Source organism: Bufo bufo, chromosome 2 (assembly GCF_905171765.1).
Source record: "Bufo bufo chromosome 2, aBufBuf1.1, whole genome shotgun sequence".
Classification (NCBI taxonomy): domain Eukaryota; kingdom Metazoa; phylum Chordata; class Amphibia; order Anura; family Bufonidae; genus Bufo; species Bufo bufo.
Window position 1 is genome coordinate 689,367,465 of NC_053390.1, and position 144,179 is coordinate 689,511,643.

The following is a 144,179-nucleotide window of genomic DNA, read 5'->3' on the forward strand; positions in this document are numbered from 1 at the left end:
TGGCAGCTATTAGTGCGATATACTAATACAGGCCGCTAGGTGGCTGTCACGGCTGAGGATGGGGAAAACCCTCAGCCGTGCGATGCCAGAAGATGGATGGTCGATGCAAGGCCAGGACAGGAATCAGGGAGCAGGTCACCTCCTATCAATCCCTAATTCTGACCCTGTCTCCTAGCCGTATGAGCCGACCCTGATGGTGGGAGGGCTCATACTCCGGAACCTAATATTCCTACTCGCCCTCAGGGTGGCCCTAGACTAGGAGAGGGGTAAGACTACCTGTTCCTCCAGGATACGGACGAACAGGAGTCTCACTGGCCAAGCTATAAAGAAAGGGGAAACATAAACAGACATATGGCAATGGCAGGTAAGTGAAACAAGAACCACACCACACCACAAGACACACAGCCTGGAACCCATGTGCAAGTGCTGCTGTCCACAACAACACAAAAGACACAGCACACACCACACGGGAACCCAGGAAACCATAATCTGCAATAAATAAAGAGACCAAACACACACCTTCATAACACCATGTAACATAAGCTTATGACCACAAGGGTGGCCCACACTGGCAGATGGTAAATAACCAGGAGGATGCCTCCAGCAACCATGGCTGAAGTACCCCTCAGCATCTGGTCTCCAGAAAGGCTTTATAGCCCAAAGTAGCCACACCCACACTCAGACACACCCAGTGTTCACACAGAAAGAAGGGAGTTAACCCTTCCTACACCAGGCAGGGTAGTGAAGCCACTTAAAGGGAAAAGCACATAAACACACTCACCTGTTACCGCCGGCAACGGCATGCGTGGCAACCATGTCCTGAGGAACAGCCAGCAGGCCGAGACACTGCCACCACATGCACACAACACCAGACGTTGCCGCGGACAACCGCAAGTGAAGGGAGGTGTCACAGTGCATACAAACATAACCTCGTGCACAACAAACAGACAAAGTGCATACACAAAACTACACCTTGCCAAAGACAACCGCATGCATGGACAGCGAGCCGCCCAGCAACCAGCTCAGGCTGCTCCACTGCCCAACAACCACAAGTTGCCAGCGGCAACCACACGTGAGGCAAGATACTAGCCCTCACCTGTGGTTGACAACAATACCAGACCGCGGGCAAATGCATGCGGCTCCCAAGGAGTCACGACCATGACCATGGTCGTGACAGTGGCAGTACTGTATTGTTATATTGAAAATGAAGTGTTCAATAATGGCTATATAGCCATCAATGAACACAATGGGCAATCTAATGATTGTCAGTTATATTCACCCAGGGTGACTTAAAAAAAAAAGTAAAAAAAAAGTTCTTAAATACATAAAAAAATAAAATTGTTCAAATCACCCCCTTTCCCAAAAATATAAATACTTAACCAATAAAAAATGCACATCATGGGCATTGCCATACTATTAAAATATAACAATATTAATCCCATATGGTGAATGGCATAATGAAAAAAAAGAAAAACTGCCAATTCGACATTTTTTGTCACTTCAGCTCCCCAATTTTTTTTTAATAAAAAGTGATGAAAAAGTCACACACACTTTAAAATAGTATCACTGAAAATCACAGATTGCCCACAAAAACTGAGTGCTTACAAAGCTCAGTACACATAACTACAAAAAAGTTATAGGGGTCAGAATGTGGTGATGAAAAAAAAAAAAAAAATTTCAAGGTTTTTACTTTTTTTTCAATATTAAAATTTGGTCCACTTACTAAATTGTCGCTGCTGTTTTCTCATAACTGTTGTGATGTACTCAATCTGTACTCTTAACTACTATTGCAAGGCCTGCGTGCCTATACCTTGGTACCCTGTTACCCCCTGTTTGTGTTTGTATTTGAAAATTTACAATAAAAATATAAATAAAAAAAATAAAAAAATAATAAAAATGGAAGAAAAAGTGTGATATCATTGTCTCAGTACTGACCTTGAGAAGGAAGATAACAGGTCAATTTGACCACATACTGAACGCCATAAAAAAAATAAAAATAAAATGTCAGAATTGCATGTTTTTTCCAATTCCACCACATTTGGAACTTTTTTCCCACTTTCCACTACATTGTATGCAGCCATAAATGGTGCCATTAGAAAGTACAACTTGTCCAACAGTAAATAAGCCTTCATAAGGCTATGTGAATTGAAAAGGCAGGAGTGAAAAGCGAAAATGCAAAAACTGAAATGGTCCTCTAGGAGTTAAGGTGACCATATTCATTACATAGAAGTTGGTTGATGGTTGAACAACAGTTGAACAAATGATCGTCCAGTGAATGATCATTTGGCCGTATTGGCCGTTACAATTATTCAAACTTGCTACTTATATTCAGTGACCCCAGATAAGATATCCTTTCTGAAAATGTTCATTACTTTGTTCTTAGAATGATAGTTCCTCCATCCGACTATGGGACAAAATTTTCAAACATAGACAACTTCTTTGCAGACGATGACAGCCTGCTATTGGTCAACTAGAAGGATCGTTTAGAGTTAAATTTCACTCGACAAATGATCATTTTGGTTGAAATCATGCATGAACTTTAGACTAATGTATATGGGTTATGGCATTAGTTAAATGCTGATCTAGAATGCTCACCATGATGGGCCAGGAAGGAGGATTTTTTTTCTTCATATTTACTTCAAAGTGTCCCATGTCTTATATATTTTTTCCTTTGTCATAAAAAGGAATAAACTCAGTTAGGATTATTTTTCTTCCATAGCACACACCCTTTCCATTGATCTTCATTTTTCAACCAGACTATGTAGTCATGATATAACCATGGAGTGGACAAGGGGTAAGCATTATCTTCTGCCTTTGAAACATTTGCTTAGAATCTATTGTAATATCAGATGAACTGGACAAGGCTGTGCAAACATATCCACTTTTACTTATATAAGGCAATATGGAATTCAACAGAAAATCACAGTTATCAGCAATTTTTGGAAATGATCATATACATTTGAACATAAAGAAACAATACAGCTAGTATCCAGGAATCAAATACTTAAATGGGATACAGGGCTCCTATTCTGACATATTGTTTCAATACTTGATTAAATCCAAATGACACAATGTTCTCTAAGAAGACACTGTTACCCTGATCACACTGATCATCATAGACATGAACCCAGAAGGTTCAAAGCTTCAGCCTTCTCTTCCAAGTAACATTTGTCATGTTTAGAAGAATGTCCGAGAAGGAATACAGGCTTTGTAGAATACAAGTAATATGTCTACTTCAAAGGTTCATGGAAGAGTATTGTAGCATTTCGTTACATGTTCTTATCAAAAGGGTAATGACCCTGGAGAACAAAGGCTGAGTCCTAGTTCATCAAGGGCACATGAAGGGTCAATCTATTGCATAGATAAGAAAGAAAGCCAAATGATGTACATCTGAAAAATAATATGCATTTTACTGAGATGCACAGGTCACCAATTACCTGATATCTCCTGTGGTTTTACTTTGGAGCAATTTAAAGATTCCTTAGGAAACTAAATTATCATCAGTTTAATATAAAGTGATTTTTGGATTCACTTTTTTTTTTTAAGTATTGAGATGCTTATATGCCAGCTGCAGGAATGGTCTACTGAACACAGATGATTACTCACCATAGTAAACATTTCATGACATAATACAGGTTACTATGATTGTTGTATGTATTCTGTTGATTACCTATGCTGTGATACTGCTGGTATTTGAAATAATTTGCAGCCTTTAGTATCATATTATTATTATTATTATTATTATTATTATTATTTTAATAATATAATTCCCTTAAATGTCCTTAATGTGAAGCTTCATTTTAAGTTAGTATATTTTATTTAAACGGTCACTGTAATTTCATACTTTGTACAAACCAATTATCCATGTGAATATAAAAAACTTTATAATATATGTTATCAGAGAAATATGGCTTGTTATAGAGAAATGTTTCACAACCTGTAGCTCTCCAGCTATTGAAAAACTGCAGCTATCAGGGCATGATGGCAATTGTAGTATTGCAACAGATGGAGAGCCACAGGTTGGAGATCACTGTTGTGGAGTTATCATCAGCTGTCTTCCAGCCCCCTCCCCACCCTTTTCTAAATCTCTCTATGAAATGTGTGAGACATCCATCTGGTTAAAACCAAGACATGCGGCCTGCTCACTGAAGGTTCAGATTATGTCATCCCATAGAAGTCTATGAAGAGGAGAGCAGGGAGTAAGAGGGAGGAAGTGCAGTGATAAACAAGAAGGAAGGAGTGCTCAAATGCATAAGATAGGTGGGGAAGGAGTGTTGTATTATATTAGATCAGTGATGGCGAACCTTTTATTGACTGAGTGCCCAAACTGTAACCCAAAACCCACTTATTTATCACAAAGTGCCAACACGGCAGTTTAACCTGAATACTACAGTCCAGTATAGTATATCTTCCACATACTTTATCATTTAGCTATAATAGCCTGCCTGCATACAGTGCACTGCCTGTGCTGTACATAGTGCGCCCTGCGCTGATGAATGGCAGGAAAAGTCTAAGGCATATTGGTACACCATAGACTTTTTCCAGGGCACAGGTGCCCACAGATAGGGCTCTGAGTGCCGCCTCTGGCACCCGTGCCATAGGTTCGCCACCACTGTATTAGATCAATGGGGAAGAAGTGGTCTAGTACATAAGATAGGTGAGGAAGGAGTGATCTAGTACATAACACTTATGGGAAAGAAAAGATCTAATGCATAAGATAGGTGAAGAAGGAGTGTTCTAGTACATTAGATAGGTGGGGAAGGAGTGCTCTAGTACTTAACATCTATGGGAAGGAGTGCTCTAGTACATAAGACAGGTGGTCAAGGAGTGCTCTAGTACAGGGATGTTCAACCTGCGGCTCTCCAGCCATTGTAAAACTACAACCCCCACCATGCCCTGCTGTAGGCTGATAGCCGTAGGCTATCCAGGCATGCTGAGAGTTGTAGTTTTTCAAAAGCTGGAGGGCCGCAGGTTGGGCATCCTTGCTCTAGTACATAAGATCAATAGGAAAGTAGTGACCTAGTACATAAGATAGATGGTGAAAGAGTGGTCTAATGCATAAGATAGGCGGGAAAGGAGTAGTCTGACACATAAGAGTAACTGGGAAAGGAGCGATGTTTCAAATTAATAGTTGGGGAAGGAGTGCTTTGGCACACAAGATAAGGCCTCCTGCACACGAACGTATTTTTTTGCGGTCCGCAAAAACGGGTCCCGTTTTTCCGTGATCCGTGACTGTTTTTTCGTCCGTGGGTCTTCCTTGATTTTTGGAGGATCCACGGACATGAAAAAAAAGTCGTTTTGGTGTCCGCCTGGCCGTGCGGAGCCAAACGGATCCGTCCTGAATTACAATGCAAGTCAATGGGGACGGATCCGTTTGACGTTGACACAATATGGTGCCATTTCAAACGGATCCGTCCCCATTGACTTTCAATGTAAAGTCTGGAGTCCCTTTTATACCATCAGATCGGAGTTTTCTCTAATCCGATGGTATATTTTAACTTGAAGCGTCCCCATCACCATGGGAACACCTCTATGTTAGAATATACTGTCGGATATGAGTTAGATCGTGAAACCTCATTTCCGACAGTATATTCTAACACAGAGGCGTTCCCATGGTGATGGGGACGCTTTTAGTTAGAATATACTACAAACTGTGTACATGACTGCCCCCTGCTGCCTAGCAGCATCCGATCTCTTACAGGGGGCTGTGATCAGCACAATTAACCCTTCAGGTGCCGCACCTGAAGGGGTTAATTGTGCTATCATATCCCCCTGTAAGAGATCAGGGCTGCCAGGCAGCAGACCCCCCCCTCCCCAGTTTGAATATCATTGGTGGCCAGTGCGGCCCCCCCCCTTCCTCCCTCTATTGTAATAATTTCTAGGTGGCACAGTGTGCGCCCCCCCGCCCCCCCCCCCTTCCTCCCTCTATTGTAATAAATCGTTGGTGGCACAGTGTGCGCCCCCCCCCCTTCCTCCCTCTATTGTAATAATTCGTTGGTGGCACAGTGTGCGCCCCCCCTTCCTCCCTCTATTGTAATCGTTGGTGGCACAGTGTGCGCCCCCCATTGGCCCCCCCTCCCTCTATAGCATTAACAACATTGGTGGCCAGTGTGCAGCCTCCCATCTACCCCCCCCCCCCCCCCCGATCATTGGTGGCAGCGGGTTACTAGCAATAGTACAATAGTAAAAGATTCATACTTACCTGGGAGCTGCGATGTCTGCTTCCGGCCGGGAGCTCCTCCTACTGGTAAGTGACAGTTCATTTAGCAATGACACTTACCAGTAGGTGGAGCTCCCGGCCGGACACGAACGTCGCAGCAGCCGGTAAGTATGAATCTTCTACTATTGTACTATTGCTAAGTAACCATGGCAACCAGGACTGTAGTAGCGTCCTGGTTGCCATGGTTACCGATCGGAGCCCCAGCGATTAAACTGGGACTCCGATCGGAACTCCGCTGCCACCAATGATGGGGGGGGGGGGGTGGGAGATGGGAGGCCGCACACTGGCCACCAATGTTGTTAATGCTATAGAGGGAGGGGGGGCCGATGGGGGGCGCACACTGTGCCACCAACGAATTATTACAATAGAGGGAGGGAGGGGGGGGGCGCACACTGTGCCACCAACAAATTTTTACAATAGAGGGAGGGGGGGGGGCCGCACTGGCCACCAACCTATTATTACAATAGAGGGGGGGGGCCGCACTGGCCACCAATGATATTCAAACTGGGGAGGGGAGGGAGGGTCTGCCCCCTGCTGCCTGGCAGCCCTGATCTCTTACAGGGGGCCGTGATCAGCACAATTAACCCCTTCAGGTGCCGCACCTAAAGGGGTTAATTGTGCTGATCACGGCCCCCTGTAAGAGATCGGGTGCTGCCAGGCAGCAGGGGGCAGTCTTGTACACAGTTTGTAGTGTATTCTAACTAGAAGCGTCCCCATCACCATGGGAACGCTTCTGTGTTAGAATATACTGTCGGTTCTGAGTTTTCACGAAGTGAAAACTCAGCTTTGAAAAAGCTTTTATGCAGACGGATCTTCGGATCCGTCTGTATAAAAACTAACCTACGGCCACGGATCACGGACACGGATGCCAATCTTGTGTGCATCCGTGTTCTTTCACGTACCCATTGACTTGAATGGGTCCGTGAACCGTTGGCCATGAAAAAAATAGGACAGGTCATATTTTTTTCACGGCCAGGAAACACGGATCACGGATGCGGCTGCAAAACGGTGCATTTCCCGTTTTTTCCACGGACCCATTGAAAGTCAATGGGTCCGCGAAAAAAAACGGAAAACGGCACAACGGCCACGGGTGCACACAACGGTCGTATGCAGGAGGCCTAACTGAGTGGTTTTGCTGTGAGAAATAGTTACCTGGAATAGAACTGAAAGAGTGCTGTTTGACATAATGGAAGAAGTGGTATGGCACATAAGACAGGAAGGAGTGGTTTGGCGCATCAGAGAGGTCAGGAAACGGTGATGCACATATGATAAATGGGAAAGGAGTGATTTGATACATAAGATGATTAGAAGAAATAGTACACTGACAGGTAGAAGAAGTCTATTAATCCCTGATTGCTGCACAGCAGGAGATCAGAGGTAACAAATAATACTGCTTGCACATAATAGATCATAATTGTTAACCACTTCCCATCTGGGCCATTTGCCCCCTTCCTGACCAAATTTTGCAAAACTGACATATCTCACTTTTTGTGGTAATAACTTTGGAACGCCTTTATTTATCCAAGTCATTCAGAGATTGTTTTCTCGTGACACATTGTACTTCATGATAGTCATAAATTTGAGTCAAAATATTTCACCTTTATTAATGAAAAAATCCCAAATTTACCCAAAAATTTGAAAAATTCGCAATTTTCTAAATTTCAATTTCTCTGCTTTTAAAACAGAAAGTGATACCTCATAAAATATTTATTATTTAACATTCCCCATATGTCTACTTTATGTTGGCATCATTTTGGAAATGTCATTTTATTTTTTTAGGACGTTAGAAGGCTTAGAAGTTTAGAAGCAATTCTTCAAATTTTTAAGAAAATTGCCAAAACCCACTTTATAAGGACCAGTTCAGGTCTGAAGTCACTTTGTGGGGCCTACATAGTGGATACCCCCATAAATGACCCCATTGTAGAAACTACACCCCTCAAGGTATTCAAAACCGATTTTACAAACTTTGTTAACCCTTTAGGCGTTCCACAAGAATTAAAGGAAAATGGAGATCAAATTTTTAAATTTCACTTTTTTGGCAGATTTTCCATTTTAATCAATTTTTTTCTTTAACACATCGATGGTTAACAGCCAAACAAAACTCAATATTTATTACCCAGATTCTGCGGTTTACAGAAACACCCCACATGTGGTCATAAACTGCTGTATGGGCACACGGCAGGGCGCAGAAGAAAAGGAACTCCACATGGTTTTTAGATGCCATGTCCCATTTGAAGCCCCCTGATGCACCCTTACAGTAGAAACTCCCAAGAAGTGACCCCATTTTGGAAACTAGGGGATAAGGTGCCAGTTTTATTAGTACTATTTTTGGGTACATATGATTTTTTGATCATTCATTATAACACTTTATGGGGCAAGGTGACCAAAAAATTGGTTGTTTTAGCACAGTTTCTATTTATTTATTTTTACAGCGTTCACCTGAGGGGTTCAGTCAAGTGACATTTTTATAGAGCAGATTGTTACGGATGTGGCGATACCTAATATGTATACTTTTTCTCATTTATTAAAGTTTTACACAATAATAGCATTTTTGAAACAAAAAAATTATGTTTTAATGTGTCCATGTTCTGAGAGCTATAGTTTTTTTATTTTTTGAGAGATTTTCTTATGTAGGGACTCATTTTTTGCGGGATGAGGTGACAGTTTTATTGGTACTATTTTGTGGGACATACGCATTTTTGATCACTTGGTGTTGCACCTTTTGTGATGCAAGGTGACAAAAATTGCTTGTTTTGACACAGTTTTTTTTTTTTTTACGGTGTTCACCCGAGGGGTTAGGTCATGTGATATTTTTATAGAGCTGGTTTTTACGGACGCGGCAATACCTAATATGTATACTTTTTTTTATTTGTTTCACTTTAACACAATAATAGCATTTTTGAAACCAAAAAAATTATGTTTTAGTGTCTCCATGTTCTAAGAGCTATAGTTTTTTTATTTTTTGAGAGATTTTCTTATGTAGGGGCTCATTTTTTGCGGGATGAGGTGACGGTTTTATTGGTACTATTTTGTGGGACATACGCGTTTTTGATCACTTGGTGTTGCATCTTTTGTGATGCAAGGTGACAAAAATTGCTTGCTTTGACAGTTTTTTTTTGTTTTTTTTACGGTGTTCACCCGAGGGGTTAGGTCATGTGATATTTTTATAGAGCTGGTTTTTACGGACGCGGCAATACCAAATATGTCTATTTTATTTTATTTTTTCTATTTTTAATTTTTTTTTTTTATTCCTAACTTGGGAACTTTTTTTTTTTTTACATGTGAAACTTTATTTTATTTTATTTTTTCAACCCTTTATTTTTTTTATTTTTTTTTTACACTTTTCGTCCCCCATAAGGTCATACAAGACCTCTGGGGGACATTTACTTCACTTTTTATTTTTTTTTACACTGTTGATTTCTCCTGTAACTGGGGCTGACATAGTAGCCCCAGTTACAGGACAAATGCACCCCTATAGAGGCTGTACAGCAGCAATCCAGCGCTGTACAGCCTCACAGTAGGGCTGATCGAGGTCTCTGAGAGACCTCACACAGCTCCTGCACACTCCGGTCACGGCGGTCACATGACCGCCGGGCCGGAACAGGAAGCGCACAGCGCTTCCTTCTCTGCAGACACAGCGCTCGGATCCGGAAGGCAGGGACACCTGGGCACTGTCCCTGCCTTGTCTTAGGGTTGCCCTGCTGTCACTGACAGCGGGCAACCCGATCAGCAGCTGCACGATTAGCGTGCAGCTGCTATTTCTGACAGGACGTTTTAAAACGTGCTGTCAGAAATAGACGTCCACCCATAGGACGTTTATAGTCTATGGGCGGACGTGAAGCGGTTAAAAAGGATAAAAAATAAAACAAAAAAAACTGAAGATCGACTTTAAAGGTTTTAAAGGCTTTAAGGCTTTAAAGGTTGTCCAAGTTAATAAAAAAACTTGAATAAGTCACCCACTGGCTAAAATAAATAATGATATCCTTGCCTCTTCCTTCTGTGCCAATCTCTGCATCGCTGGTCCAGTCCTCCTGCAGTAGGTACATAACACAGCCCTTACAAGGGTAATGTATTAAATAAATGGGTTACCCTATAGTACCTGATCACACAAAGTCCACCCGAGAAGTAGCTACTCTTTGCTCCTCTAACTCATAGCACAGGGCCCCATGTGGTGGCCCATCTTCTGTTCTATGCCTTGACACAACATACCGACAGTGGTCGACCAGTTGCGACAATATCTTAGGTAGTTGTGTTGGTATTCAATTACTCCAATTGACTTAAAACTTCTGGATAATAGAACCAATAAGGAACTAATGACCGAATATATTTTCCAAAATGTACTGTATTTGGATGAGTGCAAACATAATTAAACGTTAATCTGCTTCAGTCCTGGGTCCAATTAAATCCATTTTAAAGGTAAAATATTTTTATGTGTATTCTTTCTTTACGCATACATGTATTGTTACAAGCAGTGGTATACAGAAGAGAATATAGAACAAACCAGAAAAAGGTCTCATGTTCAAGAACGACCATTTACCTCTTTTCCAGACCAGACGCAGTTTGCAGTTTTTGAAAGCTATAACTTTATTTTAATCTGTTTGGCTATGTGCTTTAATTTGATATTTTTTTGTTTTTAACAAGATCTCGGGCATGTGCAATAAGCAAGAAGGGAGCGATCTCGCTCTAAGTCTTCAGACATGAGCAGTAAGTAGAGAGAGATGGGCATAGTCCAAGTCCGAAGACATGCGCACCGTAAAGCGACAGATGGGAGGCACGGAGGGGTAAGTATGTCATCAGAGGAGGGAGGAGGATCAGGGAAACGCTCCAGTAGATGATTCCATAGCAAACCACGTTCCTACATGTAGTAAGTATCCCAACGAGATAGGGCGCATACCAGATAATGTCAGAATCGGAGGCATTAAAAGGACCGTCCCGCCCATCTCAAACAGTCACTGCCCGTTCCCCAGTGTAACTAGCAAAACATGTTGGGGGGCAGAGTTCGAGGGGTTTTTAAGGACAGAGGTGCCGCACTCTTAGGCCTCTTGCGGGTCGGCAATACACGGGCACCAGCCCGTGTGCACCCCGCATCATGGATGGGCCACTTGAATGGGTCCACAATCACGGAGATGCGGAACAGAAGCACGGATCGGGAAACCCGTAGTGCTTCCGTGGTGTTTTTGGCCGTACCTCAGCACCCTTAAAAAATAGAACTTTTTCTACTTTTTTGTGGTGCGGACGGATCAGGGACCGATTCAGATGCACGGAACAGATGCACAACGTTCGTGCGCATAAGGCCTTAAGATAATAAGTAGTGGTCCAAATTTCACAGTAGCAAGGGACAGAGATAAGGAAAATTAGGGGGCTGGTGGCAGAGCGCAGCGACCAGCCTACCACTGCCCCTTGCTACAATAGGAGCACTGTGAAAACAATAGTGGCATTACACCTAACTAGTGAGAGAAAAGAAGGCGACACAGCTGAGATTTATTTATAAACTGATTTATTAGGTCTAAAAAGACATTTTACATATCATTTATTAAAAGTTACGTTTTAGTATTAACGAGCAAGAGGCATATGTAACATAAGGCAACCATTAGTCTAAATGACTATCTGTAAATAATGCTATAAAGTGCCTGTAGGTATGCCTTGGGTCTACTCTTTATGTATACATCTACTCCCATGCCTCCCATATTGCACTGGACACAAGCCGAGACCTAATACGAGATAATATTATACAATGGTACTTGTAGAAGACCCTGTGCAGGGACATCTTTATTTTTTGCTAATTTTTATCATAAAGCCATTGGATCTAACGGCTTCCTGCTTGTTTATAACCCCATGTTAGCTAGCAGTAGCATATTGTCAGTGTGGTGAATGATATGCTGGTCATGAGTATTGTATTATGCCTTAGGTCACACGTCAGTAATTCACAGATGTGTGCTCTCCGTGTTCTCCACAGACAGCATAAGCACCCATTCATTTTAATGTGTCTTTTCACACATCCGTGTTTTAGCACAGTTTGTGGTTTTAGCTCGGAAGCATGTCCTATTTTTGCCCGTGCTTTTACGGATCCATCACGTCCATTATGGTCTATGGATCCCTGAAAAACACAGACCAAACACGGATGCCATCCATGTTTCGCCCGTGATTTACGGACCACTTGTATGAGGTGCTCTGAAGACGAATTTTCAGCTGTGCAGTGTCCGTGGAGCACGGAGAGCAAAAAACAGACACAAGGAACAAACACAGATTCTTCACGGAAATCTTCGCGGTCACGGCAAATTGCAGTCCCCAATGCACAGGCACCGTCCGTGTGGCCTGGGCTGAAGGATGCAGACCCTTTCAAGTTGAATTCAAGCATGTTCTATTTTTTGGTGGTGTGGAGGCAAAGACTGAAATGCCAATGAATCGCTCTGCAATGTTTCCGTGGCCTTCCACTCCATGTATCTTTTGGATTGCGGACCCATTCAAGTGAATGGGTCCGCATCTGTGATACGGTGCGCACGCTATTGGTGCCTGTATTTTGCGGACCCGTTGTTGGTGGGCCACAATATGGGCATGGTCACATGAGCCCTTAGGCCTCTTGCACACGAACGTGTGCTGCCTGTGCCCTTGCTGCGGACCACAATGCACGGGCACCGACCGTGTGCCGGCTGCATGCGGATCGCGACCCCATTCACTTGAATGGGGTCCGCGATCTGTCCATTCCGCAAAAAGATAGGACAAGTTCTATCTTTTTGTAGAACGGAAGCACGGAACCGAAACCCTCGAAAGCACTCCGTAGTGCTTCTGTTTCATTGTTCCCGTTCCGCACCGCATCTCCGGATTTGCGGACCCATTCAAGTGAATGGGTACGCATCTGTGACGCGGAATGCACACGGCCGGTGTCCCGTGTGTTGCGGACCTGCCGTATGCGGGCCGCAATGCGGTCACGGGGGACACACGGTCGTGTGCATGAGCCCTTTTTTTTCACCTGTTTGTCAGCAAACCTTTCTCTGCTCACTATTGTTTTTACAGAGAAACAGATTCAGCATTATTCACTATGTGTTATACCTGTAAGGCCTCATGCACACGACTGTTGTGTGCATCCGTGTCCGTTCCGTCATTTTTCACAGTTTAGCGGAGGTCCCATTAATTTCTATGGAGCTGTGAAAAAAAACTTATAGTCCTCCGTTTTTCTCTCCGCGTCCGTGATTCCAGTCCGTCAAAAAAATATAACCTGTCCTATTCTTGTCAGTGGAAAACGGAGAAGGAACCCATTCAGGTCAATGGGTCCATAAAAAAAAACGGATGCACAACTGGTATGTCATCCGTGTCCGCGCCCGTTTTTTTCTACAAGACCTTGGTGCAATAAAATTACACTTTTCATTAACCTTCCTTTTTTTCCCCCTGTCAGACAAAAGAAAAAGGAAGACACAAGAAAACACAACTGAAGCAAAATCGGACACGGACCACTGAAGCCAAATCACTGACAGTGAAAAAACACTGTCGTGTGCATGAGGCCTAAAAAACATGCGGGCAGTTACTGCGTTACAAAAAAGTGGTAATCACATGCCTTACAAACTATGTTACTATGTTTTATTACAGCACAAACCACCATGTGTAAACCCAGCCACCACCTAAATAAAGGGTGTGCAAGTTTATATAGGATGCACTTGATTGATGTCAGGTGAGGAACAACTGCACCCAAATTATATTTTACAGTTTCTGTATGATTTGGTTATTTTCATGATATGTATAAAGATTGTAAGCTCTTTTTTTCATTAAAGGGGTTGTCTCGCTTTAGCAAATGGCATTTATCATGTAGACAAAGTTAATGCGAGGCAGTTACTAATGTACTGTTATTATCCATATTGCTTCCTTTTCTGTCTGGATTCATTTTTTCATCACATTATACACTGCTCATTTCCATGGTTACGACCACCCTGCAATCCATCAGTGGAGGCCGTGCTTGCACACTATAGGTAAAAACACCGGCCAGTGGACGTAACCCCTGGATACAAGCAGTGTATAATGAAAAAATGAATCAAGCGAGCAAAGGAGGCAATATGGGTAATCACAATACTTGAGTAAGGCTAAGGGTACTTTCACACTAGTGTTGTTTGAATCCGGCAGCCAATTCCGTCGCCGGGACTGCCCGCCGAATACGGAAAAACAAGTGAAAACGGATTAGATTTGAATTCTGATCACAATAAAAAAATGCATTGGAAAAAACGGATCCGCCATTTATGGACTTTAACTTTTTTTGCACATTTTTCGGGTTAAAGTTGCAAAAGTCGGACAAAGAATAGGACAGGTTATATTTTTTTTGCGGACCACTGAACGGAGCAAAGGATGCGGACAGGACAAGGAGTGCTGTCCACATCTTTTGCGGCCCCATTGAAGTGAATGGGTCCGCATCCAAACCGCAAAAACTGCGGCTCGGATGCGGACTAAAACAACGTTCGTGTACATGAGGCCTAATACTGTACAGAGCGCTCGTCCGTCCAGTATTGAAACAAAGTTTTATGCGAATCGCTCATCCCTAGTTACTAATGATGTCTAAGATTTAAACTGCGGAAACTTAGGGGGTCATTTATCAAACTGGTATAAGGTAGAACTTAGCAACCAATCAGATTCCACCTTTCACTTTGGACAGCTCCTTTGGAAAATGAAAAGAGGAATCTGATTGGTTGCTATGGGCAACTGTAAGCCAGTTCTGCTTTACACCAGTTTGGTAAATGTGCCCCTTAGTCTAAAGATGCACCAAATTTATCACAGTGACTGATGCTGGATAATAAATCTGGTGCATCTTTATACGGGCTAGTCTATACCACCTTTAATTGGCTTACTTTAAGGCAAAATTTTGAAACAAAATTCTGTGAAATAATAATATATTGGACTTGCGCCGCTCAGGCACTAGTGAAAAACTGTTCCAAGAAGAATACATTTAAATGGAGTCACGTGCCGACCTGGACATCAACCTCCAAACAATTCTTCACTCAGATCTTGGATGCCCATTAATCTCTCTACTTCGTTGCTATAGCCAACTTCATTCTTGGCGTTACAAAACCCTGAAAACTCTTAAAAGGAATGCATGTAAACCCTAGAAGAAGCTAGAGCAAATCTCGAGATGGATGAATTCCAAGACTTATGGAGTTTTATGATGATTTTATCTTGATATCCGTTCAAATTCTGAGTTCCTATCCGACCTTGGATCTAATGTCCTGAGCTCTACTGGTGCTGCGAGTACGGGACAGTAGAACTGCAGTCAGGGCAGACCACTAGGATGCAACGAGTTCAGCTCACATGAGCCGCGGTTGGTCAAGGAAAGTGGCTGTCACACGGACGACATTTCATGAACCACACATGGCTGAGGGAAAACAGCCTAGACCTAATCGGAGTACTCAGAGGAAACCCAGGCAAACATGGAGAGAACAGCAAAACTCAAGGCTATGCAACATGACTATTGCTCTTATGGATTTATTCTATTGTTGAAGTAGAAAGTCCTTAATTTCAAAAATTTCAAAGCAAACCTAAATGAAATAAAACTGTTAATGAATATTGATCTAATTACGTTGGTGCTAGACGTCAATCATGGTGGTTAAACACTACGAGGTCTACTGACATTAGCTGTCAGCAGTACAGAGACAATGCTACTGAGATGTACCTGGCATCAGTTAGGTAGTTTATTTTTCTCCAGGAACACTGTTTTGGGGGCGACAGAGTGGCGTCCAGTTATTTCAAAGTTGTTGTGCTGACATACTGCAGTGATGCTGAAGGCAGGGAGTCTGAGAAAATCTCATTAATCATTTTAAATTAAATCCAACCTTCCTGTCTCTCAGTGGCAATAAGAAAGCCAAGATTTGCAATTACGAACTTCCCTCCAACAAAGTTGTATGGCTTTTTTTCTTTCCAGTTTAATTGGGAAAGGAGGGTAAACCTTTCAAACGTAAAAAAACAAACAATTGTCAGGATACAAATTACACAGAAAAATGAACGAGACTATCACGTTCTCTAAAATCTTTGCTCTCAGATGAACATTTCCTCCTGTCCCCATTCAAAAAGAAAATGTAGGTATCACATTACTATTTTTCCAGTTATCAGGCCATTTCACCGAGTTGCGGTTAGCCCTGTTTGCATAAATTTACAGTAACTACACTGTGTTTTTTTCTTCCAGGAAAACATTTTCCTTCTTCTTCCAACCCAGAAGTTAATTTAGTTTGAAATTGTTTAAAATGGAGAAAAGTAAAGAATCAGTGCTCAAGCAGTCATGCCAAGATTGCATTTTTCTTGCCCAGGAATCTTGAAATTCCACCTTCTGTCCCGACGTAATGTATTAAATACCCATGGGAGAAGCAGGAAATCCTCTGTGCCTGTCCTTTGTCTCTGTAATTGCTCTTTGGGAGATTGTAAAGGACTTTATACACAAGCTAAAAGCTTTATTAGGGTCTGAAAAATTAAGCAGTTGTGCAAATTTGGCCAATTTTGTTAAAAAAAATATACATAAGAAATACAACAAAAAACTGTAAAAGAAGAAAAAAAAAGTACATAACATTCAAATGTAATAGAGTTAAAAAGATGTACATGTAGAATAAAAGTGCAACATGTATTTTGTCCATTTATTTCTCTTTCAGTCTTTTAAAGAAAACCTGTCAGAAATCCTTGTGTATATTTCACTAAATACTTGTATTCCCAATAAATCTACTATTATGAGGCATCACTTCTTAGAACCCTGTATTGTGCTGTTCCTTTGTTATTCCCCCTGGAAATGTATGAATAAATTGACAACTGGGCGTTACCATTTCCCTTGGCAGGGGTGTCCCTAACACCGATTGTTACTTCCAGTATTTGCAGATCAGTACTTTAAAGGGTTTCTGTCACCCCAATTTTCGCTATTAAACAGGCTGACATTATAGAGGTGAAAATGGCACCTGAATTTAACTCTGCATTTCTTTTATTTAAGTATGCCCCCGTTTTTGTGTAATTTTAACTTTTTTTTTTATATGCAAATGAGCCTCTAGGAGCGGGGGGGGGGGGGCGTTACACGTGCTGATAGAGGCTCCATTCGCCCACCTCATTTCCACGCCCTTCTGTCTTGATTGACAGGGCCAGACCAGCGTTGATTCTCCTGCTGGCCCTGTCTGCCGTGTAAATCTCGCGCCAGCGACGTCCCATTCAGTATTCGGCGCAGGCGCAGTGAGAAATCTGGCACCTGGCCTGGCCCTGTCAATCAAGACAGAAGGGCGTGGAAATGAGGTGGGCGAACGGAGCCTCTAGCAGCACGTGTAACGACCCCCCCTGCTCCTAGAGGCTCATTTGCATATAAAAAAAAGTTAAAATTACACGAAAACTGGGGCATACTTAAATAAAAGAAATGCAGAGTTAAATTCAGGTGACATTTTCACATCTATAATGTCAGCCTGTTTAATAGCGAAAATTGGGGGTGACAGAAACCCTTTAAAAAAAACTTGTTAAAAGTTCTTTAAATGCTAGTGACAGATTTGGAGGATTTTTTATTTTTTTTTACTGAAATGCATGCGTTTTGGCTAAAATAATTTTTGTAATTGGGTTTCATTATACATTTTCAACTCTTTGTCTTCTGTAGCCTGCAGGATAGATTTCAGTTAGGGTGAAAAATGTCTGTCGAGCTCTCTTACAGCTCAGTCTGTAGTTCCTTTCTCTCCTCCCCTGACATCTCCTGTGGCCGCTCTGCTCAGCACGCAGGCTGCGGTCTGTTACTTGCTGGCTAGGCATCTCTCTGCCAGTAGGGTGCACATGCAGTCTGGCTCATAAAGGGCCAGCATGCACACCCTATACTTCCCCAGCCAATAGCTGGATACTCTGAGGTTCTTAAGGCATCTTCCAATATGGGAAGATACAGCTATATGTGGCTTGGAAATGGAAAGGCGCTCATAGGGCGAATAAGTTAGGAAATGGTGATTATACAAAGGTGTAATATGCTCACCTGTTTGTGTTGTGCTACCTCGGGCACAACACCAATGAGGGTGAACTGAAGATCAAGACAGGTGGAGTTTCTAGTCGGTGCAGCCGGTACTATCAGAAGCCCTTTAGGCAGGAGCCAGGGGGGGTGAGGTACGGTATAGGGAGTTGGCTTGACTGGTGCTGTCAAGCTGCTTGAAGATAGTCTAAGGCGCAATACACGAGCAGATAGATCAGGTGGAATCTGTATTTGCTTATAATTTCGAGACAACGCGATTCAGGGTACCTAAGACCCCTTTATCAAGTCTGTGCTTCATGCTCTAAGAGGGTCTGGAGATGTTCTTGTGCATGACATCCTGCTCATGCCTCAGTTTCAGCTATTATATATCTACGGCGTTTCTCAACGTAACCCCATGGGGTGAATGTGGACCTCGCTTTGTCCTCAGTCTTACAGGAACTGCCACTCCAGCTGAGACTCTGATTCACCACAGCCATCCACAGAGCTTATGTCAGTGATCTCCTTTCTGATCCCGAGCTGTCTGCCATGGATTTCACGTACTCTGTGTGCCCTGACTTTGGTCAGTCCTTGACAACGGTTTTGCCTGATCCATTGGTACTTCGCACTGGTGTCTCTTCATTCACATGGGTCAGCCACAGGCATGGGATTCCGCCGGTTCGCTCCGGTTCTATAGAACCGGTTGTTAAAATTACAGCCGGACCGGAGAACCGGCTGAATCCCGATCCGGTGCGGCAGGAGAGGAGCGATTGCATAGTGGAAGCGCTCATCTCTCTACATTCATCTGTATCACCGTCCTCAGGACGGCGATGCAGATGAACACTGAGGGCAAGGGAGAGGCGTCTCCCTTTCCTGTTCCTCTGATAGGCTGCCGGCTTATGCCAGCAGCCTATCAGAGGCCGGTGCAGGCGGCGCAATGACGTCATCGCGCCGCCTGAGCTGTACAGCGCGGGACACAGGCCGGAAGAGGCCTGCATCGCATCGCTGACAGGGTGGAGGTAAGTGTTTCTTTTTTATTTTTTTGCTTTTCTGTGGCGAAACTGGGGGCATTGTTTGCACATATGCAACACTATGGGGGCATCTACTGGCTGCATGGCTAACACATGGGGGACACTATGGGAGTATCTACTGGGGGCATTGCTGGCACATGGGGACACTATGGGGACATTGCTGGCACATGTGGACACTATGGGGACATCTACTGGGGACATTGTTGGCACATGTGGACACTATGTGGGCATCTACTGGGGACATTGCTGGCACATGGGAAGCATCTACTGGGGGCATTGCTAGCACATAGGGAACACTATGGGGGCATAATATACTGGTACATTATGGGGACACTATGGTGTTGGAGGGGAGGAAGAACACTATGGGGGCATATTATATAGGCACACTATGGGGGCACTAAGAAGAGGCATTTATACTAGCACATTCTGGGGGACACTATGGGGGAATCTTATACTGGCACATTATGGGGTACTATGGGGAAGAGGAGAGGAGCACTATGTGAGCATTATATAGGGGTATTTTATACTTGCACAGATTATGGGGGCACTATGGGGACATTAGCTCAACTAGGGGCACTGAGGGGCAGATCGGGAGCATTTTTCAAATAGTGCACATTATTATTATTATTGAAGGTGGCAGGTGAGTTGTTAAGAAGGTAGGAGGATGATGGAAAAGTAGGAACCTAAGATGTCTTTTGTCAAACTGCAGAGACAAGAGATGGGTGAAAAATCATCATGGTGCTCTGCTATCAAAGGAGAAGATGAAGAAAGAGAAGGTCTGCATCAGAGGCGAAGTCACTTGATGTAAGAGGTATGTGGTGCTGTATTCTGGATAGCACAGAATATAATATGTATGCAAATATGTCTTTAGTGCTAGGTACAAATGTGTATAAAATGTATATGGTGTAGGCAAATCTACTGTAAGTGTAGCCTAGGGGTCATTTATATACTGTATGGTGTATATTGTATATGTGATTATGTGAGTGTAGTGTCTATATAGTCTGTTTATGTATGCATACCTCCCAACCATCCCAGATCTGGCAGAACTACTGTGTGGGGGGCACAATGGAGACTAAGCAGGGTTGGGACATGTACAGATAGACTTTGGGAGGAGTTAGAAGTGTGGGCCAGCCCTGGAAAAATAACTTCACGCAACACTGATAGTTTAGCTCCTTAGGCTTTTTAAAAGTTTTGTGATATCTGTGTGTAGTGTATACATGGGGTATTTATGTATGTGTACCACGTATATGGTGTATTTATGTGTATGTGTGTTGCATATATATGGTGTATGTATATGTAAACATGTGTCGTGACGCCGCGTATTTGCCGTTGAGTAGGGAACCTGTTCTTAAAAATTTGAATCCCACCCCTGGTCAGCCATCACTTGAACAGAGAGGTAGCGGCCCGGTGGCTCCTTTGCAGTGAAGGCCAGATCCCTGTATAAAGATTACAGGGTGAAGACCAGAAGTAGCTCTAAGCTAAATGTGTTCCAGTGACACAGCAGAACCACATCTGCTTTGTAACAAGGTCAGTGTAGATTTGCTGCATTTGGTTAAGCAACACATTTTAGGAGAGGTAAGCTCAATAGAACTGTCCATGAGGTTAATTTTCAACTGAAGTTTTACTGTAAAAAAAATAAATGAAAAAGTCTACATATGGTGTAAGTACCATTGACCCACTTCCTATAGAACCCTCTGATGATGCCATCAATGTTATGATAGGTGAAGCTATCTGTTGTGTTTATAAGGTTTCCAGTTTTGCATTGAATATAGCTTCTATACTTTGTGACAGCCATCATCGACATGGGGTTCTTGGCTTGTAATACTATAGAAAAATTTACACATCATATTTTGGTGTGCGGATTTTCATTCCCTCTTTTTTAAATACTGTAACTCAAATGGTTTTCAAAGAGGGAAGGATAATTATCCATCGGTCTTCTCTAATATCCAACTATTAAAAGTTAAATAATACAAAAAAAAAAAATACAGGGGCTGTCCACCCTTTAAGTGGTGGCCAGGGATGAGCAAATCGACTTCGGATGAAACATTTCCCAAACTGGGGTTCGGTTCCAAGGTTCCATTTGGAACCGAACCAGAGTTCGGGAAATGTTTTTCTACAGTACAAATTAATTTATGAAGCTATTACTATCATCTGAGCCAATACACTCTAATACTGTACGGAGCTCCTGCTCCGTACAGTATTGGAACGAAGTTTTATGCGAATCGACTTTGGATGTTTCATCCGAAGTCGATTTGCTCATGCCTAGTGATGACCTATCTTCAGGATAGGCTATCACTAGCTGATCAGCGGGGGTCCGAAACACCAAATTCCCTCTGATCAGCTGTACGGGAACAGCTCTGGCATTAGAAGCAGACAGCTTGGTCAACTTTATAGTGGACTAAGCTTTTCACCGCTGCGCAGCTCCCACTTAAGTCAATGGGAGCAGTATAGTGATGAGCTCATTTCACTACAAGTAGACAGAGCTATCTGCTATATAAGGCTATATATATACATGGAACGTGAACTAAAATGTTGGATTGTAGACCATGTGCCTCCCCCTAGGAGAGGGGGTAACAGACTCAAATGACTAAAAAATAAGGATATGTGGTGGATATACACCCTAGACAGTTTAAAACCAAACGGGGTTGAATGTGAAATACAACCCTGGAGGGGTTCTATAGCGGTTTGCTTGACATTTCATTACAGATGCTTTCGACCATAATCTCTGTATTGTAGATGCTATCTGGATTTACAAGAATATAAGTAATTTTGCTTTTTCTCCTTTTTTCTTTTAGATACCATGCAGATTGATGCGAAGAGGGTGAATAAAGAAGCGTGAACATATGCTACAGTGCGCGGTGCTCCATGCGTGTAGAAACTATTTACTTGATTTATTTGTTCAACTGTTTCCACTTTGTGTCATATACATACATATATGGGAGATCCCCTATTAGACTATTCATGGACCGTAATGGTGAGATGGTTTGGGGTACACCGCACTAACGTGTGTGGTCCCCACAGCCCGATCGCAACTTTGGAGGGGTTGATCCACCCGGGAGGATGGATCCCTCTCCGATTGGTCATGATAGCTATATTGATATATCAGAAATATTGGCATGCCTCCAGAAACAATGATGGCACCTTTGAAAGGATGCCGGATTATGCGCATGCACTGGTTTCCACATACGTGGTATAGCGGAGCCGTGCTGCTGGCGCAATCCTGGTTGTGAGGTTTGTTCTTTGACACTCTGTGGCACCTGTACTGTTAGTAAAAAGAGACGCCAGTTTTGGCCATTATTCACATGGACGCGCGATATTGATTGGCAATGTCATGTCTCTGGGTAACGCCCTCTTTTGCGTCCTGTTTACATGGATGTATATTTTAATTGATTCACACACTATCTATTATCACTACAAGGATAAAGTTCACTGTTACGATGGATATATTACTATCACTTTGGAAACATATTATCAGATGTAAAGTGGTTGGATATTTTAACAGGTTTAATTTTATGCACAATGCGAATGGGTATTTGTATGTGCAATTGATCACATGATACGGATATGTTAATTAATCACATGATTTGGATATGCTAATTTGTCACATGACTTTGTGTTTGTATGTTCATTGGTCACTAGATTATTTGAGTGCTATTTAATGAAGGCACAAGCTTGTATACCTTTGCTTGAGAAAGGCTCAGTTGTGATCTGAAACATTGCAATTGTTCCACATGGGTGAATAAAGACATCACGTTTTTTCAAGTCTTGGAGTGCTGTCCGATTTCATACGTATATATATATATATATATATATATATATATATAAAAAAAAAGAAAAACAATGGCGGCACCGGAGGAACAACACAGAGAGGGTGCTATGTCCAGGGATGTAGCAGCTTACCCCGTAAATAGTAGATGAAAAACGGACAGCACTCCAGGTAAAAGTAGATGGTGTTTATTCACCCATGTGGATGGCAACGTTTCAGCTCATACAAGAGCCTTTGTCAAGCAATGAACACAATGCAAAAAGGGGTATATATAGGCCAACCCCTATGACATCACAATGTGATCAATTATCAGCCAAATACAATAAAGTGCAAATAGTGCAAATGTGATACATAAAAACATAAGTATATCAGTGTACAATATATCAATGAATCAGTGGCATATGTCAAATACATTATAAAATCAATGCGTAATCGCAATAAAGTGCATAAAGGTAAATTGATGAATCAATAAACATCAGGTGTATCCTGGAATATATAATAAGTGAGAAGGACAAAACGATGCTGCCAAAGGGAGGAGGAGCAATGACATACCCGAAGTCGCTTGTTGCCACACATGTCGATAGCCGCCACATCCGGCGTTCAGGTGGATGCAGTACGCAGGCGCCAAGTCGCTTGAGGAATAAGATGTAACTTCCTCAAGTGACGGAGCCGGCGCATGCGCATGAGTATCAAAAGCTGTGTCGGCCATCTTGAAAGTGGTAAAAACCACACATGAGAAGAAACGCAAACACTAGACCGCAGCAAGGACGCGATATAGTGTAATCTCCTCACAAATCACAGTGGGAGTATGCGCAGAATGGCACTACTTAAATCAAACAAAAAAAGGGGGTAACTAATGATGATCACTGTGTGTGCGCATAGCCTGACAATGAACAGAGTAGCGCAAAACGGAAACAGTGCCGTTCACCTAGCTGTGTATCCATAGGGGACAAGTGCATGAGAAAAAATGCAACATGCTTCCCACAGTGAGCCATCTGAAGCAATGCACCCAGCAGCAAACATGCTGCGGGCATGCCACAAAAGAGCCCACAGTTCCCCATGGACACACATGTCATATAGGACACACAGTATACAACTCAATATACCAGTTATATAAAAATCTGAAAAAAGTATAGTCACAGCAAAAAACAACAAAAACTCTATATGAAAACATGTAGGCAAATACGGAGCATCTCGGGTACGTCTCACTTCTCCAACCTGCAGCATCATTCTTGTCTGTGTGTAAAAAAAGAAGAGAGAAATAAAAATAAGAAACTGGCTTAATGGTGTTCAAAATACACTAAATACCCTCAAGGGATAGACACAGATCGCATATACAACAATTGTGGGCAAGCTACTCCACTAAACATATAACCCCGGATTGTAATCCGCATTGAGACCATTAGGTCTCAAGCTATTAAGGGTATAAATCCAAAAGAGCTCTCTTTTTCTCAGGATCAACACCCTGTTACACGTCTAGGCATGGGAATGTGGTCAATGACCCAACTTTTGAGATCTCTTTCGGAGTGTTGAAGCTCCGTAAAATGTTTGGCAACAGGGAGGTCCTTTCTTTTTTTGCGTATTGACAATCGGTGATTGTTCAACCGCGTTCTGAGATCCGTCGACGTTTCACCCACATATAATAATTTGCACGGACAGATCAAAACGTAAATTACATAGTTTGAGTTGCATGTAAGGTGAAATCGAATAGGGTAAGAAACTACAGTGGTAGGATGGACAAAGGAAGAACCCTTACCCATGTATTTGCAATCAATGCAACACAAGCAAGGGAAACTACCCTTGCCATGTGTAGTTAAAGAAGTTTGAACAGACTTGGACCTAGGCCCAATGTCCGCTCTGACAAGTTGATCGCGTAGATTCCTAGATCGACAGAAAGAGAAGAGGGGAGGGGATCTAAATTCTAAGATCTCACTGTGACAACCACCCAGAATACCCCAATGGCGCTTGATGATGCGATTGATAGCCTCACTTTGCTCCGTATATTTGGAGATGAAGGGTATCCGACTGACGGACCTATCGGACACCCTCCTCTCCAAAGTGCTACTCCTGTCTACACCACGGACCTTTTGTATGCGAGACTCCAGGAGCTGGGTGGGATACCCCCTATTCTGAAATTTCTTGGACATGTTGTCCAAAGCCAGATCAACCTGTTCAGGTTCGGAAACAATGCGTTTAACTCTAAGAAATTGAGAAAAAGGCAAACTTTTAAGCATACTCCGGGGATGCCCACTGTTATAACAAAGAAGGGTGTTTTTGTCTGTGGGCTTGGTGTATAGCCGTGTATGCAGCTTGCCCTGATTGAAAATGACCGTGGTATCCAGGAACTGCAATTCAGTCTCAGAATGTACCAAGGTGAATTGAAGGTCCCTATTGACACTGTTGAGAAATAGATGAAAATCTTCAAGTTGGGCAACACTACCTGTCCATATGAGGAAGATGTCGTCGATGTATCTCCACCACCGCAGCAAATGGCTGCGGTGGTGTGATACAAGGACGACATCCTCCTCAAAGCACCTCATAAAGATATTAGCATACGTAGGTGCTACGTTAGACCCCATAGCCACGCCCCTTTGTTGTTGAAAGAACGTGTCCTGAAAAAGGAAATAGTTGTATCTTAGGATGATCTGTAGTAGATCAATGATAAACTGTCTAGCCGCCGTGGAATAAGATGAAGAACCTAACATACGTTCAATGGCACCAATACCCAAATCATGATCAATCGAGGTATATAATGAGGTGACATCGAAAGATGCCAGGTGGACCTCATGGACACCAGTAAAATCAATGTTCTCCAGCCTACACAGGAAATCTGTCGTATCCTGTATATACGACTCCGGCCCTGTAGCAAAATCATGCAAGACCTTATCAAGGAAGATGGCAATGCAACTAAAGATGGAGTCCGAACCGGACACAATCGGGCGTCCGGGTGGATCAACAAGCGACTTATGCACTTTAGGAAGAATATATAAAACAGGTGTGACCGGATGGTCAACAGTAAGAAAAGTGCACAAGTCCTCATCAATAGTGCCCGCCAATCTGGCCTCAGCCAAACATTCCTTGATAAGTCTAGCTATGCCAAATTTGGGGTCAGCCTGAAGGACCGAATAAACATCCTTGTCATCCAGCTGACGTAGAATCTCACTGATATATTTACCGGTGTCCATGACGACGACAGCGCCACCCTTATCCGCAGGTTTAATTGTCAAAGAAGGGTCCTGTCTAAGTTGGTCCAGTGCTTCAATCTCCACCTTAGAGACATTAGGATGTTTAAAAACATGATCCTTACAACTCAATTTGTACACGTTAATGTCAGCAGTGACAGCAGAAATAAATGCATCAACAGAGGCCTCATTGACAATGGGGGAAAAATGGCTCTTAATGGAGAGATCGATGCGTCTCAGGGAGAACTCGCTAGCCTGAGGCGCCGCGATCCGTGCCCTAGTGTTGAACCATACTTTTAACTTGATTCTGCGGAAAAATGCAGATAAATCAGAGTCCAGATCAAACCAGTTAGGGGAAGAAAAAAGGAAAAACGTGGTCGGACCAGGAGAGGAGGTCGCAGACACCGTAGAACCAACTGTGTCCAGAACCAACAAAACCAGAGCTCAGACCAGCAAATCTCTGGTGAACAAGAGGAAGTGACGGTCATCAACTTATCCAGTCGGATGCTCACCCCAGCACAAGTGAGTGTCCTTAATAGAGGACTTTCTTTCTGTCCCATTTCTTCCCCTAACTGGTTTGATCTGGACTCTGATTTATCTGCATTTTTCCGCAGAATCAAGTTAAAAGTATGGTTCAACACTAGGGCACGGATCGCGGCGCCTCAGGCTAGCGAGTTCTCCCTGAGACGCCTCGATCTGTCCATTAACCTCTTAAGGACATAGGGCGTACAGGTACGCCCTTGTGCCCTGGTACTTAAGGACACAGGGCGTACATGTACGCCCTGTGTATTTTCGATCACTGCCGTGCGGCTGGCAGTGATCGGAACCCGGTGCCTGCTCAAATCATTGAGCAGGCACCTAGGCTAAATGCGCGGGGGGGTCCCGTGACCCCCCCATGTCGGCGATCGCGGCAAACCGCAGGTCAATTCAGACCTGCGGTTTGCTGCGATTTCTGAAGTTTCTGGTCCCCGCAGTCCCTGACCGCGGGGATCAGAAACTTTATATGCCTAAAAAAAAAGTTTTTTTCACCCCCCCCCCCTGCACCCCCGAATGATTTTTATGGTGGCGGGAGGTGCAGGGGGAGGGTTGCGGGCGGTGTGGGCGGTGCGGGAGGCGGGCGGTGCGGCAGGCGGGATCGCGATCCCCCGCCTGCCTCCCCTTGTATAATCGTTGGTGTCTAGTGGGGATACCAGGGTGCCAGCACATTGCTGGCACCCTGGTATAAACGGCTGACATCTGCGATGCGATGTCAGCCGTTTAACCCTTTCCATACAGCGGTCCGTACGGACCGCTGTATGGAAAAGGTTAACAGCGCAGGGAGCTCCCTTCCTCTCCCATCGGGGGGCTGCTGTGCCTTTGCAGCCCCCCGATGGGGAGGGAGAGAGCCCCCAGAGAGCCCCCCGAGAGATCCCCTCCTTACCCTTCCCCGTCTGCGAAGTTCTGAGCAGTACTGAGCAGACGGGGAAGGTTCCCATGGCAACAGGACGCCTCTCAGGCGTCCTGCTGTCCATGGTGCTGAACAGATCTGTGCTGAAAGGCATAGATCTGTTCAGTGTAAGTAAAATACAGTACAGAACAATATATATTGTACTGTACTGTATTATACAGACATCAGACCCACTGGATCTTCAAGAACCAAGTGGGTCTGGGTCAAAAAAAAGTGAATAAAAGTGAAAAAAAAGTAAAAATCAAAAAACACATTTATCACTGATAAAAAATGAAAAAAATAAAATTCCCTACACATGTTTGGTATCGCCGCGTCCGTAACGACCTGATCTATAAAACGGTCATGTTACTTTACCCGAACGGTGAACACCATAAAAATAAAAAATAAAAAACTATGATGAAATTGAAATTTTGCCCACCTTACTACCCAAAAAAGGTAATAAAAGTGATCAAAAAAGTCGCATGTACGCCAAAATTGTAACAATCAAACCGTCATCTCATCCCGCAAAAATCATACCCTACCCAAGATAATCGCCCAAAAACTGAAAAAACTATGGCTCTTAGACTATGGAAACACTAAAACATGATTTTTTTTGTTTCAAAAATGAAATCATTGTGTAAAACTTACATAAATAAAAAAAAAGTATACATATTAGGTATCGCCGCGTCCGTATCGCCCGGCTCTATAAAAATATCACATGATCTAACCCCTCAGATGACCACCGTAAAAAAATAAAAATAAAAACGGTGTAAAAAAAGCCATTTTTTGTCATCTTACGTCACAAAAAGTGTAATAGCAAGCAATCAAAAAGTCATATGCACCCCAAAATAGATGCCAATCAAACCGTCATCTCATCCCGCAAAAAATGAGACCCTACTTAAGATAATCGCCCAAAAACTGAAAAAACTATGGCTCTTAGACTATGGAGACACTAAAACATTTTTTTGGTTTTAAAAATGAAATCATTGTGTAAAACTTACATAAATAAAAAAAATTGTATACATATTAGGTATCTCTGCGTCCGTGACAACCTGCTCTATAAAATTACCACATGAGCTAACCTGTCAGATGAATGTTGTAAATAACAAAAAAAAAAACGGTGCCAAAAAAGCTATTTCTTGTTACTTTGCCGCACAAAAAGTGTAATATAGAGCAACCAAAAATCATATGTACCCTAAACTAGTACCAACAAAACTGCCACCCTATCCCGTAGTTTCTAAAATGGGGTCACTTTTTTGGAGTTTCTACTCTAGGGGTGCATCAGGGGGGCTTCAAATGGGACATGGTGTCAAAAAACCAGTCCAGCAAAATATGCCTTCCAAAAACCGTATGGCATTCCTTTCCTTCTGCGCCCTGCCGTGTGCCCGTACAGCTGTTTACGACCACATATGGGGTGTTTCTGTAAACTACAGAATTAGGGCCATAAATAATGAGTTTTGTTTGGCTGTTAACCCTTGCTTTGTAACTGGAAAAAAAATATTAAAATGGAAAATCTGCCAAAAAAGTGAAATTTTGAAATTGTATCTCTATTTTCCATTAAATCTTGTGCAACACCTAAAGGGTTAACAAAGTTTGTAAAATCAGTTTTGAATACCTTGAGGGGTGTAGTTTCTTAGATGGGGTCACTTTTATGGAGTTTATAATCTAGGGGTGCATCAGGGGGGCTTCAAATGGGACATGGTGCCAAAAAAACAGTCCAGCAAAATCAGCCCTCCAAAAACCAAACGGCGCACCTTTCACTCTGCGCCCCGCTGTGTGGCCGTACAGTAGTTTACGGCCACATATGGGGTGTTTCTGTAAACAGCAGAGTCAGGGCAATAAAGATACAGTCTTGTTTGGCTGTTAACCCTTGCTTTGTTAGTGGAAAAAATGGGTTAAAATGGAAAATTAGGCAAAAAAATGAAATTCTCAAATTTCATCGCCATTTGCCAATAACTCTTGTGCAACACCTAAAGGGTTAACGACGTATGTAAAATCAGTTTTGAATACCTTGAGGGGTGTAGTTTCTGAGATGGGGTCAATTTTAGGGAGTTTCTCCTCTAGGGGTGCATCAGGGGGCTTCAAATGGGACATGGTGTAAATAAACCAGTCCATAAAAATCAGCCTTCCAAAAACCAAACGGCGCACCTTTCACTCTACGCCCCGCTGTGTGGCCGTACAGTAGTTTACGGCCACATATTGGGTGTTTCTGTAAATGGCAGAGTCAGGGCAATAAAGATACAGTCTTTTTTGGCTGTTAACCCTTGGTTTGTTAGTGGAAAAAATGGGTTAAAATGAAAAATTAGACAAAAAAATGAAATTCTCAAATTTCCTCCCTATTTGCCAATAACTCTTGTGCAACACCTAAAGGGTTAACAACGTATGCAAAATCAGTTTTGAATACCTTGAGGGGTGTAGTTTCTTAGATGGGGTCATTTTTGGGTGGTTTCTATAATGTAAGCCTCGCAAAGTGACTTGAGACCTGAACTGGTCCCTAGAAATTGAGTTTTTGTAAATTTCGGAAAAATTTCAAGATTTGCTTCTAAACTTCTAAGCCTTATAACATCCCCAAAAAATAAAATATCATTCCCAAAACAATTCAAACATGAAGTAGACATATGGGGAATGTAAAGTCATCACAATTTTTGGGGGTATTACTATGTATTACAGAAGTAGAGAAACTGAAACTTTGAAATTTGCAAATTTTTTTCAAATTTTTGTTAAATTAGGTATTTTTTGGTGCAAAAAATTTATTTTTTTTGACTCCATTTTACCAGTGTCATGAAGTACAATATGTGACGAAAAAACAATCTCAGAACGGCCTGGATAAGTCAAACCGTTTTAAAGTTATCAGCACTTAAAGGGACTCTGGTCAGATTTTCAAAAAATGGCCTGGTCCTAAGGTGTAAAAAGGCTGTGTCCTTAAGGGGTTAAGAGCCATTTTTCCCCCATTGTCAATGAGGCCTCTGTTGATGCATTTATTTCTGCTGTCACTGCTGACATTAACGTGTACAAATTGAGTTGTAAGGATCATGTTTTTAAACATCCTAATGTCTCTAAGGTGGAGATTGAAGCACTGGACCAACTTAGACAGGACCCTTCTTTGACAATTAAACCTGCGGATAAGGGTGGCGCTGTCGTCGTCATGGACACCGGTAAATATATCAGTGAGATTCTACGTCAGCTGGATGACAAGGATGTTTATTCAGTCCTTCAGGCTGACCCCAAATTTGGCATAGCTAGACTTATCAAGGAATGTTTGGCTGAGGCCAGATTGGCGGGCACTATTGATGAGGACTTGTGCACTTTTCTTACTGTTGACCATCCGGTCACACCTGTTTTATATATTCTTCCTAAAGTGCATAAGTCGCTTGTTGATCCACCCGGACGCCCGATTGTGTCCGGTTCGGACTCCATCTTTAGTTGCATTGCCATCTTCCTTGATAAGGTCTTGCATGATTTTGCTACAGGGGCGGAGTCGTATATACAGGATACGACTGATTTCCTGTGTAGGCTGGAGAACATTGATTTTACTGGTGTCCATGAGGTCCACCTGGCATCTTTCGATGTCACCTCATTATATACCTCGATTGATCATGATTTGGGTATTGGTGCCATTGAACGTATGTTAGGTTCTTCATCTTATTCCACGGCGGCTAGACAGTTTATCATTGATCTACTACAGATCATCCTAAGATACAACTATTTCCTTTTTCAGGACACGTTCTTTCAACAACAAAGGGGCGTGGCTATGGGGTCTAACGTAGCACCTACGTATGCTAATATCTTTATGAGGTGCTTTGAGGAGGATGTCGTCCTTGTATCACACCACCGCAGCCATTTGCTGCGGTGGTGGAGATACATCGACGACATCTTCCTCATATGGACAGGTAGTGTTGCCCAACTTGAAGATTTTCATCTATTTCTCAACAGTGTCAATAGGGACCTTCAATTCACCTTGGTACATTCTGAGACTGAATTGCAGTTCCTGGATACCACGGTCATTTTCAATCAGGGCAAGCTGCATACACGGCTATACACCAAGCCCACAGACAAAAACACCCTTCTTTGTTATAACAGTGGGCATCCCCGGAGTATGCTTAAAAGTTTGCCTTTTTCTCAATTTCTTAGAGTTAAACGCATTGTTTCCGAACCTGAACAGGTTGATCTGGCTTTGGACAACATGTCCAAGAAATTTCAGAATAGGGGGTATCCCACCCAGCTCCTGGAGTCTCACATACAAAAGGTCCGTGGTGTAGACAGGAGTAGCACTTTGGAGAGGAGGGTGTCCGATAGGTCCGTCAGTCGGATACCCTTCATCTCCAAATATACGGAGCAAAGTGAGGCTATCAATCGCATCATCAAGCGCCATTGGGGTATTCTGGGTGGTTGTCACAGTGAGATCTTAGAATTTAGATCCCCTCCCCTCTTCTCTTTCTGTCGATCTAGGAATCTACGCGATCAACTTGTCAGAGCGGACATTGGGCCTAGGTCCAAGTCTGTTCAAACTTCTTTAACTACACATGGCAAGGGTAGTTTCCCTTGCTTGTGTTGCATTGATTGCAAATACATGGGTAAGGGTTCTTCCTTTGTCCATCCTACCACTGTAGTTTCTTACCCTATTCGATTTCACCTTACATGCAACTCAAACTATGTAATTTACGTTTTGATCTGTCCGTGCAAATTATTATATGTGGGTGAAACGTCGACGGATCTCAGAACGCGGTTGAACAATCACCGATTGTCAATACGCAAAAAAAGAAAGGACCTCCCTGTTGCCAAACATTTTACGGAGCTTCAACACTCCGAAAGAGATCTCAAATGTTGGGTCATTGACCACATTCCCATGCCTAGACGTGTAACAGGGTGTTGATCCTGAGAAAAAGAGAGCTCTTTTGGATTTATACCCTTAATAGCTTGAGACCTAATGGTCTCAATGCGGATTACAATCCGGGGTTATATGTTTAGTGGAGTAGCTTGCCCACAATTGTTGTATATGCGATCTGTGTCTATCCCTTGAGGGTATTTAGTGTATTTTGAACACCATTAAGCCAGTTTCTTATTTTTATTTCTCTCTTCTTTTTTTACACACAGACAAGAATGATGCTGCAGGTTGGAGAAGTGAGACGTACCCGAGATGCTCCGTATTTGCCTACATGTTTTCATATAGAGTTTTTGTTGTTTTTTGCTGTGACTATACTTTTTTCAGATTTTTATATAACTGGTATATTGAGTTGTATACTGTGTGTCCTATATGACATGTGTGTCCATGGGGAACTGTGGGCTCTTTTGTGGCATGCCCGCAGCATGTTTGCTGCTGGGTGCATTGCTTCAGATGGCTCACTGTGGGAAGCATGTTGCATTTTTTCTCATGCACTTGTTTCTCTCTGTCCCCTATGGATACACAGCTAGGTGAACGGCACTGTTTCCGTTTTGCGCTACTCTGTTCATTGTCAGGCTATGCGCACACACAGTGATCATCATTAGTTACCCCCTTTTTTTGTTTGATTTAAGTAGTGCCATTCTGCGCATACTCCCACTGTGATTTGTGAGGAGATTACACTATATCGCGTCTTTGCTGCGGTCTAGTGTTTGCGTTTCTTCTCATGTGTGGTTTTTACCACTTTCAAGATGGCCGACACAGCTTTTGATACTCATGCGCATGCGCCGGCTCCGTCACTTGAGGAAGTTACATCTTATTCCTCAAGCGACTTGGCGCCTGCGTACTGCATCCACCTGAACGCCGGATGTGGCGGCTATCGACATGTGTGGCAACAAGCGACTTCGGGTATGTCATTGCTCCTCCTCCCTTTGGCAGCATCGTTTTGTCCTTCTCACTTATTATATATTCCAGGATACACCTGATGTTTATTGATTCATCAATTTACCTTTATGCACTTTATTGCGATTACGCATTGATTTTATAATGTATTTGACATATGCCACTGATTCATTGATATATTGTACACTGATATACTTATGTTTTTATGTATCACATTTGCACTATTTGCACTTTATTGTATTTGGCTGATAATTGATCACATTGTGATGTCATAGGGGTTGGCCTATATATACCCCTTTTTGCATTGTGTTCATTGCTTGACAAAGGCTCTTGTATGAGCTGAAACGTTGCCATCCACATGGGTGAATAAACACCATCTACTTTTACCTGGAGTGCTGTCCGTTTTTCATCTATATATATATATATATATATATAGATATAGATCATCATCTTAGAAATATACTGATGCCTGGGAGCCAGGTCACTCCATGGTATAGCATTGTTCATCCAAGGACAAGACATTTTTCCTTTCAAGGTCAAGTCTATCCATAGAATTATGGAAAGGTGCACTTTTCAATCCGATCCCTTCCATTCCATACAGACTGGCTTAAGAGAGGTTCTGAACAAATCTCTGTTACTGCAGACAGAGGAGGAGGGTTGCTGCTACAGCAAGTCACAGCTTGGTCTGCTCAGCGATCTATCATATATTGACACATAGAAGTGTTTTTTCTCTAATTGCACTGCAAGTGTTATGAAAGAAGAGAAGTGACTTTTTCCCCCTTTACATTTAGTATTACTTCAAAAGTATCGAACATGTTAAAATGTATGCTATCCTCAATGTAACATCCATAAAACTCGACAAACACTGAAGCTTTAGTTAAAATACTTTACATATTTAATATTTATATTATGATTATAAATCTCTTTAGTTTAGTATGTACAAATTACAAGATATTAAAAAAAACAAAAAACAAAAAATGCATTGGTAAATGCGCTCCAAAAGAAAATCTAGTGTTTTAGATCCAACACCCTGAAGAAGGCTACATTGTAATGTCAGTTTAACAGTCATACATGGCTAGGTCAGTGTAATGGCACGGTTAGGTGCAAGACATAATAAGCAAATCTATTCATAAAAAATGATTCTCCAAGTAGGTAGATTGCTAAGAAATGACAGAACACATCATTAGATTGTAGACAGAGGTTAGAATGACCAGCACTATCATAACCCCATATTTGCCAACTGGGTCAATGCTTTGGAGAGCTGTAGTAGTAGTAGTTGTTGACTAATGTTTTAGAGGCTAGAGATTAAAGGGGTTGTGTCATTCTAGACATTGGTGGCATATCACTATATGACCTCTGGGACCTGCTTCTATCTCCAGAATGGGGAGTCCAAAGCAGGGTGCACCGCACATGCGCCATACGCTGTCACTTCTATAGGAGTTCCGATAATAGCCAAGCGAGCACGCTGGCCTGTTTTTGGGACTCCCATAGAAGTGAATGGAGAGGGCACGGTACATGCATGGCCACCTCTGCATTCACTTTCATGGGAGTGCCAGAAATAGAAGAGCCAGTGCTCAGCTATTATCAGAACTCTCATAGAAGTGAATGGAGGGTGGGGGTGCTTGCTCAGTGTGCTCACCTTCACTTTGGGGAGCCTGTTCTGGAGATAGTTCCCAAAGGTGGACCCTGCACATATCAGTCATTTGTGGCATATCCTAGCGAGATGCCACCAGTGTCTGAGATGAGACAACCCCTTTAATCTTCTACACAGCTACATGGCCAACAAGGTAAATGTTGTCATAAAGGTGCCCTACAAATTCTTCGCTAATATTCTGAGCAGCACGACGTGTATTTCTGATAAACTCTCTCTTCGACATTTTGTTCTTCACATGGGGACTGGCGAGATCAATGGAAAGCAGAATTAAAGAATAGCACAGTACATATACCGCATCTACAACAGAAGACAAGAAAAGCACAAGTTAATAAAAATACTTGCCAATTCTTTAATTTCCTTACCTACAGTATCTGACAAAATCACCACATTGGCAGTGAGGGGAAGGAAGCAGAGAAGCATGTTAGTCCACCAATAAATGCAGAACCAGATGGAGCAGAGGCAATGGTGCTGTGCGTTTTGGACATCGGTTGAAGATTTCTGAATCCCTAAGGTCCCTTTCACACGGGCGAGTATTCCGCGCGGATGCGATGCGTGAGTTGAACGCATTGCACCCGCACTGAATACCGACCCATTTATTTCTATGGGGCTGTTCACATGAGCAGTGATTTTGACGCATCACTTGTGCGTTGCGTGAAAATCGCAGCATGCTCTATATTCTGCGTTTTTCACGCAAAGCAGGCCCCATAGAAGTGAATGGGGTTGCGTGAAAATCGCAAGCATCCGCAAGCAAATGCGGATGCGTTGCGATTTTCACGCATGGTTGCTAGGTGACAGTCTATTCACTGTATTATTTTCCCTTATAACATGGTTATAAGCGAAAATAATAACATTCTGAATACAGAATGCTTAGTAGGTGATCAATTGAGGGTTAAAAAAAAATAAAAAAAATTAACTCACCTTCTCCTCTTGTTCGCGTAGTTCCCGGTCTCTTCTTTACTTCTTTAATGATGAACTACCGGCTAGGACCTGTGGTGACATCCGATCACATGCTCCAATCACATGGTCCATCACCACGGTGATGGACCATGTGATTGGAGCATGTGATCTGACGTCACCAAAGGTCCTTTAGCCCGCAGCTCATCATTAAAGTAAAGAAGAGACCGGGAACTACGCGAACAAGAGGAGAAGGTGAGTTAATTTTTTTATTTTTTTTTAACCCCTCCAGCCCTATTGTACTATGCATTCTGTATTCAGAATGCTATTATTTTCGCTTATAACCATGTTATAAGGGAAAATAATAACATCTACACAACACCTAAACCAAACCCGAACTTCTGTGAAGAAGTTCGGGTTTGGGTACCAAACATGCGTGATTTTTCTCATGCGAGTGCAAAACGCATTACAATGTTTTGCACTCGCGCGGAAAAATCGCGGGTGTTCCCGCAACGCACCCGCACCTTTTCCCGCAACGCCCGTGTGAAAGAGGCCTAAGGCTGAGTTCACACGGGCGAGATTTCCACGCGGGTGCAATTCGGGAGGTGCGATTTTCATGCATGGTTGCTAAGATGACAGTCTATTCACTGTATTATTTTCCCTTATAACATGGTTATAAGGGAAAATAATAGCATTCTTTAATACAGAATGCTTAGTAGGTGGTCAATTGAGGGTTAAAAAAGAAAAAATAATTAACTCACCTTCTCCTCTTGATCGCGTAGCTGCCGATCCCTGCTTACTTCTTTAATCATGAGCTGCCGGCTAAAGGACCTGTGGTGACGTCAGATCACATGGTCCATCACCGTGCTGATGGATCATGTGATTGGACCATGTGATATGACGTCACCACATGTCCTTTAGCCGGCAGCTACGCGATCAAGAGGAGAAGGTGAGTTAATTATTTTTTATTTTTTAACCCTCAATTGACCACCTACTAAGCATTCTGTATTAAAGAATGCAATTATTTATTTTATAACCATGTTATAAGGGAAAATAACAACATCTACACACCACCTAACCCAAACCTGAACTTCAGTGAAGAAGTTCGGGTCTGGGTACCACAGTCAGTTTTTTATCACGCGCGTGCAAAACGCATTGCACCCGCACTGAACGGAACGCAATCACAGTCAAAACTGACTGCAATTGGGTACCTACTCCCGCGGGTTTGCCGCAACGCATCCGGCTTATCCAGACACGCTCGTGTGAACTCAGCCTAAGAGAAGCAGTTTTCTTATTGAAATCAATGGAGCTTCAAAGAGAACCTATCACCACAAAATGCAGTGCAGTCTGCAGGTTATATAGCAGGAGGAGTGGAGAAGATTAATATTTCGTTTTATGGGAAAAGATTCAATAAAATATGTAATTTATATATTTAAATCTCTGCTATTTCTGACTTCAGTTGCACACTCTGTGTAAGTTTGTATACAGAGATAACTGTCAGTCACTGATAGCTGTAAATGGGGGGGGGGATTATTAGTGATTGATAGTATTGTCTGTGTAAAGCCTTATTCACACATCAGGGTTTCACAGATGTGTGCTGTACGTGTTCTCCACGGACAGCACACGTCCCCGTTCATTTTAATGTGTGTATTCACACATCAGTGTTTTAGCACGGTCCGTGGATTTGCGTTTTTAGCACGGATACATGCTCTATTTTGTCCGTCACGCCCATTATAGTCTATCTGTCCGTGAAAACCCTGGATGCTATCCGTTTTCCATCAGTGTTTCACGGATCATTAAGAAGAGATTCTTTGAAAATTATTTTTCAGCTGTTCAGTGTCAGTAAGACACGGATGCAACACGGATCCTTCAAAGACAGCGTCACGGATGCATCACTGACCACCTGCTCACGGATTTGAGCACGGACACAGACGTTTGATTGAGGCTTAAGTGTGTATACATAGATAGCTGTCAGTCACAGAGCTGTACATGGGGGGGGGGGGGGGGAAGGGGGGGTGTTATTAGTGATTGATAGTATTGTCCGTGTAAATTTGAATACAGAGATGGCTGTCTGTCACCGATAGCTATATACAGAGGAGGTGTTATCAGTGATTGATAGCATTCTCTGTGTAAGTGTGTATACATAGATGGCTGTCAGTCACTGATAGTTGTAGAAGAAGGAGGTATTATCAGTGATTGATAGTATTCTCTGTGTAAGTGTGTATACAGAGATAGCTGTCAGTCACTGATAGTTGTACATGGGGAGGTGTTATTAGTGATTGATAGCATTCTCTGTGTTAGTGTGTATACAGAGATAGCTGTCAATCACTGATAGTTGTACATGGGGGAGGTGTTATTAGTGATTAATAGCATTCTCTGTGTAAGTGTGTATACAGAGATAACTGTCAGTCACTGACAGCGGTACACAGGGGAGCTATTATCAGTGATTGATAGCATTCTCTGTGTAAGTGTGTATACATAGATGGCTGTCAGTCACTGATAGTTGTAGAAGAAGGAGGTATTATCAGTGATTGATAGTATTCTCTGTGTAAGTGTGTATACAGAGATAGCTGTCAGTCACTGATAGTTGTACATGGGGAGGTGTTATTAGTGATTGATAGCATTCTCTGTGTAAGTGTGTATACACAGATCACTGATTGCTGTACATGTATGTAAGAGCAGAGGTTTAAAATGTATAAATGACAAATTTTGCTGAATCTTTTCCCATAAAACCATATATCAATCTTATCAGCTCCTCCTTCTCTATAACCTGCCTGTGGTTTGCACTGCATTTTGTGGTGACAGGTCCTCGTTAATGCCCTGACAGCTACAGTATTGCAATAAAGTCAGTGCTTGAAAGAGTTTGTTTTAAAACTAAACATGCTTTCTAATCCTATCTGGCTACTGTTAAACTAACTGACTTAAAGGGGTTGTCTCACTTCAGCTAAGGGCATTTATAATGTTGAGAAAGTAAAGTTACTAATGTATTGTGATAGTCCATATTGCCTCCTTAGCTGGCTTGATTCATTTTTTCCATCACATTATACACTGCTTATATCCGGGGGTTACGACCACCCTACAATACAGCAGCTGTGGCTGTGCTTGCACACTAGAGGAAAAAGCGACAACCTCTCTGGTGGCCGGGACAGTGGGAGCACACACAGGTATGTATGTGCAGCAGATCCCTTCCAGGCCACCTCGTAGCTGTGCTGCAGCGGTGACCGCAACCCCTGGATAGGAGCATTGTATAATGCGATGGAAAGATTAATCAAGCCAGCAAAGGAGGCAATATGGACAATCACAATACATTAGTAAGAGCCTTGTATTAAAAGGGTTTTCCAAGATTTTTTTTTTTTTAATGATGACCTATCCCTGGGTCAGCAACCTGCAGCACCTAAGCTGTTGTGAAACTACAATTCCCAGCATGCTCCATTCATTTCTATGGGAGTTCTGAAAAGAGTAGAGCAATTACGCATGCTGGGATTTGTTGTTTCACAACACCTAGAGTGCTGGAGGTTGCTGACCCCTGATCTATCCTATGGATAGGTCACCAGTATCTGATCGGTGGGTTATGACACCCAGCACCCCCGCCAATCAGCTGTTTTGAGTAGGCAGCGGTGCTCCTGTGAGCGCCGCTGCCTTCTCGCAGCGTACCAAGCACAGATCCATGCATCAGTTAGAAACTCTTGTAAAACGCTTTTAACTTTGTCTGCATGATAAATGCCATTTGCTGAAGCAAGACAACCCCTTTAAATTTGTGAGAGAAGTGGGAGAAATTATTATTTTATTTTTCATAAGATAATGCAGAACATGCTACAAACATAAGGAGATTCAACTGCAAGAACGCAGGAAAGGAGAGAACTCTTAGAATTCTTGTACTAAAACTGAATGCAGTCTTTTGTGGAGTATATACAGTCTGGCAGTACCTGGAATATTATGGCTTATACAATCAAAGAGTCTTGACTTATGATATTCACAGCCACACAATTGGATAGCAAAACTAACAAGAAATGAATAACTGGCTGCCAAGTCTGTCCCAGAGATAGAAGTTGATCTGTGGTTTGAGCTTACCTATATATTAGACTACTCTAATATTTTTTTACATTTGACCTGTTCCCTACTGCATGTGTTTTTACTTCAAGTAGGTCTTTGCATCTAGTCCTGAACTACAGAATAAGGGCTCGTTCACACGACTGTTGGTGTCCTGTTCCCGTATTGCAGACCACATTTGCGGATCTGTAATACATGGGCACCGTTCCGTTGTTATTCCGCATCATTTCAATGGGTCCGCAAATCCGGAGATGCGGAACGGAACACTACAGAGTGCTCTCTGGGGTTCCGTTCCGTGCCTCCGCACCGCAAAAAGATAGAACACGCTTTATCTTTTTGCGGAACGGAGGGATCGCAGACCCATTAAAGTGAATGGGTCTGCGATCCCCATATGCCTGCCCCATGGAAGGTGCCCGTGCATTGCGGACGGCAATTTGCGGTCCACAGCACGGGCACGGGCTTCACACGTGTTAACGAGCCCTAAGACAGCAATAGTGGTCAACAAACTAAAAAAATACAAATGTGCAGTATATAATCGTGAAAAGAACATTATTCTTCTATGTTGCTAATACAAATTCACTGTAGTGAAAAAAAATACAGGGAGTGCAGAATTATTAGGCAAGTTGTATTTTTGAGGATTAATTTTATTATTGAACAACAACCATGTTCTCAATGAACCCAAAAAACTCATTAATATCAAAGCTGAATATTTTTGGAAGTAGTTTTTAGTTTTAGCTATTTTAGGGGGATATCTGTGTGTGCAGGTGACTATTACTGTGCATAATTATTAGGCAACTTAACAAAAAACAAATATATACCCATTTCAATTATTTATTTTTACCAGTGAAACCAATATAACATCTCAACATTCACAAATATACATTTCTGACATTCAAAAACAAAACAAAAACAAATCAGTGACCAATATAGCCACCTTTCTTTGCAAGGACACTCAAAAGCCTGCCATTCATGGATTCTGTCAGTGTTTTGATCTGTTCACCATCAACATTGCGTGCAGCAGCAACCACAGCCTCCCAGACACTGTTCAGAGAGGTGTACTGTTTTCCCTCCTTGTAAATCTCACATTTGATGATGGACCACAGGTTCTCAATGGGGTTCAGATCAGGTGAACAAGGAGGCCATGTCATTAGATTTTCTTCTTTTATACCCTTTCTTGCCAGCCACGCTGTGGAGTACTTGGACGCGTGTGATGGAGCATTGTCCTGCATGAAAATCATGTTTTTCTTGAAGGATGCAGACTTCTTCCTGTACCACTGCTTGAAGAAGGTGTCTTCCAGAAACTGGCAGTAGGACTGGGAGTTGAGCTTGACTCCATCCTCAACCCGAAAAGGCCCCACAAGCTCATCTTTGATGATACCAGCCCAAACCAGTACTCCACCTCCACCTTGTTGGCGTCTGAGTCGGACTGGAGCTCTCTGCCCTTTACCAATCCAGCCACGGGCCCATCCATCTGGCCCATCAAGACTCACTCTCATTTCATCAGTCCATAAAACCTTAGAAAAATCAGTCTTGAGATATTTCTTGGCCCAGTCTTGACGTTTCAGCTTGTGTGTCTTGTTCAGTGGTGGTCGTCTTTCAGCCTTTCTTACCTTGGCCATGTCTCTGAGTATTGCACACCTTGTGCTTTTGGGCACTCCAGTGATGTTACAGCTCTGAAATATGGCCAAACTGGTGGCAAGTGGCATCTTGGCAGCTGCATGCTTGACTTTTCTCAGTTCATGGGCAGTTATTTTGCACCTTGGTTTTTCCACACGCTTCTTGCGACCCTGTTGACTATTTTGAATGAAACGCTTGATTGTTCGATGATCACGCTTCAGAAGCTTTGCAATTTTAAGAGTGCTGCATCCCTCTGCAAGATATCTCACTATTTTTGACTTTTCTGAGCCTGTCAAGTCTTTCTTTTGACCCATTTTGCCAAAGGAAAGGAAGTTGCCTAATAAATATGCACACCTAATATAGGGTGTTGATGTCATTAGACCACACCCCTTCTCATTACAGAGATGCACATCAACTAATATGCTTAATTGGTAGTAGGCTTTCGAGCCTATACAGCTTGGAGTAAGACAACATGCATAAAGAGGATGATGTGGTCAAAATACTCATTTGCCTAATAATTCTGCACGCAGTGTATATATCTATTTTCTGCTCACACTTAACCCCTTCAGGACCCTGCAATTTTCTATTTTTTACTCCCTACCTTGCCAGAACCATACATTTTTCCCTTCGTTATATGAGAGCTAGTTTTTTTGTGGGACAAGTTGCACTTTCTAATGGCACCATTTACTATTGCATACAATGTAGTGGGAAGCTGGAAAGAAATTCCAAATGGGGGTTGGGGGTAGTACAACTACAATAATACCACATTTAAATAAAACATTTGTGTGTTTTAAAACTGAAAAGAAATCACCATGTTCTGACCTTATTTTGGAGTGTGCATGACTTTTTGATCACTTTTTATTCCATTTTTTGGGGGTGGTGAAGTGACCAAAAAATGTCAAATTGCTCTTTTTGATTTTTTTTTTCCGTTACACTGCTTGAAGTATGGGATAAATATTTTTATGCTAATAGTACAGATGTTTTCGGATGCAGTGATTCCCATGGATGTTTAATTTTTGTATTTTAGGGAAAGGGGGGGGGGTGATTTGAATTAAGTTTTTTTAAATATTTTTTTTGAACTTTTTTTTTTTACATTTTCTTTTTAGCCCCCCTAGGGGACTTGAACATGTGATTATTAGATTGCTAATACCACAGACTGCAATCAAACTGCAGTCTATGGTACTTAATAGGCAGGTCTGGGAGCCTTCACAAGGTGCCATAGCAACCAAATGGTTCCTGCGTTCTTGTCATGAGAGGGGTGTTCGGTCACCGGAGGGAGCCCGCTCAATCTAAATAACTGCTGATTAGCTGATAAGAGTTGTCTCCAGTCACAGGCACTGCCAGTAGGTGTCTGCTGTGTAACACATGTACAGCAGATGTAACCAAGGGGTTAATAAACTTCTACTTGCAATAAAAGAGGAGCAGAACAATATAGTTTTATGAAAAGATGCTCCAGAATTGTTTTTATGTAATTCTACTTTCACACTAGCGTTCGGAGCGGATCCGTCTGATGTTTCATCAGACGGATCCGCTCCGATAATGCAGGATTTCGCATCCGTTCAGAACGGATGCGTCTGCATTAAAACTTAGAAAATTTTCTAAGTGTGAAAGTTGTCTGAGCGGATCCGTTCAGACTTTACATTGTAAGTCAATGGGGAACGGATCCGCTTGAAGATTGAGCCATATGGTGTCATCTTCAAGCGGATCCGCCCCCATTGACTTACATTGTAAGTCTGGACGGATCCGCTCGCCTCCGCACGGCCAGGCGGACACCCGAACGCTGCAAGCAGCGTTCAGGTGTCCGCTCACTGAGCGGAGGCTGAACGCTGGCAGGCGGATGCATTCTCAGTGGATCCGCCTCCACTGAGAATGCATTGGGGCCAGACGGATGCGTTCGGGGCCGCTCGTGAGCCCCTTCAAACGGTGCGCACGAGCGGACACCCGAACGCTAGTGTGAAAGTAGCCTTAGAAATGCAAGTAGATACTAAAATGGGCATGCCAGGAATGGTGATAGGTCCTCTTTAAATGGAGGAAAGTTTTCATGCTGCCCTAGAAGCCCACTGAAGTCCATATATTAACTAAAATAATATTCTTCTCAACAAGTGATGGAAACGTAACTTTAACAGGCCACTAACTTCAAATAAAACTATTCCAGAATTTATCTCCAGGCAAACCAGATTTTTGGCTGGAGTTGACCCTCGGAGGAATTATTCCACCATATGTCTAATTATCTAGGTAACGGTTGTACATTGATCAGTGGTGTCTGATCGCTTTGACCCCATGATCTGGAGAAGAAGTTGGTTTTAGACCTACACTTGATGAAAGAGAAAGCTGCATGTTGTGAACGGAGCCAAGATCCCGTTCTTGAGATTGTGGTAGGTTTTTAGTCCTCAGACCACCAAGGATAAACGTTAGTTGAGATCTGCAACGTTCAAAACCTTATTCAATCTTACCAGGGCTGAGACCAAGGTCTCGTGCTAGTGTAGGGTTGCAAGCACAAAATCGGTGTGAAAATTTTGTAATGAGTGTTTCCAGGTATTCCCCCCGTTCCTCTGGTGCATGTATGTGCCGGAAAAACTCTCTCAGTGCATTTGGTAGAAATTGATTGCTGAAGTTGTGCAAAGTCACAAGCTCATCCAATACATCTCTCCTGGAAAAATAAAAACAAGTAAGTACCATATACCTCGTTAGTGTAACATCAAGTATACAACATTAAGGGTCCATTCACACGTCCGCAAAATGGGTCCGCATCCATTCCGCAATTTTGCGGACCCATTCATTTTCAATGGGGCCGGAATGTGCTGTCCGCATTTGCAGATCCGCAAAAAAATAGAACATGTCCTATTCCTATGCGGACAAGAAAAGGCATTTTCTATGAGAGTGCCGGCGATGTGCGATCCGCAAAAAACATACGGACGTGTGAATGGACCCTAACAGAGACTGTGGGGAGATTTACTTTCCAAGCAATGCTCCATTCTCTTCCACACCGCAGCAGTCAGACGCACAGTCCTCTTTTCCAACACATTCAGGCCTATTAAAACAGTGGAGCAGGACTGCGGAAATATGGCGTTCATACCTAGTGGACTATTTTTCAATTAAAAGGGTTGTAAAAAAAAAAAAGTTAATGTTTCCACTAACTATGGTAATGTCTTCCAGGTCTATCATATGAGGCGCCCATCAAAGCAGAGAATTTGAAAAGTTATTTTATTGTAAATGCATCATCAAATGTACTTTTCATTTGGGGATTTGTGAGTATACTGCCGAGTAGCACACCCACAAATAGGAGTTTTGCTTTTAGGGCTCATGCCACAGGCGAGTGCGGTCAGTATGACCGGAGAGTTACTCACCTTTCATCAAGGTATATCCTTAGCTTCTTCCAGTTGAGAGTTCTAGTATAAAAGATGAACTTTGCTATTTCCTTTGGTGCGTCGTCAAGTATACCCCTGGATAAAAAATATTCAACTCCCTGAAAGAGAGCAAAGAAAGCCAGGTAAAATCTACAGCCAACTACAAATCTCATCCATACACGGAAAAATGAGCGTGCTGCTTATTTTCTAAATCGCATGCAGATTCATTATGGACTTTTAGCGAGATGTGCGATAGAAATATTCCACCACCGCTGGAATACCCTAAAAGTGGTATTCCCATGTATTGTGTATGTACTAAACGTCTTAAGTGCCTTTAAAAGGAAGTAAGCAGGCCAAACGGGGCTAGGTCGTGCAGTGGATTTCTGAAATCTCTCTGTCACAGCTTTTCAATTTGAATGCTATGGAACGGTTTGCGGTTTAGCCACGCGGCCATTAACAATGAAGATCGAACATGCAGTGCGGTCTTCCTTAATTAACTGTCAGGAAGCAGGGGACTAACTGTATCACAGCCACTCCATGTGGTTGTACCCCAATACCACGCTGCACACCTGGTGGTGCTGTAATAAGCCACCTATATCTCTTTATTAGATTTTATTTCTTTGGTGCTCAGCTGCCACAGAATGCGCTCCCCTCCCCACCGCTGAGACCCCCGCTGATCTCTCTAACCAGGAGTCTGAAGCGCTCAGCCACTTCTCCTCACTGCTAAGGCCACTTTCACACTCGCGTTTTGTGCGGATCCGTCATGGATCTGCACAGAGGGATCCGTTCAGATAATACAACTAGGGCTGCAACGATTAATCAAAGTTATCGATAATATTCGATAACGGGATTCATGTCAACGAATCCAGTTATCGAATAATCGGCCGATTCGTTGCTATGCGGGGTGGGAGCGGCGGTCGGGCGCTATGCCTGCGGGTCCTTAACCAGCAGTAACTTTTACTTCAACTTTAAATCAGCGCATCTTTACTAACTTAAAATGAAGCTGTCACGACCATGGTTATGGCCGTGACTCCTGAACCGCATGCAGTTGCCTGTGGTCTGGGATTGTTGTCAATCACAGGTGAGAGCTGAAGTATGTGGCCTCACCTGTGGTTGCCGCTGGCAACATTATGTATGTGGCAGTTTAGCTGCCTGAGCTGGTGCTGGGCAGCTTGCTGCAAGGTGCATGCGGTTGCATCTGGCAACCTATCTTTGTCAGGTGTGCCTTTTTGTATGTCTGGTGTGCACAGGGTTTTTATTATATGTGCACTTTCTCCTTTAAGTGGCTGTCTTCCCTTCCCTGGGTTTATTCCCTTCTGTGTGTGTGTGGCTACTTGGGCTATAAAGCCTCAGTGGAGACCTGAAGCTTGAGGGGTACTCCAGGCATGTTGCTGGAGTTGTCCTCCTGGTATCCTGTTACCATCCTTCCAGTAAGGGCCACCCTTCCGGTCATAAATCCAAATCCCTGATGTTTAGTTGATGTCCTATGCTTTTGGTTTTTTTGCAGCTATGGATGTCCTGGTTCCCCTGTGTTCTTATGTGTGTGCTGTTTGTCTTATGTTTGTGTGGACAGCGTTTCTGAGCACGGGTTCCAGTCAGCAAGGCTGTGGCAGGTTAGTGTGGAACTGTCTGGTTCACCTGTCCTATTCATAGGCTGTTCTTGTTCCCCTTCTCCCTGCTGCTTGGCCAGTTAAGACTCCTGTTTCTCCGCATCCAGGAGGAACAGGTGGTCTACCCAGCTCCTAGTTCAGGGATCGACGGAGGGTGAGTAGGGATCCGAGGTTCCTGAGCATGAGCCCTCCTACCATCAAGGTCGGCTCATGCAGCTAGGAGTCAAGGTCAGATTAGGGATGCGATAGGAGGTGACCTGCTCCCTAATTCTGTCGTCCTGGCCGAGTAGCGACCGGACATCTTCTGAATATCGCACGGCTGAGGGTTTTCCCCCATCCTCAGCCGTGACAGAAGCTCCGATAACAGGGAGAGCGTCACTTACTCACATGACGCGCCTGCTCCGCCTGCTTCATTCATAAAGTGGGCGGAGCAGGCGCGTCACGTGAGTGAGTGACGTTACGCCGCTGGCCGCTCTGCCTGTTACCGGAGCTTCATTGTATTTGTAAGGTAATAAAGATCATAGAGCTGATTTAAAGTTCAAGTAAAAAGTTACTGCCAGTTAAGGAATAGTCTGAATACTGATGTGGCCGGTGTATTGGGAGATCTGTGGATGGCACTGTTATGGGAGGGGGATCTGTGCACTGCTATGGGGAGGGGGATCTGTGGATGGTACTGTTATGGGGATGGGATCTGTGGATGGCACTGTTATGGGGGAGATCTGTGGATGGCACTGTTATGGGGGAGATCTGTGGATGACACATATAGCATAGGATGCTATATAGTGTCATCCACTGATCCCCCTCCCATAACACTGCCATCTACAGATCCCCCTCCCCATAACACTGCCATCCACAGATCCCCCTCCCCATAGCAGTGCACAGATCCCCCTCCCCATAACAGTGATATCCACAGATCCCCCTCCCCATAACAGTGCCATCCACAGATCCCCCTCCCCATAACAGTGCCATCCACAGATCCCCCTCCCCATAACAGTGCCATCCACAGATCCCCCTCCCCATAACAGTGCCATCCACAGATACATACCCTCCATAACAGCGCCATCCAGAGATCCCCCATATTCGTGTCATCCACAGATCCCCCATAACTTGTCTTTTTTACATTGTAATGCAAAATTTTAATAATTATGTAACTCCTAAATTTGTTTTAATATGGCCTTTGAACATAATTTTTCAAGTAAAATCATATAAACCCCTTTTTTTGTCATTTTGGTGTTTTTTCCTGATTAATCGATGAAATTATCGACAACTAATCGATTATTTAAATAATCGTTAGCTGCAGCCCTGAATACAACCGTCTGCATCCGTTCAGAACGGATCTTTTTGTATTATCTTTAACATAGCCAAGACGGATGTGTCTTGAACACCATTGAAAGTCAATGGAGGACGGATCTGTTTTCTATTGTGCCAGATTGTGTCAGTGAAAACGGATCCGTCCCCATTGACCTACATTGTGTGCCAGGACGGATCCGTTGTGCTCAGTTTCGTCAGACGGACACCAAAACGGTGCAATTTTAAGTTGCCATGTCACATTTGAAGACCCCCTGATTCACCCCTAGAGTAGAAACTCCAAAAAAGTGACCCCATTTTGAAAACTACGGGATAAGGTGGCAGTTTTGTTGGTACTATTTTAGGGTACATAGGATTTTTCGTTGCTCTATATTACACCTTTTATGAGGCAAGGTAACAAAAAACTGCAGTTTTGGCAGTCTTTATTCTTAGTTTTTTACAATGTTCATCTGACAGGTTAGATCATGTGGTATTTTTATAGAGCAATACGCGACAATACCTAATATGACAACTTTTTTTGGTTATGTTTTTTTAGTGTCTCCATATTCTGAAAGCCATGGTTTTTGTTTATTTTTTGGGCGACTGTCTTATGTAGGGGCTCATTTTTTTCGGTTGGAGATGACGGTTTGATTAGTACGATTTTGGGGTGCTTAAGACTTTTTGATCACTTGCTATAACACGTTTTGCGATGTAAGGTGACAAAAATTACAATTACAATAAAACCTGTATTGTAATGCATTGGCTGTCAGCTGACAGCCTGCCTGTGAGACCCAGCTTAAAGGGTTTCTACCACCAGAAATACCGTTATGTAGCTGACTGACATTAGCGATGCGCTAATGTCAGCACTACACAGTATGTTTTTTACATTTCTCCCTGCAGCCGTTCTGATAAAATAAGCACTTATATAATATGCTAATGAGCCTCTAGGTGCTATGTGGGCGTAGATTCAGCACCTAGAGCCTCCGTCTACTCACCCTTTATCCTGCCTAGGTCCTCCGTTCTGCCTGCCCCACTCCTCTTAAAGCCTGTGACATCCAGCCCCTTAAAGGGTTTTTGCCCGCCCCGCTCCTCTTGATTGATGTCCAAGTTCTATGCATCGTTGAGGAAATCCCGCGCCTGTGCCGTTCACTTCTGTATTCGTCGCAGGCGCAGTGAGTGAAGGCCGCGCTCCTGGTGCCGGCTTCCTCACCATGACGTAGTCGGCGCAGGCGCAGTAAGGAAGCCGGCACCAGGAGCGCGGCCTTCACTCACTGCGCCTGCGACGAATACAGAAGTGAACGGCACAGGCGCGGGATTTCCTCAACGATGCATAGAACTTGGACATCAATCAAGAGGAGCGGGGCGGGCAGAACAGGGGACCTGGGCGGGATAAAGGGTGAGTAGACCGAGCCTCTAGGTGCTGAATCTACGCCCACATAGCACCTAGAGGCTCATTAGCATATTATAAACGTGTGTATTTTATCAGAACGGCTGCAGGGAGAAATATAAAAAACACACTGTTATGTAGTGCTGACATTAGCGCATCGCTTGGTCTTTAGTTTAAAGTGCCATCGGGTTCCCGCCACTGCATTGCGGGGACCCGATGGGGAAGCGGAGGCCACCCGCACCCTCCGCATGCCGCGGTCAGCTTTGACCGCAGTATACAAGGGGTTAACACGCCGGCATCAGCGTTTTCACAGACGCTGGCGTATGCAGCAGAGGCCCGGCTGTCAGTGACTGCTGGGTCTGTGCCGCTGATCGGGCAGGCACAGCTCCTGCACCCACCCGATCAGCCCGCCGTACATGTACGGCACTGGTCCTTAAGTCTTGTCCACCAGCGTCGTACATGTACAGCGAGGGTCCTTAAGGAGTTAGAGGCTCTGTCATATTCCACAACATAAAAGGCATGCATTATTATCTAGATCTCATACACCTGATGAGACTGGTGCAGTTACTTTGAACAAAAGAGCTAGAGACTGGACTCATTCTGACATGGATTTTCAAAGTAAGTACACCAGCCTCCTCAGGTCTAAGATATCTATTTAATAATTTATACAGTTTGTATTGTAAAATCTGGTTACAGATTCTCTTTAAAATCTTTTTTTTTGTGAACATATCTACCACACTGCACAAGGAATCTCTAACACATATGAAAAGTTTTTAGCAAATTTATATGACTGAAATCTGAAAAGTTATATCATCTATATATTCCAATTTATTTTTTATCCAGGATTGTCTTTGTTATATCGCAATCCTTACTGTACCTCAACTGGGTTAGCGTTAAAGGTTAAACTTCCTTCATCCAGGCGCATGTAGAGATTTCGATACGAAAATCCTGGCGGGTGTCTTTTACTGTATATGGAACAGTGTCCCCAGGTTGATTTACATAACCTAAACAATGAGAACATACCATTACTTTGTGTCCAGAAGAACTTATAGTAAGCTTCAAAAAATATAATGAACACAAATAAAACAAGTTGTTTACTGATGAAAAGGAGGTAAACAAAAAAAAAAAATTCAACCACTGAGATAATGGACAATTGTCCTCAAGTTCAAGAGCTCGAGAAAAGTAGAAACACATGCCTGCAATCTTCTACAAACAGTGCCATTAACATCCAAAGGTTGGGTGTGGTACTGCAGCTTAGCTCCACTGAAGTGAAAGGAGCTGAGCTGCAATACCACACACAATCCATGGACAGGTATGGCGCTGTTTCTGAAACAAAGTACCCACGTTTTCTAATCCTACACAACAAGGAGAACAAGATCTTTTCCAACTAAAAAACAAGAATTTTTTTTTAAAAACTTTGTATACACACAAGGTTAAATGTAGATATCCAAAGAGCTAGGGTTATAAAATGTTTGTACCCTACAACAGACTGTTCTGGTCACGTTCTGTTCGCATAGGAGCATCTGCCGAGATTACATCAAATTTTCCTGAAAAAATAGAGCAGCATGCAGCACTAATTTTGTCTGGTAAAATGACGGATACTGTGATGGAACCTGACAGATCCCATTGATCCTAAGTCGATATGGTCTATCGGGCGCCTTTAGAGTCTGTTATGTGATGGACCTTTCTCAGCTTGAATTCTCTTTTTCAACTCCTATGATGGATATCTCTGGCCTCAGTGAAGAACTGGAGAGGAAGTGATGGATCTTTTAGGTAAGAAGAGCTCGCTTCTTTACTGCGGCCTATTCCCCAGTGTTGTCTGGTTTGGCGCTGAAACCTGACAATTCCTTTAACAGGGTTGAGCGGCACCCCCGCACGACATTTCGTGCCAACAAGGTCCATCTTAAACTAAAGACCAAGCTAGGGGCTTTTACCACCTGTTTATAGACATTGATTTAGGAGATAACATGATGACTGTCTGCAGCCATTACTAGGGAGTGAACAGGAGCTTATAGCATAGCGTGCTATGCATACCAGTATGCAGTAAGCTCTAAAGCTCCCTCTAGTGGCTGCTACAGGAAGTCAGAATGATTTTGGGTTATTTAATTTACTCGCCAACATATTCCACAGCACTTTAAAGGATACTTTCATCACAATCCAAATTTCAAAAATCAGTATGTTTTTGGAGTGTGGGAGGAAACCGGAATACATGTGAGAAACTTATGCAAACACGGTAAGAACATACAAACTGCATGCAGATGTTGTCCTTGGTGAGCAGTCATACAAGTTGTTAAATGCTGGTATAGACGCTGACAGTCTCGCTTAGACGTAATTTCACGAAAGTCTTCCTCGTAGACTGGTGGATTACATTCATAACTAAAAGCTTGTGAATCCAATTTCAAAATAAGTAGAAATGATCCAGAATTGCAGGCAATTATTCAAAACCTGAGCAGATCAAAGCCTACTCAACTGATGAAATACGGTACTTAGATACTGCAACAGGAAATGGAGATATAACATTGCCAGTACTAACTAATAACACACAGGGAATCGGTATCCTAGTGGCTGCTCTGCTCGGACATAATAATGGGAAAGGTTCCTAAACAGATGTTAGAATATGGGACATGGAGAGCATAGGAGGATTAACAACGGCTGGGATTTACTCCAAATGATAGATTTAATAGATTGATGTTAATAGCCGATAAAAAGAAATGCCATTCTCCTTTTTTACGTCTAGATTCCTGATGCAAAACAACACATTTGTCTATAAACGTTTTTTAACAGTTTTTTTTAAACTTTACTGGTCTAATTATTCTGAGACTTGTATATAAAGTATGGTAGGAAAAGCTGCAGATCAAGCAAAAACTATTTAGGTTTAATTTATGCACAGAATATCTACCATGCAAAAGGGTAGATTACAGGTAGAGTTTATTGTATATTTGTAAAGTATTCCTATTTTTTATGTATTTCATTATATTTCTAAACGTTTGTTTTAGATGGTAATTTCAACGTTTTCAAAGAGCCTGGTTAAGCTAGTTTCACACTAGCGGCAGGGGAGTCCGGCAGGTGAACAACCTGTCAGATCCGTCCTGCCGCTAGTTCACGTGTGCCCCCGGACTGCGGCTCCGTCCCCACTGAATATAATGGGGGCGGGGCGGAGTTCCGGCGGCAGCACCGCTGCGCACGCCGAGAGGCGGCCGGACTAAAAGTACTCCATGCAGTACTTTTAGTCCGGCTGCCTCTTGGTGTGGGCTGCCGTGCTGCCGCCGGAACTCCGCCCCCATTATAGTCAAGTGCTTGTTTTGTAAAATGGTCCAGCCATCTTAGGAAATTAGGGGAGTAGATATAAAGCTGCATGATGAGCCTGTCACCAACCGATATCTGTAGTGCTTCTGGGTACATGGATGCAGTAGAGAGTTTGGCGGAGGATCAGGTTCAGAAAATGAAGATTAATGGGCTATATATGGAGTCAGATCAGGGGCTGTGATAGGCCACCATAAAAAGATGTGTTTTTAGGGAGCACCTAAAACTGTGTATATTGTGATTTAACCTAATTTCTTGGGGTAAGGCATTCTAGACAAATGGTGCAGCTCGGGAGAAGTCTTGGAGACAGGAGTGAGAGGTTCGGATTATGGTGGATGTCAGTTGTAAATCGCTGGAGAGCTTTGAGGGCGAAAACGAGCTGTTTAAATCGGATTCTCTACTGTATGGGCATCGGAGTAGTGGTTAGACAGATAGGTGACCCTGGCTGCTGCGTTCAGGATAGACTGGAGGGGGGGAAGTCTGGTGAGGGGGAGGCTAATTAATAGGGAGTTACAATAATCAAGAAATGGATCACGGCAACAATGACAGTTTTTGTTGTTTCCATAGTGAGAAAGGGATGGATTCTAGAGATATTTTTGACGTGCAGGCGGCATATGTAAGCGGGCGACAGATTGAATATAGGGGGTGAAGGAGAGATCGGTGTCAAACATAACACCGAGACAGTGGGCGAGCTGCCTATGCATGATGGTAGTGCCACACACAGAGGGAGATATCAGGTTTAGGTAGGTTAGTATTACATTAAACCAACAATAAAAACTAAGGTGCCCACAATATCTCAAGAATTCACATTCCTGGAACTGAATGTGGAAAATTAAAGAGTAATTTAAAATTGTTAAAATGCCAGAAGCCTAGAAAGCAAAATGGGGGAGCTGGAGTCCATTGCACTGGAGGAACTCCTATAGTTGTGTGGCTGAGACATGGTTGGACTCTTCGGATGATTGGGCTGTTAATATTCTGAGTTTTAAACTCTTTAGGCCCCTTGCAGACGAGGGTGAGCGGAATAGGTCCGGATGCGTTCAGTGAAAAATGCGCAATTTCGCAAGCAAGCCCATTCAGTTTAGCACGCGATCGTGTTCAGTTGCAATGCGATTTAATGCGTTTTGCACGCGCGTGATAATAAACTGAAGATTTACAAACAACATCTCTTAGCAACCATCCGTGAAAAACGCATTGCATCCGCACTTGCTTGCGGATGCAATGCGATTTTCACGCGGCCTTATTCACTTATATGGGGCCGTGAAAAAAGCTGAATATAGAGCATGCTGCGATTTTCACGCAACGCACAAGTGATGCGTGAAAACCAACGCTCATGTACACAGACCCATTGAAATGAATGGGTCCGGATTCAGTGCAGGCGCAATGCGTTCGCATCACGCATTGCACCCGCGTGGAATACTCGCTCGTGTGAAAGGGGCCTTAAGGACGACTGGGCAAATAGAAAAGGTGGTGGCGTGTGCCAGTATGTTAGGAGTAATATGAAGGCAAGTGTGAAAGAGGCAATTGTGGGTGAGGACGGTGATAATACTTGCTGCAATCAATAGACCCAATAGTTACAAGAATAGGTGCACTACTGTGGTGGATGAAAACAGTAACATCTGACTAAACCCTCACACGGATGTTAAAAATGAGACTTTAGCCAGTATATCCTTATATTAAGGACATACCTGAGCCCGCTCACCACGCCAAGGTTTCTGAAGTGGTACAGGACCTAACGCTAAACCTACCTGTACCGTATGGGTAGTACCAGGAGCCATTGGGCAAATTACAGCAGTGTAAGGTCCGACTCACAGCAAACAGCTCCCAGTTCCCTGCAGTGTGACTAACCACACATACAATGGGAGGAGGCTTAGAGTCCCACCCATGACTGGCTGATATGTTGCAGGCCTCACAGGTGCACCTAAATGCTGCTTATGGATGGTAATCAAGGCACATTTAGATTGGAGTTAATACACCTCCACATATAAATATACGATTTAAATGACAAAGAAAATGTGGTCTCAAAAGGCAGGAAATGCTGAACCCCAAATGCATTTATGCTCGGGGGAGCAGATACTGCGCTTGTGGTCTCGTGCCACTTGAGAAACCTTGACGTGGTGCACAGGCTCAGGTATGTCCTTAATATAAGGATATACTGGTTAAAGTCTCATTTTTAACATCAGTGTGAGGGTTTAGTCAGATGTTACTGTTTGCATTGTAACTATTTATTCTATATATCATTCCACATCCACACATTTCACCATCTGGTGTAGGATGTCTCTGTGGCACTTGTGGTCTGCTGCAGGCATCATCCACTGTAGGCATTTTTTGCTGGGGATCGCCCTTAGCAACAGACCACAAGCGCAGTATCTGCTCCCCCGAGCATAAATGCACAACTGCATTTGGGGTTGAGCATTTCCTTCCTTTTGAGACCATGTTTTTTTGTCATTTAAATCTATAGACCCCTCAATATTACTGAAAAGATAGAGGGTCCAAATAACCAAATAGAGCAGGCTGCACCGCTGGGTATACGTATAATGGGAGATTTTAACTTTCTAGATATTGACTGGGGTAATGGCTCTGCCTCAACTGAAAAGAGGAGAAGATTCCTCAACTTGCTGCAGGACCACTTTTTGGGCCAGTTTGTAGAAGATCACACTAGGGGTGATGCTCTGTTGGATCTGGTAGTTTCTAATGATGAAGAGCATGTTGGGAATGTCACTGTTTATGAAACACTAGGTAATAGTGACCACAATATAATTATATTCTGAACTATAAGGCTACTTTCACACCTGCGTTTAGGTGCGGATCCGTCTGGTATCTGCACAGACGGATCCGCACCTATAATGCAAACGCTTGTATCCGTTCAGAACGGATCCGTTTGCATTACCAAAAAATGTTATTTATTTTTTTTGTTCATGATTATGCAAACGGATCCGTTTCGACTTACACTGAAAGTCAATGGGAGGCGGATCCGTTTTCAATTGCACCATATTGTGTCAGTAAAAACGGATCAGTCCCCATTGACTTACAATGTAAGTCAGGACGGATCCGTTTGTCTCAGTTTCGTCAGACGGACATTGGTGTCGGCCTCCAGAGCAGAATGGAGGCTGAACGGAGGCAAACTGATGCATTCTGAGCGGATCCTTATCCATTCAGAATGCATCTGGGCTGAACTGATCCGTTTTTGGGCCGCTTGTGAGAGACCTGAAACGGATCTCACAGGCGGACCCAGAAACGGCAGTGTGAAAGTAGCCTAATAAGCAAACTCTGGCTGGGAGGGCAAAAACACCTTTCCCAGAGTTGAGGGCAGCTTTTCAGAGCATAGACTTGGAGTAGCTACTGTCACATAATAACAAAGGATAATTAAATCTACGTTGGGTAATTATACTGAGAAACTTATTCCTGTAGGTAACATGCATAAACAGCTAAAATTAAATCCCACAAGGCTTACAGCTCCTGTAAAAAAGACAATAAATGACAAATAAGGGCATTTAAAAATACTAATCTGAGGGGTCAAATGTAACCTTTGAAATTTACAAAGGGCTTAAAAGGGGTTGTCCAAGTTATATTTATTGATGACCTATCTTGCATCTGCAGCGCTGAGCAGGTGTAATTACACCCAAGCCGTCCCATTCATTTCAATGGTACGGATCACTCCTATACCATTACTGTCACCAATCACTATAATACTGGGGGGGAGGGGCACTGCACCACCAATGATTTATAATACTGGGTTGGGGGGGCGCACTGCGCCACCAATGAAGATAATTAACCTGTTAATAGAAATGTAAGGTGCAGGTGCTGGCGGCATCACATACCCGGCCTCTATGACAAGGTGCTGCAATCCCCGTCAATTGCGGCACCTGAGGAGTTAATTGCCGTGGTTCGGCGGATTGCATCGCCCTGTTATAGAGGTCGGGTGCCAGGTATGTGATACTGCCGGCACCTGCATCCTACATTTGTATTTATAGGTTAATTATCTTCATTTGGTAGCACAGTGGCCACAGCCCCTCTCCTCTCCTCGTTGGTGGCAGCAGCACAGTGGGGAGGAAGGGGACTCTCTCCTTCTCCATTGTGCTGCTGAGGAGAACATGGCACGCGCTGAAAGCAGCCCACACTATGTTCTCTAAGAGATACTAGGCTATATCGGTAAATAGCAAATCCCGGTATCGAATAGATCCTGGTCTAAAAATATCTATTGGGTATCGATACTTCGATAACCGGTGCGCCGATAGTACTGTATAGTACGAGACGTGCCGATAGTACTGTATAGTACGAGACGTGCCGATAGTACTGTATAGTACGAGACGTGCCGATAGTACTGTATAGTACGAGACGTGCCGATAGTACTGTATAGTACGAGACGTGCCGATAGTACTGTATAGTACGAGACGTGCCGATAGTACTGTATAGTACGAGACGTGCCGATAGTACTGTATAGTACGAGACGTGCCGATAGTACTGTATAGTACGAGACGTGCCGATAGTACTGTATAGTACGAGACGTGCCGATAGTACTGTATAGTACGAGACGTGCCGATAGTACTGTATAGTACGAGACGTGCCGATAGTACTGTATAGTACGAGACTTGCCGATAGTACTGTATAGTACGAGACGTGCCGATAGTACTACAGCTCAGCTCCAATGGTGGATGACGCCTTCTGCTTCCAGCGCCATCCAATCTTTCGTTTCCGGCACGGGTAGCTGCCAAGCACAGCTGATCAGGGGGATGCTAGGTGTTGCACCTCCATCAATCTAATAAAACGCTAGAATGACCCTTTACGGTTTTCTTGTCCATTAATTCCACAAGAGGTTTTGTGAACGGACATTGGCTCAATAGCAGGTTCACCACAATATCGGCTGCCAGTGGTTTCTGTGATTAGATCAGTCACTTACAAATGATGATTTCACCACCATGTCCCATCACTCAGCTTCTATGCACAAAATGCAGTATCCTTCTGTCCAGAGGTATTTCTTGAATTCTTCGGATTGAATCCTACGTCTATTGTGCTATTTAAGTACCATCTGAATCCAATCATTCAGGTTTCACATCAATCACTTGAGGTAACTGGAGTAGTGGGCTAAAATCATGGTGAGCACTTCAACGTTTGTGCTTTTGAGCTCAACATAATTGACCTTTGACGTACAACTCTCAGACATTGTGGGTATTTCTAGAGGACAGTTTCCCACTGTTCTTACCTATGATCCCACCTCCGTTCCCAAACAGCAGTAAACCACAAAACTCTCTAGAGACCCTACGGAGCTCAGTTTCCATAAAATCAGTGCCATGCAATTATCCCAGAAGTAATACAAGAATGAAATACAAGACACCTTTAAAGGAAGGCACTGAAGGAACGTAGGAGCGTTTTGGCTTCATATTCATAATCCCACACGAGACAATTCAGAGCATTAGAGGTGAACTTTTATACCCCTTTATCATTAGAAATGACCCCTCCTTCAAACAGAAAACTGTAAAAACACCCAGTTGTCTATTTATATATTTGTAATGGGAAACAGTACAAAAACATTTTTTATAGGAAGAGATATTTTTGCATTTCTGACAGAGGCCAGTAGGAGAGATGTGAACAAAGGCTAAGTTCAGACATGATGGTTTCTATCTTGGTTGAGCTAGGAGTATGAGAATTTGAGAACTTCTAAAGCAATTTCAAAAAGTATGTTCCAATGACTTGAAAGGCCAAGAGTGAAGTTCACTTAAGAATATATCTATGTTTGTGAGAAGGATGGTTTTCAAGCCAAGGTTAATGCAGCAGTAAAATAATCCTAGACTACAGTACATAAATGAAGGTCATTGAACTACCAGCATAAACAATATGGAAGGTATCTTCCTGGAACGTCATGCAGTCCACGCAGCGGCCTGTGATATTTATGGGTCATTAGTGTTTCCACTCAACTAGCATATTTTATCAGAAAATTTGAGGAAATGGAAGGAGAAACTAAACAGGTCATCAATAAGAAACAAAAAGGCTGAAGCTGTGGACTATAGAGAAAACATGAATGGCTGTATTAAGTGTATTCCCATTAAGCTCTGGCAGGCTTCCACCATACTTGGAGGCATCTTCTACTTAAGAAAAGTTGCTACAGGCGCTTATCTGATCTTGTGTTGGACATCTTAAAAGTATCCGTTGACCATAAGGAGGAGGTTCATAGGTTCATATTTAAGTTCTGCGGACAAATTTTAGCCACATTAAAGGGTATTTCCAAGAGAAAAAATATTGATGACCTATCCTCAGGACGGGCTAGATGGGGTTCACCCAGCACCTTCACTGATCAGCTGTTTGAGGAGGCAGCGCAATGCCAGTGAGCGCTGCGGTCTCTTCACAGCGCCTTTTATTGTATAGTGGCAGTGCTATATATATATATATATATATATATATATATATATATATATATATATATATATATATATATATATACACACACATACACACACACACATCTCTATAATTTTTCCCCCGTTTTTTAACACATAATCCACTACTCTGTTCCTACAAAAAAAAAAAACACATAGTGTAGCATAATTATTTTTTCTACAATGCAGGTCTATGGGAGAAGTATGCGCTATTAGTTAGGTGCGCACTACGTGATTCTTTCCCAATGTAGGTGATGAACGCAATGAAAAACAACCTAAGCCATCCATACGTCTTCTCCACACCCATCATGCTTCTGCTACCATTACTTACCCTTGCCAAAGCAGTTCATCATTAGCCAGGTCTTGCCATACGCAGGATGCCAGGCACAGGTCAGTTGCATTGAGATAGGACAATATAGTAAGGCTTAACTCGGGTGGCAGCATTTCAAGGTTAATAAACCCTTGTTCATCTTTTGCTTTCCTGGCTTTTAGTAGATGGTAGAGATCGATGCCTCCCTGGGTGTGTCTCCGGTGGTTCATATTGCTGTCATGTTCCGCAGATAAGAAGCTCTGATCTATGTATCCTTGCTGAAATTGCTGGTTTCTTGCAACTCTCCAGAGCCCTTGACCCATCTGTGATCCCTGTTTAATAAAATAGTAATTAGTACAAAAGGTCGAAAATGAAAATCAATAAAAAGGCAAGATGTAATGCAATAAAGGAACTAAGGGCACCTATGAATATATTAATCATAAAGTGGCAAAGTACTTTCATTAAACTTTTGATATGTTATAGGGAGATATCTAAAGTTTATATCAGTTGGGGTCTGAGCGCAGAGACCCCCACCAATCTCTAGTGCTTTCTCTCTCACTGCAGGACACTATGGAAAGTCTATGGGGCAGTCTCACTCCAGCCTCATGCAGCCCCTTGTTCTAGTGATCAGTGGGGGTCTCAGCGCTTAGACCCTATGTGCCTACAACATATCAAAAGTTTAATGAAAGTACAGTGCCACTGTTCAATTGGCCTCGATTCTACATTTTTAACATTCCAGGAGTCTGCAAATTTTCACATATCTTTCAGGCTGCTCTCCTTTTCCTGGATTGATACACTTGTCTCCCGCTCTCCATTATATGAAACATGTGCACATCCGGGTTCATCATTTTTGTTCCCTCGTTGTCACGCCAAGTGGGAACAGACTGTTCATAGGGGGGTAGAAGTTTAAGGGCCCATTTACATGGCGGCTTTTGCCTCTGCAAAATCTGCTGTGTATTGTGCAGCAGAAGCCTCTGCCATTTCAGTCTGCTCTTGGTTTAGCCTCATTGAATGGACACCTACCACGGCTTCCAGTGGCATCTGTCTGGAGACTACGCCAAGAAGCGATATGTCCCCTCTAGGTGCGGTTGTGGCTTCTAACTGCCGATCGAAGAGCTTCGAGACCTCCCATTGAAAACAATGGGAGGCGAACAGCACCCGGCCGCGTTTGAATTTTTGGCACAGAGTCTGCGCCAAAATCTGCTGCATGAACAAAACCCTAAAGGAACGCTCCAAACAAAACTGATACATTGTATTATGCCTAGTGCATGGCCTGAGGGAGCGGTCTCCCTGTCCTGCACCACAGTCCATGCAATGCCGGAGAATTTCAGGAAAGACCAACTAGAGCAGCTGAACTTTATTTGGGGTTAATCAGAGTCACTTTAAATGATGGCAGGTGTATGCTGACTCCTATTTAACATGATTTTGAATGTGATTGCTTAATTCTGAACACAGCTACATCCCCAGTTATAAGAGGGTGTGCACACTTATGCAACCACATTATTTTTATATTTTTTTCTATCCTCTACCTAAAAGATTTCAGTTTGTTTTTTCAATTGAGTTGTACAGTTTATAGGTCACATTAAAAGGTGGAAAAAGTTCTGAAATGATTTATCTTTGTCTAATTTCTTTACATCACAGAAATCTGACATTGTGTAGACTTTTTATATCCAGTGTGTGTGTGTGTGTGTATATAATATATATATATATATATATATATATACACACACATACACACATATACACACACACACACACAATACTTTTTTTTACATCTAAAAAAATGGATCTCTGACGGAAACTGCTCAAACGGATCAGAAGAATGGAAAAATAATGGTAATGTGAAATCTTTAGCCAAGTTCTACTGGGTCTAGTTTGAAGGTGTCTAGATTAAAGACAGTACTAATAAATCTCCCCTAGCGTGTTGGTTTGGCTTAAAATGTTCCTTTAAAGCAGGCATGCTCAACCTGCGGCCCTCCAGCTGTTGCAAAACTACAACTCCCAGCATGCCGGAACAGCCTACAGCAGGGCATTGTGGGAGTTGTCGTTTTACAACAGGTGGAGGGCCGCAGGTTGAGCATGCCTGCTTTAAAGCAAAAGATTTTAGCACCAAGTTGCATAAGGCTACTTTCACATCTGTGCTTTGGTTTCCGGTTTTGAGATCCAGCAGAGGATCTCAAAACCGGACCAAAATGGTTGCGTTTTAACACATTAGGATGCATTTGTTCTGTTAGGATGCGGTTGTGTTAAATCGAAATGGAACAAATCGGATCCATCACTAAAAACAAGGCAAGTCAACGGGTGACGGATCATTTATTTATTTTTTTAGGATACAAAAAAAAATGATCCGGCACCATTGACTTACATTGTTTTTAGTAACGGATCCGGTTTGTTCCTTTTCTATAACCAAACACAAAACCGCAGCTTGTGTCCGGTCACAAAACGGAATGCATCCTGAACGGAGCATACCCCATTCACAACACATTGACTCGGTTTTAGGATCCTCTGCCGGATCTCAAAACTGTAAAAGCAAAACGCTGATGTGAAAGTAGCCTGAGCCGTAAAGAAACCATTCCCGCTGGACCCTGATGCACAATTTTCTCTGATGTAACCACATCTTTTATTTACTGGAAGACAATGGAAAATGCATCATCTGGTGAGGCGATTGGCGCTGATAAATAAGGCATAGGAGTCTGAAAGTGCGGCCTCATCAAATCGCTTTCATGAATATATCCAGTTCATTCTGCAGGAAACGCTTGATGTCGGCTATAAATATTTAAAGAATGTTTTCCAAGAAGTAAACTTTACTCTCCGAACAAGAGGAAAATCTTTGAAGTGTCTTCCCCTTGCATCATCCTGACATTGTGCTGATCTTCCAAAATGCATTTCAGATTACAGAATAATCTAATGTTAGATACTAAAACCCTGCTAATGATTGGTCCCCGAGTGACTGATCTGTGTTCAGCAACAGTCGTCACTTTCCTGGAGAGAAATGAAACATCTTGTGCAGTGTAAAAGGGCCGCTTCATATTCTGAAAGCTATCAATGGAAATGGAAGGAGAAAGAGGGAATAAAATTGGGTGTACAGTAAATACATAGGGAGACAAATCGTTACAGAACAGTCTCCCATAAAGTTCTTGCATTGTATCAGGTTGTTAAAACACGTACTATTTAGGGCACATTCACACTGCAGCATATGTTTGGCCTATGCACCTGGAAAGGTCCTGGTAAATAGGACAAATGTATCACATAGGCCCCCATTCACCCAATGAAAGCCAAAAGCATGTACTCTTGTGGCCTCCGTCAAACCAGTATACCTTGGTCTCCTCCCGACATACACTATATAAATGCAGTGTGAATGCATCCTGGCTCGTTTCTTAATTCTGACTGGTTCAGAGTAATTTTGCTGCATGACCAATATCACAGTAAACACACAAGTGTATGGCCAGTCTTCGTGAGGAGACATGAAGTACAGAGAGGAGGGTGGAGATGAGGCTGCTGAGCAGTCTCCATTACCACAGCGTGTCCTGTCCATCCTCTCTGTACTTCATGTCTCCTCATGGACTCCATTCCTACAGAGATTCAGCTGAAGATTTTATTAATCTGTATTCAGGACCATAATCCCTGACAAGTAGGAGAGGAGGATGAGGCAGCTCTTTAGCTCAGTGTTGTGAAGTAACTTGTCCTGCAGTGTGATAGGACAGGTTTTGTGTGTATTAATAGGACGGCCGCCATTTTATTTCCCCTGATGATTTCTCCCTAGACAAGACAAGTGATTATAAATAATGAAATGTATTAGGGAATATATTGCCCGAGAACCCCTTTAATCTGAAATTAATGAATATACTGTTATTTGTGGGATTAAATTATCCCTTTATATGTATATATAAATATATTGCATGTTCATAATATAGATTACCAGTCAGTAGATTTTAGGGGATTTTTGCTACATTCAGTAACTTTAAAATGCAGCTTAATTTTGTGCTAAAAGAGTTGCGCAGGACAAAGTAACTTAAGTGTGCTTAAAATAGATCACAGGCAAAAAAGAAAAAGAAGCTTGGGAGAAGTAACACTGTGCAGACCCCCCTGCCCTGTACATTTGTGACAGGCGAGAGGTGAAATGAGGTAGAGACTGTTTACTTTAGGACAAGAGTACAATGTTGTTTAGGCGGTAGAGGAAAAGGTACAGTAAACAGATACAATTACCATGGAGAACAAAGAGGGAACCAAAGACCTGAGGAACTGCAGTCTGGGACTTCTAAAAATAAGTGACATCATCGTCACTCAAAACCGATTCTGAGCTTTTATAGGAATTCTCACACTTTCGACATTTTGCTTTCCCAGCAGCGAGAAGGTGAAGGACATGTCGTTTTCAATTTTCAGAGACGATACTGGCAAATTTGTAAATTGGTGGAGTTCATTGAAACCCCACTCAGAAGTGGATGCTCATGAGTGGGTTTAAGCTCATGAATGTTAAGTATGTAAAAGGAAACGTCCTACATGTCCTACAGCAGGACTTTGACTAGTTTTGCACACCATAGAGAACACTATGCATGCTTTGCCCCCAGCAACCAATAGCAGCACAGCTTTCATTTTTAAACTACAAGTGAAAAATATAACTTGCATTGGGATTGGTTGCATTGGGCAACATGGCCAATTATTCTGTTAAACAGCTTTGGTGTTTAAGGCTCAGTATTTCTGTGAGGATCACACAGGTCCACGGCTTGTTCCAGTATGTGAGGATCACACAGGTCCACGGCTTGTTCTAGTATATGAGGATCACCCAGGTCCACGGCTTGTTCTAGTATATGAGGATCACCCAGGTCCACAGCTTGTTCCAGTATGTGAGGATCACACAGGTCAATGGCTTGTTCCAGTATGTGAGGATCACACAGGTCCACGGCTTGTTCCAGTATGTGAGGATCACACAGGTGCACGGCTTGTTCTAGTATATGAGGATCACACAGGTCCACGGCTTGTTCTAGTATATGAGGATCACCCTGGTCCACAGCTTGTTCCAGTATGCGAGGATCACACAGGTCCACGGCTTGTTCCAGTATGTGAGGATCACACAGGTCCACGGCTTGTTCCAGTATGTGAGGATCACACAGGTCCACGGCTTGTTCCAGTATGTGCATTCCACATTTTAAGGAAAGTCCGGCTCATATTCGAACAGTCCGAACCTATTTTTTGGGGGGACAAGGTGACAAAAAAAAGGCGAATTGCGCGTTTTTTTTTTTTGTTACGGCGTTCACCACATATGAGATTTTTTTTATATTTTAATAGTTTGCACTTTTTTGGGCGTGGCGATATGTAATATGTTTATTTATTTATTGTTTATATATTTTATATGTAAAATTGGGAACGTTTTTTTTTAAAACTTTTTATTTAATAACTATTAGCCCCCTTAGGGGTTAGAACCTGGGATCTCTGAATCCCTTGTCCTATTCACTCTGATAGAGCTCTATTAGGGTGAATAGGACCTCACACTCTCCCTGCTGCCCTGTACACACAGCAGCAGGGAGATTACCATGGCAGCCAGGGCTTCAGTAGTGTCCTGGCAGCCATGGTAACCGATCAGAGCCCCAGGATTACACTGCTGGGGCTCCGATCACAACTGCCACTGCACCACCAATGAAGAGGGGACCCTGTGGCCACTACCACCAATGTTTTTAGTACTGGAAGAAGGGGGCACACTGCGCCACAAATGAAGATAAGTAACCTTTTAATACAAATACAGGAAGCGGGTTCCGTGGCGGAATCACATAGCCGGCACCCGACCTCTATGACAGTGCGCTGCAATCCGCGGCAGATAACCCCTCAGGTGCCGCACCTGAGGGGTTAACTGCCGAGGATCTAAACGCTCCGTCATAGAGGCTGGGTGCCAGCTATGTAATTCTGGCGCCGGCACCCGCCGTCTATATATATTTTAATGGCTGAGTTATTATCATTGGTGGCGCAGTGGCCACAGCCCCTCCCCTCCTCCGCCCCTCTCTCTTCTTATTGGCAGCAGCGGCACAGTAGGGTGTAAGGGAGAGACTCCTTCTTCTTCCCTGTGCTGCTAAAGAGAGCAGCGTGCACCATGTTCTCAGATACTAGGCTGCGCTACCGGTACAAAAGTATTGATTGGGTATCGATAATTCCCGCTACAACCCTACCGAGAGCTATCAAATGAACGGCGAACTGCTGAAAGTAAGGTCGCACGGGATAAGAAAGGAAATATCGCAGGATAAACTTTACAATAAATGATACATTTTTTGACAAGTTTCCAAACCAGCTAAAATGCTGACTTACGTCAGTCGGGAAGGTACAGCGCAGCCCCACAGCTCCTCAGTTCATGCTCTTCTGCCGGCACCGACCAAACAATGGCACTGTCATGCTACGCTGTGGAAGAGTAATATGTATGCATATTGAATAATGTCAGATATTTTTACATACACATGCATCCTTCAGGCCTCGTGCACAGGGTCTTTTCCTGCATTCAATACAGCTTTTTTCTTGGATTTAATGCAGATCCATTCATTTCAGCGGGGTCGCAACAAATGCACGCCATATGCTGTCGACATCTGTATGTCCGACCCAAGTCTGAGGTTTGTGGACCGCAAAATACATACGGTCATGTGCATGAGGCTTTAGGGGGTATTTAACGTATCAATGGTCTCCCACAACTTTTGTGACAGGGGTTGAAATATTGACTGCATAGCATTCCAGTCCATACCAGAAATGACACTGCAAACGTAGAGGGACCGGTCACAGTTTATAGCGGGAAGGTTGAAATTCCCAGCATTCCTGAAAATCTAGAATCCCACTTTCTTTAGGAAACGGCTTAGAATACACTTCCCTAAAACTTACAGTCACATCACACTAGAAGAACAGCAAAGTGGATACCTGTATTTTATTCCGTTTGCATGAACCCCTGAGTCTTATGTACTAAAGTTCTACATTTATAACAGGGAATGCCTCACCTAGAATTGTTTTCTGTCTGTTTTTATTTTCTGAGTGTAGATTTTTTTAAATCTATTTCCTGAACATGGTTATGGGGCGGCCATCTTGCCTGAGCAGCTGTGAACAGCATTAAGGGATATGCTTTACGGCAGCCCCATGGGCCACAGAAACAGTAGACTGAAGGGGGCTTCATTGACTTCTAGAAGGGAGTTTTCTAGGCATATACTGTACCCTGTGGAGAGATCAGGAGGGAGCACATAAGCTGTGGATCCCGTATTATCTTTATAGAAGTGATATCTGTCATTGTAATCCTGCCTGTGATGGTAATGAGATAACTATTGAAAAGTGATTTGTACAAACCTAGGAGAGGTGCCTAATACAAGTACAGGATTTTAGAATTTTTAAGCACAGATAGTGACGTGGAAAATTAAAAATAACAAGGCCAAAATGTCTTTAAAAATGTTTACCATAAAAACATAGGTCATTTTCTCATGACGTATTTACTTTAAAATTTGGCACAAACCATTTGGGAATCTGCCACCAACAACTTGCCTATCACACTGATTGTATAGACACATAGCTGTGGTTCACCCGACTGAAACGCTGGTTTTCTTTTGTTGATGCGAGGCTCCGTTCCTGAGTTATGATACTTGCAGAGTAAGCCTTCGGTGCAATGAGGGCGTCGCCATTGTGCTTGTTGCACCCAAGCACCGCTCCTTTCTGTGGCCGGCCCCTCCCTCACTGCTTTGTCACTGCCTGGTCTTGCCAAAGCAGCAAGGGAGGGGCTGACCACAGAAATAGGTGGGGCTTGGGTGCAACAAGAGCAATGGTGACGCCCTCATTGCTTCAAAGGCCTAATCTGCATATTAAGAAAAAGTGTCAAAATATCGGAACAGAGCCTCGGATCAACAAAAGAAAACCAGCGCTTTAATCAGGTGAACCTCAGCTATGTGTCTATACAATCAGCTGGACATGGAGTTGCTGGTGACACATTCCCTAAAAGTACTTTAAACTTATCCCTTATCCACAGGTAGGGCTGAGCGATTTTGCCAAAAAATAAAATCTCAATTTTTTTCAACCCTATGGACGGTTTTCGTTTTTGAGTCTCGATTTTTCTTATTCTTGTTAATTAAACTGAAAAAATACCAAGACACAATTCAATACATTATATTCTTTATATTAGGCATGCCCAACCTGCGGCCCTCCAGCTGTTGCAAAACTACAACTCCCAGCATGCCTGGATAGCTTACAGCTAGAAGTTGTAGTTTTGCAACAGCTGGAGGGCCGCAGGTTGAGAATACCCCTACTTTATGGACAATTCCCAATTATAATCTTGATTTTTTATTTATTTTTTCTGGCAATAACCGTTTTTATTGTTCTGTCAGGGGTGAGCCATATATTCGGAGTGTCCGGTATATAGAAGGGTGCTCTGTAAATAAGGGGTGTCCAATGTCTGTAAGAGGAGAAAAGCAGTTGCAAGGTTGGAGAGGCACGGAAGCAAGGGTGGGATCAAAGTGCATGAATGGCAACTCTGTGGGGGAGGGGCTGGAGCAAAGCAGGGTGGTACAATGTAAGGGCTCATGCACACAAACATATTTTTGGTAAGCATCCGATCCGCATTTTTTTGCGGGTCAGATGTGGACCCATCTGTATGTCCATTATATGGCATCCGCAAAAATATTAAACATTTCATGTTGTTGTCCACATTACGGACAAGGATAGAACTGTTCTATTAGGGGCCGGACGTTCCATGCCGCAAAATGTCAAACGCATGAGGCTGGTATCAGTGTTTTGCGGATCCGCAATTTGTAGACTGCAAAAACGGATACAGTCGTGTACAGGAGACCTAAATGACATGAAAGGGGGCACAGAAGATGGCAAGGAGAAGTTAAGGAACAGTTTTTGGCAGACTAATTGAAGCTGCAGCCTGCCTATACAGAACCCAGAGCAGGCTATAGATTTCAGGGCTCCCCCGGGCCTCCCTCAGTCACAGAATAATTGCAGCAGATACAGGCGCGCCTCCTTCTCTGCGTCTGCTGCCGTTCTTACAGACTTCAGGACGGACACCGCCGTTTCAAGTATAGCTAATAGCTTCAAGTATAGCTAATAAGGAGAAGAAGTTGGGCAGACTACTGGTACTGCCCTGATCACGGCCCAGTCATCTGGAGCACTGCGTCAGTCCCTGCAGTCCGCGCCAGGATTAATAGCAGGGACTGAAACTGCGCTCCTGTAGAAAAAAAAAAAAGATGTGACGATATTCAACGAAAATCAATATCATCGGGCAGTAAACGGGCCAATCCACAGGATAAGGGTCCATTCACACGTCTGCAAAATGGGTCCGCTTCCGTTCCGCAATTTTGCGGAACAGGTGCAGACCCATTCATTTTCAATGGCGCCGGGAATGTGCGGTCCATATCCGCATTTGCGGATCCGCATCCGCATTTTCAGATCCGCACTTCCGCATCCGTTTCCGCAAAAAAAAATAGAACATGTCCTATTTTTGTCCGCAATTGCGGACAAGATTAGGCATTTTCTATTATAGTGCCGGCGATGTGCAGTCCGCAAATTGAGGAATGCACATTGCCAGTGTCCGTGTTTTGCGGATCCGCAGAACACTTACGGACGTGTGAATGGACCCCAAGGGTCCATTCACAAGTCGGCAATTTCGTTCCGCATTTTGCGGAACGGAATTGCAGACCCTTTCATTTCTATGGGGCAGCACGATGTGCTGCCCGGACACGGAATTGCGGACCCGCACTTCCGGGTCCGCAATTCCGTTCCCGAAAAAAATAGAACATGTCCTATTCTTGTCCGCAATTGCGGACAAGAACAGGCATATTCTATTAGTGCCGGCAATGTGCGGTCCACAAAATGCGGAACGCACATTGCCGCTGTCTGTGTTTAGCGGAGCCACAAAACACGTTGCGGACGTGTGAAAGGAACCTAAAGGAGAAGCATGTGATTGGAACCCCCAGAGATCATGGTAACAGGGGTCCCAGCAGTCAAACATTCAGTCGGACCCCCACCAATCAGATACTGACAACCTATCCTGAGAATAGGTCATCAATATTCTACTCCTGGAAAACCCCTTTAAGAGATATTCAATCCAAAATACATGGCATGACATGAGAGAACACATGAAAAACAATACATACTGTCACAAGTTCTTCATTTTCCAAATTACTATGTTTTTTTTTTGTTTTTAGTATGGATCGCATTTTTAATAGGTAAAATGCAAATATAATATTTTGTAGGATTTCCCAGAACTACAGTGAGCACAATCCATATAGATAAGCTGCGTGACCTCATTTAGTTTAATCCACTCTGGGATTTAATGCAGATAAGCTGGTGTCTAAATTAGGCCGATTCTTGTACTGCCCACCCCTCAGGTAATGGAGCCAGGACCCCCCTCCCCCAATACATCCCATAGAAGATATGAAGATTAATAATAGTAAAATATCACATATTGATAAGGAGAGACAGGAATGTCTGATGACGGCAGCCGACTGAACCTTCTGCACTTTGCTTCCTAAGACTCACACCTGACTGACGTCAGTAGAAAATGTCGCCTGTCACAGGTTTTATTCAGATCCGCAATTAAATGTTGTGTGGACTGTGACATGGAAGTGCGGATTTTGGGGCAGATTTTGTGTGTAATTTCTTGTTAAAAACACCTCATGCTACTCATAACTGGGTGCCATATTGTGTTACACAGACGCCAGCGTAGAGCGTACATTTTAAATGGTGGTAGAGACTGGTTTGTCTTGCTGGGTGAGACGCAAGTCACAAAATGGAGGAATTTCCCTTTCCTGTCACACAGTGATGCAATTTCCTGTTCCTCACAGATCCGCACAACCATTCTGTTTTGAGAATTTAGATGGATTTTTGAACTCCCTTGAGTTCAATGGGAAAACTCTATCAGCAAATATGCAGACAAATTAAAGGGGTTGTCCTGCCATTTATATTAATTACCTATGGTCAGGACACCCGGCACCACCGCTGATCAGCTGTTTGAAGAGGAGGTGGTGCTCCATGTGCTGCTTCCTCTTCACTACACTGTGTGACATCTCCTGAAGCGGCGGCTAAGGGTCCATTCACACGTCCGGACCCATTCATTTTCAATGGGGCCGGGAAAAGATGCGGACAGCACACTATGTGCTGTCCGCATCCGCATTTCTGGATCCGCACTTCCAGATCCGCAATTCCGTTCCCGAAAAAAAACAGAACATGTCCTATTCTTGTCTGCAAGTGAGGATCCGCAAAACACTGACACCGGCCATGTCCACATGGCCGGCACTATAATAGAAAATACCTATTCTTGTCCGCTACTGTGGACAAGAATAGGGCATGGTCTATTTTTTTACAGAGCCGCGGAAAGGAAGTTCGGGGCCACGGAACTGAAGTGCGGATGCGGACAGCACACTGTGTGTGTTGTCCGCATCTTTTCCGGCCCCATTGAAAATAAATGGGTCCGCACCCGTTTCTCATAATTGCGGAACGGATCCAGACCATTCATACGGACATCACGGACTCGCTTTATTCATTCGTCATTACACTGCCGTAACTTCCGAGACAACGAGCAGTGTAATGAAGAGGAAGCAGCCCTCGCATGGAGCACCATCTCCTCTTCAAACACCTGATCGGCGGGGGTGCCCGGTGTCCTGACAATAGGCCATCCATATAAATGGCAGGACAACCCCTTTAATGAACATGCTGCAGATTTCAAAATGGAATCCACATAAAAAATGTCCACAGCATGTACACAAGACTCCACTGACTTGTTAAAGGGAACCTGTCACCAGGATTTTGTGTATAGAGCTGAGGTTGCTAGATGGCCGCTAGCACATCCGCAATACCCAGTCCCCATAGCTCTGTATACACCGTAACATACCCACGGCTTCCATTGTGTCCGTTGGCATACTGTATGTTTGGAAGGTTTAGGATGCATCCACATTGTATATGCAGCGTATGTTTGGCCTATGCCTCGGAGAAGCTCCCGCTATATATGTCAAAAGTATCCATAGGCCCTTATTCACATTCGCAGTGTTGGTATGCTTTTTTACCACACAGTAGAAGGAAAGGTGTATGTATGTATACTCAAATGTATGTATACTAATGCCAGAAGCCTGACTAATAAAACTGGTGAACTGGAATTAGTGATGTGTGAGGAGGACTATGACATAGTGGGAATAACTGAGACATGGCTGGATGATAGATATGACTGGGCGGTTAATGTACAGGGTCACAGTCTGTTTAGAAAGGATCGTCAAAACCGGAGAGGGGGAGGGGTCTGCCTTTATGTAAAGTCCTGTCTAAAGCTGACACCGAGGGAATATATAAAAGTGAGGGACATTAACATGTGGAGTCACTGTGGGTAGAGATACATGGAGCTAAAAACAACAATAAATTACTAATAGGAGTTTACTATAAACCACCTAATATACCAGAGTCCACAGAAAATCTACTACTAAACGAGATAGACAAGGCAGCAAATCATAATGAGGTGGTTATTATGGGGGACTTCAACTACTCAGATATAGACTGGGAAACTGAAACTTGTATATCTCATAAGGGAAACAGATTCTTGGCAATAACCAAAGACAATTACCTCTCCCAACTGGTTCAGGACCAGACTAGAGGGACGGCCATACTGGACTTAGTATTAACCAATAGGCCTGACAGAACAACAGATGTGCAGGTTGGGGGACACCTGGGAAATAGTGACCATAAAGTAATAACCTTCCAATTATCATTCAAAAGAGCGTTTCTACAGGGAGGAACAAAAATACCAAACTTCAAAAAAGCTAAATTTAGCCAACTAAGAGAGGCCATAGGCCTAACTAACTGGGACAAAGTCCTCAAAAATAAAAATACAGCCACAAAATGGGATATCTTTAAAATCATCCTAAAATCTCATTGGGAGAGGTACATACCGTATGGGAATAAAAGGTTAAGGAACAAAAAGAAACCAATGTGGATAAACAGAACTGTAAAGAAAGCAATAAATGACAAAAAGAAAACATATAAATCACTAAAACAGGAGGGTAGCACGGAAGCACTGAAAAACTATAAGGAAAAAAATAGAACATGTAAAAAACAAATAAAAGCGGCCAAACTAGAGACCGAGAGATTAATTGCCAAAGAGAATAAAACTAACCCTAAAATGTTCTTCAATTATATAAATGTTAAAAAGTATAAATCTGAAGGTGTCGGCCCTTTAAAGAGTAATGAGGGGGGAGTCGCAGAGAGCAATGAGGAGAAAGCAAAGCTGTTAAATATTTTTTTCTCCAATGTATTCACTGAGGAAAATAAACTGTCAGATAAAATGCAGAATGTAAAAATAAATTCCCCATTAAAAGTGTCCTGTCTGACCCAGGAAGAAGTACATCAGCGACTTAAAAAGATTAAAATAGACAAATCGCCAGGACCGGATGGCATACACCCCCGTATCCTAAGGGAATTAAGTAATGTCATAGCCAGACCCTTATTTCTGATATTTGCGGACTCTATACTGACAGGGAATGTCCCACAGGATTGGCGCATGGCAAATGTGGTGCCAATATTCAAAAAGGGTCCAAAAACAGAGCCTGGAAACTATAGGCCGGTAAGGCTACTTTCACACTTGGGTTCGGGGTTCCGCTTGTGAGTTCCGTTTGAAGGCTCTCACAAGCGGCCCCGAACGGATCCGTACTGCATCAGTTTGGCACCGTTTGGCCTCCGTTCCGCTCAGCAGGCGGACACCTGAACGCAGCTTGCAGCGTTTTTGTGTCCGCCTGGCCGTGCGGAGCCAAACGGATCCGTCCAGACTTACAATGCAAGTCAATGGGGACGGATCCGTTTGACGTTGACACAATATGGTGCGATTTTAAACGGATCCGTCCCCCATTGACTTTCAATGTAAAGTCAGGAGTCCCCTATTAAAATACCATCAGATCGGAGTTTTCTCCAATCCGATGGTATATTTTAACTTGAAGCGTCCCCACCACCATGGGAACGCCTCTATGTTAGAATATACCATCGGATTTGAGTTAGATCGTGAAACTCAGATCCGACAGTATATTCTAACACAGAGGCGTTCCCATGGTGATGGGGACGCTTCAAGTTAGAATATACTGAGAACTGTGTACATGACTGCCCCCTGCTGCCTGGCAGGTGCTGTCACCCCCCCCTCCCTCCCCCCCGCGCATTGCCTATAGCACAGACCTCTCATTTACCAGTAGGAGGAGTGCCCGGCCGGTCACAGACATCGCAGCTCGCAGGTAAGTATAATGCTTCTATTTATTGCTAAGTAACCATGGCAGCCAAGACTGCAATAGCATCTTGGCTGCCATGGTAACCGATCGGAGCCCCAGTGATTAAACTGGGACTCCGATCGGAACTCTCCGCTGCCACCAATGATGGGGGGGTGATTTTAATTAGGGGGGGGGGGGGAGAGGGGACGCCGCACTGGTCACATTTAATACTGGGAATCTGCACTGGCCACCAATGAATATAGAGGGAGGGGGGCCGCACTGGCCACCAATGAATATAGAGGGAGGGGGGCCGCACTGGTCACATTTAATACTGGGGAGGGAGGGAGGGGGGGCCGCACTGGCCTCCAATGAATATAGAGGGAGGGGGGCCGCACTGGTCACATTTAATACTGGGGAGGGAGGGGGGGCCGCACTGGCCACCAATGAATATAGAGGGAGGGGGGCCGCACTGGTCACATTTAATACAGGGGAGGGAGGGGGTCTGCCCCCTCCTGCCTGGCAGCACCTGATCTCTTACAGGGGGCTATGATTCGCACAATAATTGTGCGGATCACAGCCCCCTGTAAGAGATCGGGTGCTGCCAGGCAGCAGGGGGCAGTCATGTACACAGTTCTTTTAGTATATTCTAACTTGAAGCAACCCCATCACCATGGGAACGCCTCTGTGTTAGAATATACTGTCGGATCTGAGTTTTCACGAAGTGAAAAATCAGATCTGTAAAAACCAGTTATGCAGACGGATCCGTTCTGAACGGATGCAAGCGTTTGCATTATAGGAGCGGATCCGTCTGTACAGACACCAGACGGATCCGCTCCAAACGCAAGTGTGAAAGTAGCCTAAGATTAACATCTGTTGTGGGTAAACTGTTTGAAGGTTTTCTGAGAGATGCTATCTTAGAGCATCTCAACGGAAATAAGCAAATAACGCCATATCAGCATGGCTTTGTGAGGGATCGGTCATGTCAAACTAATTTAATCAGTTTCTATGAGGAGGTAAGTTCTAGACTTGACAGCGGCGAATCGATGGATGTCGTATAGCTGGACTTCTCCAAAGCATTTGACACTGTACCACATAAAAGGTTAGCATATAAAATGAGAATGCTCGGACTGGGAGAAAACGTCTGTATGTGGGTAAGTACCTGGCTCAGTAATAGAAAACAGAGGGTGGTTATTAACGGTACACACTCAGATTGGGTCACTGTCACTAGTGGGGTACCTCAGGGGTCAGTATTGGGCCGTATTCTCTTCAATATATTTATTAGTGATCTTGTAGAAGGCTTGCATAGAAAAAAAATATCAATTTTCGCAGATGACACTAAACTGTGTAAAGTAATTAACACTGAAGAGGACAATATACTGCAACAGATGGATCTGGATGGATTGGAGGCTTGGGCAGATAAGTGGCAGATGAGGTTTAACACTGACAAATGTAAGGTTATGCACATGGGAAGGAAAAATGCAAGTCACCCGTACATACTAAATGGTAAAACACTGGTTAACACTGACATGGAAAAGGATCTAGGAATTTTAATAAACAGCAAACTAAGCTGCAAAAACCAGTGTCAGGCAGCTGCTGCCAAGGCTAGTAAGATAATGGGTTGCATCAAAAGGGGCATAGATGCCCGTGATGAGAAAATAGTCCTACCACTTTACAAATCATTAGTCAGACCACACATGGAGTACTGTGTACAGTTCTGGGCTCCTGTGAACAAGGCAAACATAGCAGAGCTGGAGAAGGTCCAGAGGAGGGCAACTAAAGTAATAACTGGAATGGGGCAACTACAGTACCCTGAAAGATTATCAAAATTAGGGTTATTCACGTTAGAAAAAAGACGACTGAGGGGAGATCTAATAACTATGTATAAATATATCAGGGGGCAGTACAGAGATCTCTCCCATCATCTATTTATCCCCAGGACTGTGACTGTGACGAGGGGACACCCTCTGCGTCTGGAGGAAAGAAGGTTTGTACACAAACATAGAAAAGGATTCTTTACGGTAAGAGCAGTGAGACTATGGAACTCTCTGCCTGAGGAGGTGGTGATGGTGAGTACAATAAAGGAATTCAAGAAGGGCCTGGATGTATTTCTGGAGGGTAATAATATTACAGGCTATGGCTACTAGAGAGGGGTCGTTGATCCAGGGAGATATTCTGATTGTCTGATTGGAGTCGGGAAGGAATTTTTTATTCCCTTAAAGTGAGGAAAATTGGCTTCTACCTCACAGGTTTTTTTTTTTGCCTTCCTCTGGATCAACTTGCAGGATAACAGGCCGAACTGGATGGACAAATGTCTTTTTTCGGCCTTATGTACTATGTTACTATGTTAGTATACGTGTTTTTTTTTTTTGCTTAAAATGGGCCTATGGCATACATTAAAGGTATACACTGGGAAATCTTCCCGGCATACACCTTCAATGTATAATGCAAATGCTGGATATTTACAGTGCTGAAAAGTGTATCCTTTCTCTTATGATGGAAGTGACGGTAAACACGACCACCACTGATGGATTGCAGGGTGGTCGTACTTTTTCTACATGATAAATGCCATTTGCTGAAGTGAGACAACCCCTTTAAAGTGGCTCTGGAAAAATTTAAAAGTGGCCCAAAGTTGTAGGCGGGTCCAAATTGACAGAAGGCAGAACCAACAAAAATGGTGGTGCCAACACAAGTAGGCAGAGCCAGCAGTACTATTTTTCAGCACAAAATACTACCCCATCAGAGCCAAATACCATACTACAGCACAATATACTGCCCTAGAAGTACCAAATACCACAGTGCACCAAAAAATACTGCTCCTGCAGCAGAAGATACCTCCCCAGAAGATGTCCCACTGTGGTGGCCAGCATCACATCCTATCCTCCTACTCCAGTTGCCTCAGGATAGCAATACAGTTTAATTGAAGACTCCGGAGGGCACCTGTAGCCATCTTGTTACTGAGGAGGGCTTAGGCGGGCCCCCGGGAAGTTTCCCTGTAGGGTCTAAGGCCGGAGCTCAAGTATCAAAGCTTTTGTGCTCGCCATTCCTGCACAAGGGGTGTGCTTTTACAGTGCCCTATATAGGAATGCTGTACGAGACATGGTCCTCTCCAGCTATACGTGGTTGGATGAGACACAGAGGAATCCTCCTATAGGGGTGTGATAAGCTGGGCGTACACATGTATGGAGCAGTCAGGAGGGATAGCGTTTAGCCAGTGGCCACCTAAAATGTATGTCCAGCCATAGAAGACAATGGGGAAAGTGGAGCAGTTACTCATAGGAACCAGTCTTCATCTTTCTGAGGGTCTGATGATGAGAGCTGGACTCTGCTACCACCAACCACTCCTCTTGTCCCTCAGACTTCAGCCTCATGCAAACATCCGTGTCCGTGCTCAAATCCGTGAAAATATGGTCAGTGATGCCTACGTGAAAATGTCCATGAAGGATCAGTGTGTTTGTTTATTGCTGTCCGTGTGTCATCCATATTTCACGGACAGCATGCAGCTAAAAAATAATTTCTAATGATCCGTAAAACACAGATGGCATCCGCGGTTTTCACAGACACATAGACCAGCTACGCGTGCTGGCCGCGGAGAACGCCCGCGCGTGAACAAGGCTACGCGTGCTGGCCGCGGAGAACGCCCGCGCGCGAACGAGGCTACGCGCGCTGTCCGCGGAGAACGCCCGCGCGCAAACGAGGCTACGCGCGCTGTCCGCGGAGAACGCCCGCGCGCAAACGAGGCTACGCGCGCTGTCCGCGGAGAACGCCCGCGCGCAAACGAGGCTACGCGCGCTGTCCGCGGAGAACGCCCGCGCGCAAACGAGGCTACGCGCGCTGTCCGCGGAGAACGCCCGCGCGCAAACGAGGCTACGCGCGCTGTCCGCGGAGAACGCCCGCGCGCAAACGAGGCTACGCGCGCTGTCCGCGGAGAACGCCCGCGCGCAAACGAGGCTACGCGCGCTGTCCGCGGAGAACGCCCGCGCGCAAACGAGGCTACGCGCGCTGTCCGCGGAGAACGCCCGCGCGCAAACGAGGCTACGCGCGCTGTCCGCGGAGAACGCCCGCGCGCAAACGAGGCTACGCGTGCTGTCAGCGGAGAACGCCAGCTCTAGCAGTACATACTGAAACACAACATGCGCAATCCTTCATAGGTCAGGCAAGGGTCCGGCTCTCCCATATACATTAGACAGTAGGCTGACCCCACCTCACCACTAGAATGGGAGAGAGCTGCAGGGCCATTTCTGGCACCTACACAGCGTAAGGAAGTCAGACCCCACTGCCCTGATAGTGATGACCCATCTTATGGATAAGTCATCTATATTAAAGAGACAAAAAATAATAATATTTTTTTTAAAAGGGGTGTCCAGTTTTTCTTTTTTAGTCGCCCCCTGCCCTCAGGCAGAGGTACTGTGGAGTAATCCATACTCACCAGCTCCCCACCGCTCTTCATGGGTCATGGTCACGTGCACTGCTGCAGCCATTGACGTGTCCCCAAACGGCATGTCACTACTGGGTCATGTGCTGCTTGGGGATGCGTCACTGCTGAGGCCAGGTCATTGGCTGCAGCAACATATGTGACCCCATCCATACAGGGGGAGACTGGAAGTGCAGTGAAGGGGCCAGGAAGCAGGCGAGGATGGATTTCTCCACAAGTAGGGAAGCGTATGCAATCCTGGAAGCCGCACTGGTCTTGGGCATTGCTCCGGATAATACATTCCAGAGACTTGCATCACCATCAGAGACACAGGCGGGGCTATACGAGGCTTTCCGCTCCAGGCTTGGGTTAAAAAAAATGCATCAAAAACTGCAAATGTGAATGTACCCTAAGACTTCTAACCAGGCTGTAAATCCCCCGACTGTTCCTCACACTCAAGAGAATATTCTGTTCTGCACTGAGCTGTTAAAGTGACTAAAAAAGGAGGCGGTGCGACCGAAACAGGTTTTCAAGATTCGAAAAATCACCCAAATATGCTGTACGTGAGATATTATACGTGTATATACACAGCGTGGACGGTTCCCATCGATGACGTCATCCTCCCCCCGACATAACAGTCGATCACGGGGGCTCCTGAAGACGGACCGGCAGCCATTAGCTGATCAGTATATAGGGCTCGTTTACACGACCGTGGTTTGGTTCTGCATCCGAGCCACATTTTTTTGCGGCTCGGGTGCGGACGCATTCACTTCAATGGGGCTACAAAAAATGTGGATAGAGCTCTGTGTGCTGTTCGTATCCGTGGCTCCCACAAAAATTGAGTCGTGTCCTATTCTTGTCCGTTTTGCGGACAAGAATAGGAATTTCTATAAAGGGCCGTCCTTTCCGCAAATTGCGGAAGGCACACGGGCGGCATCCGTGTTTTGCAGATCCGCAATTTGCGGACCGCAAAATACGGCACGTTCGTGTGAACAAGCCCTAAGGCCTCATGCACGCGAACATATTTTCTTTCCGTGTCCGCTCCATTTTTTGGGGCGGACCGTATACAGAACCATTCTTTTCAATGGGTCCGCAAAAAAAAAACCAGAAGGTACTCCGTGTGCATTCTGTTTCCGTATGTCCGTATTTTTGTTCCGCAAAAAAAATAGAACATGTCCTACTATTGTCCGCATTACGGACAAGGATAGTGCTGTTCTATTAGGGGCCAGCTGTTCCGTTCTGCAAAATACGGAATGCACACGGACGTCATCCGTATTTTTTGCCGATACGTTTTTTGCGGACCGCAAAATAGATACGTGTGCATGAGGCCTAACAAGGAGCTGCCATGATGGAGAATTTTGGCTATGGTGACTAAGTGTGGTACTATGACGGGGTTACCATAGCTTCATGTAGGACATGCATCACTCTGTACAGCTTCCCTGGCTCCCAGCCATGCACTCCTACAGGGATAGTCACAGCTCAGTGTGGGAGGGCCCCTGTATACGGATAGGGGCCCTAATTACTAGTGTTGAGTGAACTTGTGTTTTCAAGTTCGGCGTACAAGGTTCATGGATTCCGCTACCGCGGATCAGAACCCGAACCTCGTAGGCTGAACTTCCAACCACAGCCCTACTAATAACACATAGGTGTCCTCTGATGGGAAGCGCTCTTATTTTAGGCACTGTTCACATGGAGGAGTGAATGCCGCCTACCAACTGACCTTTACACTCAACATTTTAGGCAGAATCCTTCTTTAACTATTGTCCAGTCAAAAGAGTAACTTTTTTTTTTTAGGTTGGGGGGGGGGGGCATAGATCTGAGAGTGCAGAAGATGCAGCAGTGGGACACAGACACACAGTACATACACCACTCAGGCCACTTACCGCGATCCCATCAGACGCCCCGCACCCGATCCTCACCCTCCACACTCTGGAGCTGTCAGCTTCCTAAGCTCCCACTGATATTTTTTTTCTTTAGCCAGGTCATGTGACTCTGATGTCACTAGGCGACGGCAAGTCGATTAGGTCAAACGCGCTCCGTGCCTATGGGAAAGAGTTGTGTAGCTATGGCAACAGTGTGTTCCTGTTCCTGGGCGATCAGGCCCCGCCCCTTGTGTGTGTGCTGGCTCTTCCACTCTGCTGTGTGTGACAGGACACATTACTAGCGCAGGAAGTGGGATGTAGCAGAGTTATCAGTGACACAGTCCCAGCAGACAGAGGATGCGATCTGCACGCTCTGCCTGAAGAGCTCCTCCATGTTCACGACTCCTTCATTACATTTTCAGATTTGCCAACTTGTCCTGGAGCTCTCCCCTTTTTCCCAAAGCCCCCCCAGAGGTGGGGGAAGGGGTGGCAAGTAGAAATACACCTTATTTATGGCCTTTTCTTCAAGCTCTAGAGGGAAAATGGCAGAAACAAACACCTCACCTACAGCATGCTGCATTAACCCCTGAATAACTGGGCCTGAGGAGAGCTTAGTGACCAGACACCTTTTTCGTGATTTAGCACACATGGTGGTTCAAAGGGGTTATCTGATATCTAAAAGATCCCCCCCAATGTCTGGATTATACTTACCCACGTCGCTCCGGATCCCTGCACGGCCACCACTGATGCATTTGGCGACTGGGGGGGAGCAGCCAATAGCCTTAAAGGGGCTTGTCCCCATCGTGGCCTGCTATTGGCTGCTCCCCCCGTCGCCGGATGTTTTGATCCAAGTGACGTGGAGATGCAGCGGTGCAGGGATCCGGAGCGACGCGGGTGACGGGTAGCAGGTAAGTATATACCATACATGGGGCCCGCGCCTTGGTGGGGGTCTTTTAGATATCAGATAACCCCTTTAATAACCCTAATTATTTTTTTTATTTGTTGGACTACCAAAATAATTTTTGTGACCTTTCTTTTACATCAGACCTAGGGCTTTTTAGAGAATTTTTTTGTTTTATTTTAAAAACTGTGGCTTTTTATTTTTTTAGATATGCAATCTGATCTCAAAATAAATTATTAAAATGAGTTCCCTATTTTGTATGGGTCATTTTGTTATACCATTTGTATACAGGGTTGCCAACCGTCCAGAAATTCCTGGACAGTCCATAAAAATAGGGCACTCTTTCCAGTGTCCGTGAAGAAAAAAAATAGGCTGGTGGTAGGTCAGAAAATGATTGTGATTTTAATTTTCATAATTCTATGGCTCACACTATATGCCAATGCATTCATATGAATATATCGAGCCATAGACATGTATTACTTAGAATCTTTAACATTTCCAATTTGTCTGTAAAAAATATTGGCTGTCCGGGATTATTGCATACATTGTCCTTAAAAAAAAAGAAAAATTCAGGTTGGCAACAAATATATATATTGTGGGGACTAGTAGACAGGATTAGCGGACGCAGTATAGAGGCAACAACAAGTTCTTTGGATCAAACAGTTCAGTGTTTTATTCACACTTTAGGCAAGTGACAAAACAAGCAGTCATAAGCAAACAAAAAGTGCCCTTGCGGTGTTGGTGGTAATTCACACCATGCAGCAATTCTGCCTCAAAGAGTCCTTGCTGATAGCAGCACCAACCTGTTTTCACGCCAAACATGTAGCAGACCTTCATCCAGACACAAGGCCCCCAGATCCCAACACAGAGACCTGACTTCTGAGCCCAGCTGCCTATTTAAGGACAGCCAGGTGCTGCCAAAACCCGGACCGGCATTTAAATCCAGTATTTGACCTCAACTGGCTGTAAATCCGCCCAGCAGCACATGCTGGGAGGAAAATACCTGTTTTACCGGACCAAACCTCTCACTGTGTCCCTATATATATTTATACATAGTAGGAAACTGGTAAGTAAAGTAAGGGTATACAAGCAAGTTTTCTCAATGGGGAGTGCACCGATATTCAGTACTGGTTCAGGAAGTTTCAGAGTCAATGAAGGCCTGGACAGTAAACAGAAAACCACTGCAAAACAGTAACACTAGTGGTATCAATTCTGTAGAGAGCTGGTCTTTACCTAGGGCTTTCTCTCCTATCAGCCCTTAGCTCAGGGGTTTCCCACCTTGTGGGTACAAGTGAGGATATAGTATCCCTGGGCTCCGCAATAAAGGCAAAGGTTGTTGGAGCGCCTGTGCTTATATTGCTCTTAAGACATGACTGTGCACTTAGGGGAGTTCTAGTGCAGACTTTGAAGAAGGAGGAGACAGAAGTCTCTGGAATGATGGTGTCAACCACGAAGGTCTCCTCTCTCAAACAGCTTCCTTGGCACGTTCCCAAAACTGGTAGTACCCTGCTATTCACCCTTTCGGTGTGGTTGACTGCTAACCAACAGGGGTCAGAGACACAAATGCAAAGTTCCGAGAGGTCAGGCAATACTTGTAGTCAAAAATCAGGCAGAGGTCATGGCAAACAGCGTTCATGCGAATCTGTAAAACTAGTCCGAGTTCAGGGCAGGTAGCAAAGGGTCAATATGGTGAACAGGCTAAAGTCAGGTCGGGCAGCGGAGGGTCAGAATAGGTAAACATGCAGAGGTCAGTAGGCAGATAAACAGAACCGCACACCTTCATTACAAACTAGCAAGCTAGATAACCTAAGGCCCAGGCGCCCTCCCCTAGGCCCTGATGTAATTATAAGCTGGTGACAATTAGGGTGTGTGCGTGTTGGCCCTTTAAGGTCCGTGGAGTATGCATGTGTGCACCCTACAGGCAGACAGAAAGGCCCAGGCAAGGGAGATGGAGCTCCGGTAGCCAGACTTGCCGTGGGAGGGGTAAAGGGTCCAGACCGCAGGACCAACAGCAGGGGCAGGGTGAGCAACACGGTGCCCATGCCTTCCCGGAGAAGAGTGACAGTGGCAGGCCTGCACTACCACCAGAACCATTATGGAAGCACTCATTAGTAGAGGAGGACCGTGAATCTATGACTGCACTAGTACCCACCTCTAAAACCACCCAGAACAGTGCTATACACTGACCATTTGTGCCGGTGACGTCCCCGGGCTCCCTGCTAGGCAGAAGTCTCCACCTAGCAAACTCATGTAAAGCCCGGTACGTCACCGGCGCACAAGCACTGTGCCTTCAAGTGCAGTGGGGCCTAAACCCTGGGTGACTTCTGGGAACACTGGAAGGATAGTGGGGACCCATCGTATTCGAGGAAGAAATGTGGCTGGAAAAAAATCCTAATTGATCGTGATTGGCGATCACTTAAACGTTTGGTGAAATCAAATCGAATAAAAACAACAGTAGAACTCAGGGCTATGTTTAATAGTGAAAGTAAGAGCATTTCCACATGCACAATGCGAAGGGAACTCAAGGGATTGGGACTGAACAGCTGTGTAGCCGTAAGAAAACCACTAATCAGTGAGGCAAACCAGAAGAAAAAGGCTTCAATTTGCTAGGGAGCATAAAGATTGGACTCTGGAGCAATGGAAGAAGGTCATGTGGTCTGATGAGTCCAGATTTACCCTGTTCCAGAGTGATGGGCACATCAGGGTAAGAAGAGAGGCAGATGAAGTGATGCACCCATCATGCCTAGTGCCTACTGTACAAGCCTGTGGGGGCAGTGCTATGATCTGGGGTTGCTGCAGTTGGTCAGGTCTAGGTTCAGCAACAGTATGTGCTCCAAGAATGACGTCAGCTGACTACCTGAACATACTGAATGACCAGGTTATTCCATCAATAGATTTTTTCTTTCCTGATGGCACGGGCATATTTCAAGATGACAATGCCAGGATTCATCGGGCTCAAATTGTGAAAGAGTGGTTCAGGGAGCATGAGACATCATTTTCACACATGGATTGGCCACCACAAAGTCCAGACCTTAAAGGGATTCTGTCATGAGATTTTACCCCTATAACCTAAACATATGCCCATGTCCGAAGTAATAAGAATCCTAAGCTGGCGTTATTAAACTTCACTGTGGCTCTATTTGCACAAAAAACTGTTTTTTATAACCTGTCAATCACTCACTTAAGGTGCCCAAGGGGAGGTCCGTAAATACAGGGTGCCCGGCCGCACTCCTCGCCGTCCGGTGCCCAGCGCTGCCTCCGCAATCCTACCCGTCCCTCTGCCAGATCCCGCACCTGCACACTAGGCTCAGCCTGATTCGCCGCGGACTCCTGACTTAGACTTTTTTTTTAAGGAATAATGCAAACGGATCTGTTATTAACGGATAGAAGCGTTTGCATTATCGATGCAGATACAAGACGGATCCGCACCGAACGCAGGTGTGAAAGTAGCCTAAGACTCCCACTGCTCAAAGAACAGGGACCCCTTACCCCTTGGAGACCCTGACATGAATAGCTGGTTGCTGCTCCATTTCTTTCTATCGGAGTTCCGAAGATATGCTTAACGGTACTTTCACACTAGCGTTGTGAGGATCCGGAAAGCCATATGCAAACGGATATAATTTGTTTCCGGATCCGTCTGACAAATGCATTGAAATACTGGATCCATCTCTCCGGTGTCATCCGGAAAAACGGATCCGGTATTTTTTTTTATTTTTTAAAGGCCTGCGCATGCACAGACCGGAAAGCTGGATCCATCAATGCGGCAATTTCTTGAACACTTGGTACCGGATCCGGCATTAATACATTTCACTGGAAAGTGTTCCGGAATTTTGGCCGGAGAAAATACCGTAAAAGGGATGGAACGGAAGACATCCCGATGCATACTGAACAGATTGCTCTCCATTCAGAATGCATTAGGACAAAACTGAACCGTATTTTTCCGGTATTGAGCCCCTAGGACGGAACTCAACACCAGAAAACTTTAACACTAGTGTGAAAGTACCCTAACAGGAAAGAGACCTGCCAGTCATTGTTATCATCGTGCGTGCTGTGGCCTGTCTACTAGCCCAGTGACATCAGCCGGTCTGTCACTATACTGTCTAGAAAACAACACCTCGGATTGCTGGAACTGAGGTGTCCTCGCCCTCATCATCATCAACCCTAAGAATCAGTAGTTTACTAGGGGTGACCATGGTGACAGATGCCATCAGACGGGCTTGTATGGGGACATTATTCACCATAGAACACATGGAATCAGAGTTCAGCAGGCCTGGCTTGTGAGAACCCAGAAGGTGCTGCTAGCATGCCGCACCATGACTGGGCGATTCAGAACCAGTTCACCGCAGTGACGTCACAGTGCAGGGATAATGCTCGCAGTGACGTCACAGTGCAGGGATAATGCTCGCAGTGACATCACAGTGCTGGGATAATGCTCGCAGTGACGTCACAGTGCTGGGATAATGCTCGCAGTGACGTCACAGTGCTGGGATAATGCTCGCAGTGACATCACAGTGCTGGGATAATGCTCGCAGTGACGTCACTGCTCAGTGGTAATACACGCAGTCACAGTGCAGGGGTAATGCTCGCAGTGACGTCACAGTGCAGGGATAATGCTCGCAGTGACGTCACTGCTCAGGGGTAATACACACAGTCACAGTGCAGGGATAATGCTCGCAGTGACGTCACAGTGCAGGGATAATGCTCGCAGTGACATCACAGTGCAGGGATAATGCTCGCAGTGACGTCACAGTGCTGGGATAATGCTCGCAGTGACGTCACAGTGCTGGGATAATGCTCGCAGTGACGTCACAGTGCTGGGATAATGCTCGCAGTGACATCACAGTGCTGGGATAATGCTCGCAGTGACGTCACTGCTCAGTGGTAATACACGCAGTCACAGTGCAGGGGTAATGCTCGCAGTGACGTCACAGTGCAGGGATAATGCTCGCAGTGACGTCACAGTGCAGGGATAATGCTCGCAGTGACGTCACTGCTCAGGGGTAATACACACAGTCACAGTGCAGGGATAATGCTCGCAGTGACGTCACAGTGCAGGGATAATGCTCGCAGTGACGTCACAGTGCAGGGATAATGCTCGCAGTGACGTCACAGTGCAGGGATAATGCACGCAGTGACGTCACAGTGCAGGGATAATGCTCGCAGTGACGTCACAGTGCAGGGGTAATACACGCAGTCACAGTGCAGGGATAATGCTCGCAGTGACGTCACAGTGCAGGGATAATGCTCACAGTGACGTTACAGTGCTGGGATAATGCTCGCAGTGACGTCACAGTGCAGGGATAATGCTCGCAGTGACGTCACAGTGCTGGGATAATGCTCGCAGTGACGTCACAGTGCAGGGATAATGCTCGCAGTGACGTCACAGTGCAGGGATAATGCTCGCAGTGACGTCACAGGGCAGGGATAATGCTCGCAGTGACGTAACAGTGCTGGGATAATGCTCGCAGTGACGTCACAGTGCAGGGATAATGCTCGCAGTGACGTCACAGTGCAGGGATAATGCTCGCAGTGACGTCACAGTGCAGGGATAATGCTCGCAGTGACGTCACAGTGCTGGGATAATGCTCGCAGTGATGTCACTGCTCAGTGGTAATACACGCAGTCACAGTGCAGGGCTAATGCTCGCAGTGACATCACAGTGCTGGGATAATGCTCGCAGTGATGTCACTGCTCAGTGGTAATACACGCAGTCACAGTGCAGGGATAATGCTCGCAGTGACGTCACAGTGCAGGGATAATGCTCGCAGTGACGTCACAGTGCTGGGATAATGCTCGCAGTGATGTCACTGCTCAGTGGTAATACACGCAGTCACAGTGCAGGGATAATGCTCGCAGTGACGTCACAGTGCAGGGATAATGCTCGCAGTGACGTCACAGTGCAGGGGTAATACACACAGTCACAGTGCAGGGGTAATGCTCGCAGTGATGTCACAGTGCAGGGGTAATGCTCGCAGTGACGTCACAGTGCAGGGGTAATGCTCGCAGTGACGTCACAGTGCAGGGATAATGCTCGCAGTGACGTCACAGTGCAGGGGTAATGCTCGCAGTGACGTCACAGTGCAGGGGTAATACACACAGTCACAGTGCAGGGATAATGCTCGCAGTGACGTCACAGTGCAGGGATAATGCTCGCAGAGATGTCACAGTGCAGGGATAATGCTCGCAGTGATGTCACTGCTCAGTGGTAATACACGCAGTCACAGTGCAGGGATAATGCTCGCAGTGACGTCACAGTGCAGGGATAATGCTCGCAGTGACGTCACAGTGCAGGGGTAATACACACAGTCACAGTGCAGGGGTAATGCTCGCAGTGACGTCACAGGGCAGGGATAATGCTCGCAGTGGACGTCACAGTGCAGGGATAATGCTCGCAGTGACGTCACAGTGCAGGGGTAATACACACAGTCACAGTGCAGGGGTAATGCTCGCAGTGACGTCACAGGGCAGGGATAATGCTCGCAGTGACGTCACAGTGCAGGGGTAATGCTCGCAGTGACGTCACAGTGCAGGGATAATGCTCGCAGTGACGTCACAGTGCAGGGGTAATGCTCGCAGTGACGTCACAGTGCAGGGGTAATACACACAGTCACAGTGCAGGGATAATGCTCGCAGTGACGTCAAAGTGCAGGGATAATGCTCGCAGTGACGTCACAGTGCTGGGATAATGCTCGCAGTGATGTCACTGCTCAGTGGTAATACACGCAGTCACAGTGCAGGGATAATGCTCGCAGTGACGTCACAGTGCAGGGATAATGCTCGCAGTGACGTCACAGTGCAGGGGTAATACACACAGTCACAGTGCAGGGGTAATGCTCGCAGTGACGTCACAGTGCAGGGATAATGCTCGCAGTGACGTCACAGTGCAGGGATAATGCTCGCAGTGACGTCACAGTGCAGGGGTAATACACACAGTCACAGTGCAGGGGTAATGCTCGCAGTGACGTCACAGTGCAGGGATAATGCTCGCAGTGACGTCACAGTGCAGGGATAATGCTCGCAGTGACGTCACAGTGCAGGGGTAATACACACAGTCACAGTGCAGGGGTAATGCTCGCAGTGACGTCACAGGGCAGGGATAATGCTCGCAGTGACGTCACAGTGCAGGGGTAATACACGCAGTCACAGTGCAGGGATAATGCTCGCAGTGACGTCACAGTGCAGGGGTAATGCTCGCAGTGACGTCACAGTGCTGGGATAATGCTCGCAGTGACGTCACAGTGCAGGGGTAATGCTCGCAGTGACGTCACAGTGCAGGGGTAATACACACAGTCACAGTGCAGGGGTAATGCTCGCAGTGACGTCACAGTGCAGGGGTAATACACACAGTCACAGTGCAGGGGTAATACACACAGTCACAGTGCAGGGGTAATGCTCGCAGTGACAGTGCAGGGATAATGCTCGCAGTGACGTCACGGCTCAGGAGTAATGCTCGCAGTGACGTCACGGCTCAGGAGTAATACACACAGTCACAGTGCAGGGGTAAGGAAAAAAGTATAAAGCACTCATGTCACACTGCAAATAAGGAAAAAGAAATGCTGAGGAGAAGGTATATTGTACACAGAAGAGGTAGCCATGGGGCTCCATATAAAACCGAGAACGCCTGAGATCTGTTTCTCAGTAATCACTAGCGTCTCATTCCAGTCCTCAGTTCTTTACACTGCTGCTGCTGATCCTCTACAGCCCAACCGTCAACCGCTCACAAGCCCGCCCACCTACCTGCCTCTGTTTCTCTAAACCAATCACAGAGCTCCTTTTATGCCACAGCTCCGAAATAAGATGAAAGCAGAAGCGTCATTTGTGGAATGCAGGGGGTCCCTAATTGGTTGAGATGACAGTGGGCGGGGCTTACTCGGAGTTGTGCCTGCAGCTGTAGGAGAGCTGCGGTACTTCCGGCCGTTATAGTGTCTGTGGTCTCCGGGAGACGAGCGGGTGAGCTGATGGAGCAGGGACGTAGACTGCCAGATTGTACTGGGTGGAGCAGGTCAGGAATTGCTGGCTCTTGTAGTTCACCATTAGTAGTGGCTGTGGAGGAGCCCTTGTAATAGGTGCAGCAGGTGATAGTAGTGGTGGAGCTGAGCCCTCAGGGTGTAGTGTGGGAGCGAGGGGTTGTGTGGTAATGTCCCCCCAACTGTCAGTGATATATAAGAGCGGGTTCACACCTGGCGTTACTGAATGGAAGAACTGCAGACCTATTACCGCGGATCTGTGAGGGCCAATCACTGCATGAGATGCCAGGTGGCACCTACTGCATCCTCTGATAGAAATGATTAGTGCCCACCTCAGCTGCTGCAGAACATCTCTCTATGTAATAGGAGTGCGGCCGCACATGCAAGGTTTTTAATGCTGTTTTTGAAGCTGAAATCAGAAATGGGTCATAAAAGGGGATACAGATATTGCTTCTCTTTTTTTTGAATCCACTTCTGGGTTTGGCTTCAAAATCTGCATAAAAACCTGCAAATGTGGACATAACCCTAAGGGAGGAGGGGGATTCTGTCTGATATTCACCTTCTTGTTCAGCACCATCTGAGGTTTGTATTAGGATGTTCTGCAGCAGCTGGGACACAGGAATGTATAATACCCTAAGGGAGGACACCGCCAGTAGAGGCCCCTCTGCAGGAGCCAATGGTACATTCACCCTGAGCCGACACTGGTTGTGATGTCACTGTGACTTACCTGACTAATACAACTGGTGATGTCATAGAGGCTGAAGGAAAGTGACTTTGCGATGTCACTGTTACCAGACTAAACCCATTGGTGATGTCAGAGTAGCATCCCTGAACCTCCACAACAATAGTGCAAGGACATCACATGGATTCCTTGATAAGAGCAGTCCTGTACCAGGCCTGAAGTCCTTGTAGGTAGCAGTGGACCACCCCTTTACAGGACGGTTAGACAGCGGCTGCGGAGTACCATCTGTGGGCACCGTGTCATCTGAAGGAAGGCCACAGGCTGGACCGCTGCTGTCTGGACTTGGAGTTTTCTGGTGGATGCTGAAGGTTTGCTGTTTCTGTTCCCCTTGTTTTTCCAGGATATTTTCCAACAACATGACCACAGGGGATGTGAAGGGAGTCCTCCGAAAACTGGAACAGAAACTAAGGTTACTGAATTATCCCAGGGATGTCGACTACTCGGGGTAAGAAGGGGCCCTGCCCGTTCACCCTATGCTACAGAACGGCTAGAGGCGGCAGCGTCCTTCTCCTCTCTCCCCACTGAGGACACGCATGCTTGGCCGGACTAAGAGTATATGTGTGTGGGGAGTCGGTGTGCTGAGTGCTCAGCCTAAGGCTGCAGTAAACAAATATTGTAGTAATCGAGTATTCTTTCGATTATTTTTTACGATTAATCGAGTAATCTAATAAGAAAAACCTTCTTAAAATAACTTACTGCTTTATAATTTATAAAACAATATTTTTATTTATTACATCTGATTTTCATCAGAACACAGATCATCAGTTCAAACTACCACCCCCCCCCCAAATCAGACTATCACAGATCTAAGCCACAGATAAGCCCCCCCCCCAAGTCAGTCAGCCTTGCCCTCAAATCAGTCCCCCCATGCCGCAAGCCCGCAATCAGACCCCCATGCCACCATGATCACACCCTCCCTTGCTTCAGTCAAATCAAAGCCAGACCCCCATGCCATCCATTGCCATGTCCCCCACTCCCCCAGTGCCATCAGATCAGCAACCTCTCCATGCCATGTCCCCCAGTGCCCCCATGATGGCACTGCCATCAGCCCCTCCATGCCATCCAGATTGCCATGATGTCCCCCTTCCCCTGTGCCTCCATGTCCCCCACTCCCCCAGAGCAGCCCCTCCATGCCAAATCACAGGTGCCCCCATTAACCCCTCTCATATCCATTTATACATTCCAAATCGCAGCCTGGTGCCCCAATAACCCGTATTTGAAATTCTCTTATGAATTCCTTTGGAAACAAAACAGAAATGATAGAGAGTAAGGCCTATTGCACATGACTGTATGGCTTTTTCAGTGTTTTGCGGTCCGTTTTTCACGGATCCGTTGTTCTGTTTTTTGTTTTTGTTCCGTTTTTCCGTTCCGTTTTTCCGTATGCCATATACAGTAATTACATAGATAAAATTTGGCTGGGCATAACATTTTCAATAGATGGTTCAGCAAAAAACGGAACGGAAACGGAAGACATACGGATGCATTTCCGTATGTGTTCCGTTTTTTTTGCGGACCCATTGACTTGAATGGAGCCACGGAACGTGATTTGCAGGCAATAATAGTACATGTTCTATGTTAAAACGGAACAGAATAACGGAATGCATACGGAGTACATTCCGTTTTTTTTGCGGAACCATTGAAATGAATGGTTCCGTATACGGAACGTAAAAAACGGCCAGTAAACGGGAAAAAAAAAACGTCCGTGTGCACGAGGCCTAACAGATACATAGCTGAATATCCAAGAACATAGCAATAAGTTCCACTGTGTAGTGTCCACTATTACATCAGTAACGTCCCATGTGAGTGCACAATCCCCTCCGCAGAGACTGCTTCAGGAGTCCCAATGTGAATGCTTATTTCTGCGTGGGATCCTTAGGGTCCTTGTACATGGACCGATATCTGTCAGGTTATCAGGGTTTGGCGTTTGTTCCTGATCATCTGCCTCTGTGAAACATATCAGCGACCACCTGATGAGCGAGCCAACGCTTATTTGTCGGGTGATTCTGTCGTCCTGCCGCCACAGGAAAGCATTGTTCCTGCGCAGTAGATCGCGGTGAGTAAACAAGGATTTGCTGCTCTGGATCAATGATTTACTGTGGGGACAAGCGGTACGCTGTGTATAAACGCCACCCTCCTCTCTGCTGAGGGTCTGCTTCATTCCCAATAAACTGTCAGATCATTGGTCCGTGCAGAGGGACCCTTATGAAATAAATGTGCATCCCCTGATTTATCTAATGCCTGGAGTCCTTCCCTGATGAGAGAGGATCCGCTCTGCCCAATACTGATGGATCTGATTAGGACGCACATCCCTCCTCCCTCGCCCTAAGCTAATCACGCCACAACAGCACTTCATAGATGAGGCTTTTATAAATGATTTGTTACTCGGGTCATTGTTCCATGTTTTTGCCACTACAGGTTGGTGAAAGGAGACCCAGCGGCCGCGCTGCCAATCATCAGCTACACGTTCACTGCTTATTCAACATGGATTGCGGAGATATTAGTGTCACTAGACATCGAGCTTTCTGCGAAGAGCGACCTGAGATTTATTGACGCAGTTTACAAGGTAGAAATGTCGCTCTTCTGCTTATCATCTAATTCACATGTTTATTGGGGCTGTCTCTCTAGGGGCTCGTGCACACGGGCGTAGTTTGAGACCACATCCGATCCGTATTTTTAATGCAGATCGGATGTGGACCCATTCATCTCAGTGGAGCCTCTAAAGAAGCGGACCGCACACCCGTGTGCTGTCCACATCTAAAAAATAGAACATGTCCCGTTGTTGCCTGTTTGGCGGACAAGGATAGGACATTTCTGCAGGAGTAATAAAATAATGGCAGCATGCATCTGTGTCTTGTGGAGCGCAAATCCCAGCCGTGTGCATGAGCCCTAAGGGGGCTGAAAAGAAACATCTGGAATTTACTTCAAAATTCTACACGGTTTTGTTCCCACCCATTTAAAGGGGTCGGCCACTTTCTGGTTACTGTTGACCAGTGTGTTTTTAGGATGACTTTGAAATTCTGTGCCATTTTCTATATTCATTAGGGATGCCCCCTTATTTGCCACGTTTTGTGCTGTCCGCACGATGGTCTTGTCCATAAAATGGCTGCAGATGGAGACTCGAGACCAGGCAAAGAATGAACGCGTCTTTTTTTTTATTTATTTTTTTAACCCCATCACTTTTAAGCCACAAGCAGAAAAAAAACTAAATTCTGTGGAACTGAGCATGCTTTATTTCCATTGAAGTCAATAGGAGGTGCATTGCTTGCATCTTAGGTGTGGAATCCTCACCAAAATCCATGAGGAAAAACTCTGTGTGAACCCACCGTGGGCCCCTTAGTATCAGTCGCTCTCGCTCTGGGCTACTTTGGTCACTTTTTATGAAATCTGCTGTGACAACTACTTCCACAAAGTGAAAAAGGAAACATTCGGCAGCGGCTCCATTCACACGTCCGTAATAATGGGTCCGCATCCGTTCTGCAAATTGCGGAACGGGTGCGGACCCATTCATTCTCTATGGGGTGTGTGCTGTCCGCATTTCTGGAGTGCGCCGTCGATCTTCCGGTCCGCAGCTCCAGAAAAAAATAAAACATGTCCTATTCTTGGCCGCGAATTCGGACAAGAATAGGCAGTTCTATGGGGTGCCGGCCGGGTGTATTGCGGATCCGCAATGTACTACGGACATGTGAATGGACCCTTTTAATCTGGAGACTAGTAGTCAGGGCTGTGGCCACCTACCTTGTGATGGAGAGGAGGCAGAGATCTGTATCGCATAGCAATGTTACGGAACTGAACTAAGGGAAGGATCCATTGTAACGCTTTCTTATTGCAGGTTCTCCGAGATGTCTTCCATTACAAGCCTGTTTTAACAAAGCAGCAATTTCTTCAGTGTGGATTTTCAGAGAGGAGAATGCAGACAGTTTGTGACATCATTGATTGTGTAGTCAAGAAACACAAGGAAATCGCAAATCAAAGCAAGGTACATGAGTGATGACTGTATTCTATGTCTCCTGGCATCCATGTAGGCAGCATGTTCTAGTTCTGGCTGCAGAAGTCTTGCACGTGCAGAAGTTCCACTGTGCGCTGTGAGGTGTCTGCATGAACTCGGGGGAGTGATGGCTCCACATAGTATGCTCAATAAAATGCAAAATGCTGTAATAACTAGACAGATTTTATTAAACCACTGAAATATCCCAGAAAAGATTATTATCTGCTCTGTGCATTCTGTTTCTGAGCCCTGTGTTTGGAATGTATGCTGGGAAAGCCCCTGCCATGTATGTCAAATGTATCCTTTCTTACTGATGGTGGGATCTAGGCCACGTGACATAGTTATGACACCACTGGTCAGCGAGAAGGCTACAGTGAATGTCGCCTTCTCAAACGGATGATCGGCAGGGGTCCGAAGTCTTGGTTCCTGACCTTATCAGATGCTGATCACCTATCCAAAGGATAGATCGTTAGTAAGAAAAAGGCGGACAACCCCTTTAAAGGGAATCTTTCACGCAGATTCACCCTATTAACCTAATAACAGTGTTATGTCCACGGCATCCCCCCTATTAAAACTGTGCTTACCGTTAGTTCCCTGCTAGCATCGTTGTGCAGAAAAACACTTTTAATCCGTATGCAAATGAGGCTGTGAAGGTGCCCAGGGGCGGCGTCACAACAGCCGTTGCCCAGGCCCCTGGGTCATTTTCATAAAAGCCACTCCCCCTCCGCCGCATCTGCCCACCCTTAGTCTCTGCTCTAACCTCCCTCCTCCCGTCCGTAATCCCGCGCATGCGCCGATGAACGAGCACAGTTGGGCTGGGGCATCGCAGTTTACCGTGCGTTATCGCGTTCATCGGCGCATGCGCGGGATTACAGACGGGAGGAGGGAGGTTAGAGCAGAGACTAAGGGCGAGCGGACGCGGCGGAGGGGGAGTGGCTTCGTATGAAAATGACCCAGGGGCCTGGGCACCGGCCGTTGTAACGCCGCCCCTGGGTACCTTCACAGCCTCATTTGCATACGGATTAAAAGTGTTTTTCTGCACAACGATGCTAGCAGGGAACTAACGGTAAGCACAGTTTTAATAGGGGGGATGCCGTGGGCATAACACTGTTATTAGGTTAATAGGGTGAATCTGCGTGAAAGACTCCCTTTAAGGCATCTTTTTACTGTCGAGTCCAGAAGAATTTTTTTTTTATTATTATTACTTTTTTGCTTTGGGGTATTTAGCATTGGCATACTTTTTTTTTTTTTCTACTGTATAGAAAAGTCCTGCAGACTACATTTTTATTTATTTTTTTCTATACATAGGGACACAAAATACTGTAAATACTGACAAAAGGGCTCAAATGGAGTGTGCACAGAGCTGAGCGGGCATTTCCTGACTTTTCCTGTGTGTCAAGATGGGACCAGGCATCTGTGTTGGTCCCATGTTCATATGTGCCTGCATTGCTGAGGAAAATGATGTATTAATGTCAAAGATTAGTTCTTGGGATGGATCATGTATTTTTATAGAGCAAGTTGTTACAGACGTGGCGATACCTAACATGTCTTTTTTTTTATTTTTGTTAAGTTTTCACAGTAAAAGCATTTTTGAAAAGAGAGAATCTTATTTTTGTGTTGCAATTTTCTGAAAGCCATATTTAAAAAAAAAAAAAAAAAAATGGCCCATTGTCTTATGTGGGGCTAGTTTTTTTGCGTGATGAGGTGATAGTTTTATAGCTACCGTTTTGGGGTACATATTACTTTTTGATCGCTTGGCATTAATGCATTAAAAGGGTGTAATGATGTGGGCTCCTATGACCAGTGTTGAAGAAAGGCAGATGCACAACAAAGTCACTTCAATGCGGTTTATTGCCGGTTCCAGCAAACTTACAGTTCAGTACAGCCGGACCAGGTAATCGGTCCATGACATCCCAAAATAAAGTAATTCAGGCTCGGGTCTCCTCTAGATCCGTCCACATGCCAGTGTTTCTCCACACGTGCCTTGCACTTGGTGATCTATAGCCTCTCTTTCTAGCAGACACACCCTGCTTCATGCTGCTGACTTTTAAACACAATCGTGGACATGGGCCACGTATACAACCCGGATTGAATCGTGGGGAATAAGCACCCACCCAGCTCTTTGCCTTTTCCCAGTAAAAGCCAGGCCCGGACTAGCTGATGCCAACTATACTAGGTAGCAGCAGCGTCCACTATCTATCTTAGTGGACACTCTAGTTACTGGCTTCCACTCCACCAAGGCTGGGTACCTTGGTGACACATCTCAGGTGCACCACAGCAAACCACGATATGCATCTTCTTAATAGGTTTCCTGCACCATTCTCGGAGATACATACCGTCCTTCATATAGGAGGCCTGTCACTGCCTCACAAGGGTTAAAAAGGAAAAATTAAAATTGAATCTGGACATAGGTATTCAGACCCTTTGCTGTGACACTTGAAATCTAGCTCTGGAGGCCTCCGATTTATCTTTATGTTCTTTTGAGATGCTTCTACACCTTGATTGGAGTCCATCTGTAGTAAATTCGGTTGACTGGACCTGGTTTGGAAAGACAGACCCCTGTGTATATCAAACCTCAAAGCTGACAATTCATATCCGAGCAAAAACCAAGTGTGGGGATTTGCTCTGGTTGACAGGCTTGCGGACGCAGTACAGAGGCAATCACAAAGTCTTTAACTTAAATAGTGCAGTGTTTTATTCACACAGACGTAAAGTGACAAAATAACAGTTTCAAGAAAAAAACAGTCACCTTGAGTCTGGTGTTTGTTCACACCAGCCTGCAGCACATAAGTCCTTGAAGGAAGCAGTAGTCCATGTGCTATTGTCCACAAACAATGTAGCAGGCCTAGTCCAGGCCCAAACGCTCAAGCTCCAGCACTCCACTAGCAGATGGAGGATAACCCACACAGCTGAACATGCTGGCTGGGTTTTTATATCCCAGCCAAAGACCGGCCTGGAACTGTGGGGAACAGCCACCCACCCTGCTCTTTGGCTGCTCCCAATAAGAACCGGCCTGGATCGGCTTTACAGCCATTCTGACAGCTGAAGTGTCAGACTGCACTACAGAACTGACACTTCAGGAAAAAAATCTGGTTCTTACCTCACCGAGGCCAGGAACCTCGGTGACATGTATCTTCCGTCAATGAGGGCTCCTTGTTTCTTCTTACACAAGCTATGAAAGAACTGCTCTAAAGATTTTTTTGGGCAGATGGGAGAGAAACTACCAGAAAGGTCAACCATCACTGCAGAACTCACCAATGTGGGCTTTATGGCAGAGTGGCTGGATAGAAGCTTCTTCTCAGTAAAAGGCACATGAAAGTTTGCAAAGGAAGCACCTAAAACGGGGCTTGACAAATTTCCTTGGAATCTAGGAGCCAGCTAAAAAAGTTAGGAGCCAGGCGGAGCCGCGTCATAAAGCCCCCAGTAGGTGCCCCCATAGTGCCCCCCCACTTTTCCATAGAGCCCCCCAATAATGCTGTATACCATGTTACATATACCGCCGCTCCGTCCCCGGACCCTATTGACTATAATGGGGACGGGGGTTGAGCTCCGGCGCAGCATGGCAGTTCCCGGTGAAAGGCCGCCGGACTAAAAAGTTGGACATGCAGTACTTTTTAGTCCGGCGGCCTTTCACCATGCACTGCCGTGCTGCGCCAGAGCTCTGCCCCCATTATAGTCAATGGGGACAGAGCTGCGGTCCAGCGAAACAGCGGAAGGACGGATCCGACAGGGTGAACAGCCGGATCCGTCCTGCCGCAAGTGTGAAAGTACCCTTAGTTATATAGCTACTGAATGAGACAGAAGAAGGGATGCCTTTTAACATATAGATCTCCTTGAGTAGCCAATTTGATCCTAAAGGGTTAATTCAAACTGTAATCTAAACTCTGTCCTGTCACTTCTCTTATCTCTCTGCTCCTGTCCCTTAATCTGATCACTGCTGCAAAATCATCAGTTTTAGAGTCTGACTGATCGTTCTTTTAACTCAAAGAATCGAATGAGTCACTAAGGATCTTTAGATTCTAACCTGTGACTCATTCGATTCTTTCTCCCTGTACTTGTGTCAGTGACTCAGAGCTGCTAGTGCTTGCCTTGCCTCAGCTCTGATTGGTTGGTGGGCGGGGAGGGGAGGGGCTGGCAGGAGCAGCTTCCACTCTAGGATCAGATTACACTCCTCCCGAGTCCCTCCCCTCCCTGCTGCCAGCGTCTCTGCTATTGTGTGCTGTGACGGAGCTGTTTAAACGGTGCTGCCTCCGGACAGAACGGCAGCTCCGCACCCATCGCACGGGCACCTTTGAAAACGGGCTGACAAATACCCAAGCGCCAGGACTAAATTCCTGGTCGCCATGGCGACCTGGCGCCTGGGATTTGTCGAGCCCTGACCTAAAAGACTCTCAGACTGTGAGAAACAAGAGACCAAGCACCGCTCATCACTTGTCCAGTACCATCCCTACAGTGAAGGGTGCTGTAGGGTGGTTTTTTAGTGGCTGGGACTGGGAGACTGGAAAGGGTACAGGCAATGTACAGAGATATTCCCTAAAGAAAACCTGACCCAGAGTGTTCTGGACTTCAGATTGGGCAGAGGGTTCCTAATAAGACAATGATCCTAAGCATACAGTCAAAGCAACACAGTAGTGGCTTAGGGACAACTCTGTGAATGTTCTTGAGTGGCCCACCCAGAGCCCTGACTTGAACCCAATCGAGCATCTCTGGAGAGACCTGAAAATGGTTGTCCACAGACAGTCCACATCCAACCTGACAAAGCTTGAGAAGAATGGCAGAAAATCCCAAATCCAGGTGGCTTCTCTGCCAAAGGTGCTTCAAGTCCTGAGTAAAGGGTCCTGAATACTTATCTCAATGTAAGATTCTGTTTTCATGTTCAGGGGTATTGAATGAAGATTGATGGGGGAAAATGTTAAATTTTTTTTTTTTTTTTTTTTACTTTAGCACAATTCCACAACATAACAAAATATGCAAAAAAGTGAAAGGGTCTGAAGAGTTCCCGAATGCACTGTATAGGTTTTAACCCATTTTGAGCCAGTTGACAAAATATTTTCCCCTCTGAACAATGCCTTTTTAAAGGGGTTATCCGATTTCAGAAACATCCCCCCCCCCCCATGTGCCAGGCCCTCACAGGTAATATACTCACCGGCTCCCCGCTTCCAGTACCCACACCGCCCTCGCCTGCCATTGGCTGCTCCCCCGCGACACAGGATGTTTTAATCGGTGTACTGGGAGAAGCAGCGCGGGGACCAGGGTAAGTATATTACCGGTGATGGGCCCGGCACGTTGGGGGGGGGGCTGGGGCTATTTCCTGAAATCGGATAACCCCTTTAAAAAAAACATTGGGAAGCTTGTAGGGGTGCGTCCACATGGGCCAGATGTGATGTGATTTGCCACGAGGGATTTGCGTACTGGAAATCTACAGCGGTTTATAGCACCAGCAGAGTGGTACACACTGCGGTGTGGATTTAAGCAGGTCTGTTTATGCTATGAATTTCACGCTTTGCAAATCTTAGGGTGAATTCTGCATGTCCAAGTACCCTTAGATATTCCCCTGTACAGCACACGTGGCTGAAATACTGCAGATTCTCTGTAGCGGAGTTTCATGTAGAAAATCCACAGCATTTACAGCGCAAGGAAATTTCATCCACAACGAAAACCGACGACCCTAAACTGACTGAGCTGTAGGTTTTCTGCACTGCAGGTCCGTTCATTCTGTTTTTTGTATCGCGTGCAGCATATCGGTCCCATGTGAACATTCCCCACTCGCATTGTTCACTGTCCACTTGCTCTGGAGTCCATTAGAGGCTGATGATATTGTTTGTGGCCTAGGAAATGTAATTTTGTTTTAAGAAGTCCATGTGTTTCCAATTTTCCCATTAACCTGCCTCATTACGGGGAATGTATTCTGCAGAGCAGGACTTCATAGTGAAATGATGGCCGTGGCACAAGTATTTGTTTTTATTGTTTTCCTTTTATTTCATTTTCATAGTATCCGCAGCTTTTGGTTTTGCTATACATTCTTCACCTAATCTGTTCTGTCATGCCCTGGCCTGCAAATTACATCTACGGGCAGCAGATTATTTCTCCAGGGTCCTCCTGGCTTCAGTCCTTTTGATTTCAGATATTTTCTTTGTACCACTATTAGTCTACTGTTTACTTGAAATCCTTCAAAATTATTTATTCATTCCCACCACCGCTAATTCTACAATGTAGATGCAATACGTCATGTACGGAGGAACTTGTCGGGGTAACTAAAATATACATGCACCAAAAGAAAAGAAAGGGAATTTAAAGTGCACCTCTGGTCTGAAGATATGCTTACTGTGTCTGTAGATTTCGGCCATTCCCTCATACACTCCTACTATGAATGTATCCTGCCAAACAGATATCGCTCTGATACCACTTTTCCCAGAGAGGTATCTATACATTTACATTCGTCAGCAGACAGGTTATATTCTTTGTCTTTGGGCTCTTTAAAGGCTAAATTGCAGCCGGTGAAGAGAACGGCCCGTATAAAAGATAAATGTGAAGCTTTTTATCCTGAAGAGACTTGTGCGCAGCCATCAGTAAAGCCTGAAACGGTAAATCAGGTACGTGAATACTGACCAGAAAAGATGCTGGGGTTTACCGCACAGCGGGAGGCCAGAAGGGCGGTTTCTTTCTAAAATGTATAGGCCTTACTTTTTAAAATAGAGCCTTTAGAAGGCATATAAATGGTATATGATTTTCACCCCCCATTCAGTACAGCAGAAATAAAGTTCTACCAATGGAGGCCAAAAGGACAGACTTTTGGCATCCATCAGGTGAATGGGCGCCTAGAGATATTCTTGATGTATGCAGCAGGAGCTTTTTAGGCACGTATGTGAAAGCAGTCTAACACTGCCCACCTTAAAGGGGTTGTCTCATTTCATTGCTGGGATATGTCGCCAATGTCACATAGGTGCAGGTCCAAACTCTGGGACCCATACCTATCCAAAGTGAATGAGAGCGCACTGTCATTTCTATGGGAGGTCCAGCAGTCCTATAGAAGTGACTGGGGCGGCGGCTGCACTGGCGTGGTGCGCTCTCACTTCACTTCTGCGAGGCTTCTGAAAAGCGTGCTTGGCTATTTTTCAGAACTTCCGTGTAAGTGAATGCAGGGCACACCGCACATTGGTGGTGCACTCTTGTTCCCTTTGGGGGCTGTGTTGTAGAGCTAGGTGCATGCCCAAAGGGGATCCTAGCAAAAGGTCACCAATGTGTGAGGTGACACAATCCCTTTAATTGTTATGTCAGTGAACCCCCAACTAAATATTCTCCAAAAAAAGAGCATTATCTGTGCAGCACCAGCTATAGGCTACGGCTACATTACAACTTTAGTCGCGACAGCTGTAGTTACGAGTTGCAACAGACTGGCAAGTTGCTGCAACCCCAGAATTACAAAAAATCCAGGAATCTGATTCTGGAGTTGCAGCAACCTGTGACTCCATCAAGTTCTATTATACTTTGAGGCTACACAGTGATCTGTGTTTGCGCGCCAGCGTCCCATCCCACTAGGACAGTAGGCAGATATTAGCAGTGCATTCGGTTATATGAACCTGCTATTTATCTTACAGAAAAAAATCATTGTGGAGCGTCATACAGGTACCAACCTTCCCCCATCTACTCTGCCCGTAGCCAGTGGTCAATTTGTGTCATCAACAGAAGAAGAACTTTCTACCTCCGATTCTGAAGCTGAGGAACCATCTATGAATGAGGTCAGTGCAGTTATGTTTAGTTTATCCTATAATAGATTCCCAGCAGATTCCCTGTCTACCCTTCTGTTGTCAGAGGGAGCCAGTCAGAAACAGAGCTTCATCTATTAAAGTTCCCCAGCAAGTCCAGCCCTGGGTCCCCTAATAGTGCAGGTTTTTAATGGCTGCTAGGCCAGTAGTCCGGCTGATGAATATACTACTTCTGGTAGTCTGGTATTTCCAGTAGTCCAGCCCTTGCTATCCAGATGCCCAGATAGTCTAGGGTCTCACTAGAATGGAAGCTGAAGACTGTTCAGTTTTAACATGCCCATACAAATTAGATTACTCTTGGGCTTACCTGCCAATTTTACTGGGACCAACGACCAATTCCGCTCTCCTTTTCAAGAACACATGCACGCCGACCATGCATGTGCACAGGGGAGTTGTTCGCCCGACAGCTGCTGAGGTGTACGGCCACCTTTAGAGGACTCTGTTTTAGGGATCGACCGATATAGATTTTTTAGGGCCGATACCGATAATTTGTGAACTTTCAAGCCGATACCGATATTCTGGGAATTTTCATAAAAAAAAAATAAAAAAATTCCTACACAAATCTGTTGAAAATTAATGTTTATTGTTAACGTGTATTATTATTATTATTTTTTTTTTTGTAAATCTTTCTTTTTCATTTATACTTTAATATTATTATTATTTTTTTTTTACTAACTTTTAGCCCCCTTGGGGACTAGAACCCTTGTCCTATTCACCCTGATAGAGGCCTATCAGGGTGAATAGGATCTCACACTGTCCCTGCTGCTCTGTGCTTTGTGCACACAGCAGCATGGCGCTGAACATGGCAGCCAGGGCTTCAGTAGCGTCCTGGCTGCCATGGTAACCGATCGGAGCCCCAGCAGTGTAACTGATCGGAGCCCAGCAGAGGAGCAGGAGAGAGGGGATCCTGTGGCCACTGCCACCAATGATTAATACTGGGGGGGGGCGCGCACTGCGCCACCAACGTTTTTAATACTGGCATGGGGGTGGGGGACGCACTGCGCCACCAATGATTAATACTGGGGGGCTTTGGGGGGGGGCGCACTGCGCCACCAATGAAGATAAGTCTCTCATTAATTCATATACAGGAGGCGGGAGCTGGCTGCAGAATCACATAGCCAGGGGTTAACTACCGCAGATCGCAGCTACAGCTCATAGAGGTCGGGAGCCGGCTATGTGATTCTGCAGCCAGCTCCCACCTCCTGTATATGAATTAATGAAAGACTTATCTTCATTGGTGGAGCGGTGGCCACAGCCCCTCCCCTTCTTATGTTCTCTCTCCTCCTAATTGGCGGCAGCAGCAGCACAGAGGGAGGGAGACACTGCTTCCTTCTACCCTGTGCTGCTGAGGGAACACTGAGAGCAGCGCGTTCTGTGTTCCCCATACGTTATCGGTATATCGGCAAAATAGATGCCGATAACGTTCAAAATCCTGAATATCGGCCGATAATATCGGTAAAACCGATAATCGGTTGATCCCTACTCTGTTTACAAACTCTGGGGTAGCCGCATCCGCCCTGGTAAGGATAACTAATTTGCATCCGACACCAATAATTACAGTATTCCCATCTCAGACAATGAGGACATATCGCTAGGATATGCCCCCATTGTCTGAGAGGTGCGGGTCCCACCGCTGGGACCCGCACTTATAACAATAACGGAGCAGGGAGAGCTGTGGCTGGAGGACCCCAGATTTCCCTGGGTCCGTCCACCACCAATCGCTGCTCCCATAGAAGTGAACGGGAGCATACCGCGCGTGCGCGGCCCAGGCTCCCATTGATTTCTATGGGGCCCGACGGAAATAGCCGAGGCACCGCTCGGCTATTTTCGACGGCCCCATAGAAATGAATGGAGGGCGGCTGCGCATGCACAGTGAGCCTTCCTTCACTTGCGTGGCCCCGTTCTTGATATAGGTGCGAGTCCCACCTCTATCAGACAATGGGGGCATAACCTAGCCATATGCCCCCATTGTCTGAGATGGGACAACCCCTTTAACACACATTTGTCTGAGCTGAATGCGCTCCATCAGTGTCTCTAGAAGGCATTATTGTATCTCCTCGTCCTTCACCCTTTTGGTTCCAGTGATACCTGATAATAGGCTCAGCGTAGAAAATAAACTGAACATCTGGCAGGCTAGCCACGAGAAGCGCCGTGTTTATAGTCCTGGCTTTTGTAAGCTTCCTCCTGATAATTCAGATAAGGGGTCAGCTTTAAACTTCTGAATTGTCTTAGTATGATCAGTGTGACAGCCAGAGCACACGTGCTGATATAAGCGCGCTCTGGGAAATGTAAAGCCGCTGTTTCATTGCAGGTGACAAAGGACACACAGATAGATTTATTAAAGGCCCAGCTTGCCGAATGTCAAGAGAAACTTTCACGGATTGACTGGATGGAGGACAGACTTCAGGCGCTGGAGACCAGTATGAAAGGGAAAATAATCATTGATGAAACGGACTGGAATAACCTTCTCAGCCGGGTTCTCCTCCTGGAAACAGATCGCTTGTTGCAGTTAAAAAAGGTTTGTAGCTTTTTACTGATGATAGAAGCCACAACGTCACACACCGCAAAGAGCCGCTTCAGTCCCAACTGATATGAACATCTGTAAACTTCATAAACTGAAAGAGATTTGTTAAGGCTCAGGATGAACCACATCCTGCAATGGGTCAGCTTATGCTTTCAGCTGTGCATTATGGGGTGAAATCCAAAATACAACATGTGATATCCCACTTTTAGTGGATTTGCTGACCTGTTCCACAGTGAAAAGCTGTATTAGCCTGAAATGTTAATAAAGGTCCCTGGGATGCTCTATTACTGGGATTTTACTGTATGTAAGCATGTAAATTAGCAGATTTTCTAGCATTCATAAGTTATTTTCCTCTTTCCAGAGAGACTTGACATCTGAGTTCACGTCTATTAGTGAGGAGCGTACATCAAGCAGAATGACAAGTGAGTTACCGCCTGGTAAGTGTCGTGTAAAGTCTTGTATCTATTGTAATCCGGGAGTTAGGCTAAGGGCTCCTTCACATGGCCGTTGTTCAGCCGCTCCATGCACTGGGGGCCGCAATTTGTGGTCTCCAGTGCACGGGCACCATCAGTGCAGCTGCCGCAACGGATCCAGACCAAGTCAACTTTTATGGGTCCGTTATCTCTCCGCACCGCAAAAAAAATAGAAAAAAAATTGGCGGCGCAGAGGCACAGACAGAAACCCAACGGAAACGCTCCGTAGTGCTTTCATGGGGTTCCGTGCCTCTGTTCCACCCCTTCCGGATTGCGGACCCATTCAAGTGAATGGGTCCCCATCCGTGATGCACGGTGCGCACGGCTGTTGCCCGCATATTGTGTACCCGCTGTTTGCAGGCCGCAATACAGGCACGGCTGAACAACGGACTTGTGAATGAGCCCTAAAGCTGCATTTAGCTAGTGGTAGGTAGGTCATAATGGAACAGGTGATCCATTGCTGTTTCTCAAGTTTGTAAGCACACTAGACTTGACACGTACATACACCTTGTACAGCTGTGGTGTCCGAAATACCGAGAATTGTGCTGTAGTGTAGAGCATCTCCTTCATGCTGTTTGTGTTAATAAGTTTGTCTCCTCCCTTTACATGGATGTAAATAATAAAGAATGGCAGCAATTAAAAATATTGAAAACCACAAGGAATTGATACAAAAAGTTAATTAAAAATACATTTTTGAATGGTACACTCATGAAAGAGGTTATCTTGGAAAGGATAATAATGACCTATCCTCAGGATAGGTCCTCATTATCACTCCAGTGGGGTTCCGAGTCCCAGCACCTGCTCCGATCAATATGTTTTCCTGGATAACCACTTTAAGCTTTTACCTGGAGAAACAGAAGGACAGGCCATTGATATTATAATCCTGGAGCCCTGAAAGGGTGTGTGTCTATTATTATATCTATTAGAAAAGTTTTACCTACTAAGGACCAGTTCACATGGGAGTATTCTAAATCCGTAAATTCCATCAGTATTTGTACGACAAAACCAGGACTGGAAGAGAGAAAATAAGGATGAAAGGCATGATGTCTTCTGTGTTTGGATCCACTCCTGTTCTGCCTAGTAAATACTGCTGAAAATACCAAAGTGTGAACATGGCCCTAATCCTTAAAGGGACTTTGTCGCCTCTGTATCGAACTGTTTGCATAGACACATAGCTGTGGTTCACCTGATCAAAACACATTTTTCATTTATTGATCCGAAGCATCGTTCCTGAGTTATACTTTTCCATAATATGCAAATTTTGACTTTTGGTGCAATGAGGGCATCACGATTGCTCTTGTTGCACCCTTTCTGTGGTCAGCCTCTCTCTCCCTGCTTTGCCACTGCCTGGCCTTGTCAATCAAAGCGATGAGAGTGATGATGAACAAAGAAAGGAGCGGAGCATGGGTGCAACACGAGGAATAGTGACCCCCTCATTGCACCAAAGGCCTAATTGCATTATAAGAAACACTGTCATAACTTGGGAATGGAGCTTTGGAAAAAAAAATAAATGAATGTTTTAATCAGGTGAACTGCAGCAACAATTGGTGACGGACTCTCTAAGTATCGTCCTGAGGCCATTGTACGTAAAACGACATCTTGTCTACCTGAGGAGCTTGTTTTCTCCGATTACATGGTGTCTGAGCTGCAGGTTATGGAGCAGGAAGAGATGAGCAGATCGATTATATTGTTTTATGGGAAAAGGTTCAGTATAAGTTGTATTTCAGTCATTTATATCGGTGCTTATTCTTGGCTTTAACGTCGGAGAGGAGGTCCTATCAGTGACTGATAGCCTTCCCTCTATGGCTGTGTGTATAGAGATAACTGTCAATCACTGATAGGATTGTCTCCTTGACTTCAGAGCCCAGAAGATCAGGAATTTACATGAGTGAAATACAAGATTTATTAAATCTTTTCCCAGAAAACTGCTGCCTGTAGCTTACATTGTATTTTCATGGTGGTTCACATCTGTTAAAGGTATATATTCGGAGATCTCCCAATGTGTACCTCTAGCAGAAGGCTGCGACATATCCCACTCTGTAGGGATGCAGTGGGAGAAGTCATAGACACATAGGTTCTCATTTAAGAAAAAATAGGTATAGCATGCAATCTATGTTTTTACTATACTGTATACCTTTTGTAAGGAATAGTACAGTCTGGTCTCTCATGGCTCCGCATCAGAGGGGCTTATCCAAACTGAGTACAGTCAACGTACAAGACAGGTGTCCTCTTTATAAGCCACCGCCAACCATTTTGATCTTCTCCTTTTTGTTTTTGTTAAAGAGGTTGGCCACTTTCTGGTTACTGCTGACCAATGTGTTTGTGAGATGATTATATGACACTAATGTAGCCTTGGCAGAAATTCTGCACCATTTTCTATATTTCATAGGGTATTCTCCTTTGTTTACAAAGTCTTCTGTGCTGTCCACAAGATGGCTGCTGATGGAGGGTCATGTGACCAGCAAATCACCTCCATGAGATGTCTCCTCCATTCAGACACATTGCACCTGCACAAAACTCCCAACAGAAAAAGTGCGGATGACCGGTGCATTATGTTTTAATGGAGGAGATATCGTATGAAGGTGATTTGCTGGTCACATGACCCTCTATCAGCAGCCATCTTGTGGACAGCACAAAAGACTTTGTAAGCATATCTTTATTTATATATATATATATATATATATATATAATGGTGCAGAATTTCAACAAAGGATATATTGGTCAGCGCCCTATTATCATCTCACAAACACATTGGTTTCAACAGTGACTAGAAAGGGGCCGACCCCTTTAAGTTCCTATTTACATCACTGATCCTAAAATGTCTTCTAGAAATAATCTTCCTTGTAATGCTCTAATATGGAAGTGCAACCGTCCAAAATCCTTAGTACTCAAGACAGGCCACATGGCACAAGAAAACCCCAATAAAATGCACATCCACTAAATGTAAAACCAATATATCAATTTTATTAGGCTGCAAAAACACACAGACCTAATTAAAAATTGTATACAATATAGCACGTGCTGGTACAAAATAAGACCAGACACCGACACAGCTCCCCCCGAAAGCCACAAATGTGGGCACAATGTGTGTCGTCCAATAATATACAGCAAAGATGCACTATAGAATCCACAGTAGAAAAGTAATAAATGATAATATGGCATCAAAACGCCTAGTACCTGGATAAGATAAAGGTATAAGGACGCCCCATGCGTATCGCCAGTAAAGTCCGGCTTCCTTATTATTATCATTTTGTAGGCTGTTTAATTTGATCGGCCATGTTATCATTTGACATCTACTGTTAAGACTACAATCTAGTGCTTCTTAACGTCATTTCTGTGAAATTTAATCAGCTTCACTTACCCATCGTGTAGCACTACTGCCATCTGCTGGTTGTATGGAGTAATCTCACCCCAGATTCCTTCGACAACTGAAGAAGTATTATTAACTATCTAATATTTTAGTGTGAGTTTTAGGAATTCTTTGCAGTGTTTTAATGTGTAAAAATAACCTGTCACCCTTTGAACAAACAGTGGGGTAATGTTTATCTCTGAGTAGACCGGTGGTTTTCTTATCGCCCTCGCTAATCTGCAGCACATTCTTGAGGTTAGAGGGTTGAATTTCATGTCTGGGTCACTTGCTATTGCTGTGTGTGTGTCTATAATTTAGCAGCAAGAACTGCAGCGTTGGACCTGGGACTGTAGCATCCTATATAAACACCGTGCACTCCTCACCAGGAGTAAATCAAGTTGTTTGATGGTTGACCCTGTAAATAGACAAAGGTTATTTCAAAATGGACGTTCCTTCACAGGTCTCCACATCAAGGCAGATCTCCCAGAAAACAATCATCAGTCGTCTGGATACAGTTCTCTGCCGTCTGCAGGATCCTCTCCTGCAGCTATTGACTTGAATTATAGCAACTCGACGGAAGATTCCCAGGTATGCAGTGTTGTGTGAATACCAATCCAGGGTCAAGAACTCATTAGTGGTGGGAGATGATTCCTAATGCCTACCGGTTAGCCTGTCACTACTAATGGTTCATTATTGAAAGGCCAAATGGAGGGATGACTGCAGCTAACCCCACTCTTACCTCCCACCCATGTCATATTTGAAGCAGAGATATAGGAGGTACTTCACCGTAATTTTCTCTCCCTAATATAGAAGCTTTGCAGCCAGAGTCATCTCCAGACTACAGGTTACTGTGGTCCATGTCAGTGCTGTAAAGCGTATCTCTGACGCTGGGTTCAGACCTGAGCGTACTGGATGGAGCGCTCTGTATGCGCGATTCTACGGGCGTCTCACATACGCGGCTCCTGTGCAAGCGAACGCCCATTGTCGCGCGTTCCCGGAAGTCTATGTACGGGAACGCGCGACACTACGCCCCAAAGAAGCTCCTGTACTTTTTGGGGCGTAGGGCATTTTACAGCGCGTTCGTACGCGCTGTAAAATGCTCAGGTGAGAACCATTCCCATAGAGAATAATTGGTTCCTGCCTGTTGAGCGTTTTACAGCGCGTAGGAACGCGCTGTAAAACGCTTAGGTCTGAACCCAGCCTAAATGCTGAACAGTAGCACAGGCAAGATGGCCGCCCCCATAATCATTTATAGAAAACAGAATAAAAAAAAAAAATTGTGCTTCAGTGTCTGATTTTAGTTAGTGGGACAAGATATAGGCAATCTAAACTTTATTTTTTTTTCAACATTTACTATATGACAAACAGCAGACTATTTCATGCAAACTGACCACTAGTTGCATTGGATTCAGTGGAGAGGTGGCAGTGCTTGCTGCCTTGAGAGCTATGGACTCTTGTGGTAACTTCCATAGACGTCATTGGTGAGGGCCTTATGCAGATGTGACTACCTCTCCCTTAAAGGGGTTGTCCCTTAAAAAATAGTCTACAGTTTTCAAGCCAGCACCTGGATCTGAATACTTTTGTAATTGTATGTAACTAAAAATTTAGCATAGTCACTCAGCTATTCAATAAAATGTACCTGTATAGCGCCACCTGCTGTTTGTTCTTTTTCTTATTTCTTTGTCCTGCTCACTGAGAAGGCCGCACATGCTCAGTTTGAACAGTTTTGAACTGCCTCCTGAGCTGTGATAGGGAGAGCTGAGACACGCCCCCTGAGCTGCAGCAGAAAAGACACTCCCCTTGAGCTGTCAGCTTGATATAAATCTAGCAGAGCAATGAATGTGGAGATCTCTGAGTCCATGTGAGGTACAGAGCTGGTTCTAGCTTTGTTAGAAAGAGGTTGTCATGTTCTATATTTTGATTTTCATTTTTTACATTGCTCATGGGATAACCCACTTAACGGGGGTTGTTCCATGTCGCCGTTTTTAAGGCGAGATGGGACTAAGCGCCAACCACCAGTTTTGGTGTCTGCAGAGGTTTACATACCATTGATATAAACAGATACACATGTATATGATTGTTTTGGGAGCAGTCTGTTGGATGAGCCTATCTACTCTGTTATGGCTGCTTCACATATGCCAGATCCTTAGCGGGTCCTTTTGGAATCCACTATGGCCAGTATGCATACTTTCTTTTAATGTACTGAGAAGAGTAGTGCACAGCATATGTTTTTACATTAGCGGTCAGTGCCCAACGTATGCCCCTTATGGATTAAAAAAGTAAAATGTGCACAGGCCCCAGCTCAAATTTTTCCGTAGATCATGTCTATTTAGAAATTGGAGGATTATGGGGTATACTCGTTAAATGCCAATTAAAGGGGTTTTCTAATACTTGGATACTGATGGCCTATATTCAGGATGGGTCATTAACATCAAAGACACCAAGTACCCCCACTGATCAGCTGCTAGTGCCGGAAACTATACATTGGACAGAGCCGGAAGTAGAAGGCGCTGTCCACTGTGCAGTTCAACACCCATTCAGTACGCTAGTGCCAGAAGCTACACAATGGATGGAGTCTGCCCTGGCAGCTGCCTAAAAGAGCTAAGTATTGGACCCCGCCGATCTGGGCTTTGTTTAAGTATTGGAAAACCCTTTAAGCTCTGCTACATCTATATTTTTTTTACACCGTAACATGTGCGATTACCGTAATTTGCTTTATATCATTCTGCATGTTGAAATACAATATCGGATACCTATCTGTATGTGTGTCTACAGGAGAGCACAAAACAAAGAATGGACAGATTAACGAAAATGTAAGTAACAAAAAGAACCTGAGAAGCCTGTTCATCTATAGCCGTATTATCAAGATTTATTGCAGTAACATTTAGAGAACGTCCATGATTGGAATACCCCATATCTGTTAGGAGAGAAGTGCGTGGTATAACACATCCAGATTAGCGCCACCTTCTGATACAGTGTGCCCATCAATGTTTTTCTTATAACCCTGTTCCTTTCTCATCCTCTCTAGGTTGGAAGAGACCTCCAAACTTCTGAAGTTTTCAAATAGCTCCTAGCATTGTGGACTTTTTTATTCTTGGATGATGTACATGCTTTTTTGTTTGGAAATATGTAAAATAAAGTATTTTTCTAAGTAGTAACACCATTCCTCTTGTGGCGTTTTTATGTCTCGGTATCACATATCAGGTCATAGTTTGCATCCCGCTCACGTAGAACCCTGCTCTGATTTTTATTATTCATGCATGTTGACAACTGGCCATCTGTCCTTCTGTGGTGGTTGTAATGAGAAAAAAAGTGAGAGTTCTACGCCTTAAATTGAAACCTAGCTTGAAACGTATTGAAAAATGATTAAATATCCTGTGCATGTTATTTTCTCACCTTGCCCATATGTTGCACAGCTTTTATTACGTCTTCATATATGTATTATTAGAGATGGAGCAGAGAATTACACGTATCACAATATAGATAGAAGTAGCTTGTGTATTAACCCCTTAGTGACCACTAATACGCCTTTTTACTGACGTAAGTTTTTTTTTTTTTTTTTTTAGCTAAACAGCTTGCTTTAATCAATTATTACATGTACTTAAAATGGTGCATTAAAAACTTTAACTTGGCCTGCAAAAAATAAGACCTCATACAAGTACATTGATGAAAAAACTAAAAAGTTGTAGCTCTTGGAATGCAAAAAAATGCACGTGGTCACTAAGGGGTTAATGGCACACCTTTTAGACTTCATCATTTCAGTTGTTACTATTTTTTGGTTTTTCAGTAGAAATCTTTTTCTCAACATACCGGACTGTATATTTTACATCTCAAAAATGTAAGATCTTGTGGGGTGTTCTTGGTATGCATTGGTTATTAGCTAGAAAATAGTCAATTTCAGCAACCATTAAAGTGGCGACTGGGTCATGGATGCCATAGGTTTATTGATGATTATGAAGAGTGAAGGCTAGCCCCACAGAAGAACTAAAAGGTAATGCTCATATGATAGGTTTCAGAACATAGGAGTGCTTTGTTGTGTATGGAGCTACGTGGCAACAGACCGGTCAGAATGCCCATGCTAATCCCTGTCCACCACTGAAAGTGCCTACACTTGGCATGTTGGCATTAGACATGGGGCAGTGAAGTTAGCCTGGTCTTTACAGTGCCTGGACTGCCACATGCAATCCCATAGCTCACTTGTTGAGAGAGATGGCACCAGGATGCTCTATAGCAGGCATGCTCAACCTGAGGCCCTCCAGCTGTTGCAAAACTACAACTCCCATCATTCCCTGACATCCTACATCTATCATCCTACAGAAGGGCATTGGGGGAGTTGTAGTTTTACAACAGCTGGAGGGCCGCAGGTTGAGCATCCCTGCTCTATAGTAAGAAGACATTGGGGGGTGGCAGTGTGATACTCTGGGTCATGTTCTGCTTGGAGACTTTGGGTTCTGGATGTTAAGTGGATGTCACTATGATATTTACCACCTTTTGTAAACATTGTTGCAGATAAAGTACATCCCTTCCTGGCATCGGCACTCTCTAATTGTAGTGACCTCTTTCAGCAGGATAATGCTCCCTACTGTCAATGATCAGTGAGTGTGGACCCTCTGTGCCATCTAACTTCACTGCAGGGGAGCAATCAGACTGCTACCTTTTGGGATAGGCCCAGTATAGTTGGCAGCTGAACCACTGGGGACTGGTGCAAGTACCAGAAGCTTTAGGCACAGAAAATGCACCAAAATTGCAGATACAGTCTGAACAGTCACTTATACTGATTGTGTTTTTTGGCAGAACTTGACTATAGCATACTTATTAGTCTAATACTAGTCTATTAGTCTAGTCTAAAACACAGACCTGGAGATGCTAGGAGAGCTTGTAGACTGGGTAGTAATGGATGCTGGAGCAAGGCACGCATGGACCAAGAATGTAGCACAGACAAGCAGACAGACTAGGAGAACTTAAAGGGGTTCTGCAGTTCTTTTTAACCGATGATCTATCCTCTGTATAGATCATCAGCATCTGATTGGTGGGGGTACGGCACCTGGGAGCCCCGCCGATCAGTTGTTTTAGAAGGCAGCGGCGCTGGTAGTAGCGCCACAGCCTTCTCTCTGTTTTCCTCAGGCCCAGTGATGTCACGACTAGTATCACTGGCTTAGGCAGGGTTAAGCTCCATTCAGCATTCTCAAACAGCTGATCCCGGGTGCTGATCTATCCAGAGGATACCACAAATGACTTTCATAGGCCTTAAAGTGTAACTGCCATTTCACTACCAAAAATGAAATATATGATGCTAAAGGGAAGATATTCATTATTTTTCAGCTAATGTTACCTTTCTGATATCTGTATTCAGCCCTTAGCAACCCTAATTCTTTGTGCCTGTATTTCAGCATCTCCCTAAGATGGCCTCTGCGGTGATCTTTGCTATGTCCTTGAGGCCATCCTGTATTTCCCTCACTTCCCATAACCCCTTGCTCTCCTCACATGAACTTGCAGGACCAATCCGAATGCCGATAACTTCCCCCACTACCCCAGAGCAGTGTGTATCCTCTCACATACAGCTAACCAGAGACAAGACCTGCAATTACATGAAATATGTAAGCATTTGTTTTAGCCTCTTAATAGTTACGTTAAAAGTTATTTTTAGGAACCATTTTGGGCTATATATAGTGTATTAAATAACTTTTATTTTATTTTTAGGGGGAAAGATAAAAAAAACAGCAATTTTTACATTATTTTGTGGAATGTTTTTATGGCGTTCACTGGTAAAAATGAAGTAAATAAAAAATGTGGGTCACTACAATATATATCTATATTTTTCCTATTTTTTCCTCCCCTCAGCTTGTCACTGCTCCCTCATTCTCATCCACACTGACAGGGGAGGGGTGCTGCTTTAGCTGCTCATATCTCTGGTTATGATATTGTTTGAAAGCGACAATCCAATGCTTTCAGACATACCAGAATGACAGCAATATGTACAGTACAGGGGAAGATATCACTGCTAGAAATCGAGATGTAGTAAAAGCAGGTTTCACTTGTGATTATTCCAACTTCGATTTCTAACGGTGATTTCTCCTCTGTTAGCTGTCATTCTGGTCTTGTATTAAATCCTGGACTGTCAGCTTTCAAGCAAGACCAGTTGCATGTTTCTAGCTCCTACCATTCAGGAGATGGCAGCATCTAAGGCTACTTTCACACTCGCGTTTGGTGCAGATCCGTCATGATCTGCACAAACGCATCCTTTCAGATAATACAAAACCGCATGCATCCGTTCAGAACAGTTTGGTGTCCGCCTCCAAAGCGGAATGGAGGCAGAACGGAGCCAAACTGATGTATTCTGAGGGGATCCTTATCCATTCAGAATACATTAAGGGCAAAACTGATCTGTTTTGGACCGCTTGTGAGAGCCCTCCACGGATCACACAAAGGAAACCAAAACTCCAGTGTGAAAGTAGCATAAAGCAGCCCTCCTTCTCCACTTTCTGCCTGAGCCCAGGCACTCAGGGCTGTGCTCCTTCTCCCAGTGCTCTCCTCATCTCATGTTTATATCAGAGAGGAGACGGCCGGCACATGACAACGCCGTGAGAAGAGGCTGCTCAATGTGAAAGTGACACACATTTCTGGGTGTTATAATGAGGTGAAACTGAAAAAGATTAAATTATAAAGCACAAAAGCATTTATACGACAGGGTGTACTATACCATTCGGGTATATAAAAATAAAAAAATGAAACGGCAGTTACACTTTAACCCCTTAAGGACCCACACTGTACATGTACGGCGCGTGATCAGGCGGGTGCAATCAGACCCCCAAAAGTTGAAGTCCCAGAATGGACAAAAAATAAAGTGAAAAAAAGTTTTACAAAAAAATTCGTTTCTCAGAATATGGAGACCCTAAAACATAATTTTTTGGTATAAAAAATGCTGTTATTGTGTAAAACTTATTATATAAAAAAAAGGTATACATATTGCTGGTCCCGTAACAACCTGCTCTATAAAAATACCACATACCTAACCTCTCGGGTGAACACCGAAAAAAAAAAAAGTGTCAAAAGCCATTTTTGTCACCTTACATCACAAAAAGTGTAATGGCAAGCAATCAAAACGCGTATGCCCCCAAAATAGTACCATTCAAACCGTTTTCTCATACTTAAAAAAATAAGCCCCTACATAAGACAGTTGGCCAAAAAATAAACTATGGCTTACAGAATGTGGAGACACTAAAAAAATTTTTTTTTCAAAAATGCTTTATTATGTAAAACTGAAACAAACGCGTCCGTAACAACCTGCTCAATAAAAATAGCACATAATCTAACCTGTCAGATGAACTTTGTAAATAACAAAAAATAAAAACTGCCAAAACATCTATTTTTTTGTACTTTGCCTCACAAAAAGTGTAATATAGAGCAATCAAAAGTCATATGTACCCTAAAATAGTACCGACTAAACTGCCACCTTATCCCATAGTTTCCAAAATGTGGTCACTTTTTGGTTTTCTACTCTATGGGAGCATCAGGGGGGGGCTTCAAATGGGACATGGTGTCAAAAAAACCATCCACAAAATCTGCCTACCAAAAACCATATGGCGTTCCATTCCTTCTCTGCGCCCTGCCGTGTGCCTGTACAGCAGTTTGACCACATATGGGGTGTTTCTGTAAACTACAGAATCGGGGCAATAATATTGAGTTTTGCTTGGCTGTTTACCCTTGCTTTTGTTACTGGAAAAATTAATTAAAATGGAAAATCTGCCAAAAAAGTGAAATTCTGAAATTTTATCTCTATTTTCCATGAAATTCTTGTGGAACACCTGAAGGTTAACAAAGTTTGTAAAATCAGTTTTGAATATTTTGAGGGGTGTAGTTTCTTTCTTTTTATTGATTTTCAAACACGAAAACAGAGCTCAGTAAGATGAATAGTCCAGTGTTACTACATAAATGAATGGCATTACACCTATAAACATTTACAGTTGTAGCATGTGACTATAAGGAATCAAGACATCAGGACTGTGGAAGAATGCAATATATGCCACTGTGGTGATCTATAGTCCTATTGATTATGTGGAACAAGAGCTGTATACAGAGCAATAACGAAACTAAAAACCTTGAAGTAGGGGAGGGAAAAAGGCAAAGAAAGGTAAGGGGAAGGGCAATAGGATGGAAAGGCAACTACTTTGTTGGGGCTAGAGCCAATAAGTAGCCATGTCTTGGTGGTTGCAAGCTAAGTAGAGAGTGGTAATTTCTCGCCAGTCTAGTTATGTCTACATGCTGGGGCTTAGATTTCTGAGCTATAAACCTCTGGGATATCGATTGGTAAGACTGGGGAAAGTGGTATCACACCAGGCATCTTGGATTTAGTTCGTTTTTCTCCATTCCTCCCACGGGGACCAAATGCATGTTATTTGTGGTGGGATCTTTGCTCCTAATGCGAAAGCTCTTATAGTCTAGAGAGGGATTCCACCCTATATATCCAGAGAGTCACCAAGGTAGGTGTTTTCTGACTTCCAGTTAGATGCTATTAATAATCGCGATGTCGCCAGTAAAATCCTCTATAATCCTTTTTTAGATTTAGTGAGTACATCTGGTAAGAGTGTCAATAGAGCAATTTTGGGGCATATCTGGAATTTTTTGTTATCTATTTTTAGGATGTGGGGTTGAATTGTCCAAATATTGTTAGGGGTGTAGTTTCTAAAATGAGGTCACTTTTTTGGAGTTTCTACTCTAGGGGTGCATCAGGGGAGTTTCAAATGGGACATGGTGTAAAAAAAACAGTCCAGCAAAACCTGCCTTCCAAATCCTTAACGGCATTCCTTTTCTTCTGCGTCCTGCCGTGTGCCCTACGCAGTTTTATGACCACATATGGGGTGTTTTTGTAAACTACAGAATCAGGGCAATGAATATTGAGTTTTGTTTGGCTGTTAACCCTTGCTTTGTTACTGAAAAAATTGATTTAAATGGAAAATCTGCCAAAAAAGTGAAATTCAAAATTTCATTTACATGTTTCCATTAATTCTTGTTGAAACACCTAAAGGGTTTAACAAAGTTAGTAAAATCAGTTTTAAATACCTTGATGGATGTAGTTTCTAAAATTGGGGTCATTTTTGGGTGGTTACTATTATGTAAGCCTCACAAAGTGACTTCAGACCTGAACTGGTCCTTAAAAGGTGGGTCTTTGAAATTTTTAAAAAAATTCAAGATTTACTTCTAAGCCTTCTAAGTCCCCAAAAAATATAATGGCATTCACAAAATGATCCAAACATGAAGTAGACATATGGGGAATGTAAAGTAATAACTATTTTTGGTGGTATTACTAACTATTATAAAAGTAGAGAAATAGAAATTTGCAAATTGTTCAAAATTATTGGCTCAATTTTACCACTGTCATGAAGTACAATATGTGACGAGAAAACAATCTCAGAATAGCCTGGATAAGTAAAAGCGTTTTAAAGTTATCACCACATAAAGTGATACATGTCAGATTTGCAAAGAAAAATGGCCTGGTCCTTAAGGTGAAATATGGCAGGGGTCCTTAAGGGTTAAGGACTTCATGCCTTGACAGGACATAGCTGTTTTAGTGGCTTGAGAGGACTTGCAAAATATCAGGCAGGTGATTTAATGTTTTGGGTGGTGTATTTATGATTTTGAAAGTACAGTTTCCATTTGAAAGAGTTGCATTATTAACTGCTTTGACAAATAAAACATATCATTGACTCAGACTGTTGTAATTGTATGCATTTGTCAGAGGATGGATATAATGAAATAGGATGCTACATTGTTTAGAGAGAAATGGTCATTTACCTGCTTGTTGATCCACACTGTACTGCTCAGTGAATATATGAACTCTCTCATAGCCACTTGGAAGTTTCACTGTAAGATGTCAGCTTACACTAGTTAATAACCTCTTCTTAGGAAGGGCAGGCCATAGTTCAGGAAGGAGCTCTAGATTCCTTCTATTCAAAATATACAAATGCGCTGACGCGCAGCTCAGGGCACAGCCAGCTAACACCTTGATGTGTTTTTTTTATATGGTTCAGCTGGTTCTTTTACTTCATTATTTTTGAAGTCATGTAGCTATAACTACAATTCTGGAATACATTATGGAGTAGTTACAATCATCCATTAACAAGTCATACTGTTGGACAACTTCTTGCTTTTTGTAAAATAGAGAAATTGAGTAGAACACAATCTTATAGAACAATCTTGAAAAATTACCATATATTCAGACTGTAAGACACACCTTACTATAGAACTATTTGTTTTAGACAACCAAAAAATTGGAAAAAAATATTTCATACTAGTTCAGCATAAAAATTTTACCTTTATTTTAAGGGTTAGTTTGATTATGTTATACCAAATATTATTATTAATACCCTGCATATCCCCCTCGGCGACATGGTTTCTAAAGGTTCTATCTCCGACTGTTTTGTGGCTAACACTACAATTCCGGTCATGTTTTAAAGCTTAGATTTTGACCTCTGTAGTTGCTATACAGCCTGAGAGAGCTGTTGGGGGGCCCCCCTCCTAACTTCCAAATTTGAAGACACAGGAATTTTTAAGATCATTAGCCGTTTCATAAGTGTATCTTTATAATTAGAGAAATAGTTGAAAACATCTTTAAAGTTAACAGATTGTCCTGCATAAAATTTAACAAATCTGTGAGAAATGGTGGATGTATATAATTATGATTATTGAGAATATGAGACAATATATATATCTATAGAATGTTTTAAATGTGCTGTAATGATCCTCTCAAACTTACCAGCTACTTTAGAAGACATTGACATTCATTACCTTTAGTTCTCTCCATTTGGACCAACCATTGCTGTATTTCTGAAGAGGGTCCTGTTTTAGTAAATACTTGCATTCTTCATAAAAAAAATTCTGGAGCACCTTTTTTTTTTAATAATTTTGCTTAATGGTGTTCTTTTTTATTCCTGGAAATGTATAAATAAATTGACAACTGGGTGTTACCATGTCCCTTGTCAGTAGGGCGGGTACCTCCCACATTTTGTAAGTCTGCACTGATAAGGTGGAATGATAACACCCAGTGTCACTTCTACATACATTTGAAGCTGTAACTACAGCAGAACATGAAAGCGCAGAGTTGGAGGAAAAGGTCCAGCAGCTTTATTTGATGGGAAATGCACATATTTAGTAGATAACACATGTCATCAGTTGAAGCCTTTGGGTTGGCTTTACCTTTACTATCCCCTTTAAAAATATTTTTTTTAGCAATGGACAAAGATACAGGAGAAGCAGTCCCTTCACAGAAGATAAAAGTGAATGTGAGCTCAGTTAGGACCAGGTTAGAATGACAGAAATCTGTATTATATGTAATGTATGCTATAATCAAGGCAATCCAGTAGGCTGTACAATATTGTACCTACATATAACTTTATATCCAGGATCATGAGAAAACGTTGTTATATCTTTGAGAACAGTTCACACACCTTGTGCCTTACTGCTGCCCTGCCCTACTGGCTGGAGTCATGTCGGTCCACAGTTACACATTGCACATTTTATTCAGTAAGGGGTTTATGCAAATAAGCTCTTAACAGCTCTGCCTCTAATGCCACCAGATTAGCTAACCTACAGGGAGTGCAGAATTATTAGGCAAGTTGTATTTTGAGGGATTAATTTTATTATTGAACAACAACCATGTTCTCAATGAACCAAAAAACTCATTAATATCAAAGCTGAATATTTTTGAAGTAGTTTTTAGTTTGTTTTTAGTTTTAAGCTATTTTAGGGGGATATCTGTGTTGTGCAGGTGACTATTACTGTGCATAATTATTAGGCAACATAACAAAAAACAAAATATATACCCATTTCAAATATTTATTTTTACCAGTGAAACCAATATAACATCTCAACATTCACAAATATACATTTCTGACATTCAAAAACAAAACAAAAACAAATCAGTGACCAAAATAGCCACCTTTCTTTGCAAGGACACTCAAAAGCCTGCCATCCATGGATTCTGTCAGTGTTTGATCTGTTCACCATCAACATTGCGTGCAGCAGCAACCACAGCCTCCCAGACACTGTTCAGAGAGGTGTACTGTTTTCCCCTCCTTGTAAATCTCACATTTGATGATGGACCACAGTTCTCAATGGGGTTCAGATCAGGTGAACAAGGAGGCCATGTCATTAGATTTTCTTCTTTTATACCCTTTCTTGCCAGCCACGCTGTGGAGTACTTGGACGCGTGTGATGTGAGCATTGTCTGCATGAAAATCATGTTTTTTTTTGAAGGATGCAGACTTCTTCCTGTACCACTGCTTGAAGAAGGTGTCTTCCAGAAACTGGCAGAAGGACTGGGAGTTTGAGCTTGACTCCATCCTCAACCCGAAAAGGCCCCACAAGCTCATCTTTGATGATACCAGCCCAAACCAGTACTCCACCTCCACCTTGCTGGCGTCTGAGTCGGACTGGAGCTCTCTGCCCTTTACCAATCCAGCCACGGGCCCATCCATCTGGCCCATCAAGACTCACTCTCATTTCATCAGTCCATAAAACCTTAGAAAAATCAGTCTTGAGATATTTCTTGGCCCAGTCTTGACGTTTCAGCTTGTGTGTCTTGTTCAGTGGTGGTCGTCTTTCAGCCTTTCTTACCTTGGCCATATCTCTGAGTATTGCACACCTTGTGCTTTTGGGCACTCCAGTGATGTTGCAGCTCTGAAATATGGCCAAACTGGTGGCAAGTGGCATCTTGGCAGCTGCACGCTTGACTTTTCACAGTTCATGGGCAGTTATTTTGCGCCTTGGTTTTTCCACACGCTTCTTGCGACCCTGTTGACTATTTTGAATGAAACGCTTGATTGTTCGATGATCACGCTTCAGAAGCTTTGCAATTTTAAGAGTGCTGCATTCCCTCTGCAAGATATCTCACTATTTTTGACTTTTCTGAGCCTGTCAAGTCTTCTTTGACCCATTTTGCCAAAGGAAAGGAAGTTGCCTAATAATTATGCACACCTAATATAGGGTGTTGATGTCATTAGACCACACCCCTTCTCATTACAGAGATGCACATCACCTAATATGCTTAATTGGTAGTAGGCTTTCGAGCCTATACAGCTTGGAGTAAGACAACATGCATAAAGAGGATGATGTGGTCAAAATACTCATTTGCCTAATAATTCTGCACGCAGTGTAGAAGTCAATGTTCGAACCTTTTACACAGGTCTTGATAAGATTTTGATAATAAGCAAACATCTCATCTGCAGACAGCTGTTTCACGATGACTGACCCTCATAAGGGCAGAGCAGAGTTTACCTGTTTAACAGGGTGAGAGACCTAGGTCTGGATTCTGGGGGGGGGGGGGGGGGGGGGTTACTATATCTTATTATGGAGAGTGCCTAATTGGCTTGAGAAGTCTTATAGGCCAGGCAACATTCCTCTAGAATTCTGGGAAAAGGGTATTGAAACTGAGCTCTTACAAGTTCTGCCTCTATTGACACCAGATGTAAGGTAGCTATCCTATAAGTCAAGGTTAACAAATGTTGCCTCACGCTAATAAGGCACTCTCCATAAGGAGATATCGTATACCACGAATCCTGACCTAGGCCTTTCACCCAGTTAAGCCAGTACTCTGCACTGACGAGGGTCAGTCATCCCAAACAAGCTGTCTGCAGATGAGGTGCTGGCTTATTTAATATCTGAGTCATGTCTCAAGGCCTATATAAAGGGTCGAACATTGACTTATAGGATAGCTACCTTACATCTGGTGGCATTAGAGGCACAGCTTGCTAAGAGCTCATTTGCATACCCTCTCCAGAATTCCAGAGGAGCCTGGCCTATAGGTGCTCTCCATAAGGAGTTATAGTATCCCTGGTACATTTAATTCCATACATTTTTCTACAGCAGTTAAATGTATCACTTGGTTCTGATTATTAGTCTTTATGTGCATCACAACATAACTGGGGGGAAAATGTACAAAGATTTCACATGAATCTCTTAATAAAATTAAGTTCTGTACAATCATTTTAGCAAATAAACAGGTCTGAACATCTTGGTACTTAATATAATGCTGTGTGCTTCATCACACATTGGTCAATTTTGTCTTCTTCCTCCAAATCAGAGTTACGGTAATCTAGACACAAAGACGAGAAATTTTAGTGTGACCAAGCCCTTACACTTTGTATCAGATTTGCAACTTCTTTAAGCCAAATAGTTGTTATATATGGTGCATATATGATATGTAATACATGTTTTACACTCATATACTCAATAACAAGCAGTAAAACGTAAGCATGGAAAGAGTAAAATTGTACATTATATTGGAATTTAAGTCTGACATTTTTAAGACTGTAATATTTTTCCCAGATCCTACTATTCATGCTAAAAGATAAGAGGGTTGTTTGCCTGTAGTGCCTGCATTGCTGCATATATTTTATAGAAAGAATGTGAAGGTGACAAAATTCAAGAGGCTATACGGTTTGTGAAAGTAACAGTTCAGTTCTTTACTAAATTGTGACTTTATATAGGATGGCATACAAATACGGAAGCAATATTCCTCTTATTAACACTTTTGGTAATTTGTATACACAATCCATAAAAAGGATATGGAATTAATTAAAAAACTTTTACTCGTACTCAATAAAACATATGAAGGTCAAAGATGTCTTCCCCATTTTTTGCTGTTTTTTTATGGGCCAGGTGTATGGATAACCACTGTCGCCCCTATCGGGGCAGGTGCACCGTATTTGTCAGGCAGGGACTAATAGCTCCTTTCCCGTTGGTTTATAGGGTCCATTTTAGGGCAACAGAGTTCAGGTCCCATTATAGCCTACAACACGAGGAGTGCCTCTCCAAGCAATTATGTAATCAGAATAAGGATCAATGGAAAAATGTGAAATCAGCAGAAATACACTACTTTTACACGTCTTAGGTGGTAAGAACTACTCTGATAGTTTTGTTCTCTCCAATTTATGTAGACATTTTTGACCTTCATATATTTTATTGAGTACGTGTAATAGTCACATTTTAAATGAATTCCATATCCATCTTTAGGGATTGTGTTTGTAGGGTTTGGAGGAAATATTGCTGCTTCACTATTATCAGCTTAAACATATTGTACATGTAACCTTATCAATATACACTGCGTGCAGAATTATTAGGCAAATGAGTATTTTGACCACATCATCCTCTGTATGCATGTTGTCTTACTCCAAGCTGTATAGGCTCGAAAGCCTACTACCAATTAAGCATATTAGGTGATGTGCATCTCTGTAATGAGAAGGGGTGTGGTCTAATGACACCAACACCCTATATCAGGTGTGCATAATTATTAGGCAACTTCCTTTGCTTTGGCAAAATGGGTCAAAAGAAGGACTTGACAGGCTCAGAAAAGTGAAAAATAGTGAGATATCTTGCAGAGGGATGCAGCACTCTTAAAATTGCAAAGCTTCTGAAGCGTGATCATCGAACAATCAAGCGTTTCATTCAAAATAGTCAACAGGGTCGCAAGAAGCGTGTGGAAAAACCAAGGCGCAAAATAACTGCCCATGAACTGAGAAAAGTCAAGCGTGCAGCTGCCAAGATGCCACTTGCCACCAGTTTGGCCATATTTCAGAGCTGCAACATCACTGGAGTGCCCAAAAGCACAAGGTGTGCAATACTCAGAGACATGGCCAAGGTAAGAAAGGCTGAAAGACGACCACCACTGAACAAGACACACAAGCTGAAACGTCAAGACTGGGCCAAGAAATATCTCAAGACTGATTTTTCTAAGGTTTTATGGACTGATGAAATGAGAGTGAGTCTTGATGGGCCAGATGGATGGGCCCGTGGCTGGATTGGTAAAGGGCAGAGAGCTCCAGTCCGACTCAGACGCCAGCAAGGTGGAGGTGGAGTACTGGTTTGGGCTGGTATCATCAAAGATGAGCTTGTGGGGCCTTTTCGGGTTGAGGATGGAGTCAAGCTCAACTCCCAGTCCTACTGCCAGTTTCTGGAAGACACCTTCTTCAAGCAGTGGTACAGGAAGAAGTCTGCATCCTTCAAGAAAAACATGATTTTCATGCAGGACAATGCTCCATCACACGCGCCCTAGTACTCCACAGCGTGGCTGGCAAGAAAGGGTATAAAAGAAGAAAATCTAATGACATGGCCTCCTTGTTCACCTGATCGGAACCCCATTGAGAACCTGTGGTCCATCATCAAATGTGAGATTTACAAGGAGGGAAAACAGTACACCTCTCTGAACAGTGTCTGGGAGGCTGTGGTTGCTGCTGCACGCAATGTTGATGGTGAACAGATCAAAACACTGACAGAATCCATGGATGGCAGGCTTTTGAGTGTCCTTGCAAAGAAAGGTGGCTATATTGGTCACTGATTTGTTTTTGTTTTGTTTTTGAATGTCAGAAATGTATATTTGTGAATGTTGAGATGTTATATTGGTTTTACTGGTAAAAATAAATAATTGAAATGGGTATATATTTGTTTTTTGTTAAGTTGCCTAATAATTATGCACAGTAATAGTCACCTGCACACACAGATATCCCCCTAAAATAGCTAAAACTAAAAACAAACTAAAAACTACTTCCAAAAATATTCAGCTTTGATATTAATGAGTTTTTTTGGGTTCATTGAGAACATGGTTGTTGTTCAATAATAAAATTAATCCTCAAAAATACAACTTGCCTAATAATTCTGCACTCCCTGTAATACATACACTCATTCTGCAAAAATAATTTGCTGCATAATTCTCTGGGTTTTCCAGTTTTGAAAATTGGAAGAAACTTTTTTTGCAAGATCTGTAAAAAGACCTTGTATATGACATAAATTGTGTCATAAGGAAATTATATCGGACAAGCTTATTTTTGCTGAAATTGAAACTGGGTATTTTTTCATAATAGTTAAAGGGCTTTTTACAGATGATGATGTCATATTCTCAGGATAGGTCAATAATATATCTGATTGTTGAGGGTCTGACCCCTTGCACCCCCCATAAGTTGTCTTCTGCAACCTCTGGCGTTGGAACCTGCACTTTGAGTGGAACAAGAAGCACAGCTCCATTCAAAGTGTATTGACCATGCCGGGTTACTGCAGCTCAGCTACCATTTACTTTAATAGTAGCTGAGCTGCAGTATCGCAACAAACCCATTACAATTTCAACGGAGCTGTGCATGACGTTTCATTTAAAGTGCTAGTTCAAGCACTGCTGCATGGAACTGCTGATCGGTGGGGGTGCAAGGCGTTGGAACTTCTCTAATCTGTTATTAAGGATCTATCCTGGGAAGAGGTCATCAATATCAAGGGCCTGAATAACGGATTAGGGTTATTCAAAGGGGTTTCCCAGGATTTTCCTCAGGTCCAACACCTAGGACATTTTTGCAGCTCAGCAGGATTAAATTAAAATTCTATTGCTTCAATTTTATAAGATAGACTAACTGTGCTGCAAAATAGTTCAGTTTTATATTAGGAATTGCTAAGCTCTCAATTTTTGTGGTACAGCCAATTATGTCAACTTCATTTTCAGCCCTTTACCTCCCCATATTAATTCATTATGGACATTTTTAATTATTTTAAATATTTTTATTTCAATCTGCAAAGAAGTATTGAAGAACAATATTATAATTAAACATGGGGACAGAGTGGGGTAAAAAAAAAACCTGAACTTGTATAATATTACAGGCTATAGCTACTAGAGAGGGGTCGTTGATCCAGGGAGTTATTCTGATTGGAGTCGGGAAGGAATTTTTATTCCCCTAAAGTGGGGAAAATTGGCTTCTACCACAGTTTTTTTTTTTTTTTGCCTTCCTCTGGATCAACTTGCAGGATAACAGGCCGAACTGGATGGACAAATGTCTTTTTTCGTCCTTATGTACTATGTTACTATGTTACCAATCCAATGCTGCTACTCTGATCTTCAGACCTCTACCAATTTCTGTTCTCAGGTGTGACCAGGGCCGGTACAAGGCAGGGGCCGAAGGAGCGGGTGCCCTGGGCGCTACCATTTGCGGACAGGAGGGGGGCGCAGGTGAAGTGCCAGCCACGGCCCCCCCTACATCATGCTGTGCCCCCCCAACAAAAAGGCCCCCCCCCCCCCCCCAAGTGAGCAGCCGCCGCCGGGCACAGGGAGATGAGCGCTTCCATTGCGCTCATCTCCATTGTAAACTGTCTGTGCCAGCGGAGGTGCAGGGGAGGGAGAGGCGTGTCCCTTCCCTTTCCTCTGATAGGCTGCAGGCAGGCACCGAAGTGGAGGAGAGGCCCCGCCCCCTAATTACTCCTGTTTACCTTTCTAAAGCTAAAGGACCTTTGATGATGTCATCACAGGTCCTGTAAGGGAACTGCACAGTGTAAAGTGTAGTTCCCAGGTTAGAACAGTGCATCTGCCAGGACCTGTGATGACATCATCTTCAACATCACAGGTCCTGCAGAATCTAGCAAAGGAACTGCACCAAAAATGGTGTAGTTCCTAGGTTTCAAAGGTACATCTGCCAGGACCTGTGATGACATCATCACAGGTCCTTCAACCCCTAACAGCAAGTATTAAAAGTTCACAGGCAGCTCTGTATTGATCCATACAGACTGGAATGGAGAGGTAAGAGGAGGTCCTCCACTTTTCATCATTTACCCCCCCCCCCCCTCCATGCCCTGTTTTTACTCATTGCTCACTCATGTATACTACTTCAGACAGTTACCACTACCTCATGTACCTCACAGTGACTATAATGCATAACTGACCACATATTTCTATAAACACTGCATCTACAGTATTATACCTTCTATGTGTCACATCAATACACTGCTCTGTATATATATATATATATATATATATATATATATATACACACACATACATGCACACACACTGCATATATTACACAGTATTATACATGCAATATGTACAGATATATAGTATATACCGCAGTGCACTGATATGTGAGGTATGAGGTATAATAGATGCTGTGTGTACAGATATCAGTACACTTCTGTATATACTATATATGTGAGGTACGAGGTATAATAGATGCAGTGTGTACAGATATATAGTATATACAGCAGTGTACTGATATGTGAGGTACGAGGTGTCAATACACTGCTGTATTTACTATATACCTGTACACACTGCATCTATTATACCTCGTACCTCACATATTACACTACTGTATATACTGTATACACTGCATATATTATACCCCGTACCTCACATATCAGTACACTGCTGTATATACTATATACCTGTACACACTGCATCTATTATACCCTGTACCTCACATATCAGAAACACTAGGGAATATACTATATACCTGTACACACTGCATCTATTATACCGCGTACCTCACATAACTGTACACTGCTTGTATATATATACATCTGCATCTATTATACCTCTTTTGTGTGCCAGGGCTGTTTTGTAATCCCATTCCGGCCCTGATGGCATAAATTATAAAACGCAGCAGCAAGAATAGTTCATGGAACAAAGGGAGGGGCTATAAAAGGGGAATGGGGGGCCCAATTTAGATTCCTGCTATGGGGCCCCAGTGATTTTTATGTACGCCCCTGGCTGCAGGCACTAGGCCGGCAGCCTATCAGAGGCCGGCGCAATGACGTCATCGTGCCGCCTGAGCCTTACATTACTGCGTGGGACACAGGAAGAGGCTGCATCGCATCGCTGACACTTAGGTAAGTATAAGTGTTTTTTTTTTGTTTTTTTTTTACAATAGTGTTACTGGCACATTGGGGGGGGCTTATTACAAAACTGGCACATGATGATGGGGGGGACTTTATACTGGCACATGATGATGTGGGGGAACTTTATAGTGTCTGTGACTTTCAAAGTCCCACAGTCCTTTGTTCTATTGCTTTAAGTATATTCTTGTTTTGAAACAACATTGATTCTTTCTTAAAAACGGGGGGGGGGGGGGGGGGGGGGGCGCAGTTTGCCATCTTCGCCCTGGGCACCAAATGGCCTTGTCCCAGCCCTGGGTGTGACACACTGGAAACAGCTTGTGCTCAGGCAATCACTGGCTGCAGTGGTAACAAGCCGCTGCTAGTGATTGGCTGAGCATACACTCCAAGCCATATTCAGTATGTTGAGCCTCGAAGAGGAACTGGAAAAAAGGAGGGACAGAACCGCAACCATGTTGGATCTGTAAGTTGAGTACTTTGATATTTTACCCCACTCTGACCCCATTTTATTTATCAAAGTTATTCCCATGGAATACCCTTTTAACCAATACAAATAGCAATTTGGAGAGAATGTTCATTTTTATTAGACTAATCTTATCTATATTTGTTACTGAAAGTTTGTTCCAATGTCTTGTTTTAAGCTTCATTTTTTTTTTATTAAACTGAGATCTAAGTAGGAACAGGAGTTCAGACAGACATATATATTTGAAAATTGAAAATATTTTTATTTTATTTCTGTTAAATGGAGTCTGGCAGTAGCGCCTGAAGATGGCAGTAAACTAAAAACAATTCCTTTGTGGAGGTACTCTAATCAGGAGTAGCATGACTATCATGTTTTAATCTAGCAGATTCTTCTCTTCAAGTGCCCAGGGTGGGGCTTCACTGTAAAAGTGTTCTCTGCATTGAGCTGCAGCCCTTCCCCTCTGCGTTGCGTGACAGCTCTCATGGTCTCCTTGTTGGATGATACAGCTGTCACTCAAAGGTGAGGGGATGTGAATCGGAGAGCACTCCACAATGAAGCCCCATTGCTTTTATAGCAAAGTGGAAGAGTTTAGAAACCACATGAAATCAGCACAAAGTTGCAGACCACGAAAAGTTACAGAATGGAGTCACCAATTGTTAAGAATGACCAACTCTGCTGACTGAATAACTGCAGAGTCCCAAACTTGATCTGGCATTAACATCAGCACAAAAACTGCTCCAGGTGCTTCATGACATGGGTTTCCATGGCCGATCAGCTGCATGAAAGCCTTACATTACCAAGCACAATACCAAACATCAGATAGAGTGGTGTAAGGCATGCTACTACTAGACTCTGGGGCAGTGGAAACATGTCCCGTGGAGTGATGAATTACATTTCTCTATATGGCAGTCTGATGGAGAGTGGGTTTGGCAAATGCCAGGAGACCATTACCTGCCTGACTGCATTGTGCCAACTGTGAAGTTTTGTAGAGGAGGGATAATGGTATGGGGTTGTTTTTTAGGGGTTTGCCTAGGCCCACCAGTTCCAGTGATGGGAAACCTTAATGTTTCAGCATACCAAAACATTTTGTATGCTTTCAACTTTGTGGGAACAGTTTTGGGGAAAGCCCTGATGTGTTCCAGCATGACTGACCCAGTTTGGTGTGGAAGAACTTGATTGACCTTGACCAGAGTCCTGACCTCAACCCCATCGAACACCTTGAGATGAACTAGAGCAGAGATTGAGAGCCAGGTCCTCTCATCCAACATCAGTGTCTGACTTCACAAATGCTTTTCTGGATAAATTGGCAAAGATGCTCACAAGCACACAGGGGCAAGGAACTTTGACAGTATTTTAATGTTGTTGTTCACATTAAATGGGTGGTAGGAGCCAGGACTGTAGCTGTCCTTCTAGGACTCAAAAGCAATTGCTGCTTCCTCTATTGAAGCTGGTAGCTTACCCTGAATAGCTGTGTTAGGCCTCTTTCACACGGGCGAGTTTTCCGCGCAGGTGCAATGCGTGAGGTGAACGCATTGCACCCGCACTGAATCCGGTCCCATTCATTTCTATGGGGCTGTGCACATGAGTGGTGGTTTTCACGCATCACTTGTGCGTTGCTTGAAAATCGCAGCATGCTCTATATTGCGCGTTTTTCACGCAACGCAGGCCCCATAGAAGTGAATGGGGCTGCGTGAAAATTGCAAGCATCCGCAAGCAAGTGCGGATGCAGTGCGATTTTCACGCATGGTTGCTAGGTGATGATCGGGATGGGGACCCGATCTTTATTATTTCCCCTTATAACATGGTTATAAGGGAAAATAATAGCGTTCTTAATACAGAATGCGAAGTAAAATAGGGATGGAGGGGTTAAAAAATAAAATAAAAAATTACACTCACCTCATCCACTTGTTCGCGCAGCCCGGCTTCTCTTTTTTTTTCTTCTTTGATGACCTTTGGTGACGTCACTGCGCTCATCACATGATCCATCACATGATCCATGGTGATGGACCATGTGATGAGCGCAGGGACGTCACCAAAGGTCCTTTTACTCCTAGGTCATCAAAGAAGAAGAAAGAAGAGAAGCCTGGCTGCTCGAACAAGTGGATGAGGTGAGTTTATTTTATTTTTTTAAACCCCTCCATCCCTATTTTACTAAGCATTCTGTATTAAGAATGCTATTATTTTCCCTTATAACCATGTTATAAGGGAAAATAATCAAATTTACACAACACCGATCCCAAACCCGAACTTCTGTGAAGAAGTCCGGGTTAGGGTCTAGGTACCAAACCTGCCGATTTTTCACACGCGTGTGCGAAACGCATTAAAACGCTTTGCACTCGCGGGGAAAAATTGCGCATTTTCCCGCAACGCACCCGCATCTTTTCTCGCACGTCACCCGCAACGCCTGTGTGAAAGAGGCCTTAGAGTATCGTGTCTTTGCAAACATTCAACCCTTGACTGCAATGTATATTTATATAAGGCCATAGAACAATATGAAATGCCAAGAGCTCTGGGCAAACTCCCTTTAACTCGTTTATAGATATCAAAACAATTGTTAGGTTACAATTAGGGATCGACCGATTATCGGTTTGGCCGATATTGAGGATTTTGAACGTTATCGGTATCGGCATCAATTTTGCCGATATGCCGATAACGTATGGGGAACACAGAACGCGCTGCTCTCAGCGCTCTCTGTGTTCCCTCCGCAGCACAGGGGAGAAGGAAGCAGTGTCTCCTCCCCCTGTGCTGCTGCTGCCGCTGCCGCCAATGAGGGGATAGAACATAAGGGGAGGGCTGCGCCACCAATGAAGATAAGCCTCTCATTCATTCATATACAGGAGGCGGGAGCTGGCTGCAGAATCACATAGCCGGCTCCCGACCTCTATGAGCAATAGCTGCGGTCCGCGGTAGTTAACTCCTCAGGTGCTGCGGATCGCAGCTACCGCTGATAGAGGTCGGGAGCCGGCTATGTGATTCTGCAGCCAGCTCCCGCCTCCTGTATATGAATGATCGAGAGACTTATCTTCATTGGTGGCGCAGTGCGCCCCCCCAAGCCCCCCAGTATTAATCATTAATCACCCCCATCCCAATACCGGCCAATAGTAAAAACATTGGTGGCGCAGTGCGCCCCCCCCCCCCGGCCAATAGTAAAAACATTGGTGGCGCAGTGCGCCCCCCACCCCCATCCCAATAGTAAAAACATTGGTGGCGCAGTGCCCCCCCCCCCCCCCCCCCCCCCCCCCCCCCCCCCCCCCCCCCCCCCCCCCCCCCCCCCCCCCCCGCCCCCTACCCAGTATTAATCATTGGTGGCAGTGGCCAGAGGATCCCCTCTCCACTGCTCCTCCGATCGGAGCCCCAGCTGTGTAAGCCTGGGGCTCCGATCGGTTACCATGGCAGCCAGGACGCTATTGAAGCCCTGGCTGCCATGTTCAGCTCCATGCTGCTGTGTGCACTATGCACAGAGCAGCAGGGACAGTGTGAGATCCTATTCACCCTGATAGAGATCTATCAGGGTGAATAGGACAAAGGTTCTAGTCCCTAAGGGGGTTAAAAGTTAGTAAAAAAAAAAACACAAAAATATTAAGTATAAATGAAAAAGATTTATAAAAAAAAATACACATTAACAATAAACATATTAATTTTTAGCAGATTTGTGTAGGAATTTTATTTTTTTCTCAAAAATGAAAATTCCCAGAATATCGGTATAAATTATCGGCTATCGGCCTGAAAGTTCACAAATTATCGGTATCGGCCCTAAAAAAACAATATCGGTCGATCCCTAGTTACAATACAGTGTCATATGATGTTACACCAATCATTTCCGTTGTAATATAAATAAATGAGTATCTTACATATATGTCTTATTTTAATTGTCCGTATAGTGCTTAAAGTAGCAGCAGTGCTGATCTTTATATTATATTTTTTTCGGTGGCTTTACATAGATTGTCATCACCTGTTTCCATTTGGGTCTCACAACCTAAAATACTAATGATAATGGATTGCAAGGGCATTTTAACTGTGTACATGTGTATACCCCAGGGAAACTGGAAATGATCATTGCCATGCAGTTTCTGCAGATCGGGAACAATAAAAAGGCAGTTTTATTTGCCCAAAGATAAAACATTTCTTTAGTTTTTTTAATATATTTTTTTTTGCGCTGTCAACAATTTTTACTCTAAAACTATAATAGTGTAAAATAAAAAAATTGATTTCTGGTATATACATTTTTGACATATTTAGGAAGGTCTGATTCATTATCTATTATATGTATTAAATGAAGCATTGTTTGTCTCTGCAGTGATCATAAACCTTTAACAACTTTCGGCTCCTGCAGATACCAGGGCCTGGGTGAGGCTACACATTCTGCACCCCCTATAGCTACAGCTCTGTGTATCTGTCGTATTGTTGCATCACATGTGTTAGAATGTGTTATAAGGGTTGTAACGGTGATTTGTTTAAGTTTAGCTGACCCAGTAGTTCTATTAAAATAACAGATCCTGTCCAGCGTAATGACACATTTCTCTGAAAAACAGACATATACAGTAGGGATAAGCTAGGAGGATTCATTTGGTGACAAAAAAAGGCAAAAACTAATTTGTTTCCATTAACCCCGGGTTATCTTTATTCTGGTTTAAGTAGATCAGCATTAAAATATGCCCCAAAACAGTCTTGTTAAACAGCACTGGTTTTCATAGAAAAGAGGAAAAAAATAACATCCTGCCCTTTACAAGTCACAGGATTTATAAGAGGATTATTCTCTCTGACTCCCCTAGTAAAAGGGTCATTATACAAAGCAGAGAGATTTACCGACTTAGACCTGTAGATTTCTTGCCTAAAGTGAGCTCATAAATTATGAACCATGTTTTCCATTGTCATTTGGTTTATTGGTTGGTTTAGAAAATGTTTCCGCTGTGACATGTACATGTCAGGGTTATGCTTAAATCCCTGAGTTTAATGTATAAAATTGAGCTCACAAACCAAATGTCCAAATGTTTGCTTAAAAGTAACGGTTAGGGTGTTGCAGTAAATCCAAAGCAGTTGATATAATATTGGTTATATTCTATATGTCAAAATTAATTTTAATGTTCTATATATGAATTCAGTTTGAAATTTCTTAATTATTCCAACATTACCTAAGAGATATGCAGTATAAAAACCCGCTGTTTATCCTCAGGATGGGCCATCAATGTGTAAATGGTGGTGTTCTGACCCCTTACATCGAAGGGATATTGTGCACCTGAAACCTTAGGTAATTGGTTAGGATTTTCAATCACACATTGATGAGTTACTTAAAAAAATATTAACATTAAGCCCTTTAATATGTCATGTTTGTGGGTGCTTCAAATGTATGCCCATCAAACCGAAGTTTAAATGTAGAAATATTTTTTCAAAATCAAAAAGTGGTTTCTAATTCACCAATCATTAGGATCATGGCCCTGTGTGTCATTATAAATCAGTATGGCAGTGCTCTGCACTCTGTTATGCAGAGAGTAGGTTGCCAATGGAAGACTGAGGACTTTGGCTAGGAGATCGAACTGCATGTGTTGTAACTGGATGCTGGTCCATCACATGTGGGCTCATTTTCCCAACCGCAGACTCTTCACTGAGAAAGGTCTTTAATGTCCTGCACAAATTGTGTGACCACACTAAAACAACATGCTATTTGTTTCGTGATTCACTTCTGGATAAAATAACTGTTATTATGATTATAAATTGCATATTCTAGTTTGTGTAGTAGAATCCATTCTCATTATTTGTTCATAATTTTCATTGAACTGGAGAATTTGCAAATCGGGGAAAAAAATAAAATAAAATATATATTCCAAAATGGAAGCGCTTCATTAGTATCCGCCCCATAAAATGCAGGGGCATTTTCCCCCCACTTTGGGGGGGGGGGGGGACGGCGTCTTATGTGGTAAAAAATACGGGGAATTAAAAAAATTAAAAGTTTCATTTTTCCGCCCCCCCTGTCTCTGCACCCTAAGGCAGCTGCTTGATCTGCCTTATTATAGCGCTCGGCCTGTTTGCCCAGCACACAGATTTTGACAGATTTTATCTGTGTGCTGTCTTAATCCATGTAGTTGTTCCTCAAAATATAGAACTTATCCTATTCTTATCCGTTTTGAAAACTAGAATAGGCAGGTCTAATAGAAACATGAGGAATGCACACTGCCTGCACAGTCGTGTGCATGAGGTCTTAACCCCTTCAGGACACAGCCTTATTTCACCTTAACCCCTTCCCGACTGCAATCTGTAAATATACATGATAGATGCACATGCCCCGTGCAGCTATCACGTCTATAAACGTCAAGACAGTTCTTTAATCCAAGCGCTGCAAAACGCTTGGATTAAAGCTTCTGCCCCTGCACTGCTGCTGTCACGGACAGCATACAGTTCAGTAATGCCAGCAAGGGACCAATCAGAGTGGCCCCTTGCCGACAATCGATCCGATTGGTTAGTCTGTGCAGACTAACCAATCGGATCGCGGCAGTGAAAAAAATGCCGGTTTCAGGCTCTGATCTGCGCTCTGCTCCTGCCTCCTGTCCTAATGCGGTCTGCCCCCTCCCCGCCCCATACATTAGTTCTGCCCAAGCCTCCCTCAATGCTGACGGCCGAATCACCCCCAACCCCCCCCCTTTTCAGCGCTGCCCCCGATCCCCCTGCTGTGTGTGATGGCGGCGGCTCCATTCCTGAGCCGCCGACATCAGCAGAGAGTATCAGCTGTATGCTGACACTCTGCTGTAACCCCATAGATGCCGTGCGCCCTTACATCAGTTTACGACCACATGTGGGGTGTTTCTGTAAACCGCAGAATCAGGGTAATAAATATTGAGTTTTGTTTGGCTGTTAACCCTCAATGTGTTAAAGAAAAAAATCTAATAAAATGGAAAATCTGCCAAAAAAGGGAAATTTAGAAATGTCATCTCCATTTTCCTTTAATTCTTGTGGAACACCTAAAGGATTAACAAAGTTTGTAAAATCAGTTTTGAGTTACTTGAGGGGTGCAGTTTCTACAATGGGGTCATTTATGGGGGGTTTCCACTTTGTAAGCCCCACAAAGTGACTTTAGACCTGAACTGGTCCTTAAAAAGTGGGTTTTGGAAATTTTCTTAAAAATTTTAAGAACTGCTTCTACACTGCGTGCAGAATTATTAGGCAAATGAGTATTTTGACCACATCATCCTCTTTATGCATGTTGTCTTACGCCAAGCTGTATAGGCTCGAAAGCCTACTACCAATTAAGCATATTAGGTGATGTGCATCTCTGTAATGAGAAGGGGTGTGGTCTAATGACATCAACACCCTATATTAGGTGTGCATAATTATTAGGCAAAATGGGTCAAAAGAAGGACTTGACAGGCTCAGAAAAGTCAAAAATAGTGAGATATCTTGCAGAGGGATGCAGCACTCTTAAAATTGCAAAGCTTCTGAAGCGTGATCATCGAACAATCAAGCGTTTCATTCAAAATAGTCAACAGGGTCGCAAGAAGCGTGTGGAAAAACCAAGGCGCAAAATAACTGCCCATGAACTGAGAAAAGTCAAGCGTGCAGCTGCCAAGATGCCACTTGCCACCAGTTTGGCCATATTTCAGAGCTGCAACATCACTGGAGTGCCCAAAAGCACAAGGTGTGCAATACTCAGAGACATGGCCAAGGTAAGAAAGGCTGAAAGACGACCACCACTGAACAAGACACACAAGCTGAAACGTCAAGACTGGGCCAAGAAATATCTCAAGACTTTATGGACTGATGAAATGAGAGTGAGTCTTGATGGGCCAGATGGATGGGCCCGTGGCTGGATTGGTAAAGGGCAGAGAGCTCCAGTCTGACTCAGACGCCAGCAAGGTGGAGGTGGAGTACTGGTTTGGGCAGGTATCATCAAAGATGAGCTTGTGGGGCCTTTTCGGGTTGAGGATGGAGTCAAGCTCAACTCCCAGTCCTACTGGCAGTTTCTGGAAGACACCTTCTTCAAGCAGTGGTACAGGAAGAAGTCTGCATCCTTCAAGAAAAACATGATTTTCATGCAGGACAATGCTCCATCACACGCGTCCAAGTACTCCACAGTGTGGCTGGCAAGAAAGGGTATAAAAGAAGAAAATCTAATGACATGGCCTCCTTGTTCACCTGATCTGAACCCCATTGAGAACCTGTGGTCCATCATCAAATGTGAGATTTACAAGGAGGGAAAACAGTACACCTCTCTGAACAGTGTCTGGGAGGCTGTGGTTGCTGCTGCACGCAATGTTGATGGTAAACAGATCAAAACACTGACAGAATCCATGGATGGCAGGCTTTTGAGTGTCCTTGCAAAGAAAGGTGGCTATATTGGTCACTGATTTGTTTTTGAATGTCAGAAATGTATATTTGTGAATGTTGAGATGTTATATTGGTTTCACTGGTAAAAATAAATAATTGAAATGGGTATATATTTGTTTTTTGTTAAGTTGCCTAATAATTATGCACAGTAATAGTCACCTGCACACACAGATATCCCCCTAAAATAGCTAAAACTAAAAACAAACTAAAAACTACTTCCAAAAATATTCAGCTTTGATATTAATGAGCTTTTTGGGTTCATTGAGAACATGGTTGTTGTTCAATAATAAAATTAATCCTCAAAAATACAACTTGCCTAATAATTCTGCACTCCCTGTAAACTTCTAAGCCTTCCAACGCCCGAAAAAAATAAAATGACATTTCCAAAATGATTCCAACATAAAGTAGACATATGGGAAATGTTAAGTAATAAATATTTTATTAGGTATGACTTTCTGTTTTAGAAGCAGAGAAATGTAAATTTAGAAAATTGTGAATTTTTCAAAATTTTTGGTAAATTTGGGATTTTTTCATAAATAAAGGTGAAATATATTGACTCAAATTTTTGACTATCATGAAGTACAATATGTCACGAGAAAACAATCTCAGAATGGCTTGGATAAATAAAAGTGTTCCAAAGCTATTACAACATAAAGTGACGCATGTCAGATTTGTAAATTTTGACCTGGACACTGGGGCATCAATGACCCTTGGTCATGAAAGGGTTAAGGACCAGGCCATTTTTTGCAAATCTGACCAGTGTCACTTTAAGTGCTGATAACTTTAAAACGCTTTGACTTATCCAGGCCATTCTGAGATTGTTTTTTCGTCACATATTGTACTTCATGACACTGGTAAAATGAAGTTAAAAAAAAGTATTTTTATTTATAAAAAAATACCAAATTTACCCAAAATTTTGAAAAATGTGAAAATTTCCAAGTTTCAATTTCTCTACTTCTATAATACATAGTAATACCTCCAAAAATAGTTATTACTTTACATTCCCCATATGTATACTTCATGTTTGGATCATTTTGGGAATGATATTTTATTTTTTGGGGATGTTACAAGGCTTAGAAGTTTAGAAGCAAATCTTCTGAATTGACCTGTGGTTTGCGGCGATCGCCGACACGGGGGGGTCACGGGACCCCCCTTGCATTTAGCCAAGGTGCCTGCTCAATGGTGATCGAAAATACACAGGACGTACCGGTACGCCCTGTTTCCTGAAGAGGTTAAAGACAGAATTACTATTAATGATGAGCGGCAGGGGCAATATTCGAATTTTCAATATTTATTGAATATTTGGGCGAATATTCGTCATATATTCGCGAATTCGATAATTCGTGATCTCCAGTCATTATTTTCTTGATTGCAAAAATCGTCAATGGGAAAATTCGCGATCAACACTACTAAAGTCAAAGATATTGCAGCCTTCTCATTGGCCCCCAAGCAAGAAGCAGTGAGGGATCATGGGTACTGATAAAAAATCAAATCTAGAATATTCGCGATTACGAAGATATAGCACTATATTTTAGATAATTCTCGAAGTGCCAATACTCGCGATAAAAATTCGTGATTAGAATATTCGCGATCAACACTAATTACTATAGTTTTTAACAGTTATGCTCATGTGGTTGCCTACATCATATACATCTATTCCATGCTTTTTTCCCAATTTTAATATTTCTGACCCATTTTGACAATGTAAACAAATTACTCTGGATTCTATCCTTAATGTAACACTTCCTGTTGCTGTATCCAACCAAACCCATGATGCACTTCTCCTTGCTCTTCCACAGCTCCAGCACCACCACTAACAACACCCAGCTAGTTTATAACTCCTCCCACCCAGCTAGTTACATAGACACACCCCTATCACTGCCCCTAATAACACCCAGCTCGTATATAGCTCCTCCCACCCAGCTAGGTACATACACACTCCCAATCACTGTCCCTAACAACACCCAGCTAGTTTATAGCTCCTCCCACCCAGCTAGTTACATAGACACACCCCTATCACTGCCCTTGACAACACCCAGCTAGTTTAAAGCTCCTCCCACCCAGCTAGTTACATAGACACTCCCCTGTCACTGCCCGTAACAACACCCAGCTAGTTTATAGCTCCTCCCACCCAGCTAGTTACATAGACACTCCCCTATCACTGCCCCTAACACCCAGATAGTTTATAGCTCCTCCCACCCAGTTACATAGACACTCCCCTATCACTGCCCCTAACAACACCCAGCTAGTTCATAGCTCCTCCCACCCAGTTAGTTACATAGACACTCCCCAATCACTGCCCCTAACAACTCCCAGCTAGTTTATAGCTCCAGTAACATAACCAGTTACATAGACACTCCTAGGGGTGCACCTAGCCTTTCTGCTGCCTGAGGCAAAAAAATTTAAAAAAGCGCACCTCCCCAACCACATACCAAATTCTCAACCTAACCCCTTCCCTCCTAACATTACATATATCTCTTCAGAACATACAGGGTAATACAACACCACATACCTCTTACATCCAGTGATGTCATCTTTGACCTTCAGACCAGAGCACCATTTTTCAGCCATTTCTCGTTCTGCAGTTGGACAAAAATAAATCTTAGTTTATTACTATTGCATCATCCTCCCATCTTCTGGACAAATCATCCTACCCCCCAATACTGTGCCGCTGTGCTCCTCAATATTATACTGCAGAAACAGATAAACCCCCTGATAACACTAGTACCATGCAGATAGTGCCCTTTAATATTTATTGGCACGCAGTGTCCTAAAATAACTATGCCCAGGAAATAGCGTCCCTGACACTAATAGTGTAAACATTTTGTCCCCAAAAAATAACTGTGATAGGCTGATACTGTGCCAGGGTGCCCCCACAGTAATAGTGCTCCCCAAAGTCCAAACTAATAATTCTCTGCCATAGCACACATAGTAATAGTGCCCCGAACAGTACTAATGTCCCCACTGTGCCCCAGAAGTAATAATGCTCCCATAGTGCCCATACTAGTAATCCTGTTCCACATAGACCCTCAGTAGTAATAAAGCTCACCATAATGCCCCCAGTAGTAATAATTCTCCTTATAATGTGACAGTACAAAAAATGCCCCTTTTAATGCCCCCAGTTGAGCTATTGTCCCCCATAGTGCCCCCATAATGTGCCAGTATAAAATACTCCTATATAGTGCCCCAAGTTAATGCCCCATAGTGCTCCTCTCCCTCCTTCCTCCTAGTGCCCCCATAATGTGTACGAGAATAAAATTCCCCTATATAGTTCCCAAGTGTCCCCCATAATTTGCAAGTATATAATACCCCTTCTTAGTGTCCCCCGTAGATGACCCCATAGTACTCCTCTCCCATTCCCCATAGTACCCACCATAATGTGTCCCAGTATAAAATGCCCCTATACAGAGCCCCCCATATAAAATACCCCTTCTTTGTGGCCTCAGTAGATGCCCCCATAGTGTTCCTCTCCCCCTTCCCCGATAGTGCCCCCCATATAAAATTCCCCTTCTTCGTGGCCTCAGTAGATGCTCTCATAGTGCCCCCAATAATATGACAGTAAGAAGTGCCCCCATAGTGCCACCCAATAATGTGCCAGTAAAACGTGCCCCCAATAGTGCCCCCAATAATGTGCCAGTAAAAAGTGCCCCCAAATAATGTGTCAGTAAGAAGTGCCCCTATAGATGCCCTACAATCATGTGCCAGTAAGAAGTGCCCCCCATAGATGCCCACAAATCATGTGCCAGTGAGAAGTGCCCCCACCATAGATGCTCCCCAATCATGTGCCAGTAAAAAGTGCCTTCCCAATCATGTGCCAGTAAGAAGTTCCCCCCAAACATGTGCCCCCAATCATGTGCCAGTAAGAAGTGCCCCCACCATAGATGCCCTCAAATCATTTGCCAGTAAGAATGGCCCCCCTCAATCATGTGCCCCCAATCATGTGTGCCAGTGCCCCCACAGCGCTCCTCTCCTGTATTGTACCATATAAAAAAAATAAACACTAATACTTACCTCCATCAGGCTGGCAGCGATGTGCGATGCAGGCCTCTTCTGGCCTGTGTCCCGTGCTGTACGGCTCAGGCGGCGTGATGACGTCTAGTGCCTGCAGCCTATCAGAGGAATGGGGAAGAGAGACGCCTCTTTCCTGCCCCAACACATCCATCTATATCCCTGTCCTGGTAACGGCGATACAGATGACTATGGAGATGAGCCATTCCACAATGGAAGCGCTCATCTCCCTGTGCCCTGCCGCTGCTCTTGTCACCAGGGCCGCGCCACCTGAGGCAATCGCCTCACCTCGTCTAATTGACGGTCCTGGACACTCCCCTATCACTGCCTCTGACAACACCCAGCTAGTTTATAGCTCCTCCCACCCAGCTAGTTACATAGTGTGGGGATTTGCTCTGGTAGACAGGCTTGCGGATGCAATACAGAGGCAATGACAACGTCTTTAACTTAAACAGTGCAGTGTTTTATTCACACATACGTAAAGCGACAACAAAAAGGCAGTTTCAGGGAAAAACAGTCACCTTGAGTCTGGTGTTTGTTCACACCAGGCAGCAGCACATAAGTCCTTGGGTGAAGCAGAAGTCCACGTGCTTTTTCGCAAACAATATAGCAGGCCTTAGTCCCGGCCCAAACTTTCAGGCTCCAACACCCAGACTGACAAAGCTCCACTATCAGATGGAGGATAATCCACACAGCTGAGACTGCTGGCTGGGTTTTTATCCCAAATCAAAACTCGGCCTGGAACGTGGGGAACAGCCACCCACCCTGCACTTTGGCTTCTCCCAATAAGAGCCGGCCCGGATCGGCTTTACAGCCACACTAAATAATCAATAGTGTCAGTCAGCACTAGCTGCCGCTGACACTTACAATTACCGGCTCTTACCTCACCGAGGCCAGGAATCTCGGTGACACATATCTTCCGTCAATGATGGCCCCTTGCGCTTTCCTACATACCTCCCCCCTTTGTTCAACCCTGAGGGGGTGAACACCCGACAGACAGTGTACCCGGGACAGTGCATCTGCATTACCCTGTAGCCTGCCTGCCCTATGTTCCACGGAAAACTTGAAGTTCTGTAGAGACAAAAAACACCTTGTGACCCGAGCATTCCTCTCTTTGGCTTGGCTCATCCACTTTAGAGGGGAGTGGTCGGTCACCAGACGGAACTTTCTTCCCAACAGGTAATAGCGGAGAGACTCGAGTGTCCACTTGATGGCCAGGCACTCTCTCTCCACTATACTGTACCTAGTCTCGGCTGGGGTAAGTTTGCGGCTCAGGAAAACAATGGGATGTTCCTTCCCATTGATGTTCTGAGAGAGTACAGCTCCGAGGCCTACTTCAGAGGCATCTGTCTGTACCACAAACTCCCTCTTGAAGTCGGGCGTAACCAACACCGGGTACCCACACAGGGCCGACTTCAGAGCAGAGAAAGCCTTTTCTGCCTGTTCATTCCACTGAACTGTCACTGACTTGAGTCCCTTCAAAAGGCCTGTCAATGATGCGGCGACTGTAGCAAAATTGGGGACAAACCTCATATAGTACCCCACCATACCCAGGAAGGACTTTACTTGCCGAGTAGTGACAGGTCGTAGCCAATTCCTAATTGCCTCAATATTGTTTAGCTGAGGTTTAATAATTCTGCTCCCAATTACATACCCCAGGTACTTTGTCTCTTCTAACCCTATCGCGCACTTTTTCGGGTTGGCGGTTAAGCCAGCCTTCCTAAGGAAGTCCACTACAGCCTGCACTTTAGGTAGGTGACTTTCCCAATCGGTGCTGTGGATAACGATATCGTCCAACTATGCCAAAGCGTACCGACGATGTGGATGGAGTACAATGTCCATTAGCCTTTGAAACGTGGCGGGAGCGCCATGTAGACCAAAGGGTAATACCTTGTACTGATACAACCCCTCTGGCGTGATGAAAGCCGTTTTTTCCTTGGCAGCCTCCGTCAAGAGTACCTGCCAGTACCCTTTGGTGGGGTCCAACACAGAAAAATACCGGGCTTGGCCTAACTTCTCAATAAGCTCATCTACTCGGGGCATGGGATATGCATCAAATTTGGACACCTCATTAAGTTTCCAAAAGTCGTTACAGAAGCGCAATGTCCCGTCCGGCTTGGGTATTAAGACTATCGGACTGGCCCATTCACTTTTTGACTCCTCGATGACACCTAGCTGCAGCATCAGCTGCACTTCCTCCGCGATGGCTAGTCGCCGAGCCTCCGGTACCCGGTACGGTTTTAACCTGACTTTTTCCTGAAGCTCAGTGATAATGTCATGTTGGATTATGGAAGTGCGTCCAGGAAGGTCCGAGAACACATCCGTGTTCCGACTAACGAACTCCCTGACCTCCTGAGCCTGTTTAGAGGAGAAGCTGTCAGCAATTTTCACTGTTGCAGCTGCTTCCCTTGCTTCAGACAGAGGGACCGAATCCGCTTCCCCTAGAAACCTTGGACGGGGGGGCTGTTTTCCGTACAGATTTCCCGATCTTTCCAGGGTTTGAGCAGATTCACATGGTACACCTGCTCCGGCTTTCGCCTCCCTGGCTGATGTGCCTTGTAATCTACCTCTCCAGTTTTTTCAAGTACCTCGTAGGGCCCCTGCCACCTAGCTAGGAACTCACTGTCTACGGTTGGTACCAGCACCAATACCCTATAACCCGGGTTAAAGTTCTGGACCCGAGCCTGACGATTATAGATCCTACTCTGGGCTCGCTTCGCTGCCTCCATATGCTCCCTAACCAGAGGTAACACTGTTTCCATCCGTCCTTGCATCTGGGTGACATACTCAACAGCACTTTTGTGCGGTGTGGGTTGTTGTTCCCACGCCTCTTTGACAACATCCAACAGACCGCAAGGGTGTCTGCTGTATAGCAGTTCGAAGGGCGAGAACCCAGTAGAGGCCTGAGGCCCTTCTCGCACTGCAAACATAAGATAGGGCAGAAGAAGATCCCAGTCCCTCCCATCCTTAGACACCACTCTCATATTTTTTGTTTGAATAAACCTTTCTACCAGGCCATTCGTTTGCGGATGATATACGGACGTCCGTAACTGTTTTATGTGGAGCAACTTACAGAGCTCCCTCATGACCTTAGACATAAACGGGGTCCCTTGGTCAGGCAGACCCACTCGAGAAAACATCTCCATTAACACCTTAGCTATGAGTTTTGCTGATGTATGACGCAGTGGCACCGCCTCCGGGTACCGAGTGGCATAGTCGAGGATGACCAGGATGTGTTGGTGCCCTCTAGCGGACTTTAGTACTGGGCCTACGAGATCCATAGCGATCCGCTCGAATGGAACCTCAATAATCGGGGGAGGTACCAGAGGACTACAGAAATGTGGCTGGGGGCTGGTTATCTGGCAGGTTGGGCAAGACTTGCAATACTCTTCTACTTCTCTGAACACACTGGGCCTGTAGAACCGCTGTAGAATCCGGTCCTGCGTTTTCGGCTGGCCCAGGTGTCCCCCAAGAACATGTTGGTGGACTAACTCCTACACGAGCTTGCAATATGCCTTGGGCACCACCAGCTGTTTAATATGCTCACCCCGTAGTTTATTTACCCGGTACAGCATCTCCTGTTGAACCACAAAACAGAGGAACATAGACTCGGCCCCCGGTTGCTGCGGCTCACCCTCAACTACTACCACATTCTCCCAGGCTCGGGATAGAGTCGGGTCCTGGTGCTGTGCTGTACCAAAATTATCACCAGAGACATTGAGGTCTGCCAGCTCAGGACCCTGCAGCAAGTCCTCCACGTCTCCCACCATCACACTTAGCGGGGTTGTCTCCACCTCTTCCACCGAAGTGGCGGTCACCCCTACTGCTGGCCCTTCTGACTCAGGTTCCCAAGGTTCTGGCCTCCACCCTGAGCCAGGCCTCTCTGCTAGGGTTACATCTGTCTCCCGGCTATCGGTAACTTTGAGGCGACGGCGACCTCATGCATCCACCTGCCGGCCACCGTTGACAGAGAGACTAGGGCGGTGGAATACTCCTGTAAGTCCCCATGAATGCAGACGATGCCGACTTTTCGGCCAGTATACTCAGCGGGCCGCACCAGGTTGACCATCTCCAAGGCATTGTTTGGCGACACCTGACCTGGCAGTGCTGGAGAGGGTACGGCAAAGCCCTCCAAAACACATCCGCCAACAGCAGATCCAACATAGCAGTGGGAGTCAATATGTCAGGCTGCAGCAATTTTTGCAATCGATGCAGCAGATCGTAATATATTATGGTCTGATGGGTTCAGCCGGGTTAAAATCCCACTGATGCACCCTCTGGGCCCGGACCAATACATTCACACCAAGTCTCGCCAGGATCTCACCTTTTACTGTCGGGTAGTCGGCTGCTTGATCATCTGGGAGATCAAACAATACTTGCTGGGGACCAGACGCCAGGAACGAAGCAACGACCTCAGCCCACTGGTCTCGGGGTAACTTTTCCCCTACGGCC

General features: G+C 44.1%; 2 protein-coding genes across 5 annotated transcripts; one reads left to right on the top strand and one right to left on the bottom strand.

Moving 5' to 3' along the window:
• Window positions 1-34,221: 34,221 nt before the first annotated feature.
• On the bottom strand, window positions 34,222-79,740 carry FBXO8 (F-box protein 8). Of its 2 annotated transcripts, none has more exons than XM_040418677.1 (7): window positions 79,623-79,740; window positions 65,446-65,535; window positions 59,173-59,483; window positions 50,045-50,171; window positions 44,884-45,002; window positions 43,990-44,186; window positions 34,222-35,272 (listed from the first exon to the last, which is right to left on the bottom strand). In XM_040418677.1, exons 3-7 carry the CDS (start codon window positions 59,472-59,474, stop codon window positions 35,085-35,087), a joined length of 933 nt encoding a protein of 310 aa, XP_040274611.1. In that variant the 5' UTR covers window positions 59,475-59,483; window positions 65,446-65,535; window positions 79,623-79,740; the 3' UTR covers window positions 34,222-35,084. The 2 variants fall into 2 exon arrangements, with proteins under 2 accessions (XP_040274611.1, XP_040274612.1); XM_040418678.1 differs by having other exon boundaries at window positions 65,446-65,530; window positions 79,623-79,700.
• Window positions 79,741-88,352: 8,612 nt separating this feature from the next.
• CEP44 (centrosomal protein 44) lies at window positions 88,353-110,870 on the top strand. 3 transcript variants are annotated; one of them, XM_040418681.1, is made up of 11 exons: window positions 88,353-88,452; window positions 89,552-89,656; window positions 91,627-91,774; window positions 93,041-93,187; window positions 99,679-99,789; window positions 100,795-100,935; window positions 103,274-103,480; window positions 103,848-103,923; window positions 107,769-107,896; window positions 110,084-110,121; window positions 110,337-110,870. In XM_040418681.1, exons 2-11 carry the CDS (start codon window positions 89,568-89,570, stop codon window positions 110,380-110,382), a joined length of 1,131 nt encoding a protein of 376 aa, XP_040274615.1. In that variant the 5' UTR covers window positions 88,353-88,452; window positions 89,552-89,567; the 3' UTR covers window positions 110,383-110,870. The 3 variants fall into 3 exon arrangements, with proteins under 3 accessions (XP_040274615.1, XP_040274613.1, XP_040274614.1); XM_040418679.1 differs by having other exon boundaries at window positions 88,378-88,504; XM_040418680.1 differs by having other exon boundaries at window positions 88,378-88,504; window positions 103,848-103,908; window positions 110,337-110,869.
• Window positions 110,871-144,179: the final 33,309 nt, after the last annotated feature.

What these genes read in the sequence shown, in the direction of transcription:
- FBXO8 (XM_040418677.1), bottom strand. Translation starts at nt 59,474, where the DNA reads ATGGGTCAAGGGCTCTGGAGAGTTGCAAGAAACCAGCAATTTCAGCAA. An exon ending in TTAACGCTAACCCAGTTGAG is followed by an intron (nt 45,003 to 50,044) that starts GTACAGTAAGGA and finishes GCTCTCTTTCAG; the next exon opens with GGAGTTGAATATTTTTTATC. An exon ending in AGGATATACCTTGATGAAAG is followed by an intron (nt 44,187 to 44,883) that starts GTGAGTAACTCT and finishes TTATTTTTCCAG; the next exon opens with GAGAGATGTATTGGATGAGC.
- CEP44 (XM_040418679.1), top strand. Translation starts at nt 88,461, where the DNA reads ATGGAGCAGGGACGTAGACTGCCAGATTGTACTGGGTGGAGCAG. An exon ending in TTATTGACGCAGTTTACAAG is followed by an intron (nt 91,775 to 93,040) that starts GTAGAAATGTCG and finishes TTCTTATTGCAG; the next exon opens with GTTCTCCGAGATGTCTTCCA. An exon ending in GCTTGTTGCAGTTAAAAAAG is followed by an intron (nt 103,481 to 103,847) that starts GTTTGTAGCTTT and finishes TCCTCTTTCCAG; the next exon opens with AGAGACTTGACATCTGAGTT.